We start from the raw sequence: 110,336 nt of genomic DNA on the forward strand, positions 1-110,336 counted from the left end.
GTTGGGGAATAATCAGAATTAGGTGGTAACATAGGTAAGATGTTTTATATTCATCATATGTTTGTAAGTTACTTCTCATCAAGAATGTTATTTTTGTATAATACTGTGGCAGAGTTGCAGTATCTGTTCTATGTCAAGACTAAGTTGTTTCGGCCGGAGAGAGGGGAGAGGTCAAGCGTGTATCTCTTGGCTCCACAATGTCTGTGTGCCAGTCATTGTGTCTCTGTGATCTTGTCAAGATAGGATGGATTTGAGATATGCCTGTTGATATGGAGGATTGGTTGTATTTAGAATTGGTTGTATCTAAATGACAATTTGATATATATCATAGGGTGGGGGTAATGTCTTGGTACCATTTTGTACCAAGGACGAAATAAGAGCTTTGTTTAGGAGACCAAACTGAACGCTAATTTATAGCCAACTCTGTCTGGCTAGGGGATACTCCTCTCTGAAGTAAAGTATTTTCTTTGTGTAAGTTCCTAAGACCTGTGGTTTGTCATGTCGTCTAGGGGGGGTGGATCTTTGCTATTAAAGGATCTCAGTTGCAATGTAGAGGGGGCTCTCAGAGAATTCATTGATAGACACTGAATTGATCTGAGAGTCACAGGGTTGTGATAGAGCTCATATAATTAAAGATGGACTTTGATAACTAACTATGACTTGTGTGTGGTTTGCACTCATGATTTGGTAAATAGAGGAAATTTCCACGACACTTATTTGCATGCCTTGAGTGCTTTGCATTTAGAGTAAATTGTAATTAACACTCGCGACTGTATTTGCTAGCAACAGAGGCATGATTGTTGTATTGAATGGTTTTCAGTACTGTAGCCTTCACCAAGTGAATGTCTAAGTGGATATGTTATCTTTAAAATTAAACTCATTATGACAACACATTACATATATCATAAAGCCCCTGAGGGCCTAGTTACACCCTAACACACTGGTCTGAAGCTCCTGGTTTAGTCAAATTATGCCGGCTTGCAAAGGGATGTGTCATTTCTATAGGAATCCAGCCAAAGTTAGGATATTCAACAATTTAACCTCTCAGTCACACGCAACCTGCATTCAGAATGACTGTTGGGGTAGGGAAGATTGATTTTGAGAATTTCTAAATCATATAAACTGGAACAAACATATCAGTAATGGGTGAAATAAGTCCAACTACTAACAGATTGGATTAGTTTAGAAAAATTGATGTTATCTATGTTTGTGTAGCATAAGATTAATCAACCAGTCATAGTACATGCAAATACACAGGTATTGAAATAAACCATTCTGAAAATCAACCTGTGAAGAGTTCATGCTGGAATAATGATAATGATGATGATTGGTGTCGTTTTGAGCAAACATTCATTTTGTATTTTACTCAACAAGGGTGTGCTTCTTCACCTGCATTGCTTGCTGTTTGGGGTTTTAGGCTGGGTTTCTGTACAGCACTTTGAGATATCAGCTGATGTACGAAGGGCTATATAAAATAAATTTGATTGATTTTGATTGTTCAAAAACGACTGACTTCAAGCAGAGTTTAAGCAGAGTCTAACACATTGGCTCAAAGTCTTGTCATTTTTAAGTCCACTCAACATGCATAGAAATGCCAATTAAGCAATTGGTTAAGTTAGACTTTTTCCAGTGCACAGCGGATTAAATTAAAAGGCTGAGGAACTTCACATTAGATCACTTGTTTGTCATAGTTGAGGGGTCATGGTTTGCTCTCTTCATCTTTAGCAGTGTGGGTTTGTGAAGGAAGGCACTCTGTAAAGCTGTCTTTTCCCGCTGTGATCAGAGAGTCAAATAGAGAAATGGTTGTAATCATATGCAAAAACCTGTGAAAACCTTGTTGCTGGGCTGATGAGTACACATGAAAAGTTTTGCAGGGATTTATGTCCTTTTCAGAGAGAAGATGACAATGTTCTTGCAGCATACATTATCTGTAGTTCACTTATTAATTTCTCTCTTTTTCATTCAATATATCACTGTGATCACTACTTTCCTGGGTTATTACTTTGAACAGTTGACAGACTGTAACTCAAGAACATCTACATGCAGTTGACCTCCAAATAGCTACAACATAAACCAAATGATAAACATGCCATGACCTCAAACCTTTGACACCTCTCCTAGTGACATTAAAGATTGTACTGAACATGTTAACATGACCAGGTATGGTAAGTGCAATATTGACTTCACTTTTTGTACAGCTATGTCTTATCCACTAAGTTTCTTTCTCTGATATATACTATAGTTATCTCTTCCTCCCACAGAAAGACCACAGTGTTGATGTGTCCATTTACTTTTACAGTAAGAGGAAGTTGTGTAGAGATGAACATGATACCAGATGCTATTTTTTCTGTTTCTCTTTAAGCATCTGTACCTTTCTAATTCTGTCAAAGCCCCATTCGTGTCACAGACGCAGGAACTGTCCGGGTCCGGAAGACTTGCCAGAGGCTTACAATGGAGTACACTTTATGTGCAACTCTGCAATGATGATGATTAATGTATTTCTCTGTATTTTGAATATTGTTAGCTAACTATTCACTTTATTGGACGAGAAAATGTTTCATTCATAGAATATGAAGTATGTCATATATGCACAATAAATGTGGCAACAGATGATGTTTGGTTACACTGTGTTTACCGACTACAGAGATATGGAGTTGTTGGTCACTACAGCTTTTAATCAGGTTGCAGCATGAGCCTGAGAAACATACAATATAAACTAATATGATGAAATAGACAGAGGAAGGAATAAGGGGACAGACCCAGTTGACTGAGGGGTTATGTTGTTGCTATGTGACCAATCACATCTTAGTTTCAATATTGTGATCCACAAGAATGAGGAGTAGTTACAGGTCTGTCCTGAAGGGGGCGATAAGAAACCCCAGATGTTTACCTTGTTTCGTCACACAGTGTCTCACACTCTACACCCTACAAGGTTAATAGTAAAAAAAATAATGGATTCATGTATTCAAAATGTAATGATGTGAAGCAAAATGAAACTACACTGCATGTGTGTGTTTGTGTGTGTGTGTGTGTGTGTGTGTGGGGGGGGGGGGGGGGGGGGGGTTGCGAGAGGGTTGCTGGAGTAGTCCATTTCCATTCTACAACTACCTCAAAACCTAATGGTGATTTGTTGTTCTCTCTCCAGGCGTAACTCCTGGACCCTCTACATCAGTCCTAGTAGGCGGTTGTGGGTCTGGTTGTTGCTGGTGTTCTACTGGCCATTCTCCTGGTACTGCTGTGTCCATATAAAAATGCCAAAGGTGAGACTTTTATAATTTCTCATTAAACTTTTTTTGTTCATGTTCCTTTTCATACAGTAAAATATAATCTGCTTCATGACTATCTCTCTCCCTGTAGGCCCCACCAGCTCCAGAGCACCAACCTGGAAACCCAACAGGACCAAGGATCTACCCAGGGACGGGCTCTTGATGCTGAGAATACACATCTGCAGCATGGTTAGTCTCTTAGTCCAGACCACTCTACCCTCTCTGTAACCTCACACACTGACTTTTGACCATCCACTTGTATACAACATGTTACCATACTCTATGTCCCTAGGCAAGCTGAGGGAAAACCGTCCAATAAATCTTTCACTCTCTTCTTTGACTAACAGGTGGCGCTAACATCTATGATACAATCACTCCCTCGGACAGTAATCACAGTGGTACTGTACACTATGTTAAGTTTAGCATGAATACAGTGTAGAGTTGTTTGCAGTTGTTCTTCATATGTTTAATATTACTGACATACTAACAGTAAGTAGAGATATTAGTGTATTACCTGTATGTTTCAGATGCTGGTGCTGCTACTGCTGGACCAAGTGATGTGATGTACAGATTCAACACAGAAAGTTGGACAAGAAAAATAAAAGTAATTCTCAACTGTCACATAAATTCATACAAAATGTAGCAGTGTTTTTTACTCTTCAAATTTGATAAAAATGTACAAATTCTCTCCTCCTCCTCAGAAATGCCAGCTGATCCAAAATAAAATCCAGTCTATTCTGAGATCAAGACAGGGAAGACCACAGGTGAGACCCATTCTACAGGTTGGCAATCAGTGGAATCTAAATGTGTGATTTAAGAGTTTCAACGAAGATGCAGAATATGCAATAAGTTAATTCCTCCATTTGTTGACTGGAAATTTCCATTTTCAGCAGCAACTGGGCCTGTTGATATGGCCAATGCTGAGGTTGACCTTAAACAGAAGGCCAAAGCCAAGAAGAAGAAAGGTAAGACTGGACATCCCTCCTTCCATATTCCCTCTATCATAACCTCACACCTCTGACCCCATATTGACTAGCTGCATAATATTCTGTATATAACTGTTATATTATTCTGATGTTTTATCCTCACCCCTGACAGAAACAGCAACCCCACCAGAGGCAGATTCAGTCTATTCTCAATTGAAGCCAGGTACAGCCTCAGGTAAGACTAATAGCCATATGCTATTGATACTACATATGATACTAATATGGAACTAATGCTCTGATATCAACGTATAATGTAGCTATTTAAAGCATGTCTCTTTGTTTGATTCTAAAGATTTTGTTTGACTGCATGTCCGAAACAACTTTGTGTGGTGAAATGTTGCAAGTCCTCGAGGGGGAAGGGATGATGGTATGGAAGGATGGAATGATGGAAGGATGAAGGGATGGAGGTAATGGTGTGATGGACGGATGGAATGATGGAAGGATGGAAGGATGGAGGTAATGGTGTGATGGACGGATGGAATGATGGAAGGATGGAAGGATGAAGGGATGGAGGTAATGGTGTGATGGACGGATGGAAGGATGGAAGGATGGAGGGATGGAGGTAATGGTGTGATGGACGGATGGAATGATGGAAGGATGGACGGATGGAGGTAATGGTGTGATGGACGGATGGAACAATGGAGAGAAGGAGGGATGGAGGGATGAAGTTATGGAAGGATGGAGGGATGGACGGACGGATGGAAAGATTGAGGGATGGATGGATGGAGGGACACACCATCAGAGGAGGAGCAGGAACCCAGCAACATGGATTATGCACACGCAATGAACACAAGCAAGCAAACACACACACACACACTCACACTCACACTCACACTCACACTCACACTCACACACACACACAATAACATATTGTACATTAAGGATATTTTTCTTGTTTTACTCACCAATAGATATATTGTATGTAAGCATGGTTTAATTGTGTTTTACTGTAACAGCTTTTTATTATAAGGTGTAATGATGTTGGATCTTATCTGCAGCTACAGTAATTGTATCTGCTTTGTATTGTGTATTGAATTTTACTGTTTTGTTGTAAATGTATTAAAATGTATTATCGTTGATGTATGATGTCTGTCATTCAGATGATAGAATAACATATTTGAATATGAATTTCCAACATGTATTATTCACGTTTTCTTATAATGGCCTGTACTTTTACAATATCTTTGCATTGTGCTTTTTTAATAAACTATATTTTATCCACCAGATGGTATGAGTGCTTTCCTACAGTAAATGGATATTGTCATCATCAACTTTTCCATACAACGTAATTTGGTCAAACCTCCTTTTATCCTAGTAGAGATCTTATGCTCCACAATGTGTGAGTTAAAGGGACAATCTGCTATTTCTACATCCATTTTTGGACTTAATTATATCTACCCATTGAATCTTCATAAATATAACATAAATGCCCTATTAGCAAAATTCAAAAGCCATACCCCATCAGCTGAAGACCCGTTGATATTTTCAGAATGACTTCTTGGGGAAGAGTGTGCCTGAAAAGAACAGCTCTTCTCAGTTTTATGATGTCATATCCTCTGCATGAGTTCTGAGGACCTGGTTAGTTCTGGTACTGTGTATCACTTCCTTTTTAATATAGAAATGTGGACATGTACGTCTATGACGGCAAAGGGATCTTCCAAGTAAGCAAAGGTAAGACACATTAGCCAGGGTGTGGTATTTACATGGAAACCCTATTTAATATTTCCATTACTGTGTTGAATTCCAAATAGTAACTTACGTATGCATGACTACCAGTTCTCCCATATTGCCTCCTCATCCTACAGACAGGTCATGACGATTAATGACATTAGTGGTGTGTGACTCTGACTGCTATTTCCAGTGTCCCTGCATGGTCTGGAAGGTCACTGTTCAAGTTAATGTGTTTCCGTGTCTATGTGTTTATGTCTACTTTACCTACACCTGGGAAAGAGACAATGAGATCTACGGGGATGCCCAGCAGATTTCCTTCTCTCTCTCACCAGCAGAGAGAAACATCAATGTGAAGTGCAACGCCCCCAAACTAGTCAGTTGGAAAACTGCCTCTGCGACAGTAAAGTGTAGAAATGGCACAACCACCCCAGGTACCTAGATATCATAATAATCCCTTCTATACACGTTCAGTGTGCCTATACGCTTATGTTGTCAAATACATTATGTAATGCATGTCATTACATTGGATGTATATGATATAGAGACATTTAGTCTTTATCATATTGTATAGTCTAATCGTGTGTGTTGTACAATATGTGACAGGACTGACATGGTATACCATCTACATCGGAATATCAGTGGGAGGCGCTGTGGTGCTGATCCTAACTGTAGCTGTGGCAGTGTGCTACTGCAGGGGCCGAAGTAACACAGGTATGTACAGCTTAGGGGCCTCAACTGTACTTAAAGTGGCATTTCAGGTGGTTCTAGAAGTATTCTTCAGCTGGTTTGATTTTGGGGGGGATTTGCTAGAAATTAGAAAAAGAGTGAGACCCCTCATTAATTCCTGAGTATGTTTGTTGATATCCTGTTTCTGATTGGTTGATATTTTGTTCTTATAAAACACAGCAGATCTAACTGACATCACAAAATATGCTGATATTATGGACAACACAAGAAGTAGAGATGTAAGTATACATTGCCATTATTATGTATCTGAATGTGTTAAAGCTGTATGTACTGTATTGTAATGGGCTGTATATTGATTCCAGACCAGATCAAACAGTCATGTAAACCCAATATCCGTCTATGAAACTGTCAATGATCTGGTTATCCCAAGATTGAACAAGGTAAGATATAAATGGTCATAATTATAAAATGTCTGTGGTTGAATGGAAGACTATGTAGTCTACTTTGAGAATAGTCACTACCTTTCTTGATGCTGAAACAGTTTCTTCTTGATTATCTGTCACATGTAGCCGCAGACTCTGTATGATAAGATCGCATTTGGACGCCCAGAAGGCCCCCAATCTCCCTACCAGGAAGTACTGTGAACTGAACAGGATGTGGTCATAGGCTGTGCCTTCCATAGATATGGAACTCTCTGCATCCTCTGCAATTTACAGTTGTATATTCTGTAGATAGGCCTAGATATTACTGTTAGATTTCATCACAAACTACACTTTTTGCTTCTATTTCCTTCTCCCTTTGATGATTCTCATATATACAGTATATCATAAGGCCTTATACCTTTCTTTGAAGGCCTAGATACAATTAGAAGATTTGGAAATGGGTAATAGGCAGAATAAGGCGTGGTGATCAGATAAGCTCATATGTTTTTAATATAGAAATGTGGACATGTACGTCTATGACGGCAAAGGGATCTTCCAAGTAAGCAAAGGTAAGACACATTAGCCAGGGTGTGGTATTTAAATGGAAACACTATTTAATATTTCCATTACTGTGTTGAATTCCAACTAGTAACTTACAGTGCCTTGCGAAAGTGTTCAGCCCCCTTGAACTTTGCGACCTTTTGCCACATTTCAGGCTTCAAACATAAAGATATAAAACTGTATTTTTTTGTGAAGAATCAACAACAAGTGGGACACAATCATGAATTGGAACAACATTTATTGGATATTTCAAACTTTTTTAACAAATCAAAAACTGAAAAATTGGGCGTGCAAAATTATTCAGCCCCCTTAAGTTAATACTTTGTAGCGCCACCTTTTGCTGCGATTACAGCTGTAAGTCGCTTGGGGTATGTCTCTATCAGTTTTGCACATCGAGAGACTGACATTTTTTCCCATTCCTCCTTGCAAAACAGCTCGAGCTCAGTGAGGTTGGATGGAGAGCATTTGTGAACAGCAGTTTTCAGTTCTTTCCACAGATTCTCGATTGGATTCAGGTCTGGACTTTGACTTGGCCATTCTAACACCTGGATATGTTTATTTTTTAACCATTCCATTGTAGATTTTGCTTTATGTTTTGGATCATTGTCTTGTTGGAAGACAAATCTCCGTCCCAGTCTCAGGTCTTTTGCAGACTCCATCAGGTTATCTTCCAGAATGGTCCTGTATTTGGCTCCATCCATCTTCCCATCAATTTTAACCATCTTCCCTGTCCCTGCTGAAGAAAAGCAGGCCCAAACCATGATGCTGCCACCACCATGTTTGACAGTGGGGATGGTGTGTTCAGCTGTGTTGCTTTTACGCCAAACATAACGTTTTGCATTGTTGCCAAAAAGTTACATTTTGGTTTCATCTGACCAGAGCACCTTCTTCCACATGTTTGGTGTGTCTCCCAGGTGGCTTGTGGCAAACTTTAAACACTTTTTATGGATATCTTTAAGAAATTGCTTTCTTCTTGCCACTCTTCCATAAAGGCCAGATTTGTGCAATATACGACTGATTGTTGTCCTATGGACAGAGTCTCCCACCTCAGCTGTAGATCTCTGCAGTTCATCCAGAGTGATCATGGGCCTCTTGGCTGCATCTCTGATCAGTCTTCTCCTTGTATGAGCTGAAAGTTTAGAGGGACGGCCAGGTCTTGGTAGATTTGCAGTGGTCTGATACTCCTTCCATTTCAATATTATCCTGCTCCTTGGGATGTTTAAAGCTGAGGGAAATCTTTTTGTATCCAAATCCGGCTTTAAACTTCTTCACAACAGTATCTCGGACCTGCCTGGTGTGTTCCTTGTTCTTCATGATGCTCTCTGCGCTTTTAACGGACCTCTGAGACTATCACAGTGCAGGTGCATTTATACGGAGACTTGATTACACACAGGTGGATTGTATTTATCATCATTAGTCATTTAGGTCAACATTGGATCATTCAGAGATCCTCAGTGAACTTCTGGAGAGAGTTTACTGCACTGAAAGTAAAGGGGCTGAATAATTTTGCACGCCCAATTTTTCAGTTTTTGATTTGTTAAAAAAGTTTTAAATATCCAATAAATGTCGTTCCACTTCATGATTGTGACCCACTTGTTGTTGATTCTTCACAAAAAAAATACAGTTTTATATCTTTATGTTTGAAGCCTGAAATGTGGCAAAAGGTTGCAAAGTTCAAGGGGGCCGAATACTTTCGCAAGGCACTGTATGTACGGCAGGACCAAATCAGGTAGGAGCAAGCCCATGTAATGCTTTGTAGGTTAGCAGTAAAACCTTGAAATCAGCCCTTGCTTTGACAGGAAGCCAGTATAGAGAGGCTATCACTGGAGTAATATGATCAAATTTTTTGGTTCTAGTCAGGATTCTAGCAGCCATATTTAGCACTAACTGAAGTTTATTTAGTGCTTTATCCGGGTAGCCGGAAAGTAGAGCATTGCAGTAGTCTAACCTAGAAGTGACAAAAGCATGGATACATTTTTCTGCATCATTTTTGGACAGAAAGTTTCTGATTTTTGCAATGTTACATAGATGGAAAAAAGCTGTCCTTGAAATGGTCTTGATATGTTCTTCAAGAGAGAGATCAGGGTCCAGAGTAACGCCGAGGTCCTTCACAGTTTTATTTGAGACGACTGTACAACCATTAAGATTAATTGTCAGATTCAACAGAAGATCTCTTTGTTTCTTGGGACCTAGTTTAAAAGTAGAAAGTTTGCAGCCATCCACTTCCTTATGTCTGAAACACATGCTTCTAGCAAGGGCGATTTTGGGGCTTCACCATGTTTCATTGAAATGTACAGCTGTGTGTCATCCGCATAGCAGTGAAAGTTAACATTATGTTTTCGAATAACATCCCCAAGAGGTAAAATATATAGTGAAAACAATAGTGGTCCTAAAACGGAACCTTGAGGAACACCGACATTTACAGTTGATTTGTCAGAGGACAAACCATTCACAGAGACAAACTGATATCTTTCCGACAGATAAGATCTAAACCAGGCCAGAACTTGTCCGCGTAGACCAATTTGGGTTTCCAATCTCTCCAAAAGAATGTGGTGATCGATGGTATCAAAAGTAGCACTAAGGTCTAGGAGCACGAGGACAGATACAGAGCCTCGGTCTGATGCCATTAAAAGGTAATTTACCACCTTCACAAGTGCCGTCTCAGTGCTATGATGGGGTCTAAAACCAGACTGAAGCATTTCGTATACATTGTTTGTCTTCAGGAAGGCAGTGAGTTGCTGCGCAACAGCCTTTTCTAAAATTTTTGAGAGGAATGGAAGATTCGATATAGGCCGATTAGTTTTTTATATTTTCTGGGTCAAGGTTTGGCTTTTTTAAGAGAGGCTTTATTACTGCCACTTTTAGTGAGTTTGGTACACATCCGGTGGAAAGAGAGCCGTTTATTATGTTCAACATAGGAGGGCCAAGCACAGGAAGCAGCTCTTTCAGTAGTTTAGTTGGAATAGGGTCCAGTATGCAGCTTGAAGGTTTAGAAGCCATGATTATTTTCATCATTGTATCAAGAGATATAGTACTAAAACACTTGAGCGTCTCTCTTGATCCTAGGTCCTGGCAGAGTTGTGCAGACTCAGGACAACTGAGCTTTGAAGGAATACGCAGATTTAAAGAGGAGTCCGTAATTTGCTTTCTAATAATCATAATCTTTTCCTCAAAGAAGTTCATGAATTTATCACTGCTAAAGTGAAAGTCATCCTCTCTTGGGGAATGCTGCTTTTTAGTTAGCTTTGCGACAGTATCAAAAAGGAATTTCGGATTGTTCTTATTTTCCTCAATTAAGTTAGAAAAATAGGATGATCGAGCAGCAGTAAGGGCTCTTCAGTAGTGCACGGTACTGTCTTTCCAAGCTAGTCGGAAGACTTCCAGTTTGGTGTGCGGGACAAAGTCAATGTGCGGGACAAAGTTGAGGCTATGATTAAGAAGGTCATCTCTGTCTGCATTAACAAGGACAACATACAGGTCATTCCATCATTGTATGATTTTTTTGTGTGCAAAAAAACTCAAGCTTATGGACAATGTCAAATGTGATGTAGCGAAGTATTTGAGTGAGTTGGGTGCGCAATTACACAAACAACTGGATTCGTTATCCCTTTCATGCCTTCCTTCCAGTCCACTTACCGATATCTGAACAAGAGAGCCTCATCGAAATTGCAACAAGCGGTTCTGTGAAAATCAGAAGCCACTGACAGATTTCTGGATAGGGCTGCTCTCAAAGTATCCTGCCTTGGCAAATCACTCTGTTAAGACACTGATGCCCTTTTCAACCACGTACCTATGTAAGAGTGGATTCTCAGCCCTCACTAGCAAGAAAACTAAATATAGGCATAGGCCGTGTGTGGAAAATGACCTAATACAACCCAACATTGCAGAGTTATGTGCATCATTTCAAGCACATCCTTTTCATTAACCTGTGGTGAGTTAATGTCACGCCCTGACCTTAGAGAGCCTTTTAATGTCTCTATTTGGTTTGGTCAGGGTGTGATTTATGGTGGGTATTCTATGTTTTGTTATCTATGATTTGGATTTCTATGTTTTGGCCGGGTATGGTTCTCAATCAGGGACAGCTGTCTATCGTTGTCTCTGATTGGGAAGCATACTTAGGTAGCCATTTCCCTCCTGTCACTCTCCTTCAATACAGACTGTAAAAGGAATATGTCCTTAAATTAATTTATATTTCAAAGAAATACAATGTTGTGGTAATCATCCTTTTTATTTGACCAAACCCTTGAATTAATACAACATAAAAATACAACACACATCCCATATACAGTACCAGGACACATCTACTCATTCAAGGGATTTTCTTTAGTTTTACTATTTTCTACATAGAATAATCGTGAAGACATCTGAACTATGAAATAACACATATGGAATCAAGTAGTAACCAAAAAAGTGTTAAACAAATCCAAATCTATTTTATATTTTAGATGCTTCAAAGTGATGACAGCTTTACACACTCTTGGCATTCTCTCAACAAGCTTAATGAGGAATGCTTTTCCAACAGTCTTGAAGGAGTTCCAACACATGCTGAGCACTTGCTGGCAGCTTTTCCTTCACTCTGCGGTCCAACTCATCTCAAACCATCTCAACTGGGTTGAGGTTGGATTATTGTGGAGGCAAGGTCATCTGACGCAGCACTCCATCACTCTCCTTCTTGGTCAAATAGCCCTTACACAGCCTGGATGTGTGTTTTGGGTCATTGTCCCAGCAAATCACCCCAACACCATCACACCTCCACCTCCATGCTTCATGGTGGGAACCACACATGGGGAGTTCATCGTTTCACCTACTCTGCGTCTCACAAAAGGCACGGCGGTTGGAAACAAAAATCTCAAGTTTGGAGTCATCAGTCCAAAGTACAGATTTCCACTGGTCTAATGTCCATTGGTCGTGTTTCTTGTCCCAAGCAAGTCTCTTCTTCTTATCGGTGTCCTTTAGTAGTGGTTTCTTTGCAGCAATTCGACCATGAAGGCCTGATTCACTCTGATTCCTCGGAACAGTTGATTTTGAGATGTGTCTGTTACTTGAACTCTGTGAAGCATTTATTTGCATCAGAGGTAACTCTGGGTCTTCCTTTCCTGTGGCGGTTCTCACGAGAGCCAGTTTCATCATCGCGCTTTTGCGACTGCACTTGAAGAAACTTTTAAAGTTCTTGAAATTTTCGAGATTGATTGGCCTTCATGTCCTAAAGTATTGATGGACTGTCATTTTTGCTTATTTGAGCTGTTCTAGCCATAATATGGACTTGGTCTTTTACCAAATAGGGCTATCTTCTGTATACATCCCTTCTACAAAATAACTTTTAACAATGCTCACCTGTTACTTGAAATGCATTCCAAGTGACTACTTCATGAAGCTGGTTGAGAGAATGCCAAGAGTGTGCAATGCTTTCATCTCAAATATAACATATATTTAAATTTGTTTACTTTTTGTTTCACTTTTTTTGGTTACTACATGGTTCCGTATGTGTTATGTCATAGTTTTGATGTCTTAACTATTATTCTACACAGCAAAATCATATTTTTTTTACTGAACTGGGTCTTTAAACAATAACAGACGATACACTCTTGTTTAATTGACAAACTAAAATGAAAGAGAGGTAAGTGTAATATTTTGTTTCCTCGTCTTGAGCAGATTTGGCTGTTTTACCACATGCCTTTAGAAATATATAATGGATAGAGAGCAGCGTTAGAGTTCTGATTCAACTGCTTTTTCAACTGCACAGCTCTAACATGTAATCCATCAGAAGTAATGAAAAGGTTAGTTTGACTTTTTGAGGGTAGAACATTTCTATAGAAGACATCTTTCAAAAATTGCTGCCCCTGGACATTTTGTCTATTTACATTTGAAATGAACCATTTGAGTCAACATTACTTGATAACAGGGATATAAGAGAATGACATAAAGAAGGAGAATATCAAGCTGGATAAGTTGATTGTAGATACACACTGAAAGAAAGTGGTCACCTCGAGCCCTGCAGCATTTCACCATCAGTATGATGGACACCAGTAGAAAGGGAGACACCACCAGTAAACCACACAGCAGCCTGGGCAGCAGAGAGATGAAGACAACAGAACCTGGAGGGACTAGCGAAACACATGTTTTACCATCAACACACACACACACACACACACACACACACACACACACACACACACAGCTCTTCGCACCTCTCACTGTCACCCAGCTTTCTGGTGATTCTCCATTTTAAAATGTTCTATTATTAATCCAATTATTCAACTTTATTTGAATACATTTCCACATTTGAGCTGTTATTGGAGAGCTTTGATTAAAGTCATTTTTAGGTCTATGTAATCAGTCTCAAGCTCACCAGTTGACCTGATGAGGATGGTTCCACTGAGTTGAGACTACTGGTGCCGACCTTTGTGCTGATCAGCCTGGTTAGACATTATGGTGATGGTTTTACCACGTGTACTAGAACTCTGCTGACTGTCTTTGAACCAGCTCAGTCTGTGTAGTCTGATATGTCACACAGCAGTGACTTTCTCTCCAGAGTAGAGCGGACCCTAAGGAGAGATTCTCACTGTGGCCATGGGCAGAGCTGTGGAAACACAAATGCATTTAGATGATTCATAGGTAAGATTTTGTTTTATATTGTGGGTAATACAGTCGCTATTATTTAAAACATACTTACACACAGACCATGTCTACATGATGGACTCAATATAAATAGTGTTTGACAAAAAAGAGACAAAATAACTCACCTACAGACGTGAGAGTTAAAGCATCACTTGGTTGTGAAGATGGGGTTCTAGAGAATCTGTGTCCTTCACACCAGTGCTGACCCTGGTCAGACACAGCAGCTCTACTGACGGTGAGAGTTAAAGCGTCACTTGGTTGTGAAGATGGGGTTCTAGAGAATCTGTGTCCTTCACACCAGTGCTGACCCTGGTCAGACACAGCAGCTCTACTGACGGTGAGAGTTAAAGCATCACTTGGTTGTGAAGATGGGGTTCTAGAGAATCTGTGTCCTTCACACCAGTGCTGACCCTGGTCAGACACAGCAGCTCTACTGATGGTGAGAGTGTCTCCTGTTATAGTGTATTTTTAATGGGACAAACTAATCTCACTGCTGTACCAGTGATAGCTCCAGCTACTGTCAGACCCTGTTGAACCAGTCAGAGTTACTGATGAATAATGGACTCAGCACTAAAACACGAAAGCAGGAGAGAAAGAGGTAGAAACACGGAGTGAGAGAGAAAGGGAGAGTGTGTGAGAGAGTGAAAGAGAGAGAGAGAGCTGACTACATGACATTGACCGACTGAAAACGTATTTCCAAAGTGATTGGCACCCTTGATAAAGATGAATAAAAAAGACTGTAGAAAATAAATAATACAAATACTGAGCTAAAGGAGTATTTTTTTCTCTCAAAAAGATACAGGTCAAAATTATTGCCCCAGGACGAGCGGAAGCAAACTAGCCCCATCTTTCTTTCGACACAAAACCCACGACTGTCAAGCGTGGCCAAGGAGATCTATTTTAATGTCATCTGACCATCGCACCAGTTCCAATCCAAGTGCCAATGCCTTTTAGCAAACTCCCGGTGTTTACATTTGTTGGTGACATTACAAAATGACTATTTTGCATTGAAAGAAAGATAGATATGCAAAAAATAACCCCATATTTACTGTAAGTTATGGTGGTTGAACTTTGATGTTATGGGGCTATTTTGAAACTTGGTCGCAAGTGGATCATTCATCAAGTCAACAACCCCGAGCACACATCACACTCCACGAAGATATGATTTGTCACGCCCTGACCTTAGAGAGCCGTTTTATTTCTCTATTTGGTGAGGTCAGGGTGTGAGGTGGGGTGGGCATTCTATGTTTTGTGTTTCTACGTTTTGGCAGGGTATGGTTCTCAATCAGGGACAGCTGTCTATCATTGTCTCTGATTGGGAATCATACTTACAGTGCCTTGCGAAAGTATTCGGCCCCCTTGAACTTTGCGACCTTTTGCCACATTTCAGGCTTCAAACATAAAGATATAAAACTGTATTTTTTTGTGAAGAATCAACAACAAGTGGGACACAATCATGAAGTGGAACGACATTTATTGGATATTTAAAACTTTTTTAACAAATCAAAAACTGAAAAATTGGGCGTGCAAAATTATTCAGCCCATTTACTTTCAGTGCAGCAAACTCTCTCCAGAAGTTCAGTGAGGATCTCTGAATGATCCAATGTTGATCTAAATGACTAATGATGCTAAATACAATCCACCTGTGTGTAATCAAGTCTCCGTATAAATGCACCTGCACTGTGATAGTCTCAGAGGTCCGATAAAAGCGCAGAGAGCATCATGAAGAACAAGGAACACACCAGGCAGGTCCGAGATACTGTTGTGAAGAAGTTTAAAGCCGGATTTGGATACAAAAAGATTTCCCAAGCTTTAAACATCCCAAGGAGCACTGTGCAAGCGATAATATTGAAATGGAAGGAGTATCAGACCACTGCAAATCTACCAAGACCTGGCCGTCCCTCTAAACTTTCAGCTCATACAAGGAGAAGACTGATCAGAGATGCAGCCAAGAGGCCCATGATCACTCTGGATGAACTGCAGAGATCTACAGCTGAGGTGGGAGACTCTGTCCATAGGACAACAATCAGTCGTATATTGCACAAATCTGGCCTTTATGGAAGAGTGGCAAGAAGAAAGCCATTTCTTAAAGATATCCATAAAAAGTGTTGTTTAAAGTTTGCCACAAGCCACCTGGGAGACACACCAAACATGTGGAAGAAGGTGCTCTGGTCAGATGAAACCAAAATGTAACTTTTTGGCAACAATGCAAAACGTTATGTTTGGCGTAAAAGCAACACAGCTGAACACACCATCCCCACTGTCAAACATGGTGGTGGCAGCATCATGGTTTGGGCCTGCTTTTCTTCAGCAGGGACAGGGAAGATGGTTAAAATTGATGGGAAGATGGATGGAGCCAAATACAGGACCATTCTGGAAGAAAACCTGATGGAGTCTGCAAAAGACCTGAGACTGGGACGGAGATTTGTCTTCCAACAAGACAATGATCCAAAACATAAAGCAAAATCTACAATGGAATGGTTAAAAAATAAACATATCCAGGTGTTAGAATGGCCAAGTCAAAGTCCAGACCTGAATCCAATCGAGAATCTGTGGAAAGAACTGAAAACTGCTGTTCACAAATGCTCTCCATCCAACCTCACTGAGCTCGAGCTGTTTTGCAAGGAGGAATGGGAAAAAATGTCAGTCTCTCGATGTGCAAAACTGATAGAGACATACCCCAAGCGACTTACAGCTGTAATCGCAGCAAAAGGTGGCGCTACAAAGTATTAACTTAAGGGGGCTGAATAATTTTGCACGCCCAATTTTTCAGTTTTTGATTTGTTAAAAAAGTTTGAAATATCCAATAAATGTTGTTCCAATTCATGATTGTGTCCCACTTGTTGTTGATTCTTCACAAAAAAATACAGTTTTATATCTTTATGTTTGAAGCCTGAAATGTGGCAAAAGGTCGCAAAGTTCAAGGGGGCCGAATACTTTCGCAAGGCACTGTACCTACACGTACGCTACGGTCACAAGACGCAGGCCTCCTAATTGTCCCTAGAATTTCTAAGCAAACAGCTGGAGGCAGGGCTTTCTCCTATAGAGCTCCATTTTTATGGAACGGTCTGCCTACCCATGTCAGAGAGGCAAACTCGGTCTCAACATTTAAGTCTTTACTGAAGACTCATCTCTTCAGTGGGTCATATGATTGAGTGTAGTCTGGCCCAGGAGTGGGAAGGTGAACGGAAAGGCTCTGGAGCAACGAACCGCCCTTGCTGTCTCTGCCTGGCCGGTTCCCCTCTTTCCAATGGGATTCTCTGCCTCTAACCCTATTACAGGGGCTGAGTCACTGGCTTACTGGGGCTCTCCCATGCCGTCCCTGGAGGGGGTGCGTCACCTGAGTGGGTTGATTCACTGATGTGGTCATCCTGTCTGGGTTGGCGGGCGCCCCCCCCCCCCCCCCCCCGTGGCGGAGGTCTTTGTGGGCTATACTCAGCCTTGTCTCAGGATGGTAAGTTGGTGGTTGAAGATATCCCTCTAGCGGTGTGAGGGCTGTGCTTTGGCAAAGTGGTTGGGGTTATATCCTTCCTGTTTGGCCCTGTCCGGGGGTGTCCTTGGATGGGGCCACAGTATCTCCTGACCCCTCCTGTCTCAGCCTCCAGTATTTATGCTGCAGTAGTTTATGTGTCGGGGGGCTAGGGTCAGTTTGTTATATCTGGAGTACTTCTCCTGTCCTATTCGGTGTCCTGTGTGAATCTAAGTGTGCGTTCTCTAATTCTCTCCTTCTCTCTTTCTTTCTCTCTCTCGGAGGACCTGAGCCCTAGGACCATGCCCCAGGACTACCTGACATGATGACTCCTTGCTGTCCCCAGTCCACCTGACCGTGCTGCTGCTCCAGTTTCAACTGTTGTGCCTTATTATTATTCGACCATGCTGGTCATTTATGAACATTTGAACATCTTGGCCATGTTCTGTTATAATCTCCACCCGGCACAGCCAGAAGAGGACTGGCCACCCCACATATCCTGGTTCCTCTCTAGGTTTCTTCCTAGGTTTTGGCCTTTCTAGGGAGTTTTTCCTAGCCACCGTGCTTCTACACCTGCATTGCTTGCTGTTTGGGGTTTTAGGCTGGGTTTCTGTACAGCACTTTGAGATATCAGCTGATGTACGAAGGGCTCTATAAATACATTTGATTTGAATATAGTTGCGGAGAGCCACTGTAATCCTAGATTCAGACCATTCAGGCGAGAAAAAACATCACCCAGATAGGCCAGTCGTGTGAGAAACTCGTCATCTTGCAACCGGTCAGACAAGTGAAAATTATGGTCAGTAAAGAAAACTTTAAGCTCGTCTCTCAATTTTTAAAAACGTGTCAATACTTTGATAACCAGCGCACGTCTGTATGTTGCAAACGCCTTACATGGTCGCTGCCCATATCATTGCATAGTGCAGAAAATACACGAGAGTTCAGGGGCCTTGCTTTAACAAAGTTCACCATTTTCACTGTATTTCTTTCAAGCTATCTGGCATTCCCTTGGCAGCATGCGAAGCAGTAATTGTTTCAAAACATCTCCTCCAATGTCATTGATGCGTAGTTAAACAGTGTTGTTTGAAGAAGACATTGTGTGTATAGTTTGTTTGCCTTTTCCCCCAGCATTGTCACAGCCATATCCACGACAGCAGGAATAATTAAGTCCTCCACATTAGTATGGGGCTTGCCTTTCCTAGCCATTCGGTAGCTCAACATATAAGATGCTTCTAGCCCCTTCTTATTAATGGTATCTGTTGCTTTTATACATGTCTTACTACTCGAAAGTCGTCTTAATTCTCCCTGTGGCTGAGGAAAGGCACTGCTCCCAATACAAGTGAATCCCAAATCAATGTAATTCTCATCATATTTGCGCCTCTTCGATGGTCCAACGTCCCTGTCTGTTGTTCGGTGCTTTCCTGGGTAAAGGGGCAGTAGCTCTTCGGCTGCATCAGATTCACAACTGTCAGTGTCCATGTTAGCTGGTCTAACAACAAATGTAGAATTACTGATGCTAGCATTGGATGTACTCGTGGAAGCAGAACAACTTGTGTCATTGACAGGTGCAGGTGTAGTACTGCTGTTAGTACTACCAGTAGAGTTGGTATGTGTCTCTATTGACGTGGGCCTTACTTTTTTTAACTATTTATCAATTTTCGAGCAAACGGAATGAGCAGCAGCTACGTTTGGCTACATATGAACTGTTAGTGGAATTCCTGCGAGAGAGTAACAGTTAATGTGATTGGATGTTAATTATTTGTCTAGGCTACCTGTATTTGACATTGTGTTGTTATTTTTCTGGACACTAGATGGTTAAATTTGATTTTTGACAGTGAAACGAGGCTACTCAGGTGAGAGAAAAAAAACTCACCCAAATGTTTAGCTCCATTGGAAAATATAAATGGACTTTTTGAAAATGTGAAGAAAATAATATATATAATATATTTTACATTTTTTGTATGAATCACATTTTATATGAAGTACCCCCGACTGCATTGCACTTACCCCTAATTCTCTCCCACCCGGGAGGAACTGAGCTCTAGGATCATGCCTCTGGACTACCTTGCCTGTCCCCAGTCCACCTGGTCATGCTGCTGCCCCAGTCCACCTGGTCATGCTGCTGCCCCAGTCCACCTGTTCCGCCTGCGGCCATGGAACCCTGACCTGTTTACTACTTTGTCCCGGACCTGCTGTTTTTGACTCTCTCTCTACCGCGCCTGCTGTCTCGACCTCTTGAGTGCTCGGCTATGAAAAGCCAACTGACATTTACTCCAGAGATTCTGACATGTTGCACCCTCTACAACTTCTGTCATCATTATTTGATCCTGCTGGTCATCTATGAACGTTTGAACATCTTGAAGAACAATCTGGTCTTAATGGCCATGTACTCTTATAATCTCCACCTGGCACAGCCAGAAGAGGACTAGCCACCCCTCAGAGCCTTGTTCCTCTCTAGAGTTTTTCCTAGCCACTGTGCTTCTACATCTGCATTTCTTGCTGTTTGGGGTTTTAGCCTGGGTTTCTGTATAGCACTTTGTGACATCTGCTGATGTATAAAGCGCTTTATAAATACATTTGATTGATTGATTGTTTGATTATTTCGATATTGTGATCCACAATAAGAATGTGGAGTAGTTACAGGCCTGTCCCTGAATGGGGGCGATAAGAAACCCCAGATGTTTATCATAGTATACTAACTAAAGGTGAAGTCTGTAACTGCTTTCCCCTGTAACCTTTCTCTCCCCATGTTGGTTTCTTCACACATGTTGTACATGTGTCCCACAATCTACACTCTACACTTTACTTACAAGCCCTTAACCAACAATGCAGTTTTTAGAAAATACCCCCCAAAGAGTAAAAAATCATGTGTATAAAAATTTTAAAAAGTAAATAAGTAAAAAAATCAATTACAAAAAGAAAAGCAAGTGAAAAAAAGTAAAAATATTATGAAAATAATAAACAAAACACAAACAATACACACACACACACACACACACACACACACACACAAACAATACACACACACACACACACACAAACAAACCCCACACCACACACACACACACACACACACACACACACACACACACACACAAAATATAGTACATGAACAATAGCCCTGATACACATCACATATACAGATACATGTAAATACATCCATAAACAACACAATAACAAACATATCTATGTAGACAGTAGCTAAAAGTATTACTCATAACAGAACCATGTGAGGTTGTGTGTGTGTGTGCGTTTGTGTGTTAGTGAGAATAATCTCTAGAATATTACTTTGCTTTTCTGTGTACGGTGAAGTGGTGTGATCTAAGCATGAAGTGGTGTGATCTAAGCAGACTGTCATCATATAGGAAGTAGAGGAGTTTGTTAGAAGGACTGTAGTTGTAGAGAAAGTCACTTGTCTGTGGGGACAGAATGGAGCACACCTTGTTCTGTTTGCTACTATGTAAGTACTGAGTTAGTGTGTTTGTTTATGAACACTAATTACCTCATTTAATAAGAATTTAAGGGAAAAAGGAATAAGACATTAATCAAAATGAAGACAGTTTAATGCTTTAGCTTTGTTTTTGGTGTTTCAGCCCTTATTGAGAAAACATTAGTAAATGTCACTCAAAGGAAATTGCAGCAAATATTGTGTAGAAAGTGACCATTCTACATTGATGTTGCATCTCTGTGAGAACCTGAGATTGTATAGCCGATGCCATGCAGACCTGGTTAGTGTGGTGCTGTGCATTTAACCAGGTCTTCACTCAGGAACTAAAAAGTGGTGCCAACTCAGTGGTTGCAAAATGTGCTATCAATGACAACGAATATAAAATGCAATATTTGTTGGATGTGTTGTAGTATCAAGAAGTGATTATTGTAAATGGTTGAGGGTTCCTACGCTACAGTTATAGTAAACTGTGTTAAGAGATTAATGAGTGGTGTTTTGGTGTTTGTGGTCTCTCTGTGTGCAGAACACGGGAAGTCAGCGGCCATTTAAAGCTGCAGTCCGTAAATCAAACTACAACAGAATGGCCACCCTGACACTTTTTGTGGCATATGGCTGAGGGATGGGGCTAAGGAAATTCATTCATCTACATTGTTTACAATAATTGTCATAAAATAACAATTTTTTGGGGATGATGATGGGATAAGACAGTTGAGGGAATTAAAAGTTATACTCTTCAAGAATAAATGCCTATGATTAATGTAATGATAAAAAAGGTGTGTAGAAATCATAGATTGCACCTTTAAAATAAATTAAAGGTGGATTTGGTAATAAGTAACATGAATATGGCATGTTGTTATTTATTTCAACCAAATATTGGAGCAATGTGACATTCTTTGTTGCAGTGCTGAGTACACACATCTACTCTGGACACTCTGAAGACGATGATGGTAGATATTTGTACACTTGATCAAGCCTCCATCTCTTAATGCGTCATCAAATGTTTTATTTGTCATTTTTAAAGCTGCTTTTAGATAAACATATTTTGTGTTTTGATTGTCTCAAAATAACATGTGTAAATAAATTGTTTCATTCTGGTTTTATTTTGTGCAGGACAGGCAAAGGCTGTTCTGACCAAACACCCCAAACCCTCCCAGATATTCAGTGGAGAATCTGTCACTCTCAGATGTACCATACAGAGGGGAAAAGTCACTGACTGGAAATACACATGGAGCAAGGATGGTGTAGACTTACCCAGTCGGAAGCATAAATATGAGATCAGTGGGGATAATATTTCAAACAGTGGTGACTACAGGTGTCTGGGTAAACATATTGGTAATGGGACGTATTCTGAGTGGAGTGATGTAGTCAGACTGACAGTGACAGGTAAGTCATCTCGTCTCTCATTCACATCAGTCCCTCCTTGTCAATAACCACTTGACATTGGGGCCCATTTCAAGGATGCTATTTTGTCGTTTAAAAAAATTCTGTCTACTATTGCAGTTAAGATTCTTACTTTAATTAATTCTCCTTTCATGTAATAATTGAAGAAATATGGTGTATGGAACTAAGATCATACTTTTAACTGATTGAAGACAAACTGTTTCACAGCTCTGCCTACAGCCTCAGTGAAGATGGTCACTACCCAGGAGACACTGTATTCTGGAGACACAGTCAAGCTGCAGTGTGTCATATCAAACTACACAGACTGGACGTACCACTGGTTAATAAATAAAGAACGGCTTTCTAGTCAGACCAGTAAAACCACCACCATCTCTCTCTCTGATCAGGCTGGTCAGTACCAGTGTCAGGGGACAAGGACAAGACGGCCCCAAAATTCATATCTCAGCTCATCTCTCCACATTAGTGTCACTAGTGAGCTCGCTATTAATTTTCAATCACTGTCTGGACATTCTGAAATTTGAGAAAATGAGGGTACATCTAAATATACTGTATAGAGTGTAAATTCTAACTGAATAGAGACAACATACCCCTATTTAAAATCAACTTTAATCAAAACATAACAATAGCTAAATTATTAGAAATGACCAAACATGTATCCAGACGTTTTGATATTCTGCTCTCTGTTTTCTTAGCTCTTCCTGCAACTACACTGAGCGTGTATCCAAACCCTGCATACACTGGAAAGACGGTAACTCTGACGTGTTCAGTGGGGTCTGACAGTGGCTGGAGGTATATATGGTACAAAGACAACACTAAGAAAGTAGTGACCTTGTCTGGCAGACACACTACAACAGGAGCCACCTTCACCATCAGTAGTGCTGCTGAGTCTGACCAGGGTCTCTACTGGTGTCAGGGAGAGATCCAGTCCAGATCCATATCATCAATCATCAGCGATCCTGTCACTATCACTGTGAAAGGTGAGTAAGTGTGTGTGTGTGTGTGTGTGTGTGTCTGTATATATATATATACAGTGCCTTGCGAAAGTATTCGGCCCCCTTGAACTTTGCGACCTTTTGCCACATTTCAGGCTTCAAACATAAATATATAAAACTGTATTTTTTTGTGAAGAATCAATAACAAGTGGGACACAATCATGAAGTGGAACGACATTTATTGGATATTTAAAACTTTTTTAACAAATCAAAAACTGAAAAATTGGGCGTGCAAAATTATTCAGCCCCTTTACTTTCAGTGCAGCAAACTCTCTCCAGAAGTTCAGTGAGGATCTCTGAATGATCCAATGTTGACCTAAATGACTAATGTTGATAAATACAATCCTCCTGTGTGTAATCAAGTCTCCGTATAAATGCACCTGCACTGTGATAGTCTCAAAGGTCCGTCAAAAGCACAGAGAGCATCATGAAGAACAAGGAACACACCAGGCAGGTCCGAGATACTGTTGTGAAGAAGTTTAAAGCCGGATTTGGATACAAAAATATTTCCCAAGCTTTAAACATCCCAAGGAGCACTGTGCAAGCGATAATATTGAAATGGAAGGAGTATCAGACCACTGCAAATCTACCAAGACCTGGCCGTCCCTCTAAACTTTCAGCTCATACAAGGAGAAGACTGATCAGAGATGCAGCCAAGAGGCCCATGATTACTCTGGATGAACTGCAGAGATCTACAGCTGAGGTGGGAGACTCTGTCCATAGGACAACAATCAGTCGTATATTGCACAAATCTGGCCTTTATGGAAGAGTGGCAAGAAGAAAGCCATTTCTTAAAGATATCCATAAAAAGTGTTGTTTAAAGTTTGCCACAAGCCACCTGGGAGACACACCAAACATGTGGAAGAAGTTGCTCTGGTCAGATGAAACCAAAATGGGACTTTTTGGCAACAATGCAAAACGTTATGTTTGGCGTAAAAGCAACACAGCTCATCACCCTGAACACACCATCCCCACTGTCAAACATGGTGGTGGCAGCATCATGGTTTGGGCCTGATTTTCTTCAGTAGGGACAGGGAAGATGGTTAAAATTGATGGGAAGATGGATGGAGCCAAATACAGGACCATTCTGGAAGAAAACCTGATGGAGTCTGCAAAAGACCTGAGACTGGGACGGAGATTTGTCTTCCAACAAGACAATGATCCAAAACATAAAGCAAAATCTACAATGGAATGGTTCAAAAATAAACATATCCAGGTGTTAGAATGGCCAAGTCAAAGTCCAGACCTGAATCCAATCGAGAATCTGTGGAAAGAACTGAAAACTGCTGTTCACAAATGCTCTCCATCCAACCTCACTGAGCTCGAGCTGTTTTGCAAGGAGGAATGGGAAAAAATGTCAGTCTCTCGATGTGCAAAACGGATAGAGACATACCCCAAGCGACTTACAGCTGTAATCGAAACAAAAGGTGGCGCTACAAAATATTAACTTAAGGGGGCTGAATAATTTTGCACGCCCAATTTTTCAGTTTTTGATTTGTTAAAAAAGTTTGAAATATCCAATAAATGTCGTTCCACTTCATGATTGTGTCCCACTTGTTGTTGATTCTTCACAAAAAAATACAGTTTTATATCTTTATGTTTGAAGCCTGAAATGTGGCAAAAGGTCGCAAAGTTCAAGGGGGCCGAATACTTTCGCAAGGCACTGTATATGTGTATATGTGTGTGTGTGTGTGTGTCTGTGTGTGGACATCACTGTACATATATTCTGATGACCAGATCTTGGTAAGTCAGACAGTTCAGACTGCATACGTATGTTCAGAAATGACAACATATGATATGGTCATGTTGTGATGAATGTTGATCAACATTATTTTACATTCCAAGGTGTGTGATAATGTTTATTTTCTGTGTTGTGTCTGTGCAGAGAGACCTGCGGCTGTTCTGACCCTCCAACTCAACTGGCCCCAGATTTTCAGTGGAGAGACTGTCACTCTCAGATGTGACATACAGGGGGGAGAAAAGATTGAGTATGCTTTTTATAACAGTGGGATGTCGGTCTACACCAAAACAGAGCCTGAGTACAGAATCAGTCCTGCAAAGAATGGTCTATATACCTGTGAAGGTCTTCAGAAAAGAAATGGCTTAAAACACTCCCAGACAAGTAATGCTATACAATTGACCGTGTTAGGTAAGTCTGTTTTTATGGGATTGCAAGAGAAAGACATAAGGGATGAGGTCAAAGAGCAGACAGTGAGATCAATGATGTATCAAAACTGTAGTTTTATTTTGGGGTAAGGTACCATAGTAACAAAATGGGTAAACATTTTAAAGACTGAACATTTTATTTGTGTCATTTCCTTCATAACAGATCAACCCCAAGCTGTCCTAAGTGTCTCTCCTCAGTGGCTGAACCCTGGAGACTCAGTTACTCTGAGCTGTGGGGTTAAAGAGTCATCTACAGGCTGGAGGTTCTTCTGGTACCAAACTGTTCCCTACACAGCTGGGTTACCCTCCCTATCAGAAAGGTCCTATTCTGTAGAGCCTCTATCTGGCAGTGGGACTAGTGAAGACTCCTACACTCTGATCCCTGCTGGTCCTAGTCACACAGGAGGATATGTGTGTAGAGCAGGGAGAGGAGACCCAGTCTATGACACAATCTACAGTGAACCTCAGTTTTTCTGGTCAGGAGGTAACTAACTGCATTGAAACTGCATTTAATCATATTTAAGTCACTCTCATGTGTATATATAACTATCCATTTGACTCTGTCACTGTTACTGTTTCAGATCCGCAAACTTCAGTGTCTCTCAAAATAAGACCTAACAGAAATCAACACTTTACATCAAAGTCTCTCTCACTAAGCTGTGGGGAGAAGGGGAACTCTACTGGATGGAGACTGAAGAGATACAGAGAGAAAGCAGTGGAGTCAGGATGTGGCTCTAACTGGGGATCAATAGCAGGGTCCACATGTACCATCAGATTCACACGTAAAAAGGACAGTGGAGTTTACTGGTGTGAGTCTGGATCAGGAGAGTACAGTAATGCTGTCAACATCACAGTGGCTGGTACGTCTATTGTCCAACATTCACTAACACTTTCTTACATTACAATGTATGATAATGATGTTCAATTCTGTACTTCAGATTTACAGTTTAAATGATATATTATGTTACACAGATGGCCCTCTGATCCTGGAGAGCCCTGCCTATCCCATAACTGAGGGAGACTCTGTGACTCTACGCTGTACAAATAGAAATCAGGAAACAAAACCGAACCCCAAGGTTGATTTCTACAAAGATGGAGTACTCATCAGGAATGAGACCACAGGAGAAATGACCATCCCTGCAGTGTCCAAGTCAGATGAAGGCTCCTATAAGTGTACATCTATTAAAGTAATATCACCAGAGAGCTGGGTGACAGTGAGAGGTGAGAAAAGGGTCATGATCACATGACCTTTTCATAATATCTGTGGTCACCAGTCATTTGTTGTGTTAAAAAGCATACTGTAGGTATGGAGTTACAAGCTCAGACTGGTCATCTGATCTCAAATCAGTTGTCAAATATATATTCCCTTTGTCCACTACTTTATTTATTTTCTACAACTACCTCAGAACCTGATGGTGATTTGCTGTTCCCTCTCCAGGCGTAACTCCTGGACCCTCTACATCAGTCCTAGTAGGAGTGGTTGTGGGCCTGGTTGTTGCTGGTGTTCTACTGGCCATTCTCCTGGTACTGCTGTGTCGATATAAAAAAGCCAAAGGTGAGACTTTTATAAATTCTCATTTAACTCATTCAACATGTTTAGGAGAAAAATGTCTAATTACAAATGTTTAAAACAGTAACGACTTGATACAGTATAATAGTATGCATTTCTCATTACAGATTCATGTTGCAACATAATGTTCTCGTGAGTACACCTGCCTTTCAACTACGTTCCTTTTCATACAGTAAAATATAATCTGTGTGTTTCATGAGTATCTCTCTCCCTGTAGGCCCCACCAGCTCCAGAGGACCAACCTGGACCTCCAACAGGACCAAGGATCTACCCAGGGCCAGGCTCCTGATGCTGGGTATAATAATCTGCAGCATGGTCAGTCTCTCATCCCAGACCACTGTCACTCTCCTCTCTGTAACTTCACATTCTGACTTTTCACCATTAACTTTATATACATGTTACCGTACTCTATGTCCCTAGGCAAGCTGAGGGAAAACCAACCTATTAATCTTTCTCTCTATTCTTTGACCAACAGGTGGCGCTAACATCTATGATACAATCACACCCTCAGACAATAGCGACAATGGTACTGGGAAAGATAAAGGTGGATACCTAGTCAGTTGTACATAACTGAATGCCTTCAAATGAAATGTGTCTTCCGCATTTAACTCTGAATCAGAGAGGTGCAGGGGGCTGCCTTAATCGACATCCACGTCTTCGGCGCCTGGTTAAGAGTGGGTTGCTCAGGGGCAGAACGACAGACATTTACCTTGTCAACTCAGGGATTCGATCCAGCAACCTTTTGGTTATTAACCACTAGGCTACCTGTATGTTAAATTTAGCATGAATACAGTATAGCGTTGTTGTTGCTGTTCTTCATACGTTTAATATGACTAGCATACTAACAGTAAGTAGAGATATTAGTGTATTACCTGTATATTTCAGATTCTGGTGCTGCTACTGCTGAATCAAGTGAGGTGACGTACACACAGATTCAACTCAAAGAGTTGGACAAGAAAAAGAGAAGTAATTCTCAACTGTTACATAAATTAATACTAAATGTAGCAGTGTTTTTTACTCGTCAAATTTGATAAAAACGTACAAATTCTCACCTCCTCCTCCTCAGAAATGCCAGCTGATCCAAAAGAAAATCCAGTCTATTCTGAGATCAAGGCATGGAAGACCACAGGTGAGACCCATACTATAGGTTGGCAGTCAGTGGAATCTAAATGTGTGATTTTGGAGATTTGAAAAAGATGCAGAGTTTTCAATAAGCTAATTCCTTAATTTGTTCACTGGAAATGTCCATTTTCAGCAGCAACTGGACCTGTTGATGTGACCTATGCTGAGGTTGACCTTAAACAGAAGGCCAAAGCCAAGAAGAAGAAAGGTAAGACTGGGACATCCCTCCTTCAATATTCCCTCTATCATAACCTCACACCTCTGACCCCATATTGACTAGCTGCATAATATTCTGTATATAACTGTTATATTATTCTGATGTTTTATCCTCACCCCTGACAGAAACATCAACCCCACCAGAGGCAGATTCAGTCTATTCTCAATTGAAGCCAGGTACAGCCTCAGGTAAGACTAATAGCCATATGCTATTGATACTACATATGATACTAATATGGAACTAATGCTCTGATATCAAAGTATAATGTAGCTATTTAAAGTATGTATCTTTGTTTGATTCTTAAGATTTTGTTTGACTGCATGTCCTAAACAACTTGTGCTGCAGGTACTTGAGGGGGTCAGGGATGGAGGGATGGAGAGGATGAAAGGATGGCGGGTTGGAGGGATGGATGGATGGACGGATGGAAGGATGGAAGGACACACCATCAGAGGAGGAGCAGAAGGAAACCGGAACAGGATTTTGCGCTCTCAATGCACACATGCACAAACACACACACACACACACACACACACACACACACACCATAATACGTAACGAAACAATTCCACACAAAGACATGGGGGAAACAGAGGGAATATATATGTAGTGTGATTAGGGAATGTAAACCAGGTGTGCACGGAAACAAGACAAAACAAATGGAAGAATGACAAGTGGAGCGGCGATGGCTAGAAGGCCGGTGACGTCGACCGCCAAATGTCGCCCGAACAAGGAGAGGAGCCGACTTCAGCAGAAGTCGTGACACCTGTACTTTTACAATATCTTTGCATTGTGCTTTTTTAATAAACTATATTTTATCCACCAGATGGTATGAGTGCTTTCTTACAGTAAATGGATATTGTCATCATCAACTTTTCCATACAACGTAATTTGGTCAAACCTCCTTTCAGCGTAGTATAGATCTCAGGATCCACAATGTGTGAGTTAAAGGTCAATCTGCTATTTCTGCATCAATTTTTGGACTTAATTATATCTACCCATTGAATCTTGAAGAATATAACATAAATGCCCCAAGAGCAAAGTTCAAAAGCTGCACCCCATCAGCTAAAGACACATTGAGATTTTTCAGAATGACTTTTTGGGGAAGAGTGTGCCTGAAAATAACAGTTCTTCTCGGTTTTATTATGTCATATACTCTGCAGGAGTTCTGAGAATCTAGTAACCTATGTATAAATGACTACCTGTTCTCCCATATTGCCTCTTCATCCTACAGACTGGTCATGACGATTAATGACATTCGTGGTGTGTGACTCTTACTACTATTTCCAGTGTCCCTGCATGGCCTGGAAGGTCACCGTTCCAGTTAGAGGGTTTCTGTGTCTATGTGTTAATGTCTATGTGGTGAGACAGACAGCGGCAGCCAGTTCATTGTCACTGTTCTTGAGAAACAGTCACAGAAAGTGGCATCACCGCAAGATGTTACCTGAAACGTAGAACAGGGGCTTCTATCAGTAACCTGGGACCTACGATCTTCCGAAAAAGTTGGCAGGTGTTTCATGTCCCTCACTGACCTATGAGCATGCAGAAGAAGTCATGCAAACACTTCTGCAGGAATATCTTTATTTTATTTAACCTTTATTTAACCAGGAAGGGCTCATTGAGATTGAAAATCTCATTTTCAAGAGCGTCCTGGCCAAGATAGGCACCACCAAGTCATTACAAAAATTCCAGACAAACAACATGAAAAACTACAAGTAATATCTCCATAGTCTAGTAAAGGCATAAATGTAGCTGATACTAGCCTCATTCTGGCTTCAAAAGAAAAACAGACCTTATTCCTAAAATTAAATCCCAATTTCAATTTGTGTAAATTGTTGAATATGCCATTTAAAAGAGAGGCCATCATCAATTAAAATTCCAAAGATATTTATATGAGGTGAAAGACCTACACTCGACAATCTCTGCCTTAGAATGACCCACTTCCGGCGCCGACAGAGATGGCCACCTCGTTTCGCGTTCCCAGGAAACTATGCAGTATTTAGGTTTTTTCCGAGTTATTTCTTACATTTGTACCCCAGGTAATCTTAGGTTTCATTACATACAGTCGGGAGGAACTACTGAATATAAGAGCAACGTCAACTCACAATCATTACAACCAGGAATATGACTCTCCCAAAGCACATCCTGTGTTTTGCCTTCCACCCAGGACAATGGATAGGATCCCAGCCGGCGACCCTAAACAACGATGCCATAAAAGGGGCAAACGAGGAGGTCTTCTGGTCAGGCTCCGGAGACGGGCACATCGCGCACCACTCCCTAGCATACTACTCGCCAATGTCCAGTCTCTTGACAACAAGGTTGATGAAATCCGAGCAAGGGTAGCATTCCAGAGAGACAGAGACTGTAATGTTCTTTGCTTCACGGAAACATGGCTGACTCGAGAGACGCTAACGGAGTCGGTGCAGCCAGCTGGTTTCTTCATTCATCGCGCCGACAGAAACAAGCATCTTTCTGGTAAGAAGAGGGGCGGGGGGGGGGGTATGCCTTATGATTAACGAGACGCGGTGTGCTCATAACAACATACAGGAACTCAAGTCCTTCTGTTCACCTGACTTAGAATTCCTCACAATCAAATGTCGACCCCATTATCTACCAAGGGAAATCTCTTCGATTATAATCACAGCCGTATATATTCCCCCCAAGCAGACACATTGATGGCCCTGAACGAACTATATTTGACTCTATGCAAACTGGAAACCACATATCCTGAGGCTGCATTCATTGTAACAAGGCTAATCTGAAAACAAGACTCCCAAAATTCTATCAGCATATCGATTGCGCAACCAGGGCTGGTAAAACCCTGGATCATTGTTATTCTAACTTCTGCGACGCATATAAGGCCCTCCCCCGCCCTCCTTTCGGAAAAGCTGACCACGACTACATTTTGTTGCTTCCAGCCTACAGACAGAGACTAAAACAAGAAGCTCCCACGCTCAGGTCTGTTCAACGCTGGTCCGACCAATCTGATTCCACTTCAAGACTGCTTCGATCACGTGGACTGGGATATGTTCTGCATTGCGTCCAACAACAACATTGACGAATACGCTGATTCGGTGAGCGAGTTCATTACCCTGGGTCTCGACCCTGCCCTGTGCAACTGGGTACTGGACTTCCTGACGGGCCGCCCCCAGGTGGTGAGGGTAGGTAACAACATCTCCACCCCGCTTATCCCCAAAAGGGTGCGTTCTGAGCCCTCTCCTGTACTCCCTGTTCACCCACGACTGCGTGGACATGCACGCCTCCAACTCAATCATCAAGTTTGCGGATGACACCACAGTGGTAGGCTTGATTACCAACAACGACGAGTCGGACTACAGGGAGCAGGTCAGGGCCCTCGGAGTGTGGCGTCAGGAAAATAACCTCACACTCAACGTCAACAAAACAAAGGAGATGATAGTGGACTTCAGGAAACAGCAGAGGGAGCACCACCCTATCCACATCGACGGGACAGTAGTGGAGAGGGTAGTAAGTTTTAAGTGCCTCGGCGTACACATCACGGACAAACTGAATTGGTCCACCCACACAGACAGCGTTGTGAAGAAGGTGCAGCAGCCTTAGGAGGTTGAAGAAATTCGGCTTGTCACCAAAAGCACTCACAAACTTCTACAGATGTACGATCGAGAGCATCCTGTCGGGCTTTATCACCGCCTGGTATGGCAACTGCTCCACCCACAACCGTAAGCCTCTCCAGAGGGTAGTGAGGTCTGCACAACGCATCACCGGGGGCAAACTACCTGCCCTCCAGGACACCTACACCACCCGATGTCACAGGAAGGTCATAAAGATCATCAAGGACCACAACCACCCAAGCCACTGCCTGTTCACCCCGCTATCATCCAGAAGGCGAGTTCAGTACAGGTGCATCAAAGCCGGGACAGAGACACTGAAAAACAGCTTCTATCTCAAGGCAATCAGACTGTTAAACAGCTACCACTAACATTGAGTGGCTGCTGCCAACATACTCAACTCAACTCCAGCCACTTTAAGGAAAGAGCTTTTTCCAGCCATGCTCCTACAGACGCACGAGTCGAGGTACGGGCAGTTGAACATTTAATGAACAGACATGAAACAAGACAGGCACAGTGTCAGCACACAGGAAAACAAGGACATTTGACAATCAATGCTGCAGCAGGGAATAGAGCGGGGGACCAGACAGATATAGGGGAGGTGATGATAGACTTGATTAAGTCCAGTTGAGTCCAATAATCGCTAATGCGAGTGACGGGGGAAAGGCAGGTGTGCGTAATAATGAGGATCCTGGAACCTTCGAGCGCCAAGGAGGGGGAGCGGGAGCAGGCGTGACAGTACCCCCACTGTAGGGGCGCCACCCGGCATTCCTACCAGTGCGAACCTGACAGGCCGGCCAAGGTACGGGCGCTGGACAAGCCGGCCGGGCGTAAACTCCTGATGAACCGGCAGAGGCATGGGAGCCTGGCGAGTCGGCTGAGGCATAGGAGCCTGACGATCCGGCTGGGGTGTGAAATCCTGTCAATCCCACTGAGACGCGGGAGCAAGGTGATCCGGCTAAGGAATAGCAGCCTGACGAGCCGGCTGGGTGTAAAACCCTGCCAATCCGGCTGAGGCCTGACGTGGGATGGGCACCTTCTGAGCCAACCAGAAAAGAAACCTATCGAGCCAGCTAGGGCGTGACAGCCCAACGAGCTGGCTTAGGCACCCCCAGTTCCATCAGTGGCGGCACCCGGACCCGACGTCTCAACAACGGGAAAGCCAGCACTCTCCGATGCTTCATGTGGTGGCTGCAGCATTCTGTAACGACCGACGCTGGAGTCGAGAAGCAGATACGGGGAGTTCAACAATTAATGAAGAACAGACATGAAACAAGACAGGCACAGCGTCAGCACACAGGGAAAAAAAGGACATGACAATCAATGCAGCAGCAGGGAATAGAGCGGGGAACCAGACAGATACAGGGGAGGTAATGACGGAGGTGATTGAGTCCAGCTGAGTCCAATAATTGCTGATGCGCGTGATGGGGGAAAGGCAGGTTGTGTAATGATGGTGGCGGGAGTGCGTAATGCTGGGGAGCCTGGCACCTTCAAGCAACAGAGAGGGGGAGCGGGAGCAGGCATGACACCTATAGAGCATTAGTCTCATATTGGCAACACTGGCTCTGGTGTGATGGCTATGAGAGTCTCTAATGAAATTAAAATAAAGAGACAGGTAATTGGGGGAAATGTCATGTTTCACTTTAAAAACCATCAACAGTTGAATCTGCACCACCACCAGATCAACTGGAAGCCAGTTCAGTTCCCTGAAATGATTAGGACCAACATGCGTCCCTATGGCTGAGCTTGAGTATAATTCTAATCAGTTTGTTTTGGCCATTTGAAGTTTGTCATTCAGATTTTTTGTTATGCCACTGAACCATGAGATACAAGATTAGTCATACTGGCACTGTATCAGAGATGTTGCCAGGGTCTTCATCGTCTCTATATCCAGGAACTTGGCCTTCAGAGCCACAAGCTCGCATGTCATGTGCTGCTCCAGTTCAAATCCCCAAAAATATAATTATTGTTTCTATTACATAATAAGATACATTGCCAGACTAGGATAACTGCAGTTGTCTTAAATTCTTCAATGAACTATAATTGTATTTTGTTCTTAATACGTTAATACGTCTTACGTTGTCATACCAGCCATATTAATAAGAATAAATTATATGTTCCTTGGAGAACACAGAATGATCAAGCTATTGAGTAACAGAAGATCAGAGACCATTGACAGCCATTTTACCAGTAGGTATCATAACTTGTCATCTTTCATGTTCAACAACACACCAATCACATGTGACAACAGGAAACACAGCAGGTCAAAAGCAAGCTTACTGTAAGGCCAGGAAGGTCTTCCACATAACTAAAAACGGAAAGACAGCATCCCTGGGTGGGCTCAAATCACCAACTTTTAAATTAACAGTCTAACGCGCCATTCAATTGCACCACAGAGACTTGTGGTTATACTGACCCTCAGCAGGCCAACGTCTCATGGAAGCTCACTTCAAGTTAGGAAGGGTCAGTTCACATCTCGACAATCGGAAAAATGTCATCCCTGGGTGGATGACTGTCAACCTTCAGATTGACAGTCAAACACACTAAATGATTGCACTTGAGAGGCTTGTGTTGGCATTGACCCTCAACAGGCCAAAGTTACAGGGAATCTCATGACAGGTCCAGGATGTCACATCCACATCATGGAGCACAACAAACTGAAAACTCTCATCCCTGGGTGGGCTCAAACCACCAATCTTTAGATTAACAGTCTAAGACGCTAACCAATTGCGCCACAGAGACTTGTGGTGTATTTAATCCTGACGCTAGATCGCTGGCCATCCGTGCTCTCATCCAACTGAACATGGAGTTTACGAAACAACAACACTTTGTTCCAATGGTTGTGTTAACGTGCATCGAAAGTGCAGCAACATTTTCAAGGAAGTAGCCCTGTAGTTTTCTAATGTTTGTTAGCTTTTTGAATGGCCTTAAAAGGGCAAAAATGTAGCGCAATGTTCGTCAGCGCAACATTATATTAAAAGGCATCTGGCAGGAGTAAATTCAGCCACAATCACAAATATATTATGATAAATATATATTTTAAATAACTGCATTTTCACAAATGTAATATATAATCGCCAAGCCCATTCAAAAATAATTAGGGGACTGACTCCGGAAGAATGATGAAGTGGCTAGTCACTTTCATGGCGTATAGGCATACATATACACACAAACACACTGGACCAACATTGTCCTTCAAGTGAGATAAATATAAATGCTAAGGCTTTTCATGCCAGATTGACATCATTTACGTTGTCATACTAGCCAGATTAATATGAATACATGTGCTAACTGATTGCGCTAGAGAGGCTTTTCGTGGTATTGACCCTCAGCAGGCCAAGTTGTTCAGCACTATTATGGCTTCGGGGTAGAAGCTGTTAAGGAGCCCTTTGGTCCTAGACTTTGCGCTCCGGTACCACTCTACATGCGGGAGCAGAGAAGACAGTCTATGACTTGGATGACTGGAGTCTCTGACAATTTTATGGGCTTTCCTCTGACACCGCCTATTATATAGGTCCTGGGTGGCAGGAAGGTTGGTCCAAGTGATGTACGCACTACCCTCTGTAACACCATACTTTCAGATGCCGAGCAGTTGCCATACTAGGCGGTGATGTAACCGGTCAGAATGCTCTCGATGGTGCAGCTGTAGAACCTTTTGAGGTTCTGGGGACCCATGCCAAATCTTTTCAGTCTCCTGAGGAGGAAATGGTTTTGTCGTGCCCTCTTCACAACTGTCTTAGTGTGTTTGGACCATGATAGTTTGTTGGTGATGTGGACACCAAGGAACTTGAAACTCTCAACCCACTCCACTACAGCCCTGTCAATGTGAATGGGGTCCTGTTCAGCCTGCCTTTGTCTGTAGTTCATGATCAGCTCCTTGGTCTTGCTCCCATCGATGGAGGGGTTGTTGTTCTGGCACCACACTGCCAGTTCTCTGATCTCCTCCCTATAGGCTGTCTCATCGTTGTTGGTGATCAGGCCTACCACAGTTGTGTCAGCAAACAACGTCAGCAAACATAATGATGGTGTGGGAGTCGTGTTTGGGCACGCAGTCGTGGCCAAACAAGAAGTGCTTAAGTTGATTAACAAAAACTACACAAGTGAACTTAACTACATGACCAATTACTAAAAAAACAGCAAGCAATAAATAATGACAACAGCGATTACTCACAGTACTAACAAGATACCCACCCTGCATGATGACAAGACTACTGAGCTCCCTAAGTATTGGGACAGTGGCCCATTTTTATACATTTTTTGGCTCTGCGCTCCAGCACTTTGGATTTGAAATGATGCAATGCTACCATGACCACGGATAGCCTTGAATGAATCGTGAATAACAATGAATGAGAGTTACAGGCGCACTAATACCATTCCCCCAAGACATGCTAACCTTACAATAACAGGGGAGGTTAGCTTTTTTTGTGGGGTGTGATATTGATGCCTATAACTTTCTCACTCATCATAATTCATTCAGGATGATCCGTAATCATGGTAGCATCCACATTAATGCAGTGTTTAGAAACATATTCTATACTCATTTACAATAACAGTGACAAATGCATCCAGCAAGTTTGTAGACTCACAAGCTTGATGTAATCATTGTGTGCTAGGACTACGGGAGCAAATACTAAACTTTTGACTACTTTAAATACATAAGTGAATTTGTCCCAGTACTTTTGGTCCCTTAAAATGGGGGGACAATGTACAAAAAGTACTGTACTTTCTAAACAGTTCACCCGATATGGATGAAAATACCCTCAAATTAAAGTTAAGTCTGCACGTCAGTCCATTGTATCATTTCAAATCACAAATGCTGGAGTAGAGCCAAAGCAACAACACAAATGGTCACTGTCCCAATACTTTTGGAGCTCACTGAAGTTTGTCATTTAGCATAAACACTCAAGGAATAAAATGATATAAAACAGAGTTTATTTATAGAAGAAATACAGTTACAGTGCACATTAGCATAGCACTTCAACCAGACACTCTGGCTCAAACATTTATTTTCAAAACGTTTTGCCTGTGGTGTTGCAACATTCCATTGCTACTGTGACAAACTCTTCTGCAGGGTGATGCCAAGCATCAAGTTTGTTTGCAATCAATCATCTAACAATAACCCATGTAATGAAATACATCTGTGACATGTGTGAAATATGCCCCTGGTGGTGCAGTTCTAGCCACATTGTATCATTTTCTTTTGGTTTGTACCTGTTTTGTATCAGCACAACTGAAGCCCGTGTGATACAATAAAGACAAAGAATGGTCTTTTCATTTGCTTTTTTTATTTTTTTTATTTAACCAGTAAAGCTAGCTGAGAACAAGTTCTCATTTACAACTGCGACCTGGCCAAGATAAAGCAAAGCGACACAAACACATGGGATAAACAAGCGTATAGTCAATAACACAATAGAAAAGAAAAGTCTATATACAGTGTGTGCAAATGGCGTGAGGAGGTAAAGCAATAAATAGGCCATAGTAGCGTAGTAAATAGAATTTAGCAAATAAACACTGGAGTGATAGATGAGCAGATGATGATGTGCAAGTAGAAACTGGTGTGCAAAAGAGCAGAAAGGTAAATAAAACCAATACGGGGATGAGGTAGGTAGTTGGTTGGGCTATTTACAGATGGGCTATGTACAGCTGCAGCGATCGGTTAGCTGCTCAGATAGCTGATGTTTAAAGTTAGTGAGGGAAATATAAGTCTCCCTTCAGCGATTTTTGCAATTCGTTCCAGTCATTGGCAGCAGAGAACTGGAAGGAAAGGAGGCCAAAGTAGGTGTTGGCTTTGGGGTGACCAGTGAGATATACCTGCTGGAGCGCGTGCTACAGGTGGGTGTTGTTATCGTGACCAGTGAGCTGAGATAAGCGGGAGCTTTACCTAGCATAAGCGTATAGATGACCTGGAGCCAGTGGGTCTGGCAACAAATATGTAGCGAGGGCCAGCCGACTAGAGCATACAGGTCGCAGTGGTGGGTGGTATAAGGGGCTTTGGTGACAAAACGGATGGCACTATGATAGCAAACTGGATGCAGTCTGAGTAGAGTGTTGGAAGCAATTTTGTAAAGGACATCGCCGAAGTCGAGGCGGCATGAGTGAACGAGGCTTTGTTGCGAATAGGAAGCTGATTCTATATTCAATATTGGATTGGAGATGTTTAATATGAGTCTGGAAGGAGAGTTTACAGTCTAGCCAGACTGTAGTTTGTAGTTGTCCACATATTCTAAGTCAGAACCGTCCAGAGTAGTGATGCTAGTCGGGTGGGCGGGTGCGGCAGCGAACGGTTGAAAAGCATGCATTTGGTTTTACTAGCGTCTAAGAGCAGTTGGAGGCTACGGAAGAGTCGGCCCGAGAATTGAACCCTGTGGTACCCCCATAGAGACTGCCAGAGGTCCGGACAACAGGCTCTCCGATTTGACACACTGAACTTGGTCTGAGAAGTAGTTGGTGAACCAGGCGAGGCAGTCATTTGAGAAACCAAGGATGTTGAGTCTGCCGATAAGAATGTGGTGATTGTGATTGACAGAGTCAAAATCCTTGGCCAGATCTATGAAGACGGCTGCACAGTACTGTCTTTTATCAATGGCGGTTATGATATCGCTTAGTACCTTGAGCGTGGCTGAGGTGCACCTGTGACCAGCTTGGAAACCAGATTGCACAGCGGAGAAGGTATGGTGGGATTCGAAATGGTCAGTGATCTGTTTATTAACTTGGCTTTCGAAGACTTTAGAAAGGCAGGGCAGGATGGATATAGGTCTATAACAGTTTGGGTCTAGAGTGTCACACCCTTTGAAGAGATGCTTGTTGAAGATAAAGGCAACGCAGAAATACTTTCACAACTGAATGAATTGTACACAGTAGCGTTTGTCCCACTCTCTCCTTCCCTTCCAATCTCTCCCCCTCCTCCCTCACACACTGACAAAAACCAGGCGTGCAGAGTAAGCCAGATCTGCCAGGTAGAGCAGGAAGTTGAGAGCGGTGAGAACTGCAACCATCAACAGTGTTGGCTGCTGCCGGGTTTGGATGTGGCTGTAACTCTTGTCAAACTGGAACACGGGCCAGATGATGGTGGCGGTCAGGTACATGACAACAGCCAGCAGGCCATAGGCTGACAGGAAACGTGTGAAGGGGAACGGGAGAAAGCCGGTACACTCCCCGACACACAGCACCACCACGGCTGCCGACAGGATGAAACAGACACAGTAGACCGCCATGCACCACTTGAGCGCTGCGTGATGATCGTACGACACCGGGTCGCTGACCAGCATGAAGATGATGCAGGCCACGAAGGTCTGGCACACCTTGAGCAGGCCTGGAGACGTGGCCATGTAGCCCACCACCTCGCCTGGCTGCGCCCGCGTCAGGGTCACCTCCCACAGGTAGGCCACGGTGGCCAGGCAGGAGAAGACGGTGGAGGCGATGCGTCTGTCCCGGGCCTCCCCGTGGTTCTGCTGGCCCTTGAGGAAGTAGACAGGGAAGATGACAGAGGCGGAGAAGCAGAGCAGGGTGGCGTAGCAGGCCATGGTGATGGGAAAGTTTTTCCAGGAGACAGGGGCTCGGGCCTGGAGGCCAAAGTGCTCCACCAGCAGTACCAGCAGGGTCATGGAGAAGCTGAAAGCCCAACAGAACACACACCAGTCTGCTAACCCGTGGGAGAGAGAGGCCTCACGGGCCACCACACTGAAGGCCACGCAGGAGAACAACTGTGCAGCCACACGCACCCACAGCAGCTGGGAGGTGGGCAGCACAATCAATGGCATGGTGGGAGGTGTTATACTGTCAAGTTATACAGGGGAGTGGGGAATATGTACTGTAATATAGCTGAACACCGTAATAGTTCTTGTTCTGGCCCTTCCTCAGATACAATTAAAAGACTCTGAACTTGTCCTGTTCTCATCCAGGGTTCTGCAAGGAGATAAAGAAACAAAGCAAGATTTAGGGGCCAGGCAAATCACAGAACATCCCAATTTAGAAACACAGTATAACACAAAAGTGAGTGTGATACACTGTAAATAAAAATGAAACCATTGTGAGATTGTGAAACTGAAACCGTTAACACGACTCTCAGTTCTACATACACGAGAGCAGTTCTTGAAAACGGTTCCCAGTCACTTCTTCCCTGCATGTCCCTCCCTCCCCAGAGAGATGCCTGATTACATGCTCTCCTAGTTTAAGTACACACATTACATCAACATGGCTTGACTCGCAGTTCTAAGTTTAAATGCTTGAGAGAATTGTATTCACTATGACAATACGTGCTAACAAATTGAAAGAAATACGTTTTTTTGTACGTATGGGAAATTTCAGGGACTTTTTATTTCAGGTCATGAAACATGGAACCAACACTTTACATGTAGTGATTATATTTTTATTCAGTATAATTTAAAGATCCATACTAAGTATTGGATCTTTAAAATACAGCTTTTTCATGACCCTGCAGTTTACCTATACAATGTCTGATGGTGAAGAAAACTAAATATATAAATGAGCTCTCCACAATGAATTTCAATAGAAAACTAATAAAAATAGTCAGGCTCCTGCAACCATGGAAAAGTAAATACCTGTCTATTTACAGGAAAAAAAATGACACTGATTAACTCCTTAGTCATATCTTAGTTTACTTCACTTACTTATGGCCTTGCCTACCCCTGATGATTTGTATTTCAAATCATATGAGCAAAAAAAAATGTTTTCTTTTATCTGGGATGCTAAACCAGACAAGATAAAGCGTGCCCATCTATATAATGAATATAAACTGGGTGGGTTGAGATTAAATATAAAAGCTCTAAACCTCTAAAAGCTTCACTTATACAAATATTTTACTTGAACCCCAAATGGTTCTCAAGTAGATTACTAAGAAAAACTTGTTTAAAAATTGCCTTTGTGCAGATTGCCACGTCTCATTTTCGATTATTTGAAAATTAAACCTTGTTGAAAGTATCTCTTGTTGAAACAAGCATTGCAGAGCCTGGCATGTTGGGGGCTTGGGCCGATAGGTTGTTGGTTCGGGTTCCCGATTTAACTTGGTGGGAGATCTGTCGACGTGCCCTTTGGCGGGGTGCTTTGACCCTGATTGCTCCTGTGGGTTGCTCTGGATGGGAGTGTCTGCTAGATGACTGAATGTAACGTAAATGTTGAGCGGCTTCACTGCAGGTAGATTGTATGTTTTAATATGTAATACATTTTAACAAAAACTAGAGTTTCTATTAGACAAATTCAGGTAAGTTTGCTTCCGTTTAAGAAACATTTCGCATCAGAATCGGCGGAATGAATACACCCCTAACCAGTGTAAAACCTTTTCGCTATGGTGTAAAATGTTTTCGCTACGGTGTGCACAAATGAATTTTGTTCAACCCAGCTCTTTAGGGTTGTTAGGCCTACTAATTGATTACCACATCCCCCCCTCCTGGTCACATGTTATAATCCTCCAGTAGGTTACACTTATCGGTAACACTTTATTTGGATAGTCCATCTGTAGATCCTCTACAGACTATATATAGTCTATCAGAAAGATTTCAACTAACTATCTACTAACCCTAACCTCAACACCAACCCTTATCAACACGATATTGTTGATAGTACAGTATGACCATCTGTAAAGCATCTACAGATGGATTACCCGGACTATCCAAATAAAATGTGACCCACTTCTCCTCACACTAAGAAAGATATAGCAGTCAGAGAGAAAACATATATTCTAGCTGTGACTTGTACTAGGCTAGGGAGTATGCACACAGTAATGAGGAAATAAAAAAACTGTGAATTCAGACTGAATTGAGAAGGCATTGGTGTTCACTGTCAGTCACACAGCATCATCCCTTTTCATTGGGCCAAAGCTAAGATCCTAAGACTTCGAGACACGTCTGCATCCCAAATGGTACCCTATACCCTACACAGTGCACTACTTTTGACCAGAGCCCTATGGACGTGGCCTTTGACTCATATTTAATATACTCATGACCTGAATGCAAGGTACACTGATACTTCAGTCATCCTCATCATATGCTTGTCAGTAACACATTGACTTCCTCTTCAGTGTGTCAAGCTCTAAACCTGGCTTCTTTAAGGCTTTGTTGCTTTAAGTACTTCTTTACTGAGTCTATTAGCCAGAGGAGAGCTTTAAAAGAGCCTCCCTTCCTCTCTGGCCGCGGAAGAAAAACAGGAAGCTGAACTAATGTCTCCATCTCACATCTACAGGGGCCCAGATACTACTAGCCTACTGTACCGTAGACCTAGTCCACATGGAAATGACAAGTTTGTGATATAAAACTGGGTTACACAAACCTTGGGCTTGTTTACTGGACCCAGATTAGACCAAAGCTACTCCTAGACGAGTCCAGAACTAGGATGAATCTGTGTCTGGGAAGCTGGCCCACATTGTCAATACCATATTCCATTTCTCTTTTAGATGGGGTCCGAGTTACTCACATCTGGAGGCTGGGGAACAAAACTAAACTGAGGTGAAATGGGGGTTAGGAGGATGTGATGGGTGCAGTTATGGTATGTGCCCAAGTCTCCCTCTCTCTCTCTCTCTTGAAAAGGAAGTATTGCAATATTCTTAGCAGGAGAGTGCTGGTTTTATTGTTTATTTTCATGCCAGTGAGAAATTCCCTATGAATGTTTTATTTAGAATTTAAATGATTCTAATATTGGCAGGATGTTCAAACTGAAACACATGGGGAGAAAAGTTCCTCAAAGCATGACCAGACTTGTTGATGGTATTTCCAACACATACGGATCATCAATGATGAGTGAGTGAGTGCACAAGCGTAAGGGCTGTGGCCGACGCGACGCACTGCACCTAAGTAGATTAATGCTATGGTATCTGAGGCATTCTCATTGGACTAAAAATAGAAAGTAACGGTATTTTCTGTACCTTCTTTCTAATGTAGACTTCACTGGAATAGAAATAGCATTTTAAAGAAGAACGGTTATTCTTACCTCTGATCTCGCATGGTCTTCTTCCTTCCTGTTACCGTTTTGGAGCCGGGGCGCGCACTTTTACGCTCGCGACCACTTCGTCTACAGGTAACTGCCAAAATAATGGAAACACTTGAGTAAATTAGGGATACAACCAGTGGTGGAAAAAGTACCCAATTGTCATACTTGAGTAAAAGTAAAGATACCTTAATAGAAAATGACTCAAGTAAAGTCACCCAGTAAACTCCTACTGGAGTAAAAGTAAAAAAGCATTTGGTTTTAAATATACTTAAGTACCAAAAGTAAATGTAATTGCTAAAATATAGTATCAAAAGTAAAAGTATAAATAATTTCAAATTCCTTATATTAAGCAAACCAGATGGCACAATTTTCTTGTTTACATTTTTTTTACAGATAGCCAGGGGCACACTCCAGCACAATTTACAAACAACACATGTGTTTAATGAGTCCGCCAGATCAGATGCAGTAGGGATGACCAGGGACGTGTGAATTATACAATTTTCCTGTCCTGCCAAGCATTCAAAATGTAATTTTGGGTGTCAGGGAAAATGTATGGAGTAAAAAGTACATTCTTTTTTTCAGGAATGTAGTGAGGTAAAAGTAAAAGTCATCAAAAATATAAATAGTAAAGTCGGGTTCAGATACCCCAAAAACTACTTTAAAGTATTTTTACTGAAGTACTTTACACCACTGGATACAATGCATATTGAACACAAGTGCTTCCACACAAGTGTGTGGTTCCTCATTTAAATAAGAATTGTATATCCCATTAAGCTTAGGGTCATGTATAGAATGCTGGGCAGGACATTATTTGGACTACCATGGGTATGCCCCCATGGGAAGATAATGCCTCCATCCACAGGACACGAGTTGTCACTGAATGGTTTGATATGCAGGAAAATGATGTAAACCATATGACATGGCTGTGTCCGTCACCAGATCTCAACCCAATTGAACACTTATGGGAGATTCTGGAGTGGTGATTGAGACAGCATTTTCTACCACCATCAACAAAACACCAAATTATAGAATTTCACGTGGAAGAATGGTGTCGCATCCTTGCAATAGAGTTCCAGACACTTGTAGAATATATGCTAAGGTGCATTGAAGCTGTTCTGGCTCCTGGTGGCCCAATGTCTCATTGTGACACTTTATGTGGATGTTTCCTTTATTTTGGCAGTTACCAGTAGCTCAGAGAAGAACTGGGCAAGTTCGATTATGCTGAACCGCGGGGCAACGGTCTATGGCTGGCGCCCTTCTCAAATCGAACAGTCAGCATGGTGCATCGTCCACGAAGATACATCTCTTTCCCATAATATATATATAATAAATATATACACACACACGTATATATTTGAATTTTCAAAATAGTTTTTATTGGGAAGGCAAATCATGCGTTTTTTATCAAACACAATCACTTTTGCATGTGAAAACACAGAAAATCATACTCATTCTCCACGTGCTTAATTATGTCACTTTTGTTTTGAGCTGACTTCATCATGGGCTTTAAACGGGGCACCTGGCACACGCCCGGGTGGCAGCCCGGTTCCTAAACGAAGGCAATCAACATTCACTGTGTGCAAAACACGCCCATCCAGGCGCCCGGGACAGATTAATCGAATCCCCTCACTTTCTCACAAACTCCACGCCAAATTTGGTCATATGTCTCATTTATAGTAAGTAGGTCATGCCTGGAACTGGAATTGGGGGCTTAACCAGGGGCAATATTTTGGAACTGTTATAAATAATGTTAGGCTATGTATAACAAACGTGCTTCTTGGACATGGAGAACAAAGAATCATGTTGGCTCTACTGATGGCATTTCCTATCTGCAATGTTCGACAACGTTTGGCTAATGATCTTGGCCCAGATGTGTGTGGATAAGTGGTGGAAGCTGTTTGAAGGTATGGGGAGGCATCTTCTGCTGAAACAGTTTCCATCAGGTCCAGAGTTTCAGCAATAGTTTTAACAATAGTTGCTAAAATTAGTCTACACTAAAGCCAATACTATCGCCATCTACTGGCAGTGGTTAGTCCCTACCACCGACATGTGAACTCCTTTTCTTTCCTAGATTCCTTTTCTCATTTCCTAGCTGCCTTTCCTTCCCTCTCTACTGGCCATGGTTAATCCCTACCATATTCATGTGAACGCCTCCTTTTCTTTCCTATATTCCTTTCCTTGCCTTTCCTCCTTGCCTAGCTCCATTTATTTCCCTCCTTTCCTCACCCCCGCCCCCATTTCTTCATTATTATTGTTTATTAAGATAACCTATATTAAATACAACACCAGCATGATTTTGTTTAATTTGAAGGATTTAGGAAAATGTTGTTTTGAAGCTAATTTCATGCACTTCTATGTAGTTTACAAGTCTCATGACATCTTAGGTAGGCTATTTAATGATGATGATAATAAGGAAAATAAAGTCTTGACCCAATATCCCCCCCAAAAAATGTTGATGCATGCCAGCAAAGCCACAACACTAAACAATACATTAATTGCACTATAACGGTGACAAGCGGTGCCCACAAACTGTTGGGACAACTTTATGTAGGCCCTAACAGCAGAGCTTTCTTTTCAGCACCATGGAGTGAATCCTTACCACCACTACACCTGGCACTACACCACTCATTTCCTGCCTTTTTAAAAAGCATAGCTGAAATGGTTGACTTCCTTAAACAAATGTGGTTTCTACTGACAATTGAGATGGACAAACTGTGGCAGAAGGGAACGATGAGCGAATAAGAGGCAATCCGTAATTTCGATTAAGACAATGAGCGAGCAAAGACGGACGTAGTCACTATAACTATTTACTCAGCACTTTTGAAATGTACAGTGACAAAATTCAGAACATGGGCCATTCTTACAGTATTCTACCTGTACACCAAGTCAGAACCGTAGGATAAATAAAGGGATCAGATAAGCAGACAATGAAATTTCTCTTAAACAGGCTTCATGTACACCACCAAGTCGGAACAATAGGCTAAGTTATGAAGGGGAAAGGGACCAAATTATTAGGGAGAGGCACATGGGCTACGAACAGCTTACTACACAACATACACTTAGTATTACTTTCTTAGCTACAGTATACATATCTCCCTGGTTTATTAAATAATTTATGCAGCAGCATACAATACATTTTTGGACTCACCTTGTTGTGCTGAGCTCACTTGAACAGGAAGGTGGCGCGGTGGTCCTTCTTGTGGGCACATTTTGTCAAACTTTGTCATCTTTTACTGGATTTATGATGCTGTCAAAACAAGTGGGAACTCTGAAAAAAACAAAGTTGAATCATGACGTCAGTGATGTTCAGGTCGGTGCTCTAGAAAGAGGCCCGAGTTCCCAACTTGGAATTCCGAGTTGGATGACCATTCAAAACATATTTTCCCGGTCGGTGCTAATAATTTTCAGAGTTTCCAGTTGTCTTGAACTCACTGAAGTCTGAGATTTCCCAGTTCTGAGTTTCCAGTTTTGAATGCGGCAGAAGTCATGCTGGATTGACAGCATGGCCAATGTATTCAACCTTTTCTGGCCCTTGGTGTTGCATGTGAATGTTTATCCTTTTAAGCTTGGAAAAGAGACCCTTAAACCCAGACTTAGATCACACACTCTCTCCACTGAATAGCAGGCTAGTGATTGCTTTGCAACGCTTGCAGTTAGCCACTGATTCCTTCCAAATCCTTCATTGTTGAATTGGCGTTTTACAATTTGTTGTCTAATGTTTATGTCCAATGGCAGATGAGCACTGATATGTTTTATCTATACTTTCTCTTCATATGACAAGGATTGAAATGGATTTGTCAGTAGATTGTTGACTTGATTCATGATGATGACTGTTTGTCTAGCTTGCTACCTAAGATTTTGAAAGTATGACGTTGACATGATCAGTCCACTCAAAGTTACGTAGATTCAAGTGCCTTCGAAAAGTATTCAGACCCCTTTACTTTTTCCAAATATTCTTAGGTCACAGCCTTATTCTAAATAGTTTTTTTCCCCCTCATCAATCTACACACAATACCCTATAATGACAAAGCAAAAAGAGGTTAAGAATTTTTGCTAATTTATATATTTTTTAAAATGGCAATGTCACATTTACAAAAGTATTCAGACTCTTTACTCAGTACTTTGTTGAAGCACCTTTGGCAGCGATTACAGACTTGAGTCTTCTTGTGTATGAGCTACAAGCTTGGCACACATGTATTTGGGTAGTTTCTCCCATTCTTCTCTGCAGATCCTCTCAAGCTCTGTCAGGTTGGATGGGGAGCGGGCTTGGGAGAGATGGGAGATGAAGGTTGAAAGTCATGCGATACACAACCCAACCAAGCCGCACTGCTTCTTAACACAGCGCATCCAACCCAGAAGCCAGCCGCAGGAGGAAACACGAAGCACCTGGCTCCCGGCCCGCCACAGGAGTCGCTGGTGCGAGACGAGACAAGGATATCCCTACCGGCCAAACCCTCCCTAACCCAGATGACGCTAGGCCAATTGTGGGTCGCCCCACGGACCTCCCGATCGCGGCCGGTTGCGACAGAGCCTGGGCGCGAACCCAGAGTCTCTGGTGGCACATTAAGATATCTTTACTTTTGCTGAAGTATGTATTGGGTACTTTTTCCACCACTGCTGATAGCAGCACTTGATTTTTTGAGCTCTCCCTGTAAATTTTGCGGTGATGTAGTGTCCCAATGACTGATAGAACACTGAGCCAATCACGGTACAACTAGATTATATGTCCAACCCCTACGCTCTGTTTTTCCGCTGGCTGCCCCAGCACCCCAGAAAGCACTGAGCTAGGCTGAAACACCTGCTTTACTCAAGAAAGCAAAAAAGTGACCATATTTGTATCCGGCTTAATTTACTCAACTTCTTTTAAAAACTAATATGTGACACGTATTAATGCCAAAGTAATATACACAAAAACATGAAGGTTCGCCACTGAACTAATTATACATATTATATTCATGCAGATGCTGGAATACCTACATGCAGGAACGCCCCTAATTGCTAGCCACAATCACACACAATTGGTAATTCTGGGGATTTGTGTATGGACTGCTGCAATACTGGAATCCGACCAGTTGGTGGCGTCTCTTTTGTTTGTCTTGCTCTTTGGAAATGGTGTGATTTCCATACACAACCACCACTTTATGGGAGAGAAGGACTTGCTACTGGATTTAGGTGGGTGGAAAACAACATAATATGGATCATCGGCCTGAAGGCTACAGCTAAATACATGAACATATTCATGCAATCAGAAATGTGGATTAATCGAGGAATGCGAGGGAGTATGGGACAATGGAATCTCACCCTATGGAATTCAGCAGTTTGATCACATGAAGCGAGTTGTTTGGGAAGGAGAGACGTCGCCTGCATCTACCTATAAAGCTAAGCCGAATCGAATGGACTGTATTTTGAGAGCAAGACATCCAAGTTGATTGTACAAGTAATAGGATACTGGATATATCTTTACATTCCAGAGGGGTAACTGGCCTCTGTCTGCATTTCAGATGCTAGCTAGCCAATGCATTCGAGTGGCAGACTAGTTTAGCTAGTTCTCCATTGCTGCTCGCCATTGCTCCCTGTCGCGTCGGCGTCATAGCCGATGAGAACGCTCTTGTGTCCAATCACAGTTTTCACGTGATGTCGCGGATGGCTTTTGGCCTCTATCGGAATTAGCTTGTTAGTAGCCTGCCAGCCATTATTTGCTTATCACAACAAAATATTATCTACAACAGTGAGTGTTGCAGAAAGAGACCCCATTTGTTGGCAAAAACAAGTATTTAATTTGCATCAAAACAATATTTAGTTAGCTATATAGCAATAATAGCCATCGTTATGGCTAACGTTAACTAGTTAGCAAGCTAGCCAACTTGATGTAAAGGGCAAGCTATCTACCCAGCTAACATAGCGCGGTTCTTAACGTTATGTAATGCTGGATATCAATAACATCAGCCAACTAGTCGCTTGTCGTGGATATAATTGTTCTTTCAATTTTGGGAAAGTTTATCGGGGGCATTTACTTGCAACGTTCACTGACCAGTCAACGTTAGCTAGCTTGTTAGGGAGCTAGCCCTTACATCGTAGTTCGCTTTGCATTACTAGATATTGTAGCATTAAACAGGCTCCAGTGTACAGCTACGAGTTAGTGTTGCAGTGGAAAGTCCAGTCAGGTCAGAAGGCATCCTGTTTACAGCGGATATCCACCTCATAGTCAGTTTAGGAACACTTAGGTAATCATGCTGCACCAATGCATGCCATTCGAAGATACTTTTTGTGCATTTTAAATGTTGCACGAACTCGCATTTTAGAACAGTTCATAGCACCACATCGAACATTGGCCAAGTTTTAACACAGATAAAGGGACGTCTAGTCGAACATCATCACGTGCACGGAGATCATGTACTGTTCTTCCAAGAGCCACACCAGTAAACTAGCCTCAAGGACTCTGTAACTAAATTTAGCTCGCAAGGGATGGAAACCAATTTACTGAGGATAATGCGAGTACAGTTGTCTAGCTGACTTTACTTGGATTGGAAGTATCAACATAATAAGCTGGAGGAAATCTTTATATATACTCATATTACTTAGATTTGAATGAGTTTAAGCTAATGTTGGGATACTAGTGCAAATGCATATGCATTGTAATTAATTAGAATGTTTACTAGCTATTATCTCAGAAAACAAATACAATAGGACAGGAGCTGTTGACAAACAGGCATTACTCTGTCACTAAGACATTTGATGACAACGTTATTGTGCAAGCTATCACTTCCTGGTAGGACTGGAAACACAACAGGCCTTTAAAAAAATATACTCTTTACCTTTGTATTGATTTGCTTGTTGTTGGTATTGCTATGTAGTTACACTTTGTCTTAAGACTAAATGAAAATAACACTGTAGATATTGCACAGTCAGTGGTGCCTGCATTTCATGTATTTTGCTTTGAGATAGCACACAATTTAAAGTCCCCCACCAGCTGTTTCTTTTTGACTTTTCCTGTCACGCTAGATTGTTCTAACACTGTTTCAATTCGCCGGGAGCGCTGTTTCAACGGTCTACTGTAAGATACTTGAAGATTGCCTATGACAAAATGAGGAATATGCACCGAGCGCTCTCTGAAAGGAATAAGCTCCCCACTAGCTGACGTGAGGAGTTGTAACTTTTGGACATAGCTGGCAGACAGCAGCAGCACTGTGGAACTCTGTACAAAGAAACTTGAAGAAAAAAAGGAGATGGTCACCCTGCTGTGACATCATTGGACTGGAGGAGAGAGGACACGGACACGCTCGAGCCGTCTGCAGCCATGAGTCTCCGCCCCCCCACCTCAACACTGGACAGGTAGGACTGACTGCTGATGATGGTGCTACTGACAGATGGGTCAATCTGTTTTATTTCCTTGTTTTCTCTGGCCCTCTCTCCTTGTCTCTTTCTCAAAACGCAATTGGATGAGAAGATCAGAGGGGAGGGAGCTCCAATGTGCTTTGAGAAGGAGACGAGTGGGGAGGATGTAAGTAATCAAGGAAGTACAGTGTCAAGAAAAGTATGTGAACCCTTGCATAAATTGGTCATCAAATCTGATCTTCATTGAAGTCACAACAATAGACAAACAGTGCGCTTACAATAATTTGTGTGTTATTAGTTTATTTTTCTTGTCTATATTGAATACATAATTTAAACATTCACAGTGTAGGTTGGAAAAAGTATGTGAACACTTAGGCTAATGACTTCTCCAAAAGTTAATTGGAGTCAGGAGTCAGCTAATCTGGAGTCCAATGAATGCGACGAGATTGGAGATGTTGGTTAGAGCTGCCTTGCCCTGTAAACACTCACACAATGAGAGTTGGCTATTCACAAGAAGCATTGCCTGATGTGAACCATGCCTCGAACAAAAGTGATCTCAGTAGACTTAAGATTAAGATTTGTTGACTTGCATGAAGCTGGAAAGGGTTACAAAAGTATCTCTAAAAGCCTTGATGTTCATCAGTCCACGGTAGACAAATAAATTGCCAACAAATGGAGAAAGTTCAGCAGTGTTGCTACTCTCCCTAGGAGTGGTCGTCCTGCAAAGATGACTGCAAGAGCACAGCGCAGAATGCTCAATGAGGTTAAGAAGAATCCTGGAGTGTCAGCTGACACTAAAGACTTACAGAAATCTCTGGAACATGCTACCATCTCTGACAAGTCTACGATACGTAAAACACTAAACAACAATGGTGTTCATGGGAGGACACTACAGTAGAAGTCACTGCTCTCCAGTCACTGCTGCATGTCTGAAGTTTGCAAAAGAGCACCTGGATGTTCCACAGCGCTACTGGCAAATTATTCTGTGGACAGATGGAACTACAGATGAGTTGTTTTGGAAGGAACACACAAACTATGCGCAGAGAAAAAAAGGCACAGCACACCAACATCAAAACCTCATCCCAACTGTAAAGTATGGTGAAGGGAGCGTCATGGAGGGCCTGGACAGCCTGCTATCATTGACGGAAAAATGAACTCTGAAGTTTATCAAGACATTTGCAAGAGAATGTTAGCCTATCTGTCTGCCAATTGATGCTCAACAGAAGCTGGGTGATGCAACAGACAACGACTCAAAACACAGAAGTAGTCGAGTTGTTTGGGAACTCGGCTGGGGTGTTCAGAGATTATTATTTTATGTACACCATTTATTTTCCTTTTATGTGAACGCAGCTGTAATTACTATCCACTTTTACCCAGCGATGACTTGCACTAAAGTTCGATTACTGCTCGATGACGATGACTAGTACCTTAAATCTATTGACATGGAACTGCCATGGTCTAGGGCATGCAATAAAACAAAAAAAGATACTATGTGCTCTAAAAAAGGAAAAAGCAGACATTGCGCTATTACAAGAGACACCTCTGTGATGCTGAACATGCCAAACTCCGCAGAGCTTGGGTGGGACAGGTGTATTTCTCATCTTTCAAATCAAACAGTAGAGGCACAGCCATACTTATCCATAAAAATGTTCCATTCATAATTGACAAAAACATATCTGATCCGGAGGGGAGATTTATTTTGATAACTGGGTCACTATATGGTCAACCAATTACTATATTAAACATATACGCCCCTAACACAGATACTCCTGCCTTCATGTCAAAAATTATAACCCTGTTCAATGAGCATTGTGTCTCCTTTTGGCGTGGTGGCCGGAGATTTTAATTGTACCCTTAACCCAACCCTAGACAAATCATCTCAAGTCCCCACCACAAATCCTAGATCTGCAAAGATGTTGAACTCTCTTACTAAAGAGATGGGACTGATAGATATCTGGAGAGAGAATAATAGCTCATCTATGGACTATACATACTACTCTAATGTCCATAACACCTACTCCCGTATAGATTACATTTTTATCCCAAAGCGTTTCATAAATTCAGCCACATGTACAATCGGACCCATAGCACTTTCAGATCACGCCTTTGTCCACCTCTGCTTTGACCTCTGCAAAAACATCCCGAGGTCAAAGAGCTGGAAATTCAACACCTCCATGCTATCAAATGACGAGTTCCATACATTGGTAACTACATGGATAGACAACTACACACAAGACAATAAAAACTCTCCTGTTTCTCCGGCCACAATGTGGGACGCTGCTAAAGCCACACTAAGAGGTCATCTAATTGCATATGCTTCCTCTAAGAAAAAAGCAATGGAAGCACACAGGCTAGATCTTGAGAGGGAGCTGGAATGCTGTGAAAAAATACATAAACAATCCCTAGACAGCACCTCCTGGAGTCATCTTAAAGCAGCCAAAGCCAAACTGAATTTGGACTACACTCGGGAGATAAAAAAAAAAGTTTTCTTTACTAAACAGAAATACCATGAGTATAGCAATAGGCCCAGTAGATTGCTTGCTTACCAATTAAAAAAGGAGCAGTCAGAGCGTATAATCATGGCTATCCGAACAGCAGAGGACGAGGTCACATATGACCCAAAAAAGATCAATTTAACTTTTCATGATTTTTACTGCAAACTATATACCTCTGAGAGAAAACACACAGAGGCAGAACTCCACTCTTTCCTAGAGGGAATCTCGCTACCTAAACTATCAGAGACCGACCAGGAAGATCTCAACTCCCCCTTCACTCCTGAGGAGATCCTGGAGGCAATTACCTCCATGCCACCTAATAAGTCCCCAGGCCCAGATGGATTCCCCAGAGAGTTCTACAAAGCTTTTTGGCCCCAGCTCAGCCCTATCTTCATGCCAATGCTGGAGGATTTTTGCAAAAACGGAGTTCTCCCAGACTCAATGCACACAGCTCGCATTACAGTGTTGCTAAAAAAGGACAAGGACCCCCTATCCTGCTCGTCCTTCCGGCCCATAAGCTTGTTGGATTTCGACTATAAAATAATTACCAAATTGCTCGCCAAGAGACTAAACACTCTTCTTCCCAAAATAATAAAAGCGGACCAAACTGGATTTATTAGAGACAGATACTCTTCTGATAACATTCGCCGTCTTTTTGATATTATTGATCAAGTAAACGCACAAAAGACCCCTGTCCTGCTGGCTTCACTGGATGCTGAGAAGGCGTTTGACAGGATGGAGTGGAGCTTTCTGTTTTCAGTCTTAGAAAAGTTCAATATGGGCCCAAATTTTATTAAATGGATCAAATCACTATACTCTCATCCAAATGCCATGGTGACTACTAATGGACTGAACTCGGACAGATTCCCTCTGGAACGGGGCACAAGACAAGGGTGCTCGCTGTCCCCCCTGCTCTACTTGTTGGGGGCGGAGCCTCTGGCAGAGCTGATAAGGAGCAATCCAAGTATTATGGGTGTTTCTGCAGGTGGCCTGCAGCACAAGATTTCGCTTTACGCGGATGATGTCTTGCTCTACATATCCAACCCTGAGAAATCACTCCCTCTCATTTTAGACACAATTGCTCAGTATGGCAAGTTTTCAGGTTACAAGATCAATTTTAACAAATCCACTGTCTGCCCTCTCAATATTACACTCACCAGCTCTATGAAGACACTTTGTCCTTTCCAATGGAAAACACACGGGTTTCAATACCTCGGGATCTTCATAACACCAGATCTGAATAGCCTTTTTAAGGAAAATTATCTTCCACTCCTGGATCGAATCAAGAACGATCTCCAAACCTGGATCTCCCTCCCAATTAGCTTAGTAGGAAGAATTAATGTAATCCGTATGAACGTCCTCCCTAGACTAAACTACTTATTTCAGATGCTCCCATGCTATCTCCCAGTTTCCTTCTTCAAAACAACTAACCAAAGCATCACCAAATTTATATGGGGCAATAAAAAACCTAGGATCAAGTTTTCCACTTGATCAAAACCGGAATCTAAAGGTGGTCTTGCCCTTCCCTCCCTTCAACTGTACTACTGGTCTGCCCAAATCCGCAACATGCTAACATGGATCACAAACAGACAAGAGTCAACGTGGATTCAGATAGAAGCCCAATCCTGTGGTTCATTGCCCTTAAGTTCAATTATATTCATTAATAACTTTAGTGAAGTGGGCAACATAGCCAAAACCTTTGCGATTTACAGCACCCTACTAGCGTGGAGGGACTGTAAGAAATACCTGGGCATTTCCTCCCAAATATGTTCTCACTCACCTATAGTAGGCAACCCAGACTTGCCAAAAGCCCTGAGGGATGCCAACTTTAATCTTTGGCATACTCTAGGAATCAGGACCTTTTCAGACCTATTTCATCAGAAAACCACTACACTGAAATCCTTTCAAGAGCTCTGCAGTGAATTCGATGTGCCAAGATCCCATTTTTTTTAAATATCTTCAAATTAGACATGTAATTTCCTCATTTACCTCCAAGAGGAGGTTTAGAACTCAGTTGAATTAAGTTGAAACCCTTCTTGTCACAGCACAATCCATTAAAGGCAAAATATCTTACATCTATAGACTCCTTTCTGAGAAAGGAAGCTCCTCCTTTACTCCTTTGAAAATTATCTGGGAAAAGGACCTTGGTCTGACTATCAGTGATGAGTTATGGGCGGAGGTTTGCGACAGGGTATACTGCTCCTCTACCAGTGTAAAAATGAAAGAATCTAATTACAAATTTTTGTACAAATTTTATTATACTCCTTTGAGACTCCATAGAATGAAAACAGATATGTCTCCTAACTGTAAAAGATGTACCTCTGAAAGCGGAACCTATATGCATGTATTTTGGAGCTGTAGGGAGATTGCCAGATTCTGGCAATCTGTACATACTGCTGCACAGAAAATACTAGAGGTACAGTTTGATATGACCCCGTGTATCTATCTTCTTAATGCCCAGCAGGACTTTGTTCTTGATCCTGACAGAGAAAATTTGCTTATGACTATTACATACTTTGCTAAGAAATGTATTCTTCTATTGTGGGCCTCTAATACCCCTCCTACATTTAAAATGTGGATTGACCAGATTGTTGACTTTCTTCCTCTTGAAAAGCTCACTTATGACCTCCACAAGAGACAGCCCAAGTTTGATAGACTCTGGTCTCCACTATTCAACTATATTTCAAACTGGACAGAGTGAACGGGGTGACTAGGGAAATGCGCAGATACATGTTGTGTAAGGTACTGTAAAACCTAAAAACGAATTATTGGCCCGTCGTCTCAGCGAATGCTTGAAATAGCTGATAAGAACCTTGATAGTGCTGCTGCAAGTGTTGTTTTTGTTTTTTTTGTGTTTTTATTCTAATTTCGTTTTTGAGTACGTGTGTGTGTATGTATATGTGCGTATGTATGTACATATATATATGTACCAAGGAAAATATATAGATTAAGAAAAATAAATGCTTTTATTTGACTTTATCATTCATTTTAATTGTATTTTTATTTTTTCAAAAGTATTATTTTTTTATTTTTTATTTTTTTCAAGCCTGTCACATCTGTGAATGTGGAATGTGTTTTGTTGGTTGATTGAAAAACAAGAAAACTTAACTTTAAATTGAAAAAAAAAAAAAGAAGTAAATCAACAACAGAATGGCTTCAACCCGATTTGAGATGCTATGGTATGACCTCAAGACAAGTTCACATCAGACTTCCCAAGAATATTGCATAACTGAAACACTTTTGTAAAGACGAATGGTCCAAAAATCCTCCTGACCGTTGTGCGGGTCTGATCTGCAACTATTGCTGCCAAAGGAGGGTCAACCAGTTTTTAAATCCAAGGGTGCACATACTTTTCCCACCTTCCACTGTGAATGTTTACACGGTGTGTTCAATCAAGACATGAAAATGTATTATTAGTTTAAGCAGACTGTTTGTCTATTGTTGTGACCTAGATGAAGATCAGATCAAATTTTATGACCAATTGGTTCACATACTTATTCTTGCCACTGTACAATTGATTCTCCTGATGTCTTCTTGCTAGACATGCAGTCAGTGACTATTATGTTCAAAGATCTACTAGCTTTAGCCTATTGCTTCTACCAGCCCGCATTACCGCATGTTGGATGTTGTACTAAGTTGTGATCCCCTGAGCGTACATTTCCGTACAGGGCTATTCTCAACTATGGAGGAGTTGTATCACATTTGATTCACTGGTTACATTTGATGTGGTGTATCCTTTATGACTCACTCTCCTATTGTATTTGAATACTGTATGTGTTTGCATGCATGTCTGTCTGTCCATGTGTACCTCTCTTTTTTTCCCTTTTCCTCCTTTCACTTTTGCTATCTCTGTGTCCACTTCCTGTGTCATGTGACAGTGGGGCAGCCATTAAGAAACACTCTCATCTGCCCAGGTAGGCTGGCTGTCTAATAAGAGCCCCTGTTGGTGGTTAATGTAGATCTGCAGTTGGAAAGCTGCTAATCTCGTCCACCTGCCGGCTCTCTCGCTGTCTAACCGTCTGGTTTCACAGCGCCTCAGAATGGAACTTGAATGAAAGCCTATGGCTGAGCTCTCAGTCCAACATCTAGCATAACCCTTAGATCAGGGTTCCCCCAACAAGTGACCCGTGTGCCGAATTTGGCCCGCGGGGGATTTCTATTTGGCCCATACGTTTTCTGAGCAAAAAAAAAACCAAACTATTTTACAATTTTTGGACCTAATAGACTGTTAATAAAAAGATTTTAAAAAACAGCAAATCAGCGCCAAATGATTTTAATTTTGGATTCCGATTTGTCTTTTTTACCCACACCACTTTCAAGTTCCACTTTGAAGCACAGTTTTACCAGCCTGGGGAGGAGGTTCAGAAAGCTGCTACAGCAGGCTTCCTTTCTTGGTGTCATCAAACTTTACGTACTCTTTAACTTTTTCTGTCAGTGCTCGTCTACTTTTTACTCTCCTACTTTTATTCTTAACCACCTTTCCTTTTCTCTCTTGGTCCCTTCTTCTTCTCTGGCTTCTCGCTTTCAGCCCTTTTGCTGCTTGGTGAGTTTTCTGCTCAGTTTATACTTGAGCTGTAAGAAATACTGAAAGGCAAACTAAGCACAGATTCCAGCTTGCCCACTTTCCACAGCCCCCCCCCCCCCCCCACATGATCTCTCCTACCTCTGGCACTCTCTCCATCTAACTACCCCTGGTCTCCTCTGCCTATATCTCTGGCTCTTTTACAGTACATCTTTCCTCAATACCTCACATCCTCTCTCTTCGCCTCCTTTTCAAAATGCGTTGGAGAAGAAGGTCTGAGCGACACAGGATTTTGGACCTTCTCCAAAACGCTTGAGAAGGAGTCAAGGAGATGGGATCCAGGGAAAGGCGACTTGAGATGCAGCTGCTGTGTCCCATACACTCCTCTTTACTCTCTCCTCGTTCCTTCTTCACCACCTGCCAGAATTCCTCCCTCCCTCTCCTTCTCCCCAGCCATCCAAGTGTGATCCTGATTGATTAATCCTTCCATCGTGTAGCACCCTATTTGTGTCTCACGTTTCTCTTGTCCTGCCTTTCCCTCCAGGCTCAGCAGCCTGACGATAGGAGACTCGGAGCGCAAGACCTCCAGCAGCCAGCAGAGGGAGCCTCTGGCTGACTTCCCCACTGAGAGCACAGGTACATGGGTTTTATAGCACAGATAGATCTTCCCCTCCCTCCTTCACTCCATCTCACCTCCCCCCTCCCACCTCTCTCTCCCTCTCTCAGGTCAAGGTCTGGTTCAGAGATGTGTGGTTGTACAGAAGGACCAGCTAGGGTTCGGCTTCACTGTGTGTGGCGAGAGGATCAAGCTGGTGCAGAATGTTCGACCAGGTCAGAACCGTCTAGAACCAACACGTACATTTCTACACGTCTTCTCTAATGCTTCCTGGACAGTCTGTCATATGTCGCTCATATCTCTCCATGCAGGTGGCGCAGCGGTCAAGGCAGGGGTCCACGAGGGAGACAGAATCATAAAGGTTACTCCTCGTTTCAAACTTTTACCGCTAACCCAATATCTATGTCTTCGTGATCAGAGACTACACTCAGCGGATTGAGTGCTCCTCTCTCTTTCTTATCCTCTCTCCATCTCTCTCTCTCAGGTCAATGGCTCGCTGGTGTCATCCATGTCTCATCAGGAAGTGGTGAAGCTCATCAAGTGTGAGTGTCACTGGTCACTATAACGTTGGTGGCGACGCCTCTGCTTAGGATGCCTTCATTTGTGAAATGTGTTCAGGAGTAGTAATATGTCTTGTCACTTCCTGTCCTCTCTGTTGCTCTTTCACGCTCTATCGCTCTCGCCTACTCTTTCCTTCCAGCTGGGACATATGTTGCTCTGACTCTTCAAGGGCCGCCCCCTTCAGCAGCTGCCCTCCCCCTACATCCCCTCCCCACTGACCTCTTACCCAATCAGCGGACGTCACTGGGAGGAGAAGCCCCGCCTCCACCACCTCCACCCCTCTCCCCCGGACTGACCAGCAACCCCTCCCAAAGGATCACCAAACCACTGCAGGCGAGTTCCCTCAATCGCTGAGTACCATACCTTAACCGTCACCATAATACTTAGACACTGGCTGGTAGGCTAAACCTGACGATTTCTGTGACCGTATGATCAAGCTATGTTGCGTAACATGGGTCAAACGACAATGAGTTGAATAACACCGCATTTTCTCTCTTCCTCCTCTGTCATTTTGTGTGTTAGAACCTAGACGTACAGAAACACGCCACTCAGATCCTCAGGAACATGCTGGAACAGGGAGAGGCTGAGCTTCAGGTAACGGCTACGTACAGGGTTGCGAAATTCCGGTAACTTTACCCAAACTTCCGGGTTTTCCAGAAATCTTGGTTGGAAGATTCCCGGAATCAGTAGGTAATAAGCAGGATCCGGAATCCTTTGGGGAAATGTTGCTACTCCAAACAGTCAAACACACTTAGAATGGATACTTTTCGGTCATCTGGAATATAGACATATCCGTTCTATATATTGCATTTCTATCTCAAAATGTTGTGCCCCACTGAATATGCAATGGAAAGGGGACACTGCGTTTGAAAGTAGCCCTTTATTCAGACCAATAATCATTGGGGAGGGGGTTCTCATCACTGACCAATCAGTGCCTCTGATAATGTCACTTTGACCAATCCCGCAGGACTTGATGGGGGAACTGTTACTGAACCCATCCCCATCCCTGGAGGAGCGAATTGAAAGTGCCAAGCGGCGGGCCCAACAAGTCAGGGTTAAAATCCAGCAAGATCTGGTGAGATACCTGTGTGCATGACAACAGACTCTTAACACCAGTCATCTAAACCTGCCAGTACCTAATAGGCACTATCTATTACGTTGGCATTACCGCAGTTTAACATCTTTGTTGTTTCTCTGTCTCTCAAGGATGGAACTCGATTGGAATCTGTGACCAGCTATGTAGTAGCAGGAGAAGGTTTCTATGGGATTTTGTTTGTCCATGATTCTTGTGGGGGTTTTTTTGTGTGAGGAAAATTGATGTACTGTCTTGATGTTTCTGCAGGTCGGTTGTCGGGGGATTCAAGTGAAGGAGACTTTGAGGTAAGTAATGAAGGCGCTCATCCTTTTCTTTAAGACTGATTAGCGAGAGAGAATCCCAGAGAGAGAAAGTTTGAGGAAGAAAGATATGGTCCTTTTCACTCCTCCTCCCTCAGGCCTGTGAGAGCCCCCACTCCTCCCCCTCCACCTCCTCCTTCAGGACCCCCCTCTACCGGAGACAGGGCTCTGACACACACACCTTCTCCGACTCGGTGAGACCAAGCAACACGCGTTGCGCACACACACCGATTCCGTGAGAACACACACACTTGCAGATACCTGTAGTCTACCCTTTGGTGAGGTGAACAATGTCTCCTACACACAAAAACACATGCCAGTTCTATTTGCCTCGTATCATCATGATGTGTCTCTTGTCAGGCTGGGAAGGCTCAGATCATTGGCCCAGAGGAAGAGGAGGAAGAGGACGACAGCTATCCACTCAATGAGGTGAGATGGTCCTCATCAGAAAACATCACTCACCTCATCTAACTACCCTGCGTCTCACGTAGCTATGTTTAACTGTGTTAATCTCCTTCTCCCCCCCCCCAGATGGACGGCCCATTTCAGGACATAGAACTTCTTAAGTCGCGACCGGCCCACATGACCGTGTTCATGAGATACCTCTTCAGCCAGCTACTGGATCCCAACCCGCTGGTCAGTGCTTTGACCTTGAATACTGTTATTTACTGTAGTTTGATATCTTTTACATGGGAATTAATCTAGTGTGTGTGTGTGTCTTTACAACAGCTGTTCTACCTATCGGTGGAGGTCTATCTGGGCTCCAGCCCTAAAGACGCCCGTGCCCTCGCCCCACAGATCTGCTCCCACTTCCTGGACCCTGATGCTGTATGTCTCTCATTGGTTCAATTAATGAATCTCATTCAGTTAGACCAGGGCCTGTAGGTATCAAGCATCTCAAAGTGGGAGTGCTAATTTAGGATCCGTTTGGACTTTTGGATCATAATGAATAAAATACCATGGATCGGGGGGGGGGGCTGATCCTTGTTCCGCCCTGCTACTCACTCAGCCCATCGATTCATCTTGAGAGATTGTAAAGAAATCTTGAACTCGGTTATGTAATGGTTCCTTAAATGTGTTTTTTATTTTTTTTATTTTGCAGCCGTTGAAAATCAGAGTACGAGAAGAATACCTGTCTGATATAGGTAAGTTATTCTCAACATAGGTCAACAGTTGTTACACTGTTTGAGCAATCTGTGCTATGAATGCACTGTGTTGTGTTATTTGGTTAGTCTTACTGTCTGGTGTTGTTGCCCTGTCCCAGAGAGTCGACTCCATGCCCAGGAGGACATCAGAGGACCTCTTTCTGAGCTCCAACAGCAGGTGCTGCCTGACATTCAGGACCAAATACAGGATTACAGGTACTGCCTAGTTGAGTAGTGTGTGTGTGTCCGTGTTGTTTGGAAGGGTGTGTGTATATGAAACCGTAGGTGAGGCTTGTGGTAAAATGCAGAAAATGGCTGTGTGTGTTAATTGTGTTTGTATTGCGTGTGTGTTGTGTTTGTGTAACCTATGTTGTGTGTGTGTGTGTGTGTGTGCAGGAGTAAGCAGATGATGGGTCTGGGTTCTCTGTTTGGAGAGGGAGACCTGCAGCAGCTGGATGGAGACCCAGCCAAGGAGAGGCTAGTGGTGGACAGACAGGTCACTGCTCTCTGGGAAATACTGTGAGTTGGAACGTCTACCGATTTGATATGATACGTAAAGTCTATCTTATAAGGGCCAGGTACTGTGAGTTGGAGTTTGAAGTACTGGATATTCAGTATATACATACAGTGTGGTCTGACATTATTGCCACCCTTGATAAAGAGGAGCAAAAATGACTGTGTAAAAGAAGTCGGCTACTATTGTCTGCTCAAAAGGAGGTTATTTTCTGCTCGCGCGTTCTCATTTCGACGCCAAACCCACCACTGATGTGAGTGGCCAAACAGCTCTATTTTCATGTCATCCGACACTTGTAAGTGGACTTGGATTGGAACCAGTGCTTTGGTTAGATGACATAAAAATGAAGCTCTTTGGCCACGCACACCAGCAATGGGTTCGGCGTCGAAATGAGAACGCGCGAGCAGAAAATAACCTCACGTCTACTGTAAAAAAAAATGGTGGTGGATCTTGGTTTGACCTGTGGTTTGAATTGAAGAGGGCTGTCCATAAGCGCAGACGAAGGATATCAAAGATCGGGAAGGTTTCTGTATGAAGGAATGGTGGAAGATCCCTCCCATTGTGTTCTCCAGCTCATGAAGCATTTTCTAAAAAGTCTGTGTCCTTGCACGGGGAGGTATTGAAAACAGGGATGTCAATCATTTTAGACCCCACTGTATATTAAGTATATGTCAGGGCCACAAGCTTTTCAGGGCCACTTTTTAAATAGCAATATGACTACTATGACTACTGTCACGGTAGGGGATTTTGCTATAGGGACTGTTAACGGTACCCCCGTTGCGAGTGATACAAGTCGTCTCACTCAAGTTCTCATGCCACCCGGCTAACAGGTGACTCACAGGTCCGCCGGACTGACCTGGTTATGTATCCTGCCCGTTTATTCTGAGATTGGCCTTGTGTGATGCCGTCAGGCTTGTTTCGGGATCTTAGATAATATCAATCAGACTTAGAGTACCTCTAGTTTCACTTTCTCTTTCCCTTTGTATGCTCTTACATCTAGACTCACGCAAGCTATACCTTGGTTACGATTTACAGTCTTATGTCCGTCGACTAATACTACTTGAATATTAATATAGAGGATATCTGTTACAATAAAATGATTATTCTGTCCTAACCGTTATTGTCTTTAGTGTAGAAACTAGTCTTGTTTCCCTAGATTGGGAGTGTCAGAGGTGTTCTCTCCCCTAGGGTTTTGGGGCTAGTTTATACTTTTTATTCAATGTTTTGCAATTCACACAGTTCTGCACATTATTACAGTTTCTTTTTTGGTCCTTAATCTATAACATGAACAATCATCAAAACACTTGAACTCTTAATGCCTCATACATGTATTATAACAAGCGGTTAATTACCTTAGCGTAGGCTGACCTGGTTGGTTCCCAAAGAGTATGTTCTTCAACTCACAATATCTCTATAGATTTTATCCAATCACTCAGTATCTGTTCCTCCTACTAGAAGTTTGTACTGTGATTCGCTGAATCTTGTTAAAAGGCTGTGTCAAGATCAAGACCCTTGGTAACACCACTGATGCTGTGTATCTACTCCAGTTACGGGGTGGATTTATTAAGGAGGGTACGGGGTGGATTTATTAAGGAGGGTACGGGGTGGATTTATTAAGGAGGGTACGGGGTGGATTTATTAAGGAGGGTACGGGGTGGATTTATTAAGGAGGGTACGGGGTGGATTTATTAAGGAGGGTACGGGGTGGATTTATTAAGGAGGGTACGGGGTGGATTTATTAAGGAGGGTACGGGGTGGATTTATTAAGGAGGGTACGGGGTAGTTGTCTCTGTTCGTCTCTTTACAAAATCCAGGAATCAAAAGTTACAATTGTTCTAGAGTATGAAAGTCAGATATGACCTTTTGGGATGATGATGAGGATAGTTCAACCTATCACACGCTGCCTGTCAGTGATAAGTCGAGTAGATCTATCATGCCTTTCCATTGTGCGGTGGCAGTGCTACTAGTTTCAGTGCTTCGGGTGGCTGTGTCGTGGGGTGGCAGTGCTACTAGTTTCAGTGCTTCGGGTGGCTGTGTCGTGAGGTGGCAGTGCTACTAGTTTCAGTGCTTCGGGTGGCCGTGTCGTGGGGTGGCAGTGCTACTAGTTTCAGTGCTTCGGGTGGCTGTGTCGTGAGGTGGCAGTGCTACTAGTTTCAGTGCTTCGGGTGGCCGTGTCGTGAGGTGGCAGTGCTACTAGTTTCAGTGCTTCGGGTGGCTGTGTCGTGGGGTGGCAGTGCTACTAGTTTCAGTGCTTCGGGTGGCTGTGTCGTGAGGTGGCAGTGCTACTAGTTTCAGTGCTTCGGGTGGCTGTGTCGTGAGGTGGCAGTGCTACTAGTTTCAGTGCTTCGGGTGGCCGTGTCGTGAGGTGGCAGTGCTACTAGTTTCAGTGCTTCGGGTGGCCGTGTCGTGAGGTGGCAGTGCTACTAGTTTCAGTGCTTCGGGTGGCCGTGTCGTGAGGTGGCAGTGCTACTAGTTTCAGTGCTTCGGGTGGCCGTGTCGTGAGGTGGCAGTGCTACTAGTTTCAGTGCTTCGGGTGGCCGTGTCGTGAGGTGGCAGTGCTATTTTTAGTTGCAGTGCTTCTGGTGGCTGTGTCTATGCATCATCTAAACCCAAATCTTCCATCAAGTTCACCCAGGGTGAGGTGTCCTCAAAGCTTTTTTTTTTTGTGCTCTTGCGTCACTACTATGATAACTTCAAACAATACGAAGGATGATACGTGTTGCGCTTACCTTTTTTCTTCTATTCAATGTCAGCAAAGCACAACAGCAACTACAGTGGGACACACTGTTTGTAACCATCAGAGCACTGAACCTGGCGGTTGCCAAGCAACGAGTCAGCAGTTGTAGCCGCCCTGTGGCCAATAAAACAGTATTGGAGCGCATGACCGTGAGTCCGCCAGCTCAACCTCTCACTGCACCGTACCAAAGGGCAGTGTGTGATCACTGGGAGCTTCAGCAGACTAGCCATGGCTGCCTAGCCACATGATGCTTTAAAACACACCCGCCCACTCCTATCACATGACTCACTGCTAGCAGGTAGACGCTCAACGGGTCGCCTTGATTTTTCTCAGGGAGGATTTTTTTTGGGGATCACCTTGTTTTACTGGGCCGAGACTCTTTGGAAATAATCCCCAGATCTCATAAAAATCTATTTTTTGTATTTTTATTTTGTGTGGAAGGCCAAAAGGACAAGCGATTTAGAATAAGCTAATGGTTGTTTTTCCTGTGTGTTGCAGCTCAAAGCACGAAGAGGAGAGCAGGTAATTAAAGCCGGCGCGAGTGTGTTTGCTGGAGCATGACTGACTCTCAATACTACTCTGTTCGGCATGGAGATGCCTCTACTCAATTCTGTCGTTCTTGCTTTTTTTCGCTCTCCCTTCTTCTCTTCCCATCCCTCTCTCTCTCTCACTCTCTTTTGCTCTCTCTCTACTCCCCTCCCCTTTATTTGTTTATCTTTCTTCTTCCCCTTTCTCCCCCCTACTACCCTTCTACCTTTTTTCTCCCCCTACCTTTTTTTCTCTCTCCTTTTTCCTTTTCTCTCTACCCCCTTCTACCTTTTTTTTCTCTCCTCTCTTTCCCCCTTCTACCTTCTCCCCCTCTTTTTCCTTCCCTCTCCCTCCCCTCTTCAGTTCTCGTCTAGCCTCTGCGGTGCTGCTGTACCTCCGTCACTCAGGCATAAAGCTGAGGGACTCCAGGGTGTTCCCAGGCCTCAGCACTGAGAAGGAGAAGTGGCTCTCCTTCTTTCCCAAGACCAAGAAGGTAAGGAGGGGAGGAGGCAGGACTCTTGTCCTACCACCGACGCATGGATTTGTAATTCTCTTATCAGTCGTATTTATTGAAACATCAAAGCTTTTCGGGCTATTTTGAATTGGCAGAGCATGTAGTCCATAAGCTACAAACCTTGAGGTAATGATCAACCGAGAGGTCTCACGTGTTCGGTCTAATTCCTCTGTCTTACCGTTCATCGTTATAGGGTATGAAACGTTGTGTTGGAGTTTTGCTTCGACGCCAGTTTATCCAATTTTCCACTGGTGTTCTTTTGTTTATGTTTACTACAGCTGAGCAGTTCAAAGAAAGAGAAGGATGGAGAGGACAGGAAGAGAAACCCCATCCTGAAGTATATCGGCAAGCCCAGGAGCACCTCTCAGTCCAGTAAATATATATATATACACACACACACACACTTCTTGTTCTCATCTAACAGTATAATTGAATTCCATTGACCTCATCCTTTGTTTTCAGTCTTATTGATTTGTTTTAGCGCATTTAAAATGATTGATCGAATACTTTTCCATTGTTCTGATTTCATTATTTTTGTTTTGGTTCACTTTGATTTTCCAGCCTTCCATGTCCCCTTGTCTCCCACTGAAGGTATATCATTTATGTATTTTTATTTATCATTTTAGGTCTTTCCTCTTTATTGCATTTTTTTCTTCGGTGTTTTCTAAGCTCATTTTGAAAGCGTTAATATAAAGTGCCTACAGAAAGTATTCACAAAGTATTCACGCTCCTTGACTTTTTCCAAGTGTTGTGCTTACAAAATGGGATTCAAATGGTTCAATTGCCATTTTTTTTTGGGGGGGGGGTCAACATTCTACAAAAAAATACTCTGTCAAAGTGGAAGAAAAATTATAGCATTTGTAAACAAAACAGAATAAAAATAGCATTATCTTGATTACATAAGTGTTCAACCCCCCCTCAGTCAATACGTGTCAGACTCCCCTTTGGCAGCGATTACAGCTGTGAGTTACAGCTGTGAGTCTTTCTGGGTAAGTTAACATTTGCCTTTAAAAAAAAAAAATAATTTCAAATTTCTTCAAGCTCTGTCAAATTGCTTGTTGATCATTGCTAGACAACCATTTTCAGGTCTTGACAGATTTTCAAGCCGATTCAATAATATACTTAATATTTTCTGAAGGCACTGCATAATAACAAATGCCATTTAGCAGACGCTTTTATCCAAAGCGACTTAGTCATGCGTTCATACATAATTTGCTGTTATCGCTTGCTCTCTGTAGTCTAAGCTGGGTATCTGTAAAGCACTTTTTGACAACTGCCGAGTTACACCGAGTGTACAACACATTAACACCTGCTCTTTCCCTAACATAGACCTCCCAGATAAAAGCAATGATCCCTTATTGATGTCGCTTGTTAAATCCACCTTGATCAGTGTCGATGAAGGAGAGGAGACGGGTTAAAGAAGGATTTTTAAGACTCAAGACAATTGAGAGATGGATTGTGTGTGTCCTATTCGCAGGGTGACTGGGCCAAACAAAATATTTAAGTGCCCCTTTGAACGGGGTGTGGTAATAGGTGCACCGGTTTGTGTGAATAACCATATAACATTGCTGGGTTTCCCGTGTGTATCAAGAAAGGTCCACCACCCAAAGGACATCCAGCCAACTTTCCACAACTGTGGGAGGCAATGGGGTCACTGTGGGCCAGCATCCCTTTGGAATGCTTTTGACACCTTGTAGAGTCCATGCACTGACCAATTAAGGCTGTTAGGAAGGTGTTCTTAATGTTTTGTACACTCGGTGTATGTCGTTTTTATACATTTACGTTTGATAGAACATCAATCAATGTGCCTGTTCTCTGTGCGTCTCCTGTCTCCTCTCCTCAGTGCGCCCGGGCAGTGTGAGGAACATCATCCAGCAGTTTGAGAACCACACAGAGATCCCCGGGGAAGAGGGGGCTGAGGGAGACCCTCCGAGACTGTCCTCCAGCAGCCTGGGAGAGGACAGCATGGACAGGTAACAGAGGGAGGGAGGGAGAGAGTGTGTGTGTGTCTCGACCCTTGTGCAAAATTCTTAGTGTGTTCAAACCCGTGCATGTGTTTGATTCGTGTCTCTCCCTCTCTCAGCCCCACGGTGTCGATGCGTCTGGCTCGTAGTGAGTCTCTGAAGGCGCAGGGGGAGGGGCGTCGGCGGGGCGGGTCCTCGGGGGTGGAGACAGTCCCTCGGTCCCGTAGCGACGTGGACATGGAGGACTGTGGAGAGGAGAGTGAAGGGCCGGGCCTGAGACCCTTAAACCACAGCACCTCCTCTGCCTCCAGTAGCTCAGCACGGTGAGACTACAACACACACCCAATCCAAGATCTGGAGCATGCACACTGCTCAAACACACACACCCTTAGAACTATGAATCCCACACTCCTTTGGAACAATGAATCCCACACTCCTAGAGACTGGTTGAGCAGCAGCATTGAATATATAGCAAATCTGTGTGTTCTCCTCAGATCCTGCGAGAACCCCACCCCTCCGTACACCCCTCGGTCTTCCAGAAGAAAGTAAGTCAACCTTACTACTATAATGTGTTAAGCTTTGCTGAGGGACTTGCAAGTGTATTGAATATCTGTGTGCGCGTGCGTATTTGTGTGTAGGAGTGTGGAGTTCCCAGTGGCCTTGCTCCCTGACGCCCCAGCCCTAGAGGAGGACGTGGTGGACAGTCACAACTGGCAGGAGACGGTGGCCCCGCAGGTCCTGGCTACTCTCTGTCCCCGAGAGGTGGACAGACAGGCTGTCATCTACGGTAAAACATATATATATATATATTTTTTTTTAAACACTGATTGACCAGGCTTTGTCTAGAAACAGAGGAATGTGCAAGGCTGAGAGTAACACGTGACATTGCTATACATCTATAACTGGGCCTGTAACCTCTAAAGACCACTGTCTATCAGATTAGTTAACACATGAAATCACCCCATATATATACACACAACACGTAAGCCTTGTCCTCTCTAAAGATGGCTGCGAAAAGCCCAAAGGGATTCTATCAGACACCCGCCTCTATGGGACTGTTATTTCAGAAGGAAATTAGAGGAGAGGGTTATATTTACACCCCTTTTTAAGTCTCGTCTTTCTACCCCCCCCCCCTTCCTTTATCAGAGTTGCTGACGACGGAGGCGTCTCACCTGCGTACACTCAGGGTGTTGGATCAGGTGTTCTTCCAGAAGATGAGGTGTGTTCTGAGCTCTGAAGAGCTGGCCTGCATCTTCCCCAACCTGCCTCAGGTCTACGAGCTCCACGGTCAGTCACTGTGTGTGTCTGTGCGTGTTTCTCCATCCTGCCGATATGTATCCAAGCAATGTGGATTTGAAGTTCTGATAAGGTCACGTCGCATAAAAGGGGTCCTCCCTTTGAGTGGCTTTGCTGTGTAAATGTCATATGTTTAAATGGTTTTAGTTGGTGCAATGTTGAAGCAATGTTGCAGCATTGCCTTTGAGTGGCATTCCGTCTCATTGATGCTTATGCTCAATGTTGATTCAATGTAGTTATTGTTTTTTGGTCAATGTTGCTCCAATGTTGTGTTTTATCAACCTTGCTCCAATGTTGTTGTTGTTGTTGTGTTACAGCGAGTCTGTGCGAAGCCATGAAGAAGAGACGAGAATCTCCCATCGTTCAGGGCATCGGTGACATCATGCTGGCCAGGGTGATTTTAACTAACCATGTCATCCCATCTCGCTCTCGCTCTCTTATATATATATATATACCCCCCCCCCCCAATCTTCGTCAGTGAGATGGAGTGTGTTAATCGAATATCCAGTTCTTACACAAAGTGATTCTTCTCATAGGTTATGGGTAGGATTGCTGGAAACATTCAACTTTTACCAGTCAACTACAAAGGATTTTGGTATCTTCGTTTTTTAAATGTAATTTATCACAAGACCCCTAGTGGCCCTTTTGGGTACCTCATATTATCACCGGTGTCTAACTCTGGCCCTCTGTGTGGTCTTATCACATGTAAAATAGAATCAAATGAATGACAAAGCTGTAGATCGTTATCCTAAATATAAACCAACTTAGTGAATACCGTTGGTGTTTTATATGAGGGTTTCAGCATGAAATATCCTTTTTTATTTTACTATGTGAATATGTATTTGTTGTCAATGTTTTTTTTTGCGACAAACTGGTGGCAGTTGTGGAGAAAGTCAGTAGTTGGAGGAGTTTGAAAATAATGCCATTTTGATGAGATGCTTTTTTTCACTAGTCTTTTTTCCCCCCTCTTGAACCATATGGTCCATCTACTAGAAACTCATGGACAATATGGACATTTTATTTATTTATATATTTTTTAACCTAATCAGTTCTATGATGATGAACATCAGACTTCTCTTTCACTGTTGCTTTTAGCCTAGGCTACTGTTAAGCCAAATACTATCGGATTAGCACCCTGAAATGGCGCGCTGTCTGCGGTTGTGGCACCTAGCATCATTCTGATTGGTCAATAAAGTAGAGCTTTTTGTTTTTCTAAATGTATTTACTGTATGGATATCTGAGGGAGAGAAAATGGCTGATAACTTCAAATGCCCATTCCTAGATTTGAAGACTTTGCTATTGCTAATACCTGCCAAATAGATTTAAATCAGAGAAAGAAAGAAAAAATGTCTAGGGATAATTGTGGTGTATTTTGAATGGGGCGTCGGTGTGTACCTTTCTGGTAGTTTGAGGGCGTGGCGGGGGAGGAGTTTCAGGAGCAGGCGTCCCACCTGTGCAGTCAGCAGTCTCAGGCCCTGGAGCTCATCAAGAACAAGCAGCGCAAAGACCCCCGCTTCGCACACATCATCCAGGTAACGCGCGCGCACACAGTTGCAATGGCTTCTCGGCTCATGGATTGATTTGATTGATGTATTGGTTGATTGATGTGTTAACAGGAGTGTGAGGCCAGTCCTCACTGTAGGAGGCTGCAGCTGAAGGACCTGCTGGTGTCTGAGACGCAGAGACTCACCAAGTACCCTCTGCTACTGGACAACATCCTCAAACACACAGAGGGTAAGTAGGATAGGTTTCTACCACACAGACAGACATCCCAGTGGAGAATGTATGGTGATTTGGAAACCTTGTTTGTTGTGATGAAAGGCTTTCAGTAACTGCTCACTCAAGTAATAGCTAACTAGAAGCAGACAGGTAGCTACTAGCTATTGACTCAAACTTTGGCTATGGTATTTTAGCTTATTTGATGTCACTTGGAATAACGTCCTTCTCTTCCCCTAGCCGGTTCCACAGACCTCCCTCCTCTCCAACAGGCTCAAGCCTGTTGCCGGGGGATATTGCAGGCCGTCAACGAGGTTGTCAGGGAGACGGAACACCGGCAGCGGCTCAACCAATACCAGCGCAGGTTGGACCCCACGCCACAGTTCAAGGTACTGCCCAATTTGATCTTGATAATTTTTCCTTATCCTACATTCCTCTCAAAGTTTAGATTTTTCCTCCAACACATACCCAATGATAAGGTCTACCCAAACGTGCTTCAGTCCAGCTTAAACAAAAAAGGGAATCAGGTGCTCGACTGAGGGACTTGAAAATCCCCAAAACATCCCTTACCCCAGGACAATTCAACGGGCGACCCTCCAGGAGGATAAAGATAAATAGAATAAAGATTTCCGCATAGAGAGAGAATAAAGACTTCCGCGAAGATCTGAAATATTTAGTTGAGTAATTTAACCTGGGTTAAGGAATGTTTTTTTTTTTTTTTTGGACATACCCAACGATATTGTTATGGTGATGCTGATGTCTACCATTTTGTCTTCTGTCTCTCCTCTCAGAGTCTGGACCTGACCAGTAAGAGAATGATCCATGAGGGTCCTCTCACCTGGAAAGTCAGTAAAGACAAAACCTTGGGTAAGAAAAGCCCACCACACCCCACAATGAGTCAAACCTCATACAGTCTCTAGTCAAACCCCCTTGTCATTGTAGTCGACACCTTTAAAAATGTTTTTTTTTTTAATCACTCTAATAAGCCCCACTGGTCTCTTTTGGGTTGCAAACGTTCTACAAACCTTGCATCCATTTCCCATCAGGTTTTTGTTAGCATTGTTCCCGGAAGGTTCTAACCACGTGGTTCTGTTTCTCCCTGCCGCTCCCAGAGATCCAGGCTCTGCTGTTGTCAGACCTTCTGGTGTTGCTCCAGAGAGGTCCAGACGACCGGCTGCTGCTGCGCTGCCCGTCCCGCTTTCTGGGGGGGGGAGGTGGGGGTAGCGGGGATACCAAGGCCTCCTTCAGCCCCGTGGTCCAGCTAGACTCACTGCTGGTGCGCTCTGTGGCAACAGGTAAGAGGTCAGGGGTTATGGGAGGCCGTGTGGAGTAGTCAGTGGTTGGGCTTAGATGTAACCAACCACCAGTTTTCCGTTAATTGTGTAACAACACTGTAATAGACATCTGTAATAGCAGAACGTACGATCTCAATACTTTTGTTTAATGTTGAAATAATGATCATTACATAGTATTCATGGTTGAGTAATGCCTCTTTGATAATGCAGGCCATAATGAGATGCCCAAAAAAACAGTGATTGCTTTTTGAATGATTGACAGCTGTCACTCATCATGTGCCATTCCTTCCTCAGATAACAAGGCCCTGTACGTCATTAGCACAACAGAGCAACAGATATACGAGCTGGTAGCAGGGACGTCCTCAGAGAAAAACATGTGAGCACATCTAGACCAGCTATATCTATACTAGGACTATTATAGTCCACCAGTTTTATACACAAGAGTTGTCATCATTAGCATTTTAACTAATGCATTTTGCTTATCACATGGAAAAGCTTTGGTTCTTAAGTCTTATTTATTTATTTTCACAGCTGGAAGGACCAACTTGAAAAGACCATCTCATTGGCTGCTGGCTCCTCACCTTCGACCAATAACAGATCCACACCTATTTTGTGAGTACCCCTAAGCTGATCTGTTTCTGTCAATTACCATTGAAAAGATGGCATTGTAGTCTATTCACTATGTTGGTCCTAAACAAAACTGCCCAGACTAAATTTTCTCTCTCTCTCACTCACTCACTCACTCACTCAGCTCCCCGAGTCTTGGTAATGCTTCCCCTGTCTCAACTGGCAGCCATGTCTACCAATCAGGTAAGAGAGATTGTGTCAGACAGGGAACATACATATGTTTTGGAGTAGATTGTATTTAGATTGAGTACATTTCTATACAGTAATATTCTGTATCATTCTCTGTCGTTCACCATATTGATTATCTTTAATCTCCCTAGACGACTCGATGACGGAGCAGGCCGTTTCAATGGGGACAAACTCTCCTAACGATGAGGACAATGAGCTCACGCCCACCACACCAACGGCGCAATCAGGGGCTTTCCTCCACAGTGAGGGACGGGACTACGTCAAGAAGCAGATTGGAGTGGCTGAGGCAGCTCTTGAAGACGGTGAGACTGAAAGAGAGACCTTTTGACTTGAACATATACTTTTGCGTCACTAGAATATGTTTGTTTGATAATCAACTGTCAACTTATTAAATTCCTCTTTCTGTCTCAGTGGAGATACTAAAGCGGCTGATTTTCCACAACTTTGAGGAAGTTGGGTGGAGTCACGACTCGGACGGAACGCCCACAAACGAGACAGCCAATGAGAGGAGCCCGCTCAATGACGGACAGAGACTGGCGTCCTCTGAGACTCTTCTCAGTGCCAGTCCCAGCCAATTGGAGGCTGAGCATTCCGAAGCCCCGCCCTCGGAGGTGGGGTCCCCCAGTGTACATGTTGTGAGGAAAGGTAATGGGGACAGAAGGTGTAGACAACAACCTAATAACTTTGGCTGTTTTGGTTAAATGACTGCTTGTTTGTTGGTGCCTACTGTGGTCAAATCAAGTCTGACTCCACTACGGTTGTCCCCGACCCCCCAAAAAATCTTGGGTCAACCTAGTTGTCTGTTCTTTCGACCAATTAATTGGTTGAAATTTTAAAACGTGTATTTTTACATATAGACACAACCTGTGTTTTTTAATCAAATCAACTATATGTACTGAGCTTGTCGGGTGCTTTAAGGACAATTTGATTTAAATAATTAAGACACAAATGACTGGAGGGAGCCAGAGATAAATTTAGCCTAACCAGAAGAAGACAAAAAACAGTCCCCGTCCCCCCCCCCACTGCTGCTGGCTTTCACAGATTCTGCCGTTCACCCTCCTGATAGACTACACTGGGGGTCGGCCAGCTTTTCCATTTGGAGTTGCAATTTATCTTACCATTTCTACTGATGTGCATGGCAGTTCTGATTTTTGCACCTTTTTGTGGAACGGTTTCATTTCCTTTATAATAAACTCTTTGTATCTCTAAATGATCATGTGCTTATAAAAGTAACTTCTATTGACAACTATGTAAAAACAAAAAATGCCTGCATAAAGCCAACAAATAAAAACATTGCAGCCTGCAGGTAGAAAATATCCTGATTTAAAAAAAATATATATATATATATATATTTTTTTTAAATTCTATAACTCACATTGGCTACACATTGCCTGTCAGCAAGGAGCTTGAAACTATTAACTTAGGTCCTGCTTGTGCAAGCAAACTTGCAACATTCTATGAAATATTCTGGGCCCTCAGTGTTTCCCGCCCCAGTGAACTTCAGAAAGACATAGTTGTCGGCTATTTGCGCAAGGGATGAAAAGTTATCAGGTAGGCCTATTTTTATGACGTTTCCACCGAATCAGAGCATTACATCCCCCCCCCTTTTCATGCTGAGTGGTTATCGAAAGGGAGGAAGAGCTGGAAAGGTTTTTCAAATAGGCTACATCGAGGAGCTATTGTCATTCTCAATGGTTGTAAAAACAGACTTTGTTTACTTGCTGTTTTGAGGTAAAGAGAAAAATACTTTGAGAAGTTCTACAGTGGTGGTCAGTTAAAACAATCAGAAGTTCTACAGTGGTGGTCAGTTAAAACAATCAGAAGTTCTACAGTGGTGGTCAGTTAAAACAATCAGAAATACTATCAGATCCCCAATAGGGCACAATTATAGACCTACATTTGTGCGCAGGCCAGGTAGCCTATGCCTTCTTCTGTGTATAATCAGGTGCGTGTCCAAAATGGAACGAAATAAACCAAAACTCACAAGTATAGCCTAGGTAGTGCGGTCCGCAAACAACGTGTCCAGCAACGTGTCCACTCCGACAATGAAAACGGTAAAAAGACTGTAATAATAATGTATTGAATTTATGAACAGAAATGACCATAACCAAACAAACATTGATGGTAATTAACAGTAAATGTACTACTGGTGATGCTGGTTCTCTAACCCCGCGGCCTCCAATGGATTAGTCCACTGAGACAGACGTGAATCAGACGGGTGTCTCGTGCCAGAAAACATAAATATTTTAGACTGCTCGACAGAAAAAAATCTGTCGACCAAATAATCCAACTAAATGGGGTCAGCCGTAGACTCCACTGAATGACCACTGAATGCCTCTAATTGTTTGGTAATACACACTCCTTTCTCTTGGCATGTTCCCGAAGCTCTGTGTGATTTCAATTGGTCGGGTGCACTTCTGATCTTTCTTTCTGCCTCTTTCCACAACTCTGTTTTGCTTTTCGCCTCCTCCTTCTCACGCCCTCGTACAATATCACATCTCCCTCACTTGCACTCAAACTGTCACCCCCATGACACTACCATGCTCCCCTACACATAAATGTATACTGTCTGACACACGCGTGCACACACACACACTCTTTCACGCCATCTGTCCTCTTATGCACAGCTGTGGTTGCGGGCTCTCCTATCCCTGATGACATCAATGGTGTCAACCTCCACTCCGACCAATCACCTGAGCCGAGAGGCGGGGCCAGTGTACGGGGTAATGCTCCAGTAGACAGTCCAGTTGTTCTTTTCAAACCTATCTTCCATTTAGGTCCCTGGCTCTCCTGAGAATGTTTGTGATTACTACACCAGGCTCGCGTCCAGAGAACATTTTAGAAACACAGATTGTTTGGTTCTACCTAAATTTATCCACTCGTTTTTAGTTTTTCCATTTTGAAGCGTTTTCCAATTCATACCTACTGACCAAGCACACCGGCTACATACTATAAGATTTCACAGCTCTACTGTCAATTCACCATGAAGATTGACGATCGCCTTTAATTCCACTGTGCTGTAGGAAACGTGTTCTACCTGGTGATGCCTACAGAGCAGGGAGACGGACTGCTGGATGAGAGTCACACAGATGAGGTCATTGATCCCCCCACCCTGACCTCCACCGAACTTCCTGATCTGGACCAGGAAGTGATGTCATCAAACATTAAGCATCATGAGGAAGAAGGGCAGGTCTCTTCCACCCTGTCTGCTGGCAACCAATTGGAGCCAGGAAATCTGAGGCGGGAGGGAGGGCTTGGCCAATCACAAAAGGTCCTCCAGAGCTATGTGATCAAACACGTGGATGAGATTTTCCACACAATCGAGGAGCTGATGAGCAAGCTGCACCAGCTGAGGGTAAGGCGTTTAAACACACACACACACACACACACACACACACAGATGTGACATGCTATTACATGAGAAACATGAGAATCCACTCACTCACCCACTCACAATTTAGAACCCAGAGTTGAATACACATTTTGACATTATTTCCATGCTATCTATTACTTGTTATTTTCTCCCCCCCATAACCCCAACAGGACATCGAGACAGCTCATCACCAGCTGCTGAAAACACTAAGAGAGCCGCCTGTCAATCAGGAGTCGGATGATCTCCCTCGCAACCAGGAAACCGTCGTCAGGACGCCGTCTCTGGACCGGGACCCAGGGGATGGTGAGTTCAGCGGTCAAGGGTCATTCCCACCATGTGTTGAAAGATATGGTCTGGATACAACCTTTTCACAAAGGCATTTCTCAAACCTTGAAATTCAATGGGGGCAGTTCTTGTTGTTTTTTGTTTGGGTTTAATTCAGTTCTCTGAGTTCTGTTATTGATAAACCTCTCACTCTCTCTGTTTCTATTTGTCCGTCCAGCAGAGCCAGCTAAGCCTGAGATCCTCTCCACTGGATTCTAAAGATGTTATCTCAATGAGGAATTCTTAAGACTCATCCTCAGCCCAATCCTAGCATACACTGCTCGTAGGAGCAGGATCCAGAAAGTACTGTGATGTCTTTGGTGTTGCCCTGGGAGACCAGGAAGTGATGCAGGACTGATGGCCCCGGCCCCCTGACACCGAAGGATCTGCCCCCAACACGGGTTCAGGGTGAACTCTGACCTCTGTGGAGCCAGAGGGAGTCCAGGGACGAGAGAATGGACAGATGAAGGACAAAAAAAGGAAGAGACTGAAAAGTAGAGAACAAGTGATGGAAATGTGTGAAGAAGCAAATAGATCATAATGAAAGTGGAGAGTGGGCAGAATCTAAATTGGCAAGGAATAATGCCATGGATGAGATGTTGGATGGAAGTAAGGTTGGTTACATTTGAAGGAGAAGTTAGTATACTTTGAACGAAGTAGTGATGGTTCAAGGGAGAGAGTTGAGAAGTGACAGGTGAACAGGACAACGTAAGGACCCTAGCACTTTACCCACAATATATCATCTGTCGCGTATACATACTCCACTACGGATTGGATTAGTGAGGGACTGGAAACTGGACAGATCACCGGCTCCATTGTGAGTCAAAGCTGCACCTTGTTTGAGCCAAGATGGTAGTTCGTTACTACTGGTTGCTTTACAGTATGCCTACCGTGGAGGCCAATTGAAGAACGGTGTGTGAGTATGCGTGCACACACACACTGAACCAAAATATAAACGCAACATGCAACAATTTCAAAGATTTTAGTGAGTTACAGTTCATATTAGAATATCAGTCAATTGAAATGAATTCATTAGGCACTAATCTATGGATTTCACATGACTGGGAATACAGATATGCATCTGTTGGTCAAAAAAAACAATCAGTATCTGGTGTGACCACCATTTGCCTCATGCAGCTCAACACATCTCCTTCGCATTGAGTTGATCAGGCTGTTGGTTGTGGCCTGTGGAATGTTGTCCAACTCCTCTACAATGGCTGTGCGAAGTTGCTGGATATTGGCGTGAACTGGAACAAGTTGTCATACACGCTGATCCAGACCATCCCCAACATGCTCATTGGGTGACATGTCTGGTGAGTATGCAGGCCGTGGAAGAACAGAGACATTTTCAGCTTCCAGGAATTGTATACAGATCCTTGCGTCATGGGGCCATGCATTATTATGCTGAAACATGAGGTGATGGCAGATGATGAATGGCACGACAATGGGCCTCAGGATCTCGTCACGGTATCTCTGCATTCAAATTGCCATCGATTAAAATGCAATTGTGTTCGTTGTCCGTAGCATATGCCTGCCCATACCAAAAACCCAACCGCCACCATGGGGCACTCTGTTCACAATGTTGGCATCAGCAAACCGCTCGCCCACATGTCTGCCATCTGCCCGGTACAGTTGAAACTGGGATTCATCCGGGGAGAGCATACTTCTTCAGCTTGCCAGTGGCCATCGAAGGTGAGCATTTGCCCGCTGAAGTCGGTTACGACGCCGAACTGCAGTCAGGTCAAGTCCCTGTTGAGGACCACGAGCATGCAGATGAGCTTCCCTGAGACGGTGATTACACATGATGATCTGCGGTTGGATGTACTGCCAAATTCTCTAAAATGACGTTTGAGGCGGCTTATGGTAGAGAAATTAACATAAAATTATCTGGCAGCATTTCTGGAGGACATTCCTACAGTGAGCATGCCAATTGCACGCTCCTTCAACTTGAGACATTTGTGGCATTGTGTTGTCAAAACTGAAAATTTTAGAGTGGCCTTTTATTGTCTCCAGCACAAGGTGCACCTGTGTAATGATCATGCTGTTTAATCAGCTTCTTGATCTGTGACTCCTGTCAGGTGGATGGATTATCTTGGCAAAGGAGAAATGCTCACTAACATGGATGTAAACACATTTTGTGCCCCAAATTTGAGAGAAATAAGCTTTTTGTGCATTTGGAACATTTCTGGGATTTTTTTATTTCAGCTCATGAAACATGGGACCAACACTTCACATGTTGCGTTTTATATTTTTGTTTATATATGTTCAGGTTTATTTCCCTGGGCCCAGAGGAAGGAATGGGTCATAAAGAGTAAAGATATCAACATACACAAGCATCATTCATCCATAATATTCTTCATGTTATGAGAAACGTACGTTTCGTAATCACACATGAAGAAAGAGGTGTGTTTTTGTTTTGGGAAAACCAAGATGGTGGCCGGTCGGGTCAGTCAGTCCTGTGTCTCTGTACAGCTGCTATGCTACAGGATGGGTTGTCTGTAGCGGCGACATATTAAGGGTTACAACACTAGTACTGCACTGTTCTCTACTGAATGGCTGTCGTCTTCTGCACCACTACTCCTAGACATACAGGGATCACTACTACGAAAAAGGAAACCTGTTCAATGAATACCCAGATGTCTAACAAGTTGTCATTTTTTTTTCCCCTAAAGAATGCTCTACTGTATTGGGTGTGTACAATACTGTGAATTCCCCTCTTCCCTACTATACCGTGAGTAGTATTTACCGTATTGTCACACCAAAACATGAAGGGATGGTTGTTTATACCAAGTAGCATACGTTTGAACTGAGAGACCCTCGGCACAGACATGTATTTATTGGGAGAGGAAGTCTGTTAACCCTATGTAATCCCTTGTTCAAGTGTGTAATCAGCAGCATACAATGTGTGTGTGTGTGTGTGACACCACAGTGTGTAATGGGATATCTGAGGGGATGCAGTGTTTTCAGTTTAACTTGGCATGGTGGACAATTCCAGACTATTTTCTCATACATTTTCTTACTTTCTAACTTTTCTATTCGTTTATCTCTCCATTCACTTACCCTTTTGAGAAGCCTTTTTTTCAGTCTCCATCTTTGTACTTTCTACCTCTTCTTTTTAGCGTCTTTTAAGCTTTTTCGTACTGGGGTTCGTCTGTCAGAAGTCTGAGTTTGTGTACGCACCTCGCTCATACAGAGGTTAGAACGGATGTTTCTTCCCTTTGTCAAACGTTGCACAGCAAACTGCTGCACAGTGCAAACTACTGTATGCATACAGAGGTCTTTAACGATCCTTTCTCTTGTTTAAATCTTGTTCACTCATGTAATATAGAAATCACAACCTTGTTTTATATGTGAATCTTTTTTTTTCTGTAAAGCCTTAGTCCTTTCTTTTGATTAGATTTTTGTAGATTCGATCAAAACAAGATGTAAGTTATTTTCTCTCCCCTGTTTTTTAGAAAAAGGTGAGATTGTTAGCTGCACAGAAGGAAAATGAACATGTGTTTTGTGACATTAAAAATAACTGTTTTGAAAGTCCTGGACCGGAACTTGAGTCCTAACTCTTCCTGGCTGATGTGAAAACGAAACTTATTCTGCCTTGAACATATATAGATCCAGACCAAATGCAGCTACCCCAAAGCATATTTATTCATACATTTTATATCCAATATTGAGTCTACAGAAATATCGGGCTTATTTCGCTCGAGCTCAATGCCCGTATTGAAGTCGACCACTTTGAGGAGAAACGTCCAGGTAGAGATCACAGTGAGCGGCAGCCCTAGTAACTAACTGGTGTGACCTGGAAAAACCTGCCCCCGAACCGAGTGAGGCGGAGGACATTCGTTTAGCGGCCTACACTCCTTTTATAGGAATCAAGTAAGCCAAGTATTAAACTTTGGGGCTAGGAAATATTCTATTCAATAGGAGAAATCCTAACTGATCTGTCTCCAAGGGCCATGACATGATTGGTGCATCTCAATTGTATTTCCTTGACTCTTGTGTCCTTTCTCCTTGCTTCCTTCTAAAAATGCAGAGATGACCCAAGGGAAGGAACCTCTGACTTTGTCCTCCAATGTGCTTTGAGAAGGAGGTGAGAAGAGTACACAAGGAAACAATTGAGATTCACCTGTAAATTGGTATAGGATATATTTGACCCTTTTATGGGGATTTGTGCACAGTTGGTAGGTTTCTGTTAAGCCTAATGCACTTTCCAGTTGAGCAGTCGATGTATATCAGAGTAAAGTGTGTTTTATGTTGTGTTTGGTAATGTGTCAAGTCTTGTGTTATAACTGAGGTACGAGAAATTGCATTCCACACACTGCTACGCATGCTCAGGGCCACGTTCACTGGGGCAGTTAACAAGCCCGTCACCGTCTGGCCAAATATCCCAAATCCGTTACATTGAAGAGCCTGGAAGTTGAATTAATTCAGAATTGTAGCTAGTATTTGGGTCTTAGACCTTATTTTGGGGCACAGCCTACATGGAATAGGCCTGCATCTGTTAGGTTTGTTAAATTCGGGGAGCATCTACGGGTCAGAGTTAGCTTTGTATGAAACAGACGGTTTAGGGAGGATTACGCATTTGTAGTAGATCTGTTCTGGGACAAACTGCTGTTCTGTGATCGTCCTTCGTAAAGACGTGAACGGGGCAGGATTACACCATGGTCCTGCCCTCGTCGACGAGAGAAAGTAGAGGTGAGTGAGTGTCTGGGAACAGAATGAACAGGGGGAGGGGAGCGGGTGGAGTGGAGGCGGAGCACCGTTGGGGACTTTGGCGAGTGGAGGGAGGCCATTGATTTTTAGGGTTTTAGAGTACTTTTGAACGGAGGAAAGACGAATCTGGATCTTAGTTATCCAGAAAGACTGACTGGGTAACCGTTTCCATACGCGGAAACAGAAACCAATCGGGAAACTGTGGTTGAATATTCCAAACCGCGAGGGACCGTGTAACGCAGTTTAGCCCTTTTGGAAAGGGGCGAGCAATTGTCCCAAACCCGGCGACGTGTTCTGTCGTTACAAGGGACCACAGAACAAGAGCGCAAGAAATTTGAGCTCCTAAGAACTGAAAATTTTGAATTTATATCAGCTGCCCGATAAAGCCTACACTTGGATTATCTTTATTGATTGTATTATGTGATTTAACGGGATACAAAAGCATTGCGTCTCTGTGGAGCGTTGCCTCGCGCACCCCTCTCGGTGATGAATGACTATTCACACGCGCAGCGGGGCTTCAAGCAAAGAACAGATGCAGAAACCGAGAATGGATGCGGCTCATGGCTTTTGTATAGCCTGGATGATTTTCAGTTGAATAAATTATATTGTATATGAAGAGGAATCAAGTTACAAACCTTTCCTTCCTGAATGATGTATTTGGAAAAGAAACCTAATTAGGATACATCTCCGCCGCCTGATTTGAGTCACTGTTTAGGGTTTTCTTTGTGTCGAGATTTTTAGGCTACGATTCACGTTCACCCATTTGGGTATCACATTTTGAAAAGAAAGGTAAGCTTTCTGAACAGCTTGGAGTCTTTTTTAAAAAATTCTAAAATAGTTTTCCTTTCTCCGTGGCAGGTTTGTCATTCACAGCCTCTCTATTCAAAGCACTCTGGGACCGTTCATTTCTTGCTGGCCGATTGTTTATCATTAATGAATAGGTGGCATTGATGGTTAGGATATTTGGTCAATTTATTAGAAAAATGTAATTAGAACATTATCCGTTGACATTGGCGCAATATCTGTAAACCATTATGGCTTGATGGTAGCCACTTGCAGTTTGGTCCGATAAATTAAACTCCGATTTGAATCCATTGAGTTTGAGTTTGCATGTCTCTAGGCAACAACATGATGAAGTATCTCACTAGTCACCCAAATTGCACTTTTACGCATGTGTGCCAAATATAGCACAGGTATAAAACTGGTTAATAACAGTTTAGGTTGATGAATGTGAGCATGCTGACGGTTTTTCGTCCAGACTATAAACAAATCCCCTAAAAATCTGTATTGGCAACCAACATATCCGTGCTGCTGCATGGGCGTGAGACGTTTTACATTGTTTCAAGTCGGCTCGCACAAACACTCCTTCACCGACAAAACGTAGCTAATATTTTGAGGGAAAAGGGCTATTCTGACCCAATTTTAAACATATCTGCGCGTTTGAGTTGCATGCGTCTCATTGTTGGAATGAGACCGGTTCGTAATGGATAGGCCCCATGAAGCCTGTGGCTCGATTAGTTGAGTTACACTGGGCTGAGGCGCCGCCACGCTCTAGCGCCTTGCTGCGCCTCCGAGGCTTTCATCGAGGCCTGTGGAAGGGAGGAGAGCCCCCGGCATTTCGACAGCAGTGCCACTAGGGACTATAACTTTTACAGCATATTATGAAGTCGCAGGTGCCTTTGAGGTTCCAGATGGAATACCCAGAACATTTGTGTGTTGTCTAAATTAGAGTCCTACAGTTAAATGGTTGCAGTGGACTGCAATGGAATTAAAGGTACACACATTTATTCTACCACACACACTAGTCCCACAAACTAGGGGTTTACAGTGCCTTTCCCAGTATTCACTCCCCTTGACTTACTCTACATTTTGTTGTGATGCAGCCTGAATTCAACAATTGATTACATTTTTTTTTTTCTCACCCATCTAAACACAATGACTAAGTGAACATTTTTTTAGATTTTTTTGCAAATTTATTGCAAATTAAATATGTAATTTACATAAGCATTCAAACCCCTGAGTCAATACACGTTAGAATCACATTTGTCAGCATTTACAGTGGTGAGAATTTTGGGGTAAGTCTCCCAGAGCTTTCCACACCTGGATTTTGCAACAATTGTACAGTCTGAAAAAATTATTCAAGCTCTGTCAAATTGGTTGTTGATCATTTGGTTGTTGATCATTGCCAAACAGCCATTTTAAAGTCTTGCCATACATTTTCAAGCCAATTTAAGTCAAAACTATAAACAGGCCACTCGGGAACATTCAATGTTGGCTAGGTAAGCAACTCCAATGGATATTTGGCCATGTGTTTTAGGTTATTGTCCTGCTGAAAGGGGAATTTGTCTCCGAAAGTCTGTTGGAAAGCAGACTGATCCAGGTTTTCCTCTAGGATTTTGCTAAGGTCTATTCCATTTCTTTTTATCCTGAAAAAACTCCCAGGTTCTTGCAGATGACAAACATACCCATAACATGATGCAGCCATCACCATGCTTGAAAATATGAAGAGTGGTACTCATTGATGTGTTGGATTTGCACAAACATAATTACATTTTTTTATTTAACCAGGCAAGTCAGTTGAGAACAAATTCTTATTTTCAATGACGGCCTAGGAACAGTGGGTTAACTGCCTGTTCAGGGGCAGAACGACAGATTTGTTCCTTGTCAGCTCGGGGGTTTGAACTTGAAACCTTCCGGCTACTAGTCCAACGCTCTAACCACTAGGCTACAATGCCGCCCTGCCCCACTTTGTTGTGAGAACAAAAAATGTATGGAGTAAAAAGTACATTTTCTTTAGGAATGTAGTAAAGTAAAAGTTGTCAAAAATATAAATGGTAAAGTACAGATATCCCAAAAAACTAAAGTACTACTTAGGTAAAGTATTTTTTACTTAAGTACTTTACACCACTGCCTGGTTCAGTTTATCAACCAGCTAATTATTAGAATCAGGTGTGCTAGATTAGGGTTGGAGAGAGAATCTACAGGACTGTTGCTCTCCAGTAACAGGGTTGGAGAGCCCTGCTCTACAGGCTTCCTTCTTTTCACTCTGTAATTTAGGTTAGTATTGTGGAGTATCTACAATATTGTTGATCCACCCTCAGTTTTCTCCTATTACGGCCATTAAATTATCTGTTTCTAAAGTCATCATTGACCTCATGGTGAAATCCCTGAGCGGTTTCCTTCCTCTGCGACAACTGAGTTAGGAAGGACGCCTGTATTTTTGTACTGACTGGGTGTATTGCTAAATCATCCAAAGGGTAATTAATAACTTCACCATGCTTAATGGGATATTCATCTACCAATAGGTGCACTTTTTTGTGTGGTATTGGAAAACATCCCTGGTCTTTGTGGTTGAATCTGTGTTTGAAATGTACTCCTCGACTCCGGGACCTTACTTGTGTGTGTGGGGTACAAAAATGAGGGAGTCATTTTAAAAAGAATGTTAAACACAATTATTACACACAGTGAGTCCATTCAACTTATTGTGTGACTTGTTAAGCAAGTGACTTGTTAAGTCTCGGGTTAACTGGTAGAGAAGAAATGGAGAATAATAGGTAATGTAATATCCCCACTAAGCTATACAACACACTCATGACCACACCTCCACACATCAACCACAATAGTGCCCTGCTGCTTGTGAAACAATGCCAGCTACTGTAATTACTGTGTTTGTGAGAGAGAGGACAGATTTGAAAAGGGCTTATTTGCCTTTTGCAAATCTGAGTTGGATGAGTCATTGAATAAACCAAGCTGAAGGGAGTCAAACTACTTTTAGCAGTGATTCACATAGAAAATAAAGTCAAGAAAGAAGACAGTTTGGCTTTTGGGAGAGGATGGTGGGAGAGCGGTGCAGAGGCAAGAGACGATAGTCCGAGCTGACAGTGGACGACATCTTAACATGACTTCTTACCACATCTATGGTCCAGTACAGAGGGTGAACTCCGATTGAACCCACACTGTAAACCCCAATGTGATACCATTACTCAAAACTTTTGAGGAAACCCGTTGCACTTCATATATCTGAGTACAGCTACTTATTTATTTTTTTAGTAATCATTACTCAAACTGATTTGTTAGTGATAGAGACATGGTTGTTGGATGTATTTATTTTCAGTTCTGTGCCCTTCACAAAGTGAGGTCCTAGGGGAATGTTATCTTTATAATTAAACTCTTTATGACAATACATTACATATCTTGTACGGCCTTATTTTGAAGCCTAGCTTTACCCTAATACAGTGGCCTGCAACTCATGGTTTACAGGCCACATCAGCCCTGCAAGTAGGGTTGCAAAATTCCTGTAATTTAACCAGAATTCCCAGATTTGTGGAAAACCTTTGAAAATGTACCCAAATTTTGCAACCTTATCTGCAAGTTGCATTATGTGGACTTGCCAAGTGATGTGTAATTCCTATTGGAATCCAGCCAGAGTTAAGATTTCCAACAATTTACATTTTTATTCACCCGCAACCTGCATTCATAATGTCTGCCAGCGTTAGGAACAGTGTGAGGAGAATACCTAAGCCATTTTAAACTGGAATGACCATTTCAGTAAGTGGTGCTAAAAATCAAACTAAATGATTGGATTCGTTTTATAAACATTTATTTATCTTTGTGTAGCATACAATTAATCAATTAATCACTCAATGTACATGCAAAAACACGTATTATAAACAGTTCCAAAAAATCTACCTGCAGTAGAGCATCCTGGGGGTAAAAATGATTTCTTATAGTAACTTTTAAAAAATAGAGTTGATGTGAATTCTCATTTAGTTGAGTCAGTACCACAAACATTTTAAGTAATAATGACTTTTCATTGACTTTGAGTTCAACTTATTAGAAGTATTTGAGTTAAAAATGCCTTAGGTTTTCATCAGCAATGATGATCTTTGCCAATAGTTTTAACTTGGTCAGTGCTATACAGGATACTTGGGACATCCTTAACCCTAACCATAATTCTTACCTTAACCAATTTAAATGGCGTAGGGACGTCCCAACTTCAATGGCGTAGGGACGTCCCAAGGATTGCGGCTAGCAAAGACTGTTTTAACTTGAGTTTAAAGGAGGATAGCCGACATTGCTATTAGCTTACTCTCTCTAACACAGTTGATAACCAAAAAGTAGTTAACTTCTTGACATCATTACCTCTCCTGTTTTCTATATAGCTGTCCTGATGAATTTGGTGAGACCTTTACTTCCGTGAGCTACTCAGGTTCTCTCAAAAGAGGCCTATTCCCCATTAAATGTTAGATGGCCATATATATTTTTTTCTGTCGATTTCTAGACGTTTCATTCTTATTCAGCTATTTCATTCATTGTTAAGGCACCTGGGCAAACAGTTGGTGTTTCTGCAAACCTCCTCATTTTGTTGTCATCGTTCTTTAAATGATTTAGCCTTCTCGGCCTCTAGAAGCCATGTATAGAATTCTAGCTAATGTCATTGGCATTTGTATGAATAGAGAGTGTGTGTGTGTGTGTGTCTTAACCAAGAAGCTCCTGTCTTATTCTCACATGAAACCTATTGTGAGGGCCCAAAAAGGGTTGAGGAGTGAATTGGAGCGAGAGACGAGGGAGAGCGACAGAAATAGTTATTCATTCACCACACATTATCACATTAAGAATCAATGCCTCTCTCATTGGAGATAGCAGTGCTAGTCCAGCTGAAATTGCATTGGGTTCTTTGCAACATATTACCTGATGTAAACACATACTGGCAAAACCAGGATGGAGTAGTTCAGAACCCGAATGTCTTTCTAGACACAAGTGGGAGAGAAGGTGGGGAGTTGGTCAGGCCACCATGGTAACACCCCCCAATCCCCTCTCACCCATCGCCTCTTATTCATCCCCATAGCAATAGCCAAGCTCTGTTGCCCTGGAGACCACAGGGGATGGCAGGGAATGCAGTTTTTGCGTGCGCACAATCGGGAATATGAAAAGGCAGTGGCAAGCTCCTGTCAACTTGGTGAAACGCATTTTGTTGCTGTTAAATGGTGTGTATTTTCCATCTGAACTTACGTATGAGGAGTGAAATTGGGCTATTAAAATATAGTTTTTTTCCCACATTGCTGTTTAGAGTCGTATATAAAAGCTATCCCTTTGAGCTCTTATTTTTTCCACAACCTGCCCTTTAGTCCTGTTGTGACTGCTTGTCTGTCCGATACACTATTACCATGTAATTAGTCCTGACGGACATGTTAATAACACAGAAAACTGTTTATTAATATCTCCTCATTTGCCCACCACCCCTCTCCCCCCTCCGTCAGGTCTGTCCATCCCACCCCTTCTTCTCCGGCCTCCAAGATAGATTCCTTCAGGAGTAAGGTTGAGCTCCTCCGCCTGCCTCTGGCCCTCTCATCCAAGTCCATCAGCCACCGCAAGAGTCAGCTGGGCGGAGCCGGGCAGCACGGCACGGGGGGAGGAGGTGCCCACAGGGGCAAACCCCGCCCACCGGCCTCTGACATGGACAACGAGTCGCAGTACTCGGGCTACTCCTACAAGTCCTCACACTCCCGCAACTCTAGGAAGCACAGGTGGGTAACACGTGTACGACATAGATACTTATACTGTACATGTACTCACACTCACTCTCTTGTTTCTACACTCTCACTTGCGTGAACATGCATATCAGGGAAGCTGTGTATAACTTTGTTGACTTGGTTTGGTTATCCTCCCCCAGAAATAGAAAACCATGACAGTTACGGTTAACCCTTTTTGTTTCTGTCTCTGTGTGTGATGTTCAGGGATAGGCGGGACAGGCACCGCTCCAAGAGCAGGGACGGCAGTAGTCGTGGAGACAAGTCGGTCACCATCCATGCCCCTGGAGAGCCTCTACTGGACACCGAGTCCACCCGCGGAGACGATCGGGTCAGAGTTCACTTCTTTCCTACAGTACATCTCCCCTCACTTCCACACCCTGATCTTTGATTGAGGGTCAATACCTGGCTTTAGTTTCTCTCTGTCTACTCTGTCTCTTATCACTCATCCTCTTGTCTTCTCCCATTTGTTCAGGTAATATTGCCCCTTCCCTATCACACCTCCCAACATATGCTCAAAGAAATTTCTCCCCCCCCCCCCCCCCCCCCCCTCTCCCTACTCCAGGATGATAACTGGGGTGAGACAACCACCGTGCAGACTGGCACGTCAGAACACAGCGTCTCCAATGAGGACCTGACGCGCGTCTCCAAGGAGCTCGAGGAGTCCTCCCCGCTGGAATGCCGGCGTTTCTTGGGCCCAGGATTGGGTGCCATCCTTGGCCTCTTCGCCCTGGTCACCCCCCTGGCTTTCCTGGCTCTTCCGCAGCTGCTGTGGCGCGAGACCCTGGAGCCCTGCGGCACGCCCTGCGAGGGTCTCTACGTCTCCCTGGCCTTTAAGCTCCTGGTCCTCCTCATCTCCACCTGGGCTCTGTTCCTGCGCCCGCCGCGCGCTACCTTGCCTCGCTTCTACGTCTTCCGCTGCCTGCTGCTGGCGCTTGTCTTCCTGTTCGTGGCGTCCTACTGGCTGTTCTACGGCGTGCGCGTGCTGGAGCCCCGGGAGAGGGACTACAGGGGCATCGTGGGGTACGCGGCGTCGCTGGTGGACGCGCTGCTCTTCATCCAGTACCTGGCCCTGGTGTTGCTGGAGGTCAGACACCTGCAGCCTGCCTTCTGCCTCAAGGTGGTGCGCACAACTGACGGGGAAAGTCGCTTCTACAACGTGGGACATCTCAGGTGGGTCTTGGAGACGTTGTGGTTGTGTTTTGAGGTGTTTTGAGGTGTTTGTAGTTTACATGCTGTTTTGTATAGCGATTGGGGAGTGGGTGTCTATTGTGTGGGGTTCTGTGTAAAGGTTGTTTTGATTTGTTTGCATTTTTAGTAACCTAGTACTCTGATTTCAGAGACTTATGATATCATTGTGGTTGGCCTGCAAATCTGTCAGTCGGAGATTAACCGAAACCCGCATTACCTCATCAGTCAGTTTGTTTGGGATTTTTGCATACAAATCTCTTCATTTCTTTGTTTGAATCCCCATTAGCTTTTGCAGAGGCAGCTGCTACTCTTCCTGGGATCCACACAAGACACAAAACATGACAAGTAACACAACACTGGTACACTGGTAGACAAGGACACTCACCCAAATGTAAAATACAAAGATATACAGCAAATAATAATAATAATAATAATACAAAGAGAAACAAAATAATGTGTGTGTCTGTATGTTTATTCCCCCTCAAAATGTTTTGGTTGCACCAGGCTATTTGGTTAGCAGTCATGCGTATGATCAAATGGGAGCGGTTGTGTCTGCTCCGCTAGTCATCTGGTTCCCACCTTAGTGTGTTTGAAGCAGCAAGGCCTGGGGTGCAACTATACCCCACCCAGCTGATCATCTAAAATAGCTGCAGGACCACCTCGGGTTAAGTGCCTTGCTCAAGGGCACATCGCTAGAGTTAAGATGCTGCCAAAGGGATAATGATGATGCTGCTACTGATGATGATTAGGACATATTCCATAGTAATGACATAGATTAATAAGGGTTCGTACCTCCCTTGTTGTTCTCCAGTATTCAGAGGGCAGCAGTGTGGGTGCTGGACCGGTACTACAGTGATTTCCCAGTCTACAACCCTGCCCTCCTCAACCTGCCCAAGTCCATCCTCTCTAAGAAGAGTTCTGGCTTCAAAGTCTACACTCTGGGTGAAGGTAAGTCTCGAATGCTATCCTTTCCGTCTCTCATCGTCTCGCCCCTCTTTTCCCTCAGTCATTTTCTCACCTCTTCGCCTCTGTCTTCTATGTGTTCTTTTTTTTTGCAAAGAAATTGTAACATTAGATGTTTGTTGATCCTTTTTCTTTATTGTGATTTTTCTTCCAGAGAACAACACTAACAACTCTACGGGTCAGTCCAGAGCGATGATCGCTGCGGCCGCCCGCAGGAGAGACAACTCCCACAACGAGTATTACTACGAGGAGGCAGAGACGGACCGCAGGGTCCGCAAGCGCAAGGCCAGGTGAGGAGGGGAGACACGCTGGGCTGGGTAGATCGTCAAAGAAAGAACATTTCAATCCATTTGTTGTAGAAAAACTTATTTTGTGAAAAGTGCATTTTTTTTGTGTCATTTGGTGAGTTAAACAGTTCAAGACTAATCAAGGGAACATCACAGATTTTTCAAACCCCAGGTATAGAAAGGCTGCCATTATAAAAAAAAAAATAGTAGATTTAAATATATATATTTTTGAATTTTTCCTATTCTTTCTTTTTTTTTTACATTACAATACAAAAACAAACGTATACACACGAACACCAACTTACAGACGCATCCAAACAATGGCTACATCTCATCCGCCTAGACCTGCCTGCTCATATCCCCATCCCTAGTTCCTGCATTATTGTTTGCCACTTGGCCTTAAATGGTACCAATTTGTTTTTCTCCGTCGCCTGTGCTATTTCAATAAGGCGGACGTTATTTTAGCACCTCTCGGTTTAGCGCTTGCAATACAAATGCTAGCCTGAAACGACACCTGCGTACTCATTACGCGTGCCTATTTCTCCTCCCAGGCTGGTGGTGGCGGTAGAGGAAGCCTTCACCCACATCAAGCGTCTCCAGGACGACGAGCCAGCCGCGTCGTCCCCCAAACACCCCCGTGAGGTGATGGACCCCCGGGAGGCAGCTCAGGCCATCTTCGCCCCCATGGCCCGGGCCATGCAGAAGTACCTGAGGACCACGCGCCAGCAACCCTATCACAGCATGGAGAGCATTATCAACCACCTGCAGTTCTGTATCACGCACAACATGACCCCCAAGGTGAGCCACCATTCCCTTAACATGATCACTATGCCCTCACAACGTGACCCCTACACCCTCACAACATGACCCCATACACACTCACAACATGACTCCTACGCCCTCACAACATGACCCCTAAGATGCCCATCAGACAGTAAGATGTACACTCTTGATGTGACACCTATACCCTTTACATATGACCCCTACGCTCTTAAATAGGACCCGTATTATACCCCAAATAACAGCCCATATAAGACACTATTCTTGACCGTAAAGGGATTGATATAAGCATGTTTCCCCTGAGGAATAATATCTAGCCTACTTTACATTCCACAGAGAGAAATTGCACACTACAAACACTTAACTCCTAGCGGTTGCCCCACTATCGATATGACGTCCCACCCTGGCTGGCTGTCTATCTGCTTCTTCTCTGTGTGTTTCTCTCAGGCCTTCCTGGAGCGCTACCTTTCTCCAGGCCCCACGCTGCAGTACCAGCGGGAGAACGGTATGGGTCGCCAGTGGACCCTAGTGAGCGAGGAGCCGGTGACATCAGCCCTGAGTCGGGGTCTCGTCTTCTCCCTGCGACGTCTCGACTTCTCCCTGGTTGTCACGGTGACACCCCTCCCCTTCCTCCACCTGGGGGAGGAGTTTATCGACCCCAAGAGCCACAAGTTTGTCATGAGGCTGCAGTCGGAAACCTCTGTGTAGAGAGAGGGAGAGAAAGTAGTGGATAAAGGGGGGGGGGTGCGAGAGAGGAAGAGGGAACTTATGATTCATCTTTCCTCAAAGCCCATCTCTCTGTGTTGACCTCCGTGTGAAAAAGGGAGAGAAGACGGCTATGTGTCTCTTTTTTTGCACAAAGCAGTGGAAATGTGGCGTCTGCTACCAAGGGCTGGAGGAGAGACCTCTGTGGCTATCCCGTTTTATTAACTGTGTGTGAATGTCTTTGTGTGTGTTACTGTGTTAGTCATTGGGACTTGTATGTTTCTCATTCCTTGACAGTAACTGGACCGCATTATTTGAAGTTGACATTACTACATTACTAACCAATGAACTGATAAAATATTAAAGATAAATGTGAATAGGAAGACTTGATTAAACATTTTTTTTTTTTTTTTAAAGAACTAGAAAAGTTACGTGCTTGCAAAAGTTGCAAATTAGCTACGACGTCAACCAATCAGGTGATTGGAATCACTGAATCGACAAATAAACTGACTGCTTCCTGACAGTGGAACCATTTTCATTGGACAACATCTGACCCTGGTCCAAAGGAAGTGGGTTGTTCTAGGGACAGCTGATGAATGTTTAGTTGAAACACTGAGCAGCTGATTTTCATAAGAAATTAAACGTTTAGGATATTTTTTGTGACGTTTATTAATGGATGTTATGTTGGGGACTTTTGAGGTGTATTCCAGTGTTGGTTTTATAATGAAGAAGACGGAACAGATACAAAAAACAGACTGAACCTATTGTCGTCATGATATGAGAGGTTATTTTTGTTTTTGGTCCCAAATAAAAGTCCATATCAGATATAGGGCTGAGTCCCAATAGTATCTAATTTCTCCTGAATTGTGGACTCATTTACTACTTCCCATCAAAAGCATTGCCTTGGTGGAGGCCAGGGCTAGTGGGAGTTTCCACCATATTACTTATACCAGTCATCAAGTCAGTGAAGAAGTCATTTTTTTGTAAGAAAGAGAGACACATCCATAGTCATGTGTACAACATGACCACTGTACTGTTCTGAACATTTGACCATGCCTAAACACACAAACTAACACATTTGTTTTTATTAACCTGTACTTGCGTGCAGTTTAAGATATGATTTGTTCGATTCAAGGCTCTGAGGTGAACATCAGCAACAGTCCTTATGGGTCCAGCACAAACAACGGTTCTTGGGCTCTTTGGCAGCTTAGAGCTGCTGTCGTCTGTCTCCTATTGTTGTATATAAATGTTTTTTATCTTTTTATATGTGTACCATATGTTTGAGACAATGGTAGCTTTTTTCCCCTTTTTTTCTACATAAGAAATGCATTTTATTTGATATTTTTTAGTATCACTTCATGTTGTAAATACATTTGTAGATTGCAGTTATGATGTGAATGTTTTTCATATTTCATAATTTTAGGACTAAATTGTTACGACCTTTTCAATAAATTATCTCTCATGATATGATGCCCCTCCCACCCCTGTCTCTCTCTGTCTCATATTTAAATTTATAGTAGTATTGGAACGACAATTTATACTGTAGATTAATAGATTTGTCAGAAAATTCATGCTGAATGTACAATTCAAAGGAATAGTGTGGAATAACCTTTTATACTTGTGACTTTGACAAACTGTTTTTTGACACGTTTGTTAACAAAACGGAAGCCTAACCACAAATGACAGGATGTAGCCTCTGCATCAACTTGTCACTAGAAGGTGGAACAGTATCCATTTTGAAGGTCACATTTCAATATGGCATGTGTTGTTCTCGCTCTTCTTACAATCTTACCAGGTAGGCTGCTTACTTTTAAAATGTTCTTGATTTCATTGAGGGTCTCTCTAAAACTCTGTCATTGTTAATACTTTGAAGTAATGAGTGATGAGAGAGGCAGGGTTGAGGTCAATTCTGTTTCAATCAAGTAAGTCAATTGAAATTACATTACAAGACTTTAAAGGAAATCCTCATTGAAAATGCACAGTTGAAGTCGGAAGTTAAAAAAAAACTTGTTTTTCAACTTCTCCAAAAATGTCTTGTTATCAAACTATAATTTTGGCAAGTCGGTTAGCACATCTACTTTGTGCATGACACAAGTCATTTTTCCAACAATTGTTTACAGACAGATTATTTAACTTATAATTCACTTTATCACAGTTTCAGTGGGTCAGAAGTTTACTTACACTAAGTTGATTGTGCCTTTTAAACAGCTTGGAAAATTCCAGAAAATTATGTCATGGTTTTAGAAGCTTCTGATAGGCTAATTGACATAATTTCAGTCAGTGCTTCTTTGCTTGACATCATGGGAAAATCAGAAGAAATCCGCCAAGACCTCAGAAAAAAATTGTAGACCACAAGTATGGTTCATCCTTGGGAGCAATTTCCAAACGTTCATCTATACAAACAATAGTATGCAAGTATAAACACCATGTGACCACGCAGCCGTCTTACCGCTCAGGAAGGAGATGCGTTCTCTCTCCTAGGTATGAATGTACTTTGGTGCAAAAAGTGCAAATCAATCCCAGAACAACAGCAAAGGACCTTGTGAAGATGCTGCAGGAAACAGGTACAAAAGTGTCTGTATCCATAGTAAAACGAGTCCTATATCGACATAACCTGAAAGGCCGCTCAGCATGGAAGAAGCCACTGCTCCAAAACCGCCATCAAAAAGCCAGACGATGGTTTGCAACTGCACATGGGGACAAAGATCATACTTTTTGGAGAAATGTCCTCTGGTCTGATGAAACAAAAATAGAACTGTTTGGCCATCATGACCATTGTTATGTTTGGAAGAAAAAGGGGGAGGCTTGCAAGCCGAAGAACAACATCTCAACTGAAGCACAGGGGTGGCAGCATCATGTGGTGGGGGTGCTTTGCTGCAGGAGGGACTGGTGCACTTCACAAAATAGATGGCATCATGAGGGAGTAAAATTATGTGGATATATTGAAGCAACATCTCAAGACATCAGTCAGGAAGTTGAAGCTTGGTCGCAAATGGGTCTTCCATATGGACAATGACCCCAACCATATTTCCAAAGATGTGGCATAATGGCCTAAGGACAACAAAGTCAAGGTATTGGAGTGGCCATCACAAAGCCCTGGCCTCAATCCTATTGAACGTTTGTAGGCAGAACTGAAAAAGTGTGTGCGAGGAAAGAGGCCTACAAACCTGACTCAGTTACACCAGCTCTGTCAGGAGGAATGGGCCAAAATTCACCCCACTTATTGTGGGAATCTTGTGGAAGGCTACCTGAAACGTTTGACCCAAGTTAAACAATTTAAAGGCAATGCTACCAAAAATGAATTGAGTGTATGTAAACTTCTGACCCACTGGGAATGTGATGAAAGAAATAAAAGCTGAAATAAATGAGTCTCTCTAATATTATTCTGACATTTCACGTTCTTAAAATAAAGTGGTGATCCTAACTGACCTAAAACAGGGAATTTTTACTAGGATTAAATGTCAGAAATTGTGAAAAACTGAGTTTAAATATATTTGGCTAAGGTGTATGTAAACATCTGACTTCAACTGTATGTACATTTTCCATTCTTGAATTAAATCATCTGAATAAAATGGGACTGACCCCAAACCCTGATAAAGGCACTTGCTATGATGTCACCTTTATCGATGAGCTTTTTGAACTCTAATGGTGTACCGAAGATCAAGGTATATGTAACCTTTCATCAGTCCATATCACATCTCGTATGAAGTAGTTTAGGCTAATTTGACCACTTTTGATACAATTTGTTTAAGGTTAAGATTTCAAACCTCCATTGATACGTATTGCCTACGTCTTGACCCATGACCGAAATAGAAAACAGAAACAGAAAGCAAATTCTAAATTGTCCTAAATTATATACTATCTCATTAAAATGACAGATCACAAAACCAGTTATTTATTTAAACTGAATAATAATTTATGTTTATACTCTCAGAATATTGAAGCAATTGATGATGATAATGATGATGATCTCTGTTATTAACATAAGGATACATATTTGAATTCTGTTCTATCTAATTCTGTGTATATTACTATACATGATACCATCACCATCAGGACAATCATTCCATTCCATTATGTTTCAGTGGTGATGGGAGATACCACTGGTTACCTGGGAGATTCGGTCACCTTGTCTTCTGGAGCCAACTCATCCTGGATCTTGAGCAAGATAGAGTGGTATATATTCAGCAACAACACCTGGATTGCAACGTACAGGAAAGAACCACACATTCTCAAAACAGACCGTTTCTGGCAGTTTCAGGGTCGTCTAAGACTCAACATCTCGTCCGGGGACTTAGAGATAAGAGATGTGAGGATAGGGGATGCCCTGGTTTACTCTGTTCTCCTGAAAGACTATAAGGGAGAGCAGCATAGCGTATCTGTCCAGCTCACTGTGAGAGGTAAGGCTCTCAATCACAACAGTGTACCTATATTAAAGGTGCACTCTAGGATTTCCATCAGATTTGCCGGGGCAAGTGAGCCCAGAACCCAAGGGTCCCAAAATGGCAATTGAATGCAAGCTTCAGCCCGCCAAAAATGTATTGTTAAACATTTCTAGTCTGTCTATCTATGGGTAACAGGGTATACGTGTTATGCTCGACTCACTCAGTTTTCCACCACAAAACACCAGAAAAAGGCCAAAAAAGAGTAGAACCAGCTCGCCTGCTTTTACATTATGATTTCAATATTAGATGTTCAATGTTTCTTTTGAAAAAAATATGAATAGTTTCACAATATTAAAACAAGAGTCCAGTTCACGTAACAGGGTTGACCTTAACATGAGGGACAGGTGTTTCATGTGATAAGATGAATCACTAATCATATGAAATAAATAATAATCTTCAGAAATTAATTTGTTAAAGCAACAAAATAACTAGGGCTTTACAATGATGGTGAACACTTTTGGGGTTGGGGTTAATTATGTTGAGATCTATCTAGAAATCACAGTAGGTGCGGACAGGAGGGACATGTTCAAATGCAGAATTTTGGCACTTTCTCACAGATTTATTGTATTTTCTATGAGGTCTTATTCTTATAACAGGCTTTTAAAACTGAATATTTAAGCACAATTTCTAATTAAAATATCAAAGGGATGCAAACTGTACTCATTTGGTGGAACAGCTCTACTGTATTCATATTGTATTCCCAGTTTTGTTTCTGGAAAATGTGTTTTCTATTCACGAGAGCTTCCTGTATTTCCGTTCAAATGTCCAGAGCGTCTCAGCAAGCCCAGCGTCCGTAAGGTCTTCAGCATGTTGAAGCACAGCCATTGTGTGATGGCTCTTCAGTGCTCCTCTTCAGTGAAGGACACCCACCTCTCCTGGGAACCAGAGGCTGCGTTTGAGGATGCCTTCTGGAAGGGGAATCCCAACACCAACGTCTCTGTCGTCTGGACGTCTTACAGCCCCAACAGAAATGCCACCTTCACCTGTACTGCCAGCAATGGGCTCTCTAAAGCCTCCAGGGTTGTGACGGAGAGATGCCAAGGTACGGTCACTTCTAGGGCCAGGATTCTTTCCCCGGGAACACATGATCTGACCAGAAAAACAGTGGTGATTTCATCATTCTATGGGCAGGGAGTTCTTACGCTGGTCAAGCTTGCTGTTGTGTTTGAGAACAGTATTTGTCTTACAGTGAGGTATTTGGACAATGACACATTTTGGTTGTTTCAGATTATTTTGTGCCCTATAGAAATGAATGGTAAATAATGTATTGTATCATTTTGGAGTCACTTTTATTGTAAAAAAAAAAGAAAAAAGTAGTGGGTGTGGTCAATGGCACAGTTTTAGAGGCTCTCCTCATGGCCGCATATACAAATGTTTTCCATTTTATAGCTAATTTCCTGCAATTATACACATTTTGCCATGGCTTACGCCGTGTCCTAATGCTATCTGAGTGACTTAAACATTAAAACAAAATCAATGGGTGCCCCATGCCATGACATTTTTGGAATTTCAGATTTTCAGATTTTTCTTATTTTGGTGATAGTTCTCAAAGATGATGTTATTTAAAAACATTTTGCCCCATTATCTTTTCTACAGACTTCATATCCGGTTTAAGTCGTGTAAGTTTACACTGAAAAAGCTTGATGTAGTCATTGCATGCTAGGAATATGGGTCCAAATACTAATCTTTTGACTACTTTACAACAACACAATTGTCACTTTCCAAATATTTTTGGACCTGACTGTATTTCTATTCTCTCCCTGTCTCCTCAGAGCCCGACATGGTGGGAGAGACCCGCTTCCCTGGAATAGTTTTTCTAATGTTGCTCTTAGGAATTGTGTTTGGATGTGTTTTAACATATATTTGTTTTAGAGTTGAGTTAAAAGTATTCCCCGTACCAACTTTGTAAACTTTGTTTTCATGTGCATGATGCCTTGCTTAAAATTGATGTAAAAAATGAAATTCGCTGCAGCTGATTTGCTTGGTCCTTTCTTGCTGCAGCTTTCTGCGGAGTAATTGACACGGGTTTTTTAACTGACAATTATCTTGGGTGTTATCCCCAGGGTTTGGAAGGCGGCCCGTGTTCTCCCTCTCCACAAAGGTGGTGAGATACCAAACCCGGTCTCAGGGATGGCTAACTCTGGAGATCCCTTCGATCTCCAATGAGTTAGGTAAATCTGATTTGAGTTATCTTGAACTTTACTTGTGGAAAGATCTCCAAGGCTTTCTAAAGTTGGGTGAATTGGGGCCTCTAGGGGCAATTCAAAAGGCTAATTGAGGACCTTTATACTGAAGAATGTATTTGTTTTCTATGACTGTTTAGCTTTTTGTATATTGATGTGCTTATGAACTGTATATTGATGTGCTTATGAACTGTATATTGATGTGTATACAGGGTTCATCTTTAAAATAGACCTTGGTCTTAGCATGACTCCCTGTTCAAATAAAGCTTAATTATTATTTATATTTTTTGGTAATCAACAATTAAAGGTATTAGGATTGCTGCCATTCCAATATAGTCTTGCTTACACCAGACTAAATATATTTATAACTAACCCAATATAGTTCATCTGTGCCATTTACAGTGGGAGCAAATTAAGCATAGTGGGCAGAAAAAGCAAGAAGGTGAGCAAAGCACGAGCTAGCGAGATCCTACTGGCTCGTTGTCGCATGTACAGTGCATTCGGGAAGTATTCAGACCCCTTAACTTTTTCCACATTTTGTTACGTTACAGCCTTATTCTAAAATCCTCATCAATCGAAACACAATACCCCATAATGACAAAGAAAAAACAGGTTTGTGGAAATTTTGGCAAATGTATTCAAAACAAAAACTGAAATATCACATTTGTATAAGTATTCAGACCCTTTACTCAATACTTTGTTGAAGCACATTTGGCCACGATTACAGCCTTGAATCCTCTTGCGTATGACGCTACAAGCTTGGCCCACCTGTATTTGGGGAGTTTGGCACACCTGTATTTGGGGAGTTTCTCCCATTTTTCTCTGTAGATCCTCTCAAGCTCTGTCAGGTTGGATGGGGAGCATCGCTGTACAGCTATTTTCATGTCTCTCCAGAGATGTTTGATCGGGTTCAAGTCCGGGCTCTGGCTGGGCCACTCAAGGACATTCAGAGACTTGTCCCAAAGCCACTCCTGCGTTGTCTTGTCTGTGTGCTTCCGGTCATTGTCCTGTTGGAAGGTGAACCTTCGCCCCAGTCTGAGGTCCTGAGCGCTCTGGGGCAGGTTTTCATAAAGGATCTTTCGGTACTTTGGTCCGTTCATCTTTCCCTTGATCCTGACTAGTCTCCTAGTCCTGCCGCTGAAAAACATCCCCACAACATGATGCTGCTACCACCATGCTTCACCATGGGGAGGTGCAAGGTTTCCTCCAGATGTGACACTTGGCATTCAGGCCAAAGAGTTCAATCTTGGTTTCATCAGACCAGAGAATATTGCCATAATTGGTAACAATATAAAGATATTGAAGCACATTTGATTACTACGCTAGTTGTTCTTGAATAAGAAAATGTTGTGTAGGGTTCCCATAGTTAATCCAGTAAAAGTACTTTCTGTAGTACCTCTTTCATACCTTATGCTGCCTGTCACCCAGTCATTTGTGATGCAGACTTATCACTTTATCTAAGATACTAAATGTCTTATATGCCTATCATGTACTTCATCAAACAATACAACTTCATCAAACAAGTTATGTAAGCCTAAATCTCTTCAAAATAAAAGGTTATATCTATCTATCTACTCTACGATCAACAAAAGGAAAATATTGAATAATGAAAAAGTAGGCAACAAAAAAATTCTGCAATGTGCAGGTCATGATGAAATTCAACAGTAACATCTTAATAATCATTAGGTGGGTGCTTACATTTGTCCTATTTCAATCATTTAAAAGTGTGTATTATACAAATGTGAAATGTGTTTTTTTTGCATATCCCACTCCCCCTGGCCAAGGATCAGCCATTATTGACAGTGACCCTGGAGCAATTAGGGTTAAGTGCCTTGCTGAAGGGCACATCGACAAATCCTTCACTTAGTCATTTGGGGATTCAAACCAACAACCACTAGGTTACTGGCCCAACACTTTTAACCGCTAGACTTCTCTTCTACGCCAATATACAAAATGTACATTAAGGAACTCCCCTCACCTGGTTGTTTAGGTCTTAATTGAAAGGGAAAACCAAAAACCTGCAGACGGTTCTACAGTATACAGTGCCTTGCGAAAGTATTCGGCCCCCTTGAACTTTGCGACCTTTTGCCACATTTCAGGCTTCAAACATAAAGATATAAAACTGTATTTTTTTGTGAAGAATCAACAACAAGTGGGACACAATCATGAAGTGGAACGACATTTATTGGATATTTCAAACTTTTTTAACATTTCAAAAACTGAAAAATTGGGCGTGCAAAATTATTCAGCCCCCTTAAGTTAATACTTTGTAGCGCCACCTTTTGCTGCGATTACAGCTGTAAGTCGCTTGGGGTATGTCTCTATCAGTTTTGCACATCGAGAGACTACATTTTTTCCCCATTCCTCCTTGCAAAACAGCTCGAGCTCAGTGAGGTTGGATGGAGAGCATTTGTGAACAGCAGTTTTCAGTTCTTTCCACAGATTCTCGATTGGATTTAGGTCTGGACTTTGACTTGGCCATTCTAACACCTGGATATGTTTATTTTTGAAACATTCCATTGTAGATTTTGCTTTATGTTTTGGATCATTGTCTTGTTGGAAGACAGATCTCTGTCCCAGTCTCAGGTCTTTTGCAGACTCCATCAGGTTATCTTCCAGAATGGTCCTGTATTTGGCTCCATCCATCTTCCCATCAATTTTAACCATCTTCCCTGTCCCTGCTGAAGAAAAGCAGGCCCAAACCATGATGCTGCCACCACCATGTTTGACAGTGGGGATGGTGTGTTCAGCTGTGTTGCTTTTACGCCAAACATAACGTTTTGCATTGTTGCCAAAAAGTTCAATTTTGGTTTCATCTGACCAGAGCACCTTCTTCCACATGTTTGGTGTGTCTCCCAGGTGGCTTGTGGCAAACTTTAAACAACACTTTTTATGGATATCTTTAAGAAATGGCTTTCTTCTTGCCACTCTTCCATAAAGGCCAGATTTGTGCAATATACGACTGATTGTTGTCCTATGGACAGAGTCTCCCACCTCAGCTGTAGATCTCTGCAGTTCATCCAGAGTGATCATGGGCCTCTTGGCTGCATCTCTGATCAGTCTTCTCCTTGTATGAGCTGAAAGTTTAGAAGGACGGCCAGGTCTTGGTAGATTTGCAGTGGTCTGATACTCCTTAAATTTCAATATTATCGCTTGCACAGTGCTCTTTGGGATGTTTAAAGCTTGGGAAATCTTTTTGTATCCAAATCCGGCTTTAAAATTCTTCACAACAGTATCTCGGACCTGCCTGGTGTGTTCCTTGTTCTTCATGATGCTCTCTGCGCTTTTAACGGACCTCTGAGACTATCACAGTGCAGGTGCATTTATACGGAGACTTGATTACACACAGGTGGATTGTATTTATCATCATTAGTCATTTAGGTCAACATTGGATCATTCAGAGATCCTCACTGAACTTCTGGAGAGAGTTTGCTGCACTGAAAGTAAAGGGGCTGAATAATTTTGCACGCCCAATTTTTCAGTTTTTGAAATGTTAGAAAAGTTTGAAATATCCAATAAATGTCGTTCCACTTCATGATTGTGTCCCACTTGTTGTTGATTCTTCACAAAAAAATACAGTTTTATATCTTTATGTTTGAAGCCTGAAATGTGGCAAAAGGTCGCAAAGTTCAAGGGGGCCGAATACTTTCGCAAGGCACTGTATCTATGGAAGCCCAGCCTATGACCACATCCTGTTCAGCCTAGAGAACTTCCTGTTCAACTTACAGTACTTCCTGGTAGGGAGAAGAGGAGTGTCCAAATGTGATCTTATCATACACAGTCTGCAGCAAAATGTGTCAGACAACCAAAAATAAACCATTTCAGCATCATGAAAGGTGGCCCATTTCCAAACTAGACTACCGTAGTGGTGTTTTAGAAATGGTATTTTGTAGTTATTGTCTTGCAAAGTCAGTTTCCTCATTTTTAAACTGAAGCATTCATTGGCATTCATCTCTTGTCTCCCCTCAAACTGGGATACAGGTGAATATACAACTTGAAATATCCTTTCCTCTATACTTCCACTGCTTTATGGTGACATTTTTCCCCTCTAAGCCTGCAGGGATCTCCACAGAGTCCCCTACTGTCTTGTGGAATGACCGGTATGAAGAAACAGCCACAACGGAAACATAAAAATGCACATTGGCATTCTGACATCAATCAATGTTGACACTTTATATTACAGTGCACTTACTACTGTGTTATTATTCATGTGAGTACGGTGTGGCAAGTGTTGTAATTACTCATTGTTACACTGTAATACTTGTTACAGTGTGTCTTACATAAATAATTTCACAATAATACAATGCAAAGCAAAGTCCTACCGAATCAATAATAGATAATAATGGATTGGATTTATATAGCACATTTCAGGGTTTGATTTATACTGTACGTGGCACTTTACATATTTGCACTTTTTACGTATCTAAGCAGGTGGGTCCGATTTTACTTCTTTACATGTCAGTCAGAAGTAATGTATTATAAACCCTTCAACCAAAACAACTGTCATAATGGTATTTAAAGTGTGGTATTTAAAGTGTGTTATTTAAAGTGTGTTATTTAAATTGTGGTATTTAAAGTGTGTTATTTAAATTGTGGTATTTAAAGTGTGTTATTTAAAGTGTGCTATTTAAAGTGTGTTATTTAAATTGTGGTATTTAAAGTGTGTTATTTAAATTGTGGTATTTAAAGTGTGTTATTTAAAGTGTGTTATTTAAAGTGTGCTATTTAAAGTGTGCTATTTAAAGTGTGTTATTTAAATTGTGGTATTTAAAGTGTGTTATTTAAATTGTGGTATTTAAAGTGTGTTATTTAAATTGTGGTATTTAAAGTGTGGTATTTAAAGTGTGTTATTTAAAGTGTGCTATTTAAAGTGTGCTATTTAAAGTGTGTTATTTAAATTGTGGTATTTAAAGTGTGTTATTTAAATTGTGGTATTTAAAGTGTGTTATTTAAAGTGTGTTATTTAAATTGTGTTATTTAAAGTGTGTTATTTAAAGTGTGTTATTTAAATTGTGTTATTTAAAGTGTGTTATTTAAAGTGTGTTATTTAAAGTGTGTTATTTAAAGTGTGCTATTTAAAGTGTGTTATTTAAATTGTGGTATTTAAAGTGTGTTATTTAAAGTGTGTTATTTAAATTGTGTTATTTAAAGTGTGTTATTTAAAGTGTGTTATTTAAAGTGTGTTATTTAAAGTGTGCTATTTAAAGTGTGTTATTTAAATTGTGGTATTTAAAGTGTGTTATTTAAAGTGTGCTATTTAAAGTGTGCTATTTAAAGTGTGTTATTTAAATTGTGGTATTTAAAGTGTGCTATTTAAAGTGTGGTATTTAAAGTGTGTTATTTAAAGTGTGTTATTTAAATTGTGGTATTTAAAGTGTGGTATTTAGGGCTGTCACGCCCTGACCTTAGAGATCCTTTTTATGCCTCTATTTTGGTTTGGTCAGGGCGTAAGTTGGGGTGGGCATTCTATGTTTTGTGTTCTATGTTTTCTATTTCTGTGTATTAGGCCAGGTGTGGTTCTCAATCAGAGGCAGCTGTCTATCGTTGTCTCTGATTGAGAACCATACTTAGGTAGCCTTTTCCCACCTGTGTTTTGTGGGTAGTTTTCTGTTTTTGTGTCTGCACCAGACAGAACTGTTTCGTTCGTTGTTGTTTTTGTTATTCAATGTTCAGTTCTATTAATAAATCATGAACACTTACGACGCTGTGCTTTTGTCCACATCTTCATGCAACGATGACCGTAACAAGGGCTTAACTGCAGTTATCCTACAGTGTACTGTATCTTATTATGTAATAGAAACAATCATTTTATACATTCCCATATCACCTTAACTTTAATGAATGACATGCATCAGCAAAAAAAGTATCGTCCCCTTTTCAGGAGCCTGTCTTCAAAAGATAATTCGTAAAAATCCAAATAACTTCACAGATCTTCATTGTAAATGGTTTAAACACTGTTTCCCATGCTTGTTCAATAAACTTAGGACACTAAAGATGCCTTTCTACTGACTCTGAAAAACACCAAAAGAAAGATGCCCATGGTCCCTGCTCATCTGCGTGAACGTGCCTTAGGCATGCTGCAAGGAGGCATGAGGACTGCAGTTGTGGCCAGGGCAATAAATTGCAATGTTCTTACTGGGAGACGCCTAAGACAGAGCTCCAGGGAGAGAGGACGGACAGCTGATTGTCCTCGCAGTGGCAGACCATGTGTAACAACACCTGAACAGGATCTGTACATCCGAACATCACACCTCCGGGACAGGTACAGGATGGCAACAACTGCTCGAGTTACACCAGGAATGCACAATCCCAACATCAGTGCTCAGACTGTCCGCAATAGGCTGAGAGAGGCTGGACTGAGGGCTTGTAGGCCTGTTGTAAGGCAGGTCCTCACCAGACATCACTGGCAACAACGTCGCCTATGGGCACAAACCCACCGTCGCCGGACCAGACAGGACTGGCAAAAAGTGCTCTTCACTGACGAGTCACGGTTTTGTCTCACCAGGGGTGATGGTCGGATTCATGTTTATTGTGAGCTTTACACCGAGGCCTGTACTCTGGAGCGGGATCGATTTGGAGGTGGAGGGGCTGTCATGGCCTGGGGCGGTGTGTCACAGCATCATCGGACTGTTTTTGTTGTCATCGCAGGCCATCTCAACGCTGTGCGTTACAGGGAAGACATCCTCCTCCCTCATGTGGTACCCTTCCTGTAGGCTCATCCTGACATGACCCTCCAGCATTACAATGCCACCAGCCATACTGCTTGTTCTGTGCGTGATTTCCTGCAAGACAGGAGTGTCAGTGTTCTGCCATGGCCAGCGAAGAGCCCTGATCTCAATCCCGAGCACGTCTGGGACCTGTTGGATCGGAGGGTGAGGGTTAGGACCATTCCCCCCAGAAATGTCTGGGAACTTGCAGGTGCCTTGGTGGAAGAGTGGGGTAACATCTCACAGCAAGAACTGACAAATCTGGTGCAGTCCATGAGGAGGAGATGCACTGCAGTACTTAATGCAGCTGGTGGCCACACCAGATACTGACTGTTACTTTTGATTTTGACCCCCCTTTGTTCAGGGACACATTATTCAGTTTCTGTTAGTCACATATCTGTGGAACTTGTTCAGTTTATGCCTCAGTTGTTGAATCTTGTTATGTTCATACAAATATCTACACATGTTAAGTTTGCTGAAAATAAACGCAGTTGACAGTGAGAGGACATTTCTGTTTTTGTTGAGTTTAGCTCATGGTCGTAAGATCTTTTGCATTCTAGAAACACTGCAACAGCTGCTGACCCAACCACACCATTGCCAATCATTCAAATCTTCAGAATCAATACATCATGATCAGAAGTATGTGGACACCTGCTCATCGAACAACTCATTCCAAAATTCTGGGCATTAACATGGAGTTGGTCCCCCCTTTGCTGCTATAACAACCTCCACTTTTCTGGGAAGGCTTTCCAATAGATGTTGGAACATTGCTGCAGTGACATGCTTCCATTCAGCCACAAGAGCATTAGGGAGGTTGGGCACTGATGTTGGGCAATTAGGCCTGGCTCGAAGTCTGCGTCCCAATTCTTCACAAAGGTGTCCGATGGGGTTGAGGTCAGGGCTCTGTGTAGGCCAGTCAAGTTCTTCCATACTGATCTCGACAAACCATTTCTGTATGGACCTCACTTTGTGCATGGGGGCATTGTTAATCATCAAACAGGAAAGGGCCTTCCCCAAACTGTTGCCACAAAGTTGAAAGCACAGAATCGTCTAGCATGTTTTTGTATGATGTGGTGTTAAGATTTCCCCACTGGAATGAAGGGGCCTAGCCCGAACCATGAAAAACAGCCCCAGACCATTATTCCTCCTCCACCAAACTTTACAGTTGGCACCATGTATTATGGCAGGTAGTGTTCTCCTGGCACCCACCAAACCCAGATTCATCCGTTGGACTGCTAGATGGTGAAGCGTGATTCATCACTCCAGAGAACGCGTTTCCACTGCCCCAGTGTCCAATGGCGGCAAGCTTTACACCACTCCAGCCGACTCATTGCATTGGGCGTGGTTGCTTCTAGAGGCAGTTGGAACTAGTTAGTGAGTGTTGCGCTACACGCTTCAGCACTCAACAGTCTATTTCTGTGAGCTCCCGCTGTTGCACCTAGACGTTTCCACTTCACAATAACAGCACTTACAGTTGACCGGGGCAGCTCTAGCAGGGCAGACATTTTGGGAACTGACTTGTTGGAAAGGTGGAATCCTATGACAGTGACATGTTGAAAGTCCATGAGCTCTTCAGTAAGGCCATTCTACTGCCAGTGTTTGTCTATGGAGATTGCATGGCGCTGTACTCAATTTTATACACCTGTCAGCAACGGGCGCAGCTGAAATAGACAAATCCACTAATTTGTTGGGGTGTCCACATACTTTTGTATATATATAGTGTATGTTGGTGAATATAGGTATTGTGTAGGTGTTATCACACAGTAATAAAGATTTTCTTCATTGAGATATCCAACCAAGCACTGATTAGGCATTCTACATCACATTCAACACACACCATGTAAAGACCAACAAGGACGTTAAAGAAAGCAAACATTTTTCCTAACTTTATCATGCCAGCAAGCATATGCAATAGATACAAAGCATGAACAGGATAATGTAAAATATAATTTCAAAACTTACCATAGTGGAGGTTATTGAGTAGGAGAAGTAGTATTCCCTGTTTGGAGAAGCAGGAGAAGGGACCACCAGACATTTCTTTAAGGCGTTGTATGACTGTTCCCTCTGGCTGTATGTCCTTCTTATCCAGGGGTGTCATGCAACCCAAAAATCTTAGGGGGAACAAAGTACACGAGAATGGCTGGATTGTCCGGAGGGGGGATATGCTCGAAACAACCACCCGAAACAGCTTTTTCCTGTAAATATTATACTTCATTTCTCTCCATATCTAAGCATACTGTTTGAACTGTCTGTATCAACCTCTCTGGTGATGCAAATAAAAACAACTAAATATGCTTCACTGCAGCTCTGATAAAATCTGGGTAAAAGATTGAAAGGAATGTGATGCTTATTCAGTGCATGTAGTTATTGCTTGCTTTTCTAAAGTCTACCAAACTTGCCAGCAGGCATGCCAGCTAAGATAGTTAGACAAGTTAACTTGACTGACAGCCTGGAATGGCTTCTTGGTAGCTAGTTATGAGGTTGGAAAATTGGGAACCTATCTGGGCAAGCCAACTTCATAAAATTGCTAGGTGGCTAATAGTATTTCAGAGAAACAACATAACATTTTTTGGTTTTAATTCAAGAAAGTTGTTTTTAATGTATTTTTTACAGGACAAATCTGAGGGGGTACAGGGACCCCAGGGACCCCTATGGGCATGACACCTATGTTCGTATCAATGTCATTGGTATCTAATAGTTGACTAACCAAAACACACCAAGAAGAAAGTGTAGAGAAGAGAAAGAGCAGAGACTTCCTTTTGATGAGGGCTGCTCTTCTCTACAATAATGACTGTATGTTAGTTGAAAAGGAAGTCCAATTCTATAGTTCCTATCTGAATATACCCATTTCGCTTAGCTTGAGAGTTAGATGATGAGGTGTGGCCGTGTTTAGGGTCTATCACTGTGTTGATCAGTCTGATGGTGGTGGTTTTGGAGCCTGTGTTTCCTAGCTGCTGCTGGTTGTGTGGTTAGAAGAAGACGGCGCCGGTCGGAGATGGAAGCTTCATACAGTATGCCTGCAGAAGGGTTTGCATGACTTCTGGATAATCTCATAATTCTCAAACTTTGTTTTTGATTTATGCCATGTTAATATGATATCTGATTGAGAATGTATTAGAAATACATATTTTAATGACTTTTTTCTTATTTTGCATTTAAGTGGGCAGATCTAAACTCACATGTATTTTGTAACAAGATACAGCCTGTGTGCATTATCATCTAGGCTTCATATGCCTGCAGAAGGGTTTGCATGACTTCTGGATAATCTTGTAATTCTCAAACTCTGTAATGACTTAGGCCATGTTAATATGATATCTGAATGAGAATGACTAACACAATCAACGAGGGCCCCCTAGAAAAAAACATATATTTGGGGATCTGAAACAGTCTTTGAATGTTTATAATTTTAGTTCAAACCCTAAACAGAGCTCAATGGGAATGTTAGCTAATGTTATGGGAATGTTAGCTAATGTTATGGGAATGTTCCCGGTTTACTGGGAATGCTCTCAATCAACAATTTTCTCAGTAACGTCTTACTTGCTAAGACAGTGAGACTGTATGTTGTTGTTTATCTCCTTTAGTTGACCAAATGACCAAAACGATGGGCCAAAAATTACTCAACGTGTGTTCTGTCCACTATTTACCCAGGAAAATAGTTGTGAATTCAGGAATCTATCGGCAGGGACTTCTTACACTGGTCCAACTTGCTGTTGGGTTTGTGAGCAGCGTTTATTGTATTTCTGTTCTTACTCTCTTTATGTCTCCCCTTGTGATTAGTGGAACAGCCCAAGCTTGCCGTGGTGGTGAAAGAGAACTGCAATGCTGGAATTGTTTTTGGAATATTCGTTTTGTGTTTTTCTACATATGTTCTCAGAAGTTAATTAAAGGGTTTACATTTTTATTTATATCATTTCACAATGTCTCTAGATGTTTCCATATGTGTTTATAGCTGCTAAATCAAATGGGACTGTTATAGATGTATGTATTATGTCTGTCAGAGTCATTCATAATGTGCTTATCAAGTGCTACTACATTTCTAAGTTAATTCAACACCTTGTCTCTCCTTTTTCTCCATATTTATAGACAGAATTATTGTAATATGATACATTTATTGTCTGATTGCAAAGATCCACATTTTGTGAGTAGATAGCATGTTGAATTTATGTGAATGTGACTGAAGATGAGGTATTAAAACAATTGTTATTATAAGGAAATGTACAGCTATTTACTCTACAATACAAACTTAAACTACAATACACAAAAACACAAATAAATAAATGTCCACTATTGTAGAATCACCGCTTTCAGAATATATATATTTTACTGCTATTATTAGTCGTTATTGCACAACTATAAACAGTTAATGCAACAATAGAATACAATAGGCTATAACTTAAAGGCCCAGTGCAGTCAAAAGCGTGATTATCTTGTGTTTTATATATATTTCCACACTATGAGGTTGGAATAATACTGTGAAATTGTGAACATTATGATAATGCCCTTTTAGTGTAAAAGCTGTTTGAAAACACTGCTTGAAATAACAGCCTCTTTTTTGGTGGTGACATCACCATGTGATAAATTAGTTAAAAGATCAATAAGAAAAAGAGTTCCAAACCTCTTCCAAACATTTTCAGTTTTCCCCTCCCACTCAGACCACTACCAGACAGTGCTACCAAAATTCTTGCTTGAGAAATATTTGCTAAGGTCTTTACTTTCTTTTTGACTATTTGAATTGAAAACAATCACAGTAAGGTACTTAATTGTTACCCAGAAATGATGTTATATTGAGATAAAAATGGATGCACTGAACCTTTAATAAAAAAAGTTACATTAGCCTGAATCTCTAGAAAATAAAAGGTTCTAATGCATGCACGCATCCGCACACATCCTCACATCCTCACGCACACACACACACACACACACACACACACACACACACACACACACACACACACACACACACACACACACACACACACACACACACACACACACACACACACACACACACACACACACACACACACACACACAGACAGACAGAACTTGAAAAACAAGTTTTAATGACTCCAACATAAGTGTATGTAAACTTCCGACTTCAACTGGATACAGTACCAGTCAAAAGTTTGGACACACCTACTCATTCAAGGGTTTTTACTATTTTTTACATTGTAGAATACTAGTGAAGACATCAAAACTATGAAATAGCATATATGGAATCAAGTATGAACCAAAAATGTGTTATTTTGAGCCAATCAGTTGTGTTGTGACAAGGTAGGGGTGGAACAGCTCAAATAAGTAAAGAGAAACGACAGTCCATCATTACTTTAAGACATGAAGGTCAGCCAATCTGGAAAAAGTCAACTACTTTGAAAGTTTCTTCAAGTGCAGTCACAAAAGCGATCAAGCGCTATGATGAAAATGGCTCTCATGAGGACTGCCACAGGAAAGGAAGACCCAGAGTTACCTCTGTAGCAGAGGATAAGTTCATTAGAGGTAACAGCACCTCAGATTGCAGCCCAAATAAATGCTTCACAGAGTTCAAGTAACAGACACATCTCAACATCA

The 110,336-nt window shown here is 42.4% G+C and overlaps 6 protein-coding genes across 27 annotated transcripts; 5 read left to right on the plus strand and 1 right to left on the minus strand.

Moving 5' to 3' along the window:
• Window positions 1–21,020: 21,020 nt before the first annotated feature.
• On the plus strand, window positions 21,021–23,149 carry LOC149973168 (neogenin-like). The gene is made up of 4 exons (XM_090214529.1): window positions 21,021–21,140; window positions 22,031–22,075; window positions 22,239–22,511; window positions 22,737–23,149. The coding sequence occupies exons 1-4, from the start codon at window positions 21,110–21,112 to the stop codon at window positions 23,048–23,050; spliced, it is 663 nt and encodes a 220-aa protein (XP_090070655.1). The 5' UTR covers window positions 21,021–21,109; the 3' UTR covers window positions 23,051–23,149.
• LOC110500443 (leukocyte immunoglobulin-like receptor subfamily A member 6) lies at window positions 23,102–28,218 on the plus strand. The gene is made up of 9 exons (XM_036956508.2): window positions 23,102–23,506; window positions 25,407–25,670; window positions 25,851–26,171; window positions 26,269–26,547; window positions 26,660–26,908; window positions 27,126–27,242; window positions 27,365–27,389; window positions 27,475–27,572; window positions 27,733–28,218. Exons 1-9 carry the CDS (start codon window positions 23,170–23,172, stop codon window positions 27,825–27,827), a joined length of 1,785 nt encoding a protein of 594 aa, XP_036812403.2. The 5' UTR covers window positions 23,102–23,169; the 3' UTR covers window positions 27,828–28,218.
• Window positions 28,219–37,448: 9,230 nt separating this feature from the next.
• Window positions 37,449–43,212, minus strand: LOC110500442 (myeloid-associated differentiation marker homolog). The gene is made up of 2 exons (XM_021577821.3): window positions 43,122–43,212; window positions 37,449–40,085 (listed from the first exon to the last, which is right to left on the minus strand). Exon 2 carries the CDS (start codon window positions 39,938–39,940, stop codon window positions 39,089–39,091), a length of 852 nt encoding a protein of 283 aa, XP_021433496.2. The 5' UTR covers window positions 39,941–40,085; window positions 43,122–43,212; the 3' UTR covers window positions 37,449–39,088.
• Window positions 43,213–48,183: 4,971 nt separating this feature from the next.
• On the plus strand, window positions 48,184–79,798 carry LOC110500439 (rho guanine nucleotide exchange factor 11). 20 transcript variants are annotated; one of them, XM_090214496.1, is made up of 42 exons: window positions 48,184–50,453; window positions 57,480–57,494; window positions 58,018–58,109; window positions 58,200–58,304; window positions 58,401–58,450; window positions 58,574–58,631; window positions 58,790–58,983; window positions 59,173–59,244; window positions 59,618–59,725; window positions 59,857–59,905; window positions 59,993–60,030; window positions 60,144–60,239; window positions 60,406–60,474; window positions 60,577–60,681; window positions 60,775–60,873; window positions 61,148–61,190; window positions 61,310–61,406; window positions 61,587–61,709; window positions 64,940–64,963; window positions 65,333–65,462; window positions 65,762–65,855; window positions 66,045–66,074; window positions 67,327–67,456; window positions 67,567–67,770; window positions 67,942–67,992; window positions 68,086–68,234; window positions 68,594–68,734; window positions 69,061–69,137; window positions 70,150–70,275; window positions 70,360–70,477; window positions 70,700–70,848; window positions 71,251–71,326; window positions 71,572–71,754; window positions 72,049–72,130; window positions 72,286–72,366; window positions 72,506–72,564; window positions 72,702–72,872; window positions 72,982–73,215; window positions 75,198–75,293; window positions 75,594–75,925; window positions 76,114–76,294; window positions 76,446–79,798. In XM_090214496.1, the coding sequence occupies exons 1-42, from the start codon at window positions 50,419–50,421 to the stop codon at window positions 76,484–76,486; spliced, it is 4,407 nt and encodes a 1,468-aa protein (XP_090070622.1). In that variant the 5' UTR covers window positions 48,184–50,418; the 3' UTR covers window positions 76,487–79,798. The 20 variants fall into 20 exon arrangements, with proteins under 20 accessions (XP_090070622.1, XP_036813740.2, XP_036813744.2 ...); XM_036957845.2 differs by having other exon boundaries at window positions 76,449–79,798; XM_036957849.2 differs by having other exon boundaries at window positions 76,114–76,246.
• A 793-nt stretch (window positions 79,799–80,591) lies between these two features.
• On the plus strand, window positions 80,592–92,914 carry LOC110500440 (vang-like protein 2). Of its 2 annotated transcripts, none has more exons than XM_036957856.2 (8): window positions 80,592–80,959; window positions 87,238–87,504; window positions 87,715–87,838; window positions 88,073–88,680; window positions 89,510–89,646; window positions 89,816–89,951; window positions 90,500–90,746; window positions 91,176–92,914. In XM_036957856.2, the coding sequence occupies exons 2-8, from the start codon at window positions 87,434–87,436 to the stop codon at window positions 91,434–91,436; spliced, it is 1,584 nt and encodes a 527-aa protein (XP_036813751.1). In that variant the 5' UTR covers window positions 80,592–80,959; window positions 87,238–87,433; the 3' UTR covers window positions 91,437–92,914. The 2 variants fall into 2 exon arrangements, with proteins under 2 accessions (XP_036813751.1, XP_036813750.1); XM_036957855.2 differs by having other exon boundaries at window positions 80,926–81,766.
• LOC110500441 (SLAM family member 5) lies at window positions 92,905–98,342 on the plus strand. Of its 2 annotated transcripts, XM_021577820.3 has the most exons (5): window positions 92,905–93,228; window positions 95,519–95,833; window positions 96,648–96,920; window positions 97,475–97,497; window positions 97,651–98,342. In XM_021577820.3, exons 1-5 carry the CDS (start codon window positions 93,189–93,191, stop codon window positions 97,687–97,689), a joined length of 690 nt encoding a protein of 229 aa, XP_021433495.1. In that variant the 5' UTR covers window positions 92,905–93,188; the 3' UTR covers window positions 97,690–98,342. The 2 variants fall into 2 exon arrangements, with proteins under 2 accessions (XP_021433495.1, XP_021433494.1); XM_021577819.3 differs by lacking the exon at window positions 97,475–97,497.
• Window positions 98,343–110,336: the final 11,994 nt, after the last annotated feature.

This window comes from Oncorhynchus mykiss, chromosome 21 (genome assembly GCF_057628025.1).
Source record: "Oncorhynchus mykiss isolate SJ-2025 chromosome 21, ASM5762802v1, whole genome shotgun sequence".
Lineage (NCBI taxonomy): Eukaryota > Metazoa > Chordata > Actinopteri > Salmoniformes > Salmonidae > Oncorhynchus > Oncorhynchus mykiss.

Excerpts from the sequence above, each read along its gene's own strand:
- LOC110500441 (XM_021577819.3), top strand. The coding sequence starts at position 93,189 with ATGGCATGTGTTGTTCTCGCTCTTCTTACAATCTTACCAG. Across the intron at positions 95,834-96,647 it reads TGTCCAGCTCACTGTGAGAG|AGCGTCTCAGCAAGCCCAGC; the intron begins GTAAGGCTCTCA and ends TCAAATGTCCAG. Across the intron at positions 96,921-97,650 it reads TGTGACGGAGAGATGCCAAG|AGCCCGACATGGTGGGAGAG; the intron begins GTACGGTCACTT and ends CTGTCTCCTCAG.
- LOC110500443 (XM_036956508.2), top strand. The coding sequence starts at position 23,170 with ATGACCAAACATGTATCCAGACGTTTTGATATTCTGCTCTCTGTTTTC. Across the intron at positions 23,507-25,406 it reads TGTCACTATCACTGTGAAAG|AGAGACCTGCGGCTGTTCTG; the intron begins GTGAGTAAGTGT and ends GTGTCTGTGCAG. Across the intron at positions 26,172-26,268 it reads TCAGTTTTTCTGGTCAGGAG|ATCCGCAAACTTCAGTGTCT; the intron begins GTAACTAACTGC and ends TTACTGTTTCAG.
- LOC110500439 (XM_090214496.1), top strand. The coding sequence starts at position 50,419 with ATGAGTCTCCGCCCCCCCACCTCAACACTGGACAG. Across the intron at positions 60,475-60,576 it reads ACAGCTATCCACTCAATGAG|ATGGACGGCCCATTTCAGGA; the intron begins GTGAGATGGTCC and ends CCCCCCCCCCAG. Across the intron at positions 72,131-72,285 it reads ACGTCCTCAGAGAAAAACAT|CTGGAAGGACCAACTTGAAA; the intron begins GTGAGCACATCT and ends TTATTTTCACAG.
- LOC110500440 (XM_036957856.2), top strand. The coding sequence starts at position 87,434 with ATGGACAACGAGTCGCAGTACTCGGGCTACTCCTACAAGTCCTCACAC. Across the intron at positions 87,839-88,072 it reads CCACCCGCGGAGACGATCGG|GATGATAACTGGGGTGAGAC; the intron begins GTCAGAGTTCAC and ends TCCCTACTCCAG. Across the intron at positions 90,747-91,175 it reads CGCACAACATGACCCCCAAG|GCCTTCCTGGAGCGCTACCT; the intron begins GTGAGCCACCAT and ends TGTTTCTCTCAG.
- LOC149973168 (XM_090214529.1), top strand. The coding sequence starts at position 21,110 with ATGGAGCACACCTTGTTCTGTTTGCTACTAT. Across the intron at positions 21,141-22,030 it reads CTTGTTCTGTTTGCTACTAT|TGCTGAGTACACACATCTAC; the intron begins GTAAGTACTGAG and ends TCTTTGTTGCAG. Across the intron at positions 22,076-22,238 it reads ACACTCTGAAGACGATGATG|GACAGGCAAAGGCTGTTCTG; the intron begins GTAGATATTTGT and ends TATTTTGTGCAG.
- LOC110500442 (XM_021577821.3), bottom strand. The coding sequence starts at position 39,940 with ATGCCATTGATTGTGCTGCCCACCTCCCAGCTGCTGTGGGTGCGTGTG.